The 125,682-nt window shown below is 43.0% G+C and overlaps 3 protein-coding genes and 1 non-coding gene across 10 annotated transcripts; 2 read left to right on the top strand and 2 right to left on the bottom strand.

The window, feature by feature from the left end:
• Positions 1-15,871: 15,871 nt before the first annotated feature.
• Positions 15,872-95,585, top strand: TASOR2 (transcription activation suppressor family member 2). 7 transcript variants are annotated; one of them, XM_053572942.1, is made up of 23 exons: positions 15,872-16,493; positions 43,819-43,964; positions 44,234-44,329; positions 46,783-46,855; positions 50,868-50,959; positions 53,610-53,747; positions 53,892-54,016; positions 54,101-54,120; positions 54,218-54,317; positions 57,546-57,646; positions 58,838-58,941; positions 60,238-60,310; positions 60,412-60,474; positions 63,754-64,470; positions 68,542-68,784; positions 72,272-73,142; positions 75,183-75,597; positions 81,963-85,748; positions 90,289-90,414; positions 91,776-91,929; positions 92,837-92,942; positions 93,724-93,905; positions 94,472-95,585. In XM_053572942.1, the coding sequence occupies exons 1-23, from the start codon at positions 16,436-16,438 to the stop codon at positions 94,588-94,590; spliced, it is 7,908 nt and encodes a 2,635-aa protein (XP_053428917.1). In that variant the 5' UTR covers positions 15,872-16,435; the 3' UTR covers positions 94,591-95,585. The 7 variants fall into 7 exon arrangements, with proteins under 7 accessions (XP_053428917.1, XP_053428918.1, XP_053428920.1 ...); XM_053572943.1 differs by lacking the exon at positions 53,610-53,747; XM_053572948.1 differs by lacking the exon at positions 81,963-85,748 and having other exon boundaries at positions 15,881-16,493.
• On the bottom strand, positions 19,415-19,897 carry LOC128572842 (40S ribosomal protein S15-like). Its single transcript, XM_053572951.1, has one exon. The coding sequence runs from the start codon at positions 19,880-19,882 to the stop codon at positions 19,445-19,447; it is 438 nt and encodes a 145-aa protein (XP_053428926.1). The 5' UTR covers positions 19,883-19,897; the 3' UTR covers positions 19,415-19,444.
• Positions 56,777-56,841, top strand: LOC128573205 (small nucleolar RNA SNORD29). Its single transcript, XR_008376364.1, has one exon. It is a non-coding gene; the product is annotated as a small nucleolar RNA SNORD29 (small nucleolar RNA).
• A 4,072-nt stretch (positions 95,586-99,657) lies between the features above and the next one.
• GDI2 (GDP dissociation inhibitor 2) lies at positions 99,658-123,942 on the bottom strand. The gene is made up of 11 exons (XM_053572949.1): positions 123,663-123,942; positions 115,986-116,093; positions 112,825-112,924; positions 111,143-111,277; positions 109,001-109,199; positions 108,297-108,428; positions 106,359-106,458; positions 103,753-103,924; positions 102,526-102,670; positions 102,267-102,321; positions 99,658-102,183 (listed from the first exon to the last, which is right to left on the bottom strand). The coding sequence occupies exons 1-11, from the start codon at positions 123,705-123,707 to the stop codon at positions 102,037-102,039; spliced, it is 1,338 nt and encodes a 445-aa protein (XP_053428924.1). The 5' UTR covers positions 123,708-123,942; the 3' UTR covers positions 99,658-102,036.
• Positions 123,943-125,682: the final 1,740 nt, after the last annotated feature.

The following is a 125,682-nucleotide window of genomic DNA, read 5'->3' as shown; positions in this document are numbered from 1 at the left end:
ACCATTCTATCTTCTTTCTCTGTGAATTGTTTGGTCATATTCTTTTGTTTGTTTGTTTGTTTTTTAGACAGTCTCACTCTGTTGCCCTGGGTAGAGTGCCATGGTATCATAACAACAACCTCAAACTGCTTCAGCCTCCCAAGTAGCTGGGACTACAGGCACCTTCCACAACTCAGCTAGTTTTTCTATTTTTAGAAGAGATGGGGGTCTCACTCTTTCTCAGGCTGGCCTGGAACTCTTGAGCTCAAGTGATCCTTGTGCCTCAGGTGTGAACCACCATGCCTGGCCACTTGTTCTTATTCTTTGCTCAATTTTTTTTTCTGTTGCTTTATCTCATTCTCGCTAATTTGTTGAACAACATTAGGTTATGCAGCAGAACTAATGCAATAAGAATCATCTGTCCTCAGAGATCTTTGGCATTAGTCAGTTGATGAGGCTCTAAAAACTGGGCAGCCTTACTAGATTTGTATAAGGAGAAAAGCTCTAGGTCTGTCTTTAATCACCACAATAGGAACTTTCAGCTTCCTGGCCAATTGCCAGATCGGAGCCAGTTCATAGACCCAGAGCTCCTTGAGGGACTGGGAGGCAAGGTCCACAAGAGGAAGGAAGGATTTTGATATACAGAACTTATACTGTAAATCTTCTCCCTAACTTTCCCAAAGAATCATATGGATATTTATTGGGTTGTACATCAATTGCATGATTCAAATATATATACATACTAGAAACTGGCAGAGCTTCTACACTGACTCCCTGAACCACAGAGTGAAGGCCAATTTGAAGACACTAAAACTACCTCTAGCTCAGTGATTCTCAACCTTCCTAATGCCACAGTTCCTGTCAGTCGAGACCCACAGGTTGAAAACTGCTGCTCTAGCTACTAAAACAGCAAAAAGAGGCTTGGCGTCTGTGGCTCAAGCGGCTAAGGTGCCAGCCACATACACCTGAGCTGACAGTTTCGAATCCAGCCCGGGCCCTCCAAACAATGACAGCCGCTACCAAAAAATCGCCGGACGTTGCAGCAGGTGCCTGTAGTCCCAGCTACTTGGGAGGCGGAGGCATCTCTTGCGCCCAGAAGTTGGAGGTTGCTGTGAGCTGTGATGCCATAGCACTCTACCCAGGGCGACAGTTTGAGGCTCTGTCTCAAAAAAAAAAAAAAAACACCAGAAAGAAAGCTCAGGTTGCCGGAGTGATTGCAGAGATTAGTACCACCATCAAGAACAGGAATGATGCACCTGTCCCCCTTCAGCTCACGTATTTAGCCTGTGCAGAAGACAGACGGATCTTGGGGAATGACAGTGGATCGTCACAAACCTGACCAGGCACAGCTCCAAGTGCCCTCGCTGTACACTTGATACAGAATATATACATAATATAAATTATTTCAATCCTTTTAAATGTATTAAGATCTGTCTTACTGAAATTCCCCTATACACATTAATAAAATGTGTATTTGGCAGTCATTAGGTGAAATTTCTATGAATTTTAGTTATGTGAAAATGTTTGACAGTGTTGCCCAAATCTTCAATAGTCTTCTAATTTTCTGTCTACTACTATCAATTCCTGAGAGACTAGGGTCAATTTCCAATCATGAATATGAGTTTTGGAACTTTTTCAGCTCTGTCAGATTTGTCCTGGTGTCTGTCGAAGCTCTCTTATTAAATGCATGCACAATTGAGGCTGTATCTTCTTTATTTTTTTGAGAGAGAGTCTCACTCTGTCACCCAGGCTAGAGTGCTGTGGTGTCATAGCTCACAGCAACCTCGAACTTCTGGGCTCAAGGGATCCTCTTGCCTCAGCCTCCTGAGAAGCTGGAACTATAGGCACAGGTGAACATGCCTAGTTTGCAATGTAATTTTTTTAAAAAACTGAGTCATTAACTGTAGACTTTTCCACATGCCAGATTTTTTTTTTTTTTTTTTTAGAGACAGAGTTTCACCTTGCTGTCCTTGATGGAGTGCGGTGGCATCACAGCTCACAGCAACCTCCAGCTCTTGGGCTTAAGTGATTCTCTTGCCTCAGCCTCCCAAGTAGCTGGGAAGACAGGCGCCCACCACAACGCCCAGCTATTTTTTGTTGCAGTTTGGCCCGGGCCGGGTTTGAACTCGCCACCCTCGGTATATGGGGCCAGCACCCTACTCACTGAGCCACAGGCGCTGCCCAACACATGCTAGGTTTTGTAGATTAGAACTCTGTGGAATCATGTAACATGTTCTTTGTTCCCCTTTTTTCCTGCGCATTGGAAGCTGGATCTATAGTCTAGAATCAATGATTTTCAGCCAGGGTGCTGGGGCACACTGGTGTGCTGTGAGAGGATCTTAGATGTGCTGTGAAAATTTTTAAAGGTCATTAACTAAATTATTTTTGAAAGAATCTCAAAGCACAGTAAGTATATTCATTTTTTTTTCCTCAGTGTAACTTAAGTGTGCTGTAGAAGTTCAGCTATAGGTTCAAGTATGCCTGAGATTTAAAAGGTTGAAAAAAACTGCTCTAGATGCTTAATTTGATTCAGGTTTTTTGGTTGAGAATATTTCATACGTTGTGAATTTCCTGTTACATTAAATCAGGAAGTTTAGGGTGTCTAGCTTTCCCTTTATTTGTGATAAAAGAAATTTGATCAGTCAGTCTAGGGGTTGCTAACCTGATCCATTCATTAAAATAACTTTTTGTTAACTCTCTACCACATGGCAGGCCGTGAACTGAGAAGTCACAGTATATACATAATCACATTTGATCACCATATTAATCCTATGAGGTAGGTCCTTTTACTATCACCATTTTACAAATAATACTTAAGTAGAGAGACTAAATTACCCACCCAAGGGCACGCATCGGTGAGTGGCAGAATCAGAATTTAAACCCAAAGGGTCTGGTTCCAGCCCAGCCTTGTGTTTACTGAGCCTTGTACAATAGATAAACAAATGGACATGGCTGAGTTCCACCTGTAAAAACAAGCAGTGAGTCTGATTTGGCCTGGGGACATCCCCGCTTTATGGCTTTAATTTGACTCTACACATTCCGTAGATGTCTTTGGTTCATCCTTAGCACTTAAAAGTTTTGCTCTTCCTTTTAATATTATAGCAGGCTGCCTTTTTAAGTTTTATTTTTAATTGACACAATCATTGCACGTATTTATAGAGTACAATCTGATGATTTGATACGTGAGTACAATTTGTAATAATCAAATTAAGGTAATTAGCATATCCATCACCTCAAACACTTATCTTTTTTTTGTTGACTACAGCCACCTGGCTGTGCAATGAAACACTAGAACTTATTCCTTCTACCTGAAACTTTATACCCATTGGCGAATCTCTCCCCATCGGCCCCTCCCCATTACCATTCCCAGGTCCTGGTAACCATTCAGTAGCCTACTCTCTAATTCTATAAGATCAACTTTGTAGATTCCACATATGGGTAAGATCATGTGGTATTTTTCTATTCCTGGCTTATTTCACTTAACCCTAGTATCCTCCAAGTTCATCCATGTTGCCCCAAATAATAGGATTTCATCCTCTACTGTACAAATATGGCATATTTGTTTATTCATTCATCTGTTGATGGACACTTACCTTGATGCCATATCTTGGCTGTTGTGAATAAGGCTGAACACTGTGAATAAACTTGGGAGTGCAAATATTTCCTCAACATACTGATTTCCTTTCCTTTGGATATAAACCCAGTGGTGGTATTGCTGGATCATATGCTGTTCTAACTGTAGTTTTTTGAGGAATCTCCATACCGTTTTTCATAATGGGTGTACTAATTTACATTCTCACCAACGGCATATAAGAGTTCCCCTTTCTCTTGGGCGGCGCCTGTGGCTCAGTGAGTAGGGCGCCGGCCCCATATGCCAAGGGTGGCGGGTTCAAACCCAGCCCTGGCCAAACTGCAACAACAACAACAAAAAAATAGCCGGGCGTTGTGGCGGGCGCCTGTAGTCCCAGCTACTCGGGAGGCTGAGGCAGGAGAATGGTCTAAGCCCAGGAGTTGGAGGTTGCTGTGAGTCGTGTGATGCCATGGCACTCTACTGAGGGCAATAAAGTGAAACTCTGTCTCTACAAAAAAAAAGAGTTTCCCTTTCTCCACATCCTCACCAGCACTTGTTATTTTTTGTCTTTTTGATAATAGCTATCCTAACTGGGTGAGATGCGATCTCATTGTGGTTTTTATTTGCATTTTCCTGATGATTAGTGATGTTGAACATTTTTTTCAGATATGTATTGGCCATTTGTATTTCTTTTGAGAGATATTTATTCAGATCTTTTGACTATTTTTAAATCAGATTTTTTTTGTTGTTGTTAATGAGTTGTTTGAGTTCTTTATATATTCTGGATATTAACACCTTGTCTTAGCCAGGCATTGCGGCAGGCACCTGTAGTCCCAGCTACTTGGGAGGCTAAAGCAAGAGAATCATTGAGCCCAAGAGTTTGAGCTGTGACACCACAGCACTCTACTGAGGGCAACATAGTAAGACTCTGTCTCAAAAAAAAAAAACCTTATCAGATGTATAGCTTGCAAAGACTTTCTCTCCTGAAAGTTGTCTGTTCATGCTGATGACTGTTTCCTTTATTATAGAGAAGCCTTTTAGCTTTATGTAATTTCATTTGTGTATTTTTGCTTTTGTTGCCTGAGGTCTTTTTAAAATTTATTTTCTTTTTAATTATTTTTTATTAAATCATAACTTGTGCATTTATGGGGTTCAGGGTACTGCTTTGATATACAATGTGAAATGCTTAGATTGAATTAAATAACACATCCATCACAATTATACTCATTTCTTAATAGTTTTGAAATGTACCATTGCATCATGCACATTAGGTGAGGTCCCCCCAAATACCCTCCCTCTGCCTATATCCCCCTTCCCCTCCCATCCTTCTCTTCTTCCCTTCTACTGTCTGGACTATAGTTATGTTTTGCCATTTGTATGAGTGTGTAGGTGATTATATATTTATTTCTTAGTAGTATTGAATACATTGGATACTTTTCATTCCATTCTTGAGATACTTTACTAAGAAGAATATGTTCCAGCTCCATCCAGGTAAACATAAAAAATGTGAAGTCTCCATCTTTTTTATGGCTGCATAGTATTCCATGGTGTACATATACCACAAGTTGTTAATCCATTCATGAGTCAATGGGCACTTGGGCTGTTTCCATGTCTTGGCTATTATGAATTGGGCTGCAATAAACATTCTGGTGCAAATGTCTTGGTTGTAAAATAATTTTTGATCATCTGGGTATATACCTAGTAGAGGAATTGCAGGATCGAACCGTAGGTCTACTTTTAGTTCCTTGAGTCTTCTCCAAACTTCTTTCCAAAAAGGTCATATTAGCTTGCCTTCCCACCAGCAGTACAGAGGCGTTCCGTTCTCTCCACATGCCTATTAAGGTCTTGTCTACAAAATTTTTGCCTAGCCTAATGTCATGAAGCATTTCCCCTATGTTTTCTTCCAGTAGTTTCATTGTTTTGGGTCTTACATTTAAGTCTTTAGTACATTGTGATTTGATTTTTGTGTCTGGTGAGAGATAGGGGGGCTAATTTCATTCTTCTGTATGTGGATATCCAGTTTTCCCAGCATCATTTATTAAAGAGACTCTTCTTCCCTTCAACATGTGGTCTTTTGTCAAAAATTAATGGGCTATAAATGTGTGGACTTACTTAGGAGTTCTCCACTCCATCCCACTGGTCTATTTCTCTTTTTGTGCCAGTACCATGCTATTTTGGTTACTATTTCTTTGTAGTATATTTTAAGATCAGATAATGTAATGCTCCAGTTTTGTTCTTTTTGCTCAAGATTGGGATTTCTTTTATGGTTTGGTGAGGTCCCCCCAAATATCCTCACTCCACCCATATCCCCCTTCCCCTCCCATCTCTCTCTTCTTCAAACTTAAAATTTTTTTTTTATATTCTGTGAAGAATGTCATCAGTATTTTAATGCAAATTGCATTGAATCTATACATCACTTTGGTTAAGCATGAGCCTTTTTAGCTAGAATTTCTTCTTTTTATGTAAAAATCGGTTTTAGTGCTCTTACATTGGTTTGGAAGTATTGGAGTTGTTAATATTAAAGATAAAATAGCATCTCTTATCTAATTTCAATTGCAAGAGAAGACACTAGTAAGAAAGTACCCTTAACTAATTAAAAAGAAACTCCAGGTGTGGGCCCAGCATTTGCATTTTTAATAAGCTCCATGGGAGTTCCAGTTGAGTTCATAGGGTTGGGAGTGCAAAAGGTTTATCAGAAAGCGTGTCGATTAGGGTTCTCCAAGAAGCAGACACCAAGATAGGATAAATGTACAATCAATTTATTAGTGAAAATTCTGTGGAGGCTAAATGGGGAGGCATGGGTAAGGAAGGAGAACTTGCAGATGGAGATAAAAGCCCAACACCTGTTAAGGCAGAGCAAGAAAGCAGCTTTGGTTAAAAGGAGACTGAGATCTCAGCTGCGGTCTGATCATAGCTTGCCCAGGCTGATGGATGGTCCCTGAGTAAAGGCTGTCTTTTGGAGCACTTGGGCAGGAATGACCAGCACTGGTGCCCCACTGCACTCTGCTACTGTCTGGGAGTGTCCTGAGTGCCAAGTGACTCCAGTGATGGGGCAGGTGAATCAAATCTGCTCACATAGGAGCTCCCCTCCCTTTGCTGCCACAGACCACTCCCTTGCTCTATGTTAAGTCCACTTCTCTGCACATATTTGGGGAGCATTTCCTCCATGGGCCTCTCAAGGGGGAACACAGAAATGAAGGTTGGTGGGGCAGACTGCAGGCTCTGTCCCTGCAGCTGGTCTCAGGGCCTCAGCCAGCATTCATCATCTTCCTCCTCTACCATTTTAAATTCCCTCAGGCTCAGCCATTGCCTCAGTGGGTCTTCAGGGCTTACCGGGTGATATGACTCAAAATGTTGGAGAGGTCTGGCCCCATAGTAGTCACATACATCTATGGATGGAAATGCTGCACATGTCTGTTCACAGTTACAATGGGGCAAGGTGTACCGAGAGGCACCCAGGTGTACTGTATTTACAGATGCTATAGAGACAGCTGCACCTTCTCCTACTGATCAGCAGTAATCACTGCTGTCAAGGTGACAATTCTTCCCACCTGCTGCTCCATGGACACAAGAGTCCAAAGTGTCCTGGCAGCAGCCTAGCAGGTGATTTAAGGGGCACATTCTGAGTCTTCTGACAAGAGGACATCTACTTTGGAGATAGCTCAGAATCTCCAGCCTGACACAGCCTAGATTTGTGGGAACAGATAGTACAAACCCTCCAGAGAGTTGCCAGGAGTGATAGGAAATGGGGCCATTTCTCTCCCACCACAACCCTCCATTTCCCTCTCCTCCACTCTGACCACCTGTTTGTGCATGGTACTCAGAACCCTACTAGCTGCCCATTTATTTCAACCTCAAGATGATTTATGTTTTATTTGCTGTCTCCACAATCCCATAAGGGCCAAGCCCCTTGGCTGCCTCTCCACCTTGGTAAGCATCAGAGTAATTGTGACCTCTGGCTTCTGTTGTCACCTGCCTTGTTACATCACAATCCATTACCCATGAGCCCAGCTGTGTGACAACCAGTCCTGCCGTCCACTCTGACCAGGAGAGTCATTACCTTCCTTAGGTTACCAGTGGGGAAATGGCCAAGAGCTGGGCCACCACTTTGGACTGAGGACTGCCCCACCAGTCACATTCCACCTGGAATGTGCTCCTGCTTGCTAGCTGCACAGTGAGTAAGCCAACCCTCAAACCCCACAGAACCTCACTTTTTCTTGTACCATTTGTAGTGTTTCAAGTTCTCTGAAAACCAAATGTATGAGGGATTTGGGGTGGGGGGGAAGCCTGTGAAGAACAAACAGGAAGGAGTAAGAGTGGGCAGGAGAGTCTTCAGAGTGAGGCAGAGGTGGGAGGTGGGAGAGACTTCAGAGTGTGAGGCGGGCGGGAGAGCCTAAAAAGTGAGGTGGAAGCAGGAGAGCCTTCAGAGTGAGGCAGGGGCGAGAGAGCCCTCAGAGTGAGGCGGAGGCGGGAGAGCCTTCAGGGTGAGGTGGAGGTGGGAGAGCCTTCAGAGTAAGGTGGAGGTGGGATAGCCTTCAGAGTGGGTGGAGACGAGAGAGCTCTCAGAATGAGGGGGAGATGGAAGAGCCTTCAGAGTGTCAGGCAAGTGGGAGAGCCTGAGGCAGAGGTGGGAGAACCTTCAGAGTGAGGTGGAGGCGGGAGAGCCTTCAGAGTGAGGTGGAGGCGGGAGAGCCTTCAGAGTGAGGTGGAGGCAGGAGAGCCTTCAGAGTGTGAGGCCAGTAGGAGAGCCTTCAGAGTGATGTGGAGGCGGGAGAACCTTCAGAGTGAGGTGGAGGCGGGAGAGCCTCCAGAGTGTGAGGCTGGTAGGAGAGCCTTCAGAGTGAGGTGGAGGCAGAGAGCCTTCAGAGTGTGAGGCAGGCGGCAGAGCCTTCAGAGTGAGGCGGAGGCGGGAGAGTCTTCAGAGTGAGGTGGAGGTGGGAAAGCCTTCAGAGTGTGAGGCATGTGGGTGAACCTTCAGAGTGAGGTGGAAGCGGGAGAGCCTTCAGAGTGAGGGAGATGGAAGAGCCTTCAGAGTGTCAGGCAGGTGGGACAGCCTACAAAGTGAGGCAGAGGCAGGAGAGTCTTCAGAGTGAGGTGGAGGCAGGAGAGCCTTCAGAGTGTGAGGCATGTGGGAGAACCTTCAGAGTGAGATGGAAGTGGGAGAGCCTTCAGAGTGAGGGAGATGGAAGAGCCTTCAGAGTGTCAGGCAGGTGGGAGAGCCTACAAAGTGAGGCAGAGGCGGGAGAGTCTTCAGAGTGAGGTGGAGGTAGGAGAGCCTTCAGAGTGTGAGGCAGGTGGGAGAGCCTTCAGAGTGAGGTGGAGGCAGGAGAGCCTTCAGAGCGAGGAGCAGGTGGGAGAGCCTTCAGAGTGTGAGGCAGGTGGGAGAGCCTTCAAAATGTGAGGCAGGTGGGAGAGCCTTCAGAGTGTGGTAGAGGTGGGAGAGCCTTCAGGCTGAGGTGGAGGTGGGAGAGACTTCAGAATGTGAGACAGACTGGAGAGTCTTCAGAGGGTGGTGTGGGGGGGAGAGTCTTCAGAGTATGGAGCAAGTTGGATGTCTGTGAACGGGGAAGGGAAAGGAAGAATTGGGTAGGAAGAGTCTCAGACCACCATGACATTCTCAGAAGGTCTTAGCTAGGTGACATAGAACCTCTGTTCAGAAGTTTTCCATGGGAGGAGTCCGGCTCTGGCCAACAATGACCCAACACTAGTTCCCTAGTCCCCTAACCTAGCTCTGTCACTGGCTTGGAACAGCCTGGGGCACCACAGGCTCAGCAGAAATGCTCTCGGGAAGACTCCGGACTTGGCAGCAGAAGTAAGGTTTGGACTGTCAGTCAGCAGTGTTCCCCACAGTGGGTTCTCCTGAAGGAGATCAGAGCAGGGCAGGTTCACGGCCACCACAGACAGTAATGCCTAGGAAAGGGATGAGGAAGAGGCAGAATTAAGCAGGAGGAGAGACCAGACTGCACAGCACACAGTGTATGCAATGCACACCTGACAGAGTCTGTCAGCACCACAGGGAGCTCTGCAGCAAATCAGATGAATTCCCCACATATCGCAAAATGGCCACTACTGCTGCCACTGCCTTGCTCAGTCATTGGTCAGGGGTTGCACCAAGACAATGACTTCAGCTTGAAAACCCAGACAGAGATGGAAGGTGCTAACAGCTGGGGACATCAGCTAGCCATGCTCCTTGCATCTGAACAGCAAGGTCTTTCTTTAAGGGAGATCTGAGCACCCATACTCAACATGGTCATACGAAGTTTTCACACTGGCTAAAGCTTAAGAACCACTGGGTTGAGGTACCTACCTATCCACTTGTTTGTCCCTATTCGTTTCCAATAAGTAGTCTGATCATAACCTGTTATTGAGGTAGTTTTATGGTTGTTAAAATTTGCTTATTTTCTATTGTGTATTTTGCTGCAGATATTTCTCTGGATTGGACTAGATGGTCTACCAGGAGGCTCTCTTAGCTAAGTCTAAGATTCCTATCATTGAAGTGAGGAAATAAAACTAGCAGCTAATTCAACAGGAGATTTAGAACAGGAAGCAATTGGGGGATTTCAAGGCAAAAATCCAAAAACCTTGTTTTAGCTATTTTTTTTTTTGGCAGTTTTTTTTTTTTGGTTGGGGCTGGGTTTGAACCTGCCACCTCCGGCATATGGGGCCAGCACCCTACTCCTTTGAGCCACAGGCACCGCCCTTGTTTTAGCTATTATCAGACTAGTCCTGTGGGGTTTCTTGCACAGAATACGTGACATGGGAGCTAGAAAGATTTGTCCAACTGACACCACAAAGTAGACCCCAAAACAGGGGTCCAGCCTGAAGGCCAAGAGGGTTCTTGGCCTCATGCAGCAAAGAATTCAAGTATGAACCCTAAATTGGAAACAAAAGCAAAATTTACTAAACAGGCCAGACGTGGTGGGTCAAGCCTGTGGTCCTAGCAGTTTGTGACACCAAGACTGGAGGATCACTTGAGTCCAGAAGTTCAATACCAGCCTGGGTAGTAAGACCTTGTCTCTACTAAAAATAGAAAAATTAGCTGGGCATGGTGGTACATGCGTATAGTCAGTACCAGCAACTCAGGACACTAAGGTAGGAGGATTGTTTGAGCCTAAAGCTGGATGGAGGCTGCAGTGAGCTATGATGGCACTGCTGCATTCTGGCCCAAGAGACAGAGCAAGGCCCTAACTCAAAAACAAAACAGCCAGCAGGCTACCCCCTAGAGTAGCAGCACCTGTCCATTGCTCGTGAACTCTATTGATGACTATCTCTTGATCATGGGCTAAATAAAGAGTGGGGTTTTGTGAGTTTCCTGGGCAAAGGGCAGAAATTTCCAAGAATCAGGGTTCCTTTTCTTTATTTGGTCACAATGTAAGGTAACCTCCAGGGGTTGTCGTGGTGACTGTACACTGTCATGGTGCTGGTAGGAGTTTCTTCCAGTAGGCTAATAATGCCTTGCAAGCAGAGTGTAATGAGCTACAGGAACCAGCGGAGGGCCTTCTTCCCATCTTGGCTTTTACTGGTTTTAAGCAGTTTCTTCACTGCATCCTGTTTTCCTGTTTTTGGTTTGGGTTTTGCAACTTTTTAACGAATCGGGCCTATAGGTTTCTTGTCTCACACCCTATTCTCTTCCCTTTGTCCTATTTCCTCAGAATGATCCACTTTCCCTGTCTCTCTCTCTCTTTTTTTTTTCCCACTCTATAGCCCTGGGTAGAGTGCTGTGGTATCATAGTTCACAGCAAACTCAAACTCTTGGGTTCAAGCGATCCTCTTGCCTCAGCCTCCCAAGTAGCTGGGACTACAAGCACGTGCCACAATGCGTGGCTAGTTTTTCTATTTTTAGTAGAGATGGGGGTCTCATTCTTGCACAGACTGGTCTTGAACACCTGAGCTGCCTGCCTCCGCCTCCCCAGAGTGCTGGGATTACAGGTGTGAGCCACCCCTTTCTTTGTTCACTTCCCCCCTCACTTAGTCTTTCCTCCTTCCACTTCAGAACAACGAAACACACCCTCTAGGTCAATGATGTTTATCAAGGGTTCACTTTGTGCAAAATGTTATGCTGGACACTCTGGGGGGTAGGGGTGGTAGGACAGAAATGGAAAATATGATCCCAAGAGTGAAGACATCCAGTGTCTGCCCCTGCCTTCTTCCCACATCCCCCAACCGGGTCCACCCTCCATGCAGCCATCAGTGAAAACACAGATCTGCTCAGAGCCCTTCGAAAGCCTGTCACAGGTGACAATCCAACCTCTACAACACTGAGCATAAATTCTACTCTGCTCTGAATTGGGCCAATCCCTTTGCCTTTCTTTCTTCCTCTGCCTGTTAAAACCCTGCTTAGGGAGCCAATGTACAGGTGCCTGTCCCACTCTGGCTCTCATAGTCAGATTTAATGTCACAACACTTATTTTTTGAAAAAGTTTCTGAACACAGCACTTTGTTTACACTTGTGGCCTTTTTCAGGAATAGTACTATAGTATTGTTAAGTTGTATAAATTGGGCAATGAAGTACTCTTAAAACAGAGATAGTCTTGATTTCTTACTTAAAAAAAAATTTAACCTCTTTTGCTGTACTCTCCCTCATTCTCCTAATATAACTGGATTTCTTTTGTTGGATAATGGGAGGTTTGATACAGAGAAAGTAGACAACTATTAACTCCAAGGAAAATAAAGTTGTACAAAAAATGTTTATGGCTTAGCTGTGAACACACATAATAAAAATTTATGATGTAACTGTACCCAGAGCATGGAAGAGAAAGGCAAATGTATATTTGCAGGATGTTGCTGATAAGACCTCAGTCCTCATCGGCCCTTTTAGGAAGATTTTATCTAGAGCTTAGAAATCCAGAGTGGCAGGAAAAACGTGTTTTTATAAATATGTGGGTAAACAGCAGAAGAAACAGTTAAAGGAGTTAAAGTTCTTGTCTCCAAGGAACAGAAATCGGAAAGGGGATGGGGCAGTGAACAGCTGCCTATTTGACTTCAAGCCTTGTCCTGCTCTTGAACTTTTATTTCCACGAATTAGTTATTAAAGATAAGTAAAACTGGGTGGCACCTGTGGCTCAAAGGAGTAGGGCACTGGCCCCATATATCGGAGGTGGCAGGTTCAAACACAGCCCTGGTCAAAACCTGCAAAAAAAAAAAAAAGTAAAATTGAAAAGAAGAGCAGGATTGTGAGGAATTAAAGTTTTCCACTCAAACCTCTTCATTTTGCAGACAGGGGAAACCCAGAAGGATGAAGTCATGTGTTTAGCATGTGGATTTCAGTTCTCTAAATGATGGGAATATAGTCACTAACCATCTCCTGTCCCTGGTATTATAGGCTGGTGGCAGGAGGCAGACAGCTAAGCTATTAGAGCGTAGTAAATGCTGATGGGGAAAGCACACATCACGTAGGAAGGTATCTCCAGCTCGATGCAGATCTAATCTAAAATTGATCTAAAATTGAAACTGACGAGAAGAGACTTCAGACAGGAAAGGAAAAACATACAGGGTTAGCCACATAAAAAGGAAATCAGTGTGGTTGGGGCCCAGAGTGCAAAGTAAGGGTGAGGTCGGGGCTAGGGTTGCATTCACAGACGAAATGATGATTCTAAAGATGGAAATGCCAAAGGGTGTGAGCTCTACTTAGGCTGATAGAACCATCAATGACATATATTTCCAAAAGAAGGTGACCAAAGAAAGAATAACCAGTACATATTCTTTCTGCAAGTAAAAGCTGATATTCACTGCTGTTGCCCTACTGTGATTATTTTTTGAGCACTTGCAATTTTTTAAAGGTCTTGGGCTACAAGTGATATGTCAGTCTGTACACATACACATATACTTGTGTGTCAGTGTATCTATTACTCATGCCACGATTATATTTACTGTCTATATATGTTTCCCTGTGTGTTTACATGTATATGTGTACAATTTTTTTATAGTGTTCTCAAGAGGAGAGATGATGGTAGCTAAGAATAGGGTGGTAGCCAGGGAGGTGGTAATAAACAGGGTCAGGATGGATATTCAAACAGAGCCCTATCATTTCATTATATGATTGTGTTGGGAAAGAAGGAAGGCATTTAGTGGGTGGCACCTGTGGCTCAGTGGGTAGGGCACTGGTGGCCCCACATACGGAAGTTGGCGGGTTCAAACCCAGCCCCAGCCAAACTGCAACAACAACAACAACAAAAATAGCCGGGCATTGTGGTGGATGTCTAGTCATAGCTACTTGGGAGGGTGAGGCAAGAGAATCGCCTAAGCCCAGGAGTTAGAGGTTGCTGTGAGCTATGTGACGCCAGGCACTCTACAGAGGGTGATAAAGTGAGACTCTGTCTCTACAAAAAAGAAAAAAAAAAAAAACAAAGAAGGAAGGAGTTTATGACTTAGGTGCCATATTGACCAGAAAACTCCTAATTAAAAGTATTAGTGGCCCAACAATTCTCCATATTGTTTTCCTCTAAAGAAACTCTGGTTCAAGAACACAATGGCCAACACAAGAAAGCTGAAAGAGTTCAGAGAATTTCACCCCAAAATATGATACCTTGGCATAAAGAATATTTTGAATTAAAGGCCCTTAGAGGTCAACAGGGTTTGGAAGGGGCTTTCCCTCTACCTCCATAAAAACCATACACCCTTCAAGAAGAATTGTCTTTCCATCCTCTCCCTGTCTTCTGTATGTTGCGAGAAAGAACAAGAATGTAACCAGGCCTGTCTCTCAGGTTACCTTAATCTCCAAAGAGCATCATCTACAAGTCAGTCTGTTTCTTCACCCTCATCCATTCATTCTCCAAAGTATCTACTCATCCTCTTTAGCAAGCCTTTCTTGCCCATCAATAGAATTACTTATATTCCTTATCTCCCTCCTCACTTCTAAAATAAGGTTATATTAACTTCTGGACCCCATTGGCATTTTGGGTAATCATTCTGTGATTCTCCCTATGGACATGGTAAATACATTTGCAATCTCTCTTATTAATCTGCCTTATTGTGAACTGATCTTTCAATGAATCTTCGGGGGGCAAAAAGGAAGTTTCCCCTTATCCTCCACAAAGTATCATCATGATGTTTATAATAGCATAGACAACCTACATGTCCATCAACAAAGACAAGCTTAAAAATCAGTAGTATAATATATAGTGTTATAGATATATATACTATATATCTGTATATAACATGTAAGAGTGTTACATATACCAAAAGGAATAGATCTCCAAGACATTATGGAATGAAAAATTCAAATTTGCATTCTGTTTCTGCAGTTTATTCACTATGCTAGGAAAATAACTTAACTTCTCTGTGCCTGTTTCCCCATCTGTAAATGAGAAATTAATAGAACATGTGGATTGTTTCTAATTGTGGGCTGTTCTGAATAGTGCCATTATAAACAGTTGTGTACAATTTTGGGGTGGACATATGGTTTCATTCCTTTTGAATACGTAACTAAAAGTGGGATTGCTGGTTCATATAGTAACTGTATTTAATCATTTGAGATACCATGAGACTATTTTCCAAACCCTTTTACATTTACACTGACAGTATATGAAGGTTTTAATTTTCTCACCTCCTCACTAACATGTTGTATTACCTGATCTTTTGATTCTAGTTGTCCTAGTGGGTGTACCCTGGTACCTCACCTTCATTTTGATTTCCATTCCCCTGATAACTGATATGGAGCATATTTTTCATGTGCTTGTTGACCATTTGCCTACCTTCCTTGAGGAAATGTCTATTCCGATCCCATTCCCATTTTTTAATGTTTGCCTTTTTATTATTGAGTTGGAAATGTTCTTTATACATTCTAGATATAAGTCCTTATCAGATATGATTTGCAAATGTTCTCCGAATCTTTGGGTTGTCTTGTTATTTTCTGGATGTCTTTTGGAGCACAAAAATTTTTAATTTAGATTAAGTCTAATTTATTCATTTTTCTTTTGTTGTTCATGCTTCCGGCATCAAATCTAAGAAAATTTTACCAAATCCAATGTGGGGGCTTTAAATAGACAACTTATAAAACATTTTCTTGCCCCTTTCCAGAACTTTACCTCCCTTACAGTCACGTCAGCGCTTTTGCAGATTATACATTTCTAGAGGGGTTTTCCTAGGATAGCACAGCGACACGTGGTGCAGGGATTTAACATTTAGTATTAAAACAAGGGCACGATTCCAGAAACGCTGTATTTGGGTCGCACAAAAACAAGCGCCCTGGTGACAGATGAAGGAAACGCAGCGAAAGACGTGGGCGCTCAGAGGCTCCTGTGGGTCTGCTTAGCTACCCGGCCCCACAGCCCGCGACGGTAGCCCCACCCGGCCCCTCCCCGCTCTGTCCGCGCGCGTCTTCCGCATTGCCCGGTACTACCGTCGCGAGACTCTACGCGCTCGCAGAGTTGGGGAGTCCAGTGGGGGAGCGAGCTTGGCGCCTGCGCAGAACGGAGAAAGCGAGCGCCGCGTGGACGTCGACGACGGCCGCGCCTGCGTCCTGGCTTCCCTCCGTGATTGGCTCCTGCCCTGGAGGGGGTCGCCAGGGTTCAGTTTTCACTTTCTCTCTGTCCTTTTTTTTTTTTTTTTTTGTCTTTTGGCGCCCATCCTCCCCCGCCCCTCGTAGCACTCTTTTCTTTTCCTTTCGCCGAGAGGTTTTACTTCCGGTTGCTAGCGATCGTCAGCAAGAAAGTCGACATGTTCCTTCCCGCGTCCGGGTGTCGCGGGGCTGGTTTTCGCTTGTGACCCTAACGGGAGACGGGGCGCGGATCCGAGGCCTGGAGCTCGGACGGCTCGGACAGCGCAGGGACCCCAGGGCCGCGCCCGCCGTCCCCTGAGGGCCGCCTGCGGGCGGGCGGAGCCGGCGCCCACGGCTGCACACGTGTACCGGGGGCGGCGGGGCCGGAGCGCGCCTCCGGGGCCAGCATGGAAAGGCTGAGCAGTGAGCGGAAGTCCTCAGGGGCGGCGGCCGCACCGGGGACAGGTAAGTCCCCCGCGCGTCGGCCTGTCCTGCCCGCCGACCTCCGCTGACACTCGCGAGGGCTGAGCTGGGGGGCCGGACGCTCGGGCCTGCGGGAGATGCAGGGGCTGCGGGGCCTCGGTCCCCGGCGCGCGTCCTGGAGCGGTGGGCGGCCCGCTCGCCTGTGCGCTCGGTTGCGGGGCGAGTGGGGTGAGAGGGTCGGCGTTGCCCAGAGTCCTTTCTGCTTGGCCGCTCTCCGGGCGGCTCGATCTGTGGCCAGTCTCGCCCACACCGGGATCTTAACTGCCTTACAAGTGGGCGTGGGGCTTCGAAATCTCTTGCCCCTTCTCTAGACAGAAGGTCTGGAACGGTTTAAGCATTTCGTTTACGTCGCCTGTCAGGGGACAGCATCATCCTTGGGGACGCGGTGATAAGTTCTGGGTCCGCGTTCCCCTCGCCGGGTCTACACTGGCTGGAAGTCGCCTCCCGAGGGTTCTTTCTGCCGAGAGCGCAGGGCCGTGCGTTGCGCAGAGTCCCTGAGCTGCGCCCGGGTGACCCACAGGGACGTTCTAGTAGGTCGGTCCGCGCAGGCCAGCGGCGTGTCTAAAAGCGACGCCGAGCGACATTTTGTGGAGGAATGTGGTTGATGAATCTCAAAATTTGGGGATTAGTTTGTAAAGTCTCAAAATCCTCTTAATCGCCTCTTGTCTGTTTGAAATTCCTAATTGTTAAAGACAGTCTCATTCTGTGGCGTCACAGCTCACAGCAACTTCAAACTCTTGGGCTCAAGCGATCTCCTGCCTTATCCTCTCGAGTAGCTGGGACTACAGGCGCAACCATGCTCAGCTAGTTTTTCTGTTTCTAGTAGAGTTAGCGTCTTGCGCTTGTTCAGTCTGGTCTGGAACTCCTGAGCTCGGTCAGCCTGTAGAGTGCTGGGGTTACAGGCGTGAGCCACCGCGCCCAGCCTGAAAATCATAAATTTAAGCAAACCATTTTTACCTTTCTTTATTCTCCCTTTAAGATAAAATTAGAATGGTAAGGTTTGTGAAGATGTATCCTAAATTTAAAACCATATTATACTGACGTTATCTGTGTTACCCTGAAAAAGCATTAAAAGGGATGAGTGCATAACACCCAGACCAGAAAAGTAGTAAAAGGTGATAGTGTACACAATTATTTTAGGAAAACTAGGTATTTATATTTTGTGTTTTGAGGTCGTTTACCCAAATGCAACTAGTTCTCTTTAAAGAGATGGTCATGAGCATCTGCTGTAGCCCAAACACAGTTGCTTACATGAGTTAAAATCTGCAAAGTGTCTTAAACCTTGCCTGAGATAAAAATGCTTAAGTGTAGTATAATATCTATTTAGTATAAATAATAGATGTGGGGTTTATCATTCCCTTTGAGTTATTCTACAACTAACAGTGCTACAATGATTATCTCTTTTGCAGTGGTCATGATAGTCTGTAGAATTGAGTCCATACGAGAATGCTGAATACGCTGCTAAATTGCTCTCAACTGATTGTACCCTTTATTTATTTATATTTTTTATGTTTTTGAGACAGAGTCTCCCTATATTGCCCTCAGTTGAGTTTGAGTGGTGTGACATCACAGCTCACAGCAACCTCAAACTCTTGGGCTGAAGTGATTCTCTTACCTTAGCCTCCCAAGTAGCTGGGACTACAGGCGCCCACCACAATGCTCAGGTATTTATAGATTAATTTGAGAAAATAGATTCTTCAGAGGTTTTTTTTTTTTTTTTTTAGAATTAAGTATGTCTTCCTGTTCTTTTTAAAATTTTTATTGTGAAATATGCCATTGTACCCAGCTCAATAGAACATCCTACTTAGGAACCTTTAGTGTATGTCTACACCAGAAACCTTTCTTACCTTAAGAATCTTTAGTTTGTGTCTACCCCAGAAGGAATGCATTCCTTGCCCCCATCACCATGGTCATTATTAATTGTGTATTAATTATTCCTTTGTCTGTCTTTCCAGTTTTATCACCCTGTGTCCTTAACCAAGGTATTATTTACTTTCACCTGTTTTTGAACTTTGTATTTAAATAGAATCATACTGTATATTCTGTGAATTAGTTTCGTTAAATATTGTGTTTCTGAGATTCATCCATTTTGAAGCAAGTGCCTATAGTTGAGCAATTTAGAAACTACAGTCTCAGGACTCCTTTATACATTTAAAAAATATTGAGACCCCCAAAGATCTTTTATTTATTATATTGTATCTATTGATAATTGCCATATTAGGTGTTAAAACTGACCTATTTAGACCTGGTGCCAGTAGCTCAGTGGCTAGGGGACTAGCCACATAACACTGGAGCTGGCAGGTTCAAATACAGCCCCAGCCTGCCAAAGCACAGTGACAACTACAACCAAAAAAAAAAAAATAGCTGGGCATTGTGGCGGGCGCCTGTAGTCCCAGCTATTTGAGAGGCTGAGGCAAGAGGATTGCTTGAACCCAAGAGTTTGAGGTTGCTGTGAGCTGTGATACTAGGGCATTCTACCGAGGGCAACATAGTGAGACTCAGTCTCAAAAAAATAAATAAATAAAACCTGACCTATTTATTTATTTTGAGGCACGTAATAAATTTATTTATTTATTTTTGAGACAGTCTCACTTTGTCACCCCCTGTAGAGTGCTATGGCGTCATAGCTCATGGCAACCTCTTGCCTCAGCCTCCCAAGTAGCTGGGATTACAGGTGCTCACTACAACACTCAGCTATTTTTATTTTATTTTATTTTTTTTTCAGAGCCAGGGTCTCCCACTGGCTCAGGCACTCAGCCCATTTCGACCTCCCAGAGTGCTACGATTACAGGCATGAGCCACCATACCCAGCCAAAACTGACCAATTTTAAATATACATATATTTATTGTTACTTTTAAAAATAACAAATCCATTATATCTTTTTTTTTTTTTTTTTTTTTAACTGGAGAAGTATCTTTATTGGCTGGGCAGCCTACTTGAGAGGGATGAAGCGGGAGGAGTGGGTGGCCCCAATGCCAGGACGGCCATGCTTCACAGGCTTGTAGGTGATGGAGAACTCCCCTAGGTAGTGACCGATCATCTCAGGCTTAATCTCCACCTGGTTGAAGGTCTTGCCATTGTAGACACCCACCATGCTGCCCACCATTTCAGGTAGGATGATCATGTCCCGCAGGTGTGTCTTCACCACCTCTGGCTTCTCCATGGGTGGTGCCTCCTTCTTGGCCTTACGCAAGCGCTTCAGCAGTGAGTGCTGCTTGCGGCGCAAGCCTCTGTTCAGCCGCCGCCACTGGCGGGCACTGTAAAGCTGCATCAGCTGCTCATAGGACATATCCAGCAACTGGTCGAGATCCACGCCACGGTAGGTGAACTTGCGGAAGGTCCGCTTCTTCTTTTGCTCCACTTCTGCCATCTTGTCGCTTTCCCGGAAAAGGAAATCCATTATATCTTAACAAAAATATTTTATAAAAAAAAATAGTGACAAGAATAGTGTTTTACCTTTTCACAAACACTGTTTCCTTTAATGACTACAGTCTCATTTCTCTTCTGCCTTCAGTCTGTTGCAATATTTTGTTATGGTTGAAGAAATTCTGGTCTCATTCAGCTGAGGAGTTGGAAAAGGAAGGAATATTTTAATAGTCTTTTCAGATAATTATGTTCTTTTATATTTATGAAAACCGTACTGTTTCTTAAAGGTTAGCTGCTGTGTAGAATTTGAAACCCTATCAATGAACTCCTCATACTCTCTGATGTTCCACTAATCTATTTTGCGCTTGGAAGAGCTCCTTCACCCACATGACATTATTATTATTGTTATTTGGAAAATATTGGTTCATGGAATTATACAGATCCTTCAAATGGTGATACATTTCATTATATAATATCAAAAAAATCACGTTATTAGCCTTATCACCGCTTTGGGAACCACTAGTACTCATTGCTTTTCTTTCAAATACTGTACACTGTAAAAATATATATGTGTATTTACATCCGTGTTACCTTTAGAAATGTATTGGTTATTTCCAACATTGGCCTATTAGTAATTAGTGCTGCCATAAATGTAGGTCTCCACGTGCACATACGTGATACTCGAGCGCACTGGTGGAATTGCTGTATCCACTGGGATGGTACGTGCATGTTCAACTTTATTGGATACGATTCAACTTTTCCAGAATGGTGTCTCTGATTCATCTTCCAGCAATAGTGAATGAAACCACTCTTTGCTTCCTGTTTTCTGCATAGGTATTTTCCACCTTTAAATTTTTTGCCAGTGTGGTGGAAATTAATTGGTATATATATATATTTTTTTTGTTTGTTTGGCTTTTGGCCGGGGCTAGGTTTGAACCCGCCACCTCCAGCATATGGGACCGGCGCCCTACTCCTTCAGCCACAGGTGCCGCCCATGAATTTTTTTTTTTTTTTTTTTTTTTTTTTTTTGAGGTAGAGTCTCAAGCTTGAGAGGGCCGCAGCATCATAGCTCACAACAAGCTCTAACTCAAGCTCAAGCGATCCTCTTGCCCAAGTTTTTTTCTATTTTTAGTGGAGACGGGAGGCTCGCTTTTGCTCAGGCTGGTCTCAAACTTCTGAGCTCAAGCAATCCACCTGCCTTGGCCTCCCAGACTGCTAGGATTATAGTCATGCCAAGCTCCCAAATGAATTTTTTTCCATGTTTAGTCACATTTTTTCCACCTTTTTCTTAAAGGTTTAATTTTATACTACATGCTCTACTTAAGTATGCAAGTATTTTCATAAAAAAATATATATATATATATAATTTTTTTTTTTTTTTTTTTTGCAGTTTTTGGCCAGGGCTAGGTTTGAACCCACCACCTCCGGCATATGGGGCCGGCACCCCACTCCTCTGAGCCACAGGTGCCGCCCCTGTTTTTTCCACTTTTTCTATTGAGTGCTTGTTTTCTCTTACTAGTTTTTAGGAGTTTTTAAAAAAATATAGTTTTATATATAAGCCGATGAACTTTTCATATTGTTAAAAAGTGATTACAATCACTTATGTAAACAATTAGGCATAATACTTTTCCAGAGATGTAAAAATGGGTCTCTATAGTGAGTGAGAAGAGAGCCAACCCAAAGGTAGTGTAAAGGTACAGATACTCTCTACACTTCCTTTGAAATTGTTTGCGAAACTTTTCATTGGTCTCTTTGTGTCTCCAGGCTCATTTGTCCTTTTCTGTTGGTCATTGATGAACTTGATTACTTCATACCCACATTCTTCCCTTTTTTTGGTGAAAATTGCTGAGTGGTAATCTGTTGATTTTATCAATACTTGGGGTATTTGTGGTGTACAATGTTCGCCCTGTGTCCAAATATGGAAAATGTATAGGCTATGCTTGGTTAATTGAGTCACAGTGTTCCCTAACGTTTCCTCCAGACTTCTTTTTTTTTTTTTTTTATTTTTTTATTTTTGACCGGGGCTGGGCTTGGACCCACCACCTCCGGCATATGGGACCGGTGCCCTACCCGTTGAGCCACAGGCACCACCCTCCTCCAGACTTTATTCAGCCGGCCAGGCTTGAGGTCCCTATTCAGTTATGTAAAGGCATACATTGAAAGAAAGCTCTTTCTTCCTTGTACCTATCCAATTCCCTCCCCAGCTCCCCAGCTTTTAGTATCCTATTCTTCCTTCAGTGCTTTTTGAGTATATATTTTTATATTCCTTCTTCTTACCCTAATTTTTGTTAACACTATTTTTTTTCACACACATACCAATTATGTCCTGGAACTCTTCACAAATCAGTGTATATGAAACTTTCTCCTTCAATAGTGTAAGAAGACATAGTTTTCATTGGTGCTTGGATTATTTGGTTGTTTCTAGTGAAACTTTCACTGTTAACAGTATATGGAAGAACTTTATCTAGTTGTCATTTTGTATGTAAGTGGATATTTCTGTATGATTAATTTCCAGAAAATAATAAACTATTTATCTTATAAAAGACAAATGCTTTTGAAATTTTGAAAAAATATTGCCAAACTGCCCTCTGTTAGGATTTTGCACTTACCTACAGTGTTCTGGGGTGATTGTTTTCCTCAAGGCTTCCCCAGCTGAAGTCCCCCCCTTACACATCTTCTTGATGACCAGAGGTCATAGAAGTCTTCTGTTGAATGAGAGAATAGAAGAAACTTATTTCCTCTCAAATGGCTTGTTGGACAGCAGGATGTCTTTACATACTCTGTATACTAATCTCAATGATTAATTGGATTGTAAATCCAATTAATTAACCTTTTCTCTGTGGTTTTTGATGAGCAGAAATTCCTTTTCTTTTCTTTTTTTTTTGAGACAGAGTCTCACGTTGTTGCCCTGAGTAGAGTGGCATAGCATTACAGCCCACAGCAACCTCAAACTCTTGGGCTCAAGCGATTCTCTTGCCTTAGTCTCCCGAGTAGCTAGGACTACACACATCCATCACAATGCTGGGCTATTTTCAGAGATGAGGTCTTGCTCTGGCTCAGGCTGGTCTCGAGAACTGGTGAACTCAGGCGATCCACACACGTTGGCCTCCCAGAGTGCTAGGATTGCAGGCATGAGCCACTACGCTCGCCTCAGAAACTTTTTTTTTTTTTAGACAGACCCTCAGCTGTCGCCCTTGGTAGAGTGCTGTGACATCACAGCTCACAGCAACCTCTAACTCCTGGGCTCAAGCGATTCTCTTGCCTCTGCCTCCCAAGTAGCTGGGACTACAGATGCCCACCACAACGCCCGGCTATTTTTTGGTTGCAGCTGTCAATTGTTTCGCAGACCTGGGCTGGATTCGAACCCGGCAGCTCAGGTGTATGTGGCTAGTGCCTTAGCTGCTTGAGCCACAGGCGCTGAGCCCGCCTCAGAAATTCTTAATAGTTGAATTTATCAATGTTTCTTGGTAAAGATATTCGTCTATATTTTCAGGATATTTGAGATTTTCATTTCATGCTTATGTACTTGGAATTGTTATTTGTGTACATTTTGAGGTATAGATATAACATAACTTTATTCTCATGTGGATAACCAACTATAGAATTTGCTCTTGAATTTACTTGGGCCTGAAGTTTTGTTAGTGGCAGATATTTGGCTAGTGATCTACTTTCTCTAGTGGTTACGGGATTAATCAGATTTTTAAAGAAAATTATGGCAGGTTTGAATTTAGACCGTCTAAATTTTAATATTTATTGGCAACATTTCCATAAGTCCCTTCTTACTGTCTTTATTGCATGATTTTCCTCTTTTTGTTTTTGATAATGACTATTTTGGTCCTGATAGTCTCCTAATTTCTTGATTATCTTGCCTGTAGTTTATCAGTTTATTAGTATACTTAATTTTTTTATTTTTCTTTCATTAAACTATTTTGAGATAACTGTAAATTTATGTTTTGGGTTTTTTTTTTAAGCACAGCTTAAAAAATTTTTGGTTTTTGGGTTTTTTTTTTTTGTGTGTGGTTTTTGGCCGGGGCTGGGTTTGAACCCGCCACCTCCAGCATATGGGACCGGTGCCCTACTCCTTGAGCCACAGGCGCCACCCTAACAGCTTAAAAATATTTTTAGGTAGGACATTTATTTAATGGAGTTTCTCTTAATTTTGTTTTCTGTTTTCCCGTCCTGTAGGTTTTTTTCTCCTTTTTTGTTACTTTTTTTTTTTTTTTTTTAGAGACAGAGTCTTATTTTATCGCCCTCAGTAGAGTGCTATGGCATCACACAGCTCACAGCAACCTCCAGCTTCTGGGCTTAGGCGACTCAGCCTCCCAAGTAGCTGGGACTACAGGCGCCCGCCACAAGGTCCAGCTATTTTATGTTGCAGTTTGGCCGGGTCTGGGTTTGAACCCACCACCCTTGGTATATAGGGCCAGAGCCCTACTCACTGAGCCACAGGTGCTGCCCCCTTTTTTGTTACTTTTGATTGAATATGTTACACCCAAGAATCGAATCCCCATGACCATACAAGAGAGCTTGTCGCCCACAGGGCTTTTATGCAGTGGTTATGGGGTGAGGGGTGTGGGAAACAAAGCGTGGCCTTTGGGTGGGTTATTTTTTTTGCTGACACTAGAATTTAAGGCTAATAGGGTCCCGCCAATCTGAACGGGGGTGGGGGGGGGGTTCTGACGCACTCCAGGAGATAGGGCGTATCCTGAGAGATAGGGAGGGGTGTGGTTTACTAAGAAACAAAACAAAGGATTTTCAGGTTGCTTTTAAAATGGAGGACAAAAGCCTGAAATGATGAAAACCCTAAAGTGGCATCACTGGGTCCTTCATTCCCCCCTTCTCATTGTAACTAGGAGGACCCAATCATGGGACCTCCATGATGAGTCTGATATGTTCAGCTGGGGGCTCAAGGGCTGATACTGGGCCCTGAGAACCATCAGTTACACCGTCCCAATTCGTTCTTTTATAAACTCTTTAAGTTTGTTAACTGTACATGGTCCTATTGTTAAGGCTAATAAGAGCAGAATTAAGGGTCCAGCTATGGCAGAAATAAGGGTGGTGAGCCACGGGGACCAATTAAACATAGCCTCATACCAACTCTGAGCTTGCTCTCTTTCGTGTCTGCGTTTCTGTAGTCCTTCTTGTTCTAGGGTCATGGATTTTTCTATTCTTTCAATATCTAGATTGATGGCTGCTCTTAGTGCCCCATAGTTTTTATCTTGGAGGACTAGAGCTGGGATCCCAGTGCCCATCCCTGCTAACCCCAGTCCTGACAGGGCGGAGATGGTGAGTGCCGTCACTGGTTCCCTTTTGAAACGGAGGCCTATGCTTTCAAATCTCTGAAAAACAGTTTCTTGCTCATGGTAATCTTCCTTGATGGCAAACGGGTCTGCCAACCTGACGTGGGTGTGATGGACCCACAGGGCGATGCCATCGACCTTGAGTGCGGTGGGGCTGGTCAGAATCACAGTGTAAGGCCCTTTCCACCAGGGTTCTAGAGTTTCCTGTCGGTGTCTCTTGACATAGACCCAGTCCCCTGGCCAGAACTTGTGAGGCTCTGGGATCGGGCCCGCTGTGTAGGTGGCACTCAGGAGGTTCCGATTCTCTTTCTGAACCTGCTAGTAACAGCGGAGGGAAAGGAGAAAATCTTCATCATTTGCCTCCGTTAAAAGATCTATGCAGTTATTTGGAATAATAGGAGGTGGTCTCCCATAGAGAATTTCATAGGGAGAGAGACTTAGGGTATAGGGGGAATTTCTGACCCTGTATAAGGCAAAGGGAAGGAGAGTCACTCAGTCCCCACCAGACTCCAGGGTTAATTTGGTTAAGGCCTCTTTTAAGGTTCTATTCATTTTTTCTACTTGTCCTGAGCTCTGAGGCCTATACACACAAGGTAATTTCCAGGTTGTCCCCAGTGTAGTGGCTACCCCCTGAGTTATCTGAGAAATAAAGGCTGGCCCATTGTCTAAGCTGATTAAAGCTGGCAGTCCATACCTGGGAAGAATGTCTTCAAGCAGCTTTTTCACCACAATTTGCGCGGTTTTCTTTTTGGTGGGGAAGGCCTCTACCCACCCTGAAAAGGTATCTACAAAGACTTAAGAGATATTTGTACCCATACTGACCAGGCTTAATGTCTGTGAAGTCCCAATACGCACTTCCAATATGCACCAGGCTTGGTCCCTCTCATACGGGTGCCTTAGTGAGCTGGCAAGCTTTGCAAGCATTTACTATCTGGTCCACTTTTGTATCCATTTGCTCGATCTCTGTGCATGTCCAGATTAGATCACTTAACTTCCTGCTGCCCATATGGGTTGTCTGGTGCATGCACTGTGAGATGTCTAGTCCCAGCTGCGCAGGGAAGATAGTTTTACCATCGGCTATGTGCCACCAGCCGTTATACTGGGAGGGGTTATGTACCGGAGGGATGGAGCGGATCCACACTAAGTCCTCAGGGATGTATTCAGGCTCTTCTGGCAGGACGGTAGGCCCAGTATCAGGTAAGTTAACCATCAAGGCCTGTGTGGCTGTGAGGGCTGCACTTCTGGTGGCTTTGTCTGCCTGATAATTGGCCTTTGCCACAGAGTGGTAGGTTTTTGATGTCCTGGACAATGGATGATGGCTAAGTTTTTTGGCAGCCAAATGGCAGCTAATTAAGTCTAATATTTCTTCTTTGTTTTTAACGGTCCTCCCTTCTGCCGTCAACCCCCTCTCCTGGTAGATGGCCCTGTGTACTTGAGCAGTGGCACACGTGTACCCACCGTCAGTATAGATATTAAGTTTTTTTCCTTGGCCTAGAACTAAAGCCTTGGTGAGGGCAATTAATTCGGCCCGTTGGGCGGAGTTTCCATCTGGAAGAGGCTCAGCCCAAAATGTACCTGCCTCTGAGACCACTGCTGCCCCTGAGTACTGTTGACCATCTTTAATGAAGTTGCTTCTGTCTCTGAACCAGGTTTCCTCTGTCCGCAGCAGTTGGTCAGTCAGGTCTTGGTGTGTGCTGTGGACTTGGGCTAGGATATCCTGGCAATTGTGGAGTGGCGTCTTCACATCTGGGTTGGGCAGAAGAGTGGCATGATTTAAGGCAGTGCTGGGTAAGAACCAGATTCATGGTGGGTTTAGCAACAAGCTCTGATAGTGTGTTAGACGCGCATTGCTCACCACCGGTCCTGGGGCTGTTTCAAGACCCCCTTGATGGCATGGGGCATGGTCAGCAACAGTTCCTGCCCCAGGGTGAGCGTCTGCATCTTTTACCAGGAGGGCGGTGGCCGCTATGATACATAAGCAAGGGTCCTCCCTCCCCCCGATGTTACCAGGTCCAGCCTTTTAGACAGGTAGGCTACTGGACAGGTCCAGGGTCCTGGAGTCTGAGTCAACACTCCTTTGGCCACCCCTTTATGTTCATTCACATAGAGATGAAATGGTTTTGTAATATCAGGGAGGCCCAACGCGGGGGAAGAAAGCAGAGCAGTTTTAAATCTCTGAAAGGCTAATTCTCTTTTCTGGGTGAGTTGAAGGGATGCCCCTCCCTCGTGGCTTCATAGAGGGGTTTTGCAATTTCAGCAGGGCCTGGTACCCAATGTCGACAGAACTCTGCAGACCCCAAAAACTCTTGCACTTGCCTGGGATTTGTTGGGGTCGGGATCTTAAGTATAGTCTGCTTCCTGGCCTCAGTGAGCCACCTTTGACCATCTTTAAGGGTGTATCCCAGGTAACTTACAGTTTGCTCACAGATCTGGGCTTTCTTTGCCAATACCCGATACCTCTGGTCCCCCAATGTGACAAGCCAGTCTGTTCGTTGGTGGCCACCACTAGGATGTCATCTATGTACATCTACGTCAGCCCAGGCTGACGGGTAGGAGTTCAGCCACTCAGAGACATCCGCTTGGCTTGATGGTTGAGGCTGTTGATGGGAGTTGAGATTCATCTTCCAAGCGCAGAGTGAGACCATGGATGGGATGTCGCTGTCCGTCTGTAACCTGTGGCGTTCCTTGTTTGAAAGAAATTTGTGCTCTGATTTTACTGAGGAGGTCTCTACCAAGTAAGGGGTAAGGGCAGTCTGGGATAACTATGAAGCGTGTGACACTAGGCCTGCCCCCATGTCCACTGTTTTTAGACTTCTTTCTTTTTTTTTTTTTGTAGAGACAGAGTCTCACTTTATGGCCCTCGGTAGAGTGCCGTGGCCTCACACAGCTCACAGCAACCTCCAACTCCTGGGCTTAAGCAATTCTTTTGCCTCAGCCTCCGGAGTAGCTGGGACTACAGGCGCCGGCCACAACGCCCGGCTATTTTTTGGTTGCAGTTTGGCCGGGGCCGGGTTTGAACCCGCTACCCTCGGTATATGGGGCCGGTGCCTTACTGACTGAGCCACAGGCACCGCCTTTAGACTTCTTTCAAAAATAATTTAATTAATAATCTTAAAAAATTTGGGAGACACACCTAAGATCTTCTAAGATCTTAGCACACCATTTGCAAATCACTGCCCTACAACCATAATTCTTCTCTATCAAGTAGTTTCAGGCTATACATACACATATGCAATATATTGGGGAAACACAAAGAATGATTTTTAGCTATGCTGAAGACTTCATTTTATCATTTTCCTGCAATTAAAATTCATTAAACAGTATCAAAGAAAACATGAAACAGGAAGAAGTAGGCAAACTTATGCCTGCACTCAACTAGCTTTTGGCATGAGCAGTTTATTAAGTTAAAGACTGTGGTCTCTGAATTCACATCAGATGCTAGTGGCCAATCTCCATCCAGGCACTCGTGTGTCCTCCAATCTGTCCTTGAAAAGGGCGTTTTTATGAAGGCAGATATATACTAATGTTACTTATTTCCATTATCCACTATGCTTCCCCACTAGGACGCATTTTCCTGTTTTTTTTTTTTTTTTTGGACATTCTCTGGCCCAGCGGCCAGTCTCCCTGCAGTATGCACACTGATCTCTCAGTAGCCGAGGTCGATCACCCCAGGGTGACTCCCTACCTCCTCCGGCAGCCAGTTTCCGCAGCCTCTGCTCCTTCTCTTTGGAGCCGCTTACTGGAGACCCCCCATTAGAGTCTGGCGGTAAACCTGGAGTCTCTCCTTACCTTCTGCCCTATTGAAATTCCAATCTGGCTGGGTCAGTGGGAACGCAGCTTCAATTAGTGCTGGATTTGTGGTAGGCTGCCTAGGACGGACTTCTGTGCCTCTGCCAAGATTCGGTCCTCTCCTGGGTAGTGAAGAGGACCTGTAGCAGTTGCTGGCAGTCATCCCAAGTGGGCTGAGTGAAAAGGACAGAATCTAGTAAGTCAGTAAGGGCAGTGGGTTTTTCTGAGAACTTAGGGTTCTGCATTTTTCCAGTTGTATAGGTCACTCGTGGCGAAGGGCCAATAGTGTAAAGTTCCCTCCTCAGGAGGGCCCACCGCCTGGAGCCGTAAGGCCGTAGAGTCCGGCTACAGCCCACCCAGGCTGCCCATAAGGCCCTCCTACGGGTATGCGGTGGACTGCTGGCAGGTGGCGCTTCACCCTCTCCTGCGACCTGCTGAGCGTTGTGGCGCGCCTGAATTAAAGGGAGGTAAGGCAGAGAAAAAGTTCTTCTGGGCTTACCTCCTTCCTCAACACAGGATACAGGGGTGCGGAGGCAGGGGGTCTAGTCTCTTTGGGTTTAGGCTTTTCCCTCAGGGCAAACACTGTGCTAGCCTCGGTTTTCTCCAACGAGGCGGAAGGATACTTTTCAGCCAGGGAGGGGGGTTCTCAATCAGGTCCTGCCTCTGGCGCGCCACCAGTGGGGGCCTGAGAGGGTGGGGGTGGGGGCGCAGGCTCAGCTGCCTCCATCACCGCCTGCGCCCAGGTCCAGGTAGAGAACAGGGGCGGGGGAGGGTTGGGTGCCTGCTGCCATACCCGGCTCCCCTAGAGCGCACGGGCAGCGGGGCAGCCACCAGCGCCCTCCAGGCTCCCAGGGGGCGGTCGCGACGATGGCCGCAGCCAGGGCGATCCACGGGAAGGGCCCAGCTCATGTCCAGAGTCACTGCGCAGCCCACCGCAGCACCCTGGTTGCTCCCCGCAGGTCCCTGCACCGGCCGCTCAGCTTTACGCAGAGAACACTCCTGCAAAAGGTCTCGAGTTTATTTTTCTTTACCACTAGACCCCAAGTTCTGGAAGTGGTCAAGGACAAGTGAAAGGGGGGGTTGTCTGAGTCCCTCCATGGTCAGAGTCGCCCAGTCAACGCGCAACACAATACAAAAGGCAGACCCGGCAGCAGCAGCAGCAGCGACTGAAGTGAAGCAAAACTGAAAGTGAATGGACGGCCTGGCGCTCCTCCATGAGCATAGCCCACCCCTACTCAAAAGCCCTAAGGGGATGGATTCCACGTGATCCCTGTAGGAGGCTGGGGGCTCCACATCCCAGATCCTACTCATAAGCCCTAAGGGGATCTATTCCATGTGATCCCTGTAGGAGGCTGGGGGTTCCACATCCCACCCTTCCCCCAAGGAAGTGGGAACTCTTCCCTGCCTCAGGTAGGTGGCCCTCCAGTGCGTCCACCTAGGCCGTCTTCCAACCACAACCCAAAACCTGCACAGTACAGAAAGAATTCACAGAGTCAAAGACACGTACACTTACCTGCCCTCTGGGTGGAGTCTCTCGGGGTCTTGGGGATTCCCAGCCAATGCACCAAATGTTACACCCCAGAATCAGAATCCCCAGTGACCATACTAGAGAGCCAGACACCAATGCAAATCACACGAAGGCGTTTATTCAGGCTCTAGCCAGGGCTGCTGGTGTTCCCAGACACAAATGGGGCCAAGAGCGCTGTGCTCGTCACTGGTGGGGTTTTTATGCAGTGGTTATGGGGTGAGGGGCATGGGAAACAAAGCGTGGCCTTTGGGTCGGTTATCTCTTATGCTGACACTAGAATTTAAGGCTGATAGGGTCCCGCCAATCTGGGGGGGGGGGAGGTTCTGACGCATCCCGGGAGATAGGGAGGGGTGTGGTTTACTAAGAAACAAAACAGGATTTTCAGGTAGCTTTTAAAAATGGAGGATAAAAGCCTGAAATGATGAAAAGCCCAAAATGGCATCACTGGGTCCTTCAAATATTGTTTATAATTTTTCCCATTTAGTAGTTTAGGAGTCATATACTTTTCATTTTATAATTTTCCTAGAAATACGCCTCCTTGATTTTTCAAAATCTGAAATATAAACCTTCCTTATGCTTGAAGATAAAAGAACCTTAGAACTTTAACTTAACGATTTCTGTGTTATTGTTAACATCTCTGGATGTTTTAATTCCTGCCAGATAGAAGGAAGCTTGTTGTTTAGAAGTATTGTTGTGTTTTACAGTCAGTACTTGTTTATATTAAATATTTCCCACATTTTTACTGCTTTCACCATTATTTGTTACCATTATCTTTTATCCTTCTGGGACTGTATTGATCATCCTCCACTTGTAGTACCTCCTTTGAAATGGCTTTTATGTGAAGGTTTGTTGATAATGACTGCTCAGTTTTTGTTCACCTGGAAACATCCTTATTTCATTGCTATTCTTGAAAGATGATTTGCTGAATATGGAAGCATAGGCTGGCAGTTGTTTGTGTGCAGCGTGCTGAACAGCTTACTCCTCTGTCACTTGGCCTGAGTTCCTGTTATTGAGAAGTCATCTGTCAGTCTGCCAAATTCTGTTTTCCCTGACTGCTTCTGATTTTATTATTTGTTGTTAGCTTTTTTGCTGTTTTACTTTTATATTTATCTTTTTTTTTGTTTTGTTTGTAGAGACACAGTCTCAACTTTATAGCCCTCGGTAGAGTGCCGTGGCCTCACACAGCTCACAGCAACCTCCAACTCCTGGGCTTCAGCGATTCTCTTGCCTCAGCCTCCCGAGTAGCTGGGATTACAGGCGCCCGCCACAACGCCCGGCTATTTTTTGGTTGCAGTTTGGCCGGGGCCGGGTTTGAACCTGCCACCCTCGGTATATGGGGCTGGCGCCTTACCGACTGAGCCACAGGCGCTGCCACTTTTATATTTATCTTGCTTGGGATTATTCGGCTTCTTAAATCTGTAAATTTGGGGTATTTTTAAATGTTTATTGGCTATTCATAATTTCTGAAAGGTGAATTTTTGTTTTTCTATAAATATATGAATATTTTATTACCTACTTAGTAAGTGTGTCTATACTGATCCTTAGCCTTTTTTCATGTTGTTTCCTATAGCTTCTCTAGCAGAATACATTACCAAACTTGTGGATTTTTGATAATTTGCTAAGTTAAAAGTGAGATGGTAAATCTCTGAAATTAGTCTTTTGGAAGAGGGGGTAGAGTTATGATTAATTTTAGGTTTTTTAAATTGGTTTATTTAAATGATTCGTCTATTTAGACTAGTATTGGTCAATTGTATTTTTATAGCTTTCAGATTTATTTATATAAATTGCATATGGTCATTAATACTTTTAGAAGTATTTCTTCTGTATTTGTGATTATATTCTCTTTGTTCCAAATATTTGATGTTTTACTTTTTTCTTGTTTGTATTTGGCTAAAAGATTACCTATTTTGTTACTAGTCTTTTCAAAGGACTTTTATTTTTATTCATTAACTCAGTTGGCTTTATAAATTGATTTTTTTTTTAAACTGCTGCTTTCATGGTAAGAAATGTGTCTAGGGTATATTTTCTGTTTTCCCCTAGTAAAATTTTAATAACATTTAATTGGAGAACTAAATCCCTAGCTAATGTTTTGTATAAAGATTTGCTTCCCTCCTTGGGATGATGAAATAGACCCTATTTAGAACCTTTGCTGTACACCTGCTCCCTCATTAGAAGGAATGGATGTTCAAGACCCCAACTCCTGAGGCTCCTTTGTCCAGTTGAGGCATCTACTATACCCCTGCGAATATCCCCTACTTGTGCCCAGGGTGTTTTGGGGTGGGATATATCTAGAGGTAGAGGCAATAAAATACTGTTTTTGTCCTGGCATGGATCAGCTGTCATTTTCTCTTTTGTCATATGTAATAATTAAAATAATTAAAAGGTGGATATTAATATTGTTCCTGAGGAAATTTATTGTCAAGATTTTCTTGTAAGAAGGACAAAATTAATTAATACCCTCGTAATATAGTAATGTGTTTGATGCATCCATTTTATCATAGGCTGATAGTTTAATGCTAAAGCTTGGCTTTACTAAAGGGAGTTAGTTTGATAAGGAGCCAGAGCAACGGTCATTGATAGCTGTCTTTAAAAAGTCACCATAAATAGGTGAGGTGCAGTGGCTTGCAACTGTAATCCTAACACTTTGAGAGGCTAAGGCAGGGTTGCTTGACACCAGGAGTTCAAGACCAGCTTGGGCAACATGGCAAGACCCTGTCTCTACAAAAAATTTTAAATATCAGATGAGCATGGTGTTGTGTACTTATAGTCCCAGCTACTTAGGAGGCTGAAGCAGGAGGATCACTTGAGCCTAGGAGTTTGAGGCTGCAGTGAGCTATGACTGTGCCACTGCACTCCAGCCTAGACAGAGTGAGATGTTTTTTCTAAAACAAACATCCTTTGAAATGATTTCTTTTTTTTTTTTTTTTTATTTGGGGGCAGGGACAGTGTTTCACTCTGTTGCCTTGGCTACAGAGGCTGTGGTGTCAACCTAGCTTACAGCCACCTCAGACTCCTGGGTTCAAGCAGTCCTGCCCCAGCTTCTCAAGTAGCTGGGACTACAGGTGCCTGCCACAAAGTAGACAGAGACAAGCTGGTCTCAGACTCCTGAGCACAAGGAATCTTCTGCCTTGGCCTCCCAGAAGGCTAGGATTACAGGCATGTGGCCAGAAAAAAAAACATTTTCATAGGGGTTAGATTATAAGCATCAGTTTGATAATCAAAAATACTGTTTTTACAGTAGATTGGATTTTGAGAATGTTAAAATAGTCTTCAAAAGTAGAATATTAAATCTAAAAGTAAGCAAGCTGTAGTTAAGCAAAAAGTCTCAGTACATAGATATAATTCATATTAATCAAATAGGTATAATCTACAAAGTGTTTTTTAAAAACGCTGTTTCTTTCTCTCTGGAGATATTAAATACCCAAAGTGAATTTTCTATTTTAAATAGCACGTAGTTAATCTAATGGATTTAAGTAATTTTCTTTCTTTTTTTTTTTTTTCTTTTGGCCGGGGCTGGGTTTGAACCTGCCACCTCCAGCATATGGGACCGGCGCCCTACTCCTTGAGCCACAGGCGCCGCCGGATTTAAATAATTTTCAATAAAACCCATGACACTGTAGCCAGCAAGCCTGCATTGTGGGACAGTGAGCTGTGGTAACTGGGAGTCACTGTAGTCAGGAACAGGGACATCAGATCAGACGTCATTTCCCGTCATTACTGGGTACCTGGAGACTGGAGCTCAGAGAGATCCTTGAAAAACAACGCTAAAACCCTCTTCCTAGAGGGGCGGCGACCTCCGAGAAACTGAAAACCAGGGGCTCTGTGCTCGCTGTCCTGCCCTCCCTTCTGACGACTGGCTCCACCTGGGCCCGCCGGTGCTGGCCTTACCCGCGCGGGTGGGTCTGCAGAATGTGTGGCCGGTCCTGCTTGCCTTGCAGAGTCCCTGGCCTTACTAGCTGCCCTGGATCTGTGGGAGGAGGCGCCCGACCCGGCTGGCTGTGCGGTTAGTGGGCACTGAAGCCGAGGCGAGCCGACCCCCCACGCAGCTCGCGGAGTCACCGCACCCTTGTTAACTTTCAAAAGGTGCTGCGGGCCCCGTGCCCTGCACCGAGTCCCCAAGCCCACCCGCCCCTGGCACACTGGCCTCCAAAGGTGGGAGGGGGCCAGAGGGGCTGCTGGCCTGGTAGAGGCACAGCCCCCTCCCCCACATACCATGAGGTGAGGAGGGACGGGCCACGTCCTCCCTGCTCTTGGGGGAAGCCCCAGGACCCCTATGCCTGGGGCGGACTCGCCTCCGACTGCGCTGGGGGCTAAGGGGACCGCAGAGTGCACAGGTTCTGGGAAGCTTCGGCGGGGCCGAGGCAGGGTTGGGGTTGGAAGGACGTGGACGTGCTGGTGTGGCTCTAGAAGGTTTCCCTCACTCTATTCCTCATGGGATCTTGAGTTTGGTGGCTGGGGTGCCTTTGCAGGACCGCTGGCCAGTGGTGTCAGTCTTCAGCGTCTGCGCCCCATGTAGACCTCCGGTGGTTACGGGCATCCTACACTTCAAGTCCATTCCAAATGGACTTTGTGCTTAAGAAGTAAAAGCAAAGGGTATCTTCATTTTTGTTCCTTTTGTGCATGATTGTCTTTAACTTTGGAAAATATTTAAACTTTTGTATTTAATTTTTAAATTTCTGTGAAAATCATTTATTTCTCCATCTGGAATGTTTTGTGTTTTTTTTAATAGGCTCCCTTTATCTGTCCGTTGTTACTTTGACTTATGGGATATGCTATATGTAATTTTAGTACTTTTTCTCCATTAAAATAACTATATCTTGTTGCTACTTAGGGCTGTGGGAGGTTTATTTTTTTCCAAAAATGAAAGTAGCTTTATTTTTCCCCAGAGTTTATGCTTAAAGTTTCAAGTAATATATTAAGCTATAAAAAATAAAGCACAAATTACCTGTATCTGGCCCATCCAAAGATAACTTCGTAGAGTATTTTATTATCTGCTGTGGTGCTGAGAGCTCTGCTAACTGGAGAACTTCGGTGAACAAGACAAACAAACAAATAGAAATAGTATAACTCGAGGAGGAGACAGCCAGATAACATAAAATGTAAAATGGGACTTAGCAGGACAGAAAAGAAATAGGGGGAAAAAATTAAACCATCCCAGAAACAGAGTAAATTGTAGATTTACTAGGGGAACTAGGCATCATGGCAAAGTTTATGAGGATAAAATGAAATTTCATAGTATGGACAAGTGTTTTCCCACGATTAATAATGCAAAGAAACAAAAGATATGAAAAAAGTGAATAAAACAAATATCTTTGTTAAGGATAGATAATAGACACCCCAAAGAGACCCAAAATAGAGACTGGACAATTAAGTTTGCAAACTCATCTTAGAAAAAAGTGCTATATACCTCATTGCTGAATATCATTATGGTCACCAGATGGCCAAAGGGAGTACTTGGAAGGTGACCGTAGTGATACTCAGCAGTGAGGTAGGTAGCACTTTGTCTAGAATGAGTTTGAAAACTTAATTGTCCTACCTTGTACGCAAAACTGGAACCCCAAAGAAGAAAATGAAAACAGTACACTAGAACAAATATCTTTTTTTTTTTTTTTTTTGTAGAGACAGAGTCTCACCTTACTGCCCTCGGTAGAGTGCTGTGACGTCACACAGCTCACAGCAACCTCCAGCTCTTGGGCTTATGTGATTCTCTTGCCTCAGCCTCCCGAGCAGCTGGGACTACAGGCGCCCGCCACAACGCCCGGCTATTTTTTTTTTGTTGTTGTTGTTGTTGCAGTTTGGCCCGGGCTGGGTTTGAACCCACCACCCTCGGCATATGGGGCCGGCGCCCTACTCACTGAGCCACAGGCGCCGCCCTAGAACAAATATCTTAAAGTATAATTTAAGGTGGTTCTTTTTCCTTAAATAAAAAATGGTTTAAATCTGTTAAAAAGATGAATATTCCAGGGAAAGCTGGCCTGACCTTGAGACATATCCTGGTAAAAATTTTGAACTGGCAAAAATCATACCAAGAAGGGAAAGGAAATCTGGTTGGTGCAGAAAGAGGACCTTCAATAATGCCAGAGGGTAGTAGAGGAATGACGTGCCAGCTAGTGAAGGAAAGAAAGCATGAAGCAAGGACTTTTTTCTCCTGCCAAGCTGTCTTTCAGATACAAAGACCACTCTGGAATTTTGAACATTGCAATGTTTCGAATCTTTTACTCGAGCCTTCGTAGAGGAGATAAGATGATGACATATGATAGGTAATGAGTAAAGGAGAAGGGAAACTTCGGCAAAGGAAATTACCACCGAAAACTCAAGAATTAGCTATTTAATAGAAGGTATAATGGTATCATTGTCTTCCTCATTTTAAAGGGAGTACTTTAATGTCCCACTGTTAAGTATGTAGGCTGTTTTCTAGATACCTGTTTATCAGGTAATCTGTTTACTATGAATTTTCTTCTCAGTCACAGGGGTCTGTTGAATTTGATGAAATACTTTTTCTATATCTATATATGCTAGGTCATAGGTCTTTCTTTTCTTTTTTTTTTTTTTTTTTGGAGGCAGAGTCTCACTATGTTTTTTTTTTCTTTTCTTTTTTGTAGAGACAGAGCCTCACTTTATGGCCCTCGGTAGAGTGCCGTGGCCTCACACAGCTCACAGCAACCTCCAACTCTTGGGCTTAAGCGATTCTCTTGCCTCAGCCTCCCAAGCAGCTGGGACTACAGGCGCCCGCCACAATGCCCGGCTATTTTTTGGTTGCAGTTTGGCCGGGGCCGGGTTTGAACCCGCCACCCTTGGTACATGGGGCTGGCACCTTACCGACAGCCACAGGCGCCACCCGAGTCTCACTATGTTTATGTTGCCCTCGGTGGAGTGCTGTGGCGTCACAGCTAATAGCAACCTCAAACTCTTAGGTTTAGGGGATTCTCTTGCCTCAGCCTCCCAAGTAGCTGGGAGTATAGGCATCTGCCACAACACCCACTATTTTTCTTTTTTTTTTTTTTGGCTGGGGCCGGGCTTGAACCCCCCTGTATATGGGGCTGGCGCCCTACTCCTTGAGCCACAGGCGCTGCCCAGTTATTTAAGTCTTTTGTACATAGATCATAAATACATTTATGCCCACTATTTTTGTTGTTGTTGTTGTCTTTGTTGCTTAGTAGGCCCCAGCTGGGTTTGAACCCACCAGCCTCAGTGCACATGGCCAGCGCCCTAACCACTGAACTGCGGCACCGATCCCATAGGTTTTTCTTTCGTCTCTTACTGTGGTGAATTTCATGAATAAATTGTGTTAAGGCTTGAATTCCTGTTATAAACTTAATCAGGTTGTTTTGTATTTTATATAGATATGCTAGCTTATGTTTTTATTTAGGATTTTTGCATGTATTTTCTTCTTTTATTTATTTTGAGACCGAGTCTCACTTTGTTGCCCTGGGTAGAGTGCTGTGATGTCATAGCTCACAACAACCTCAAATTCTTGGGTTCAAGAGATCCTCTTGAACTCTTGCCACAGCCTCTCAAGTAGCTGGGACCACAAGCACCCACCACAACACCCTGCTAGTTTTTCTATTTTTCATAAAGATGGGTCTCGCTCTTGCTCAGGCTGGTCTTGAACTCCTGAGCTTGAGCAGTGCACCTGCCTCATCTTCCCAGAGTTCTGGGATTATAGGCATGAGCCACTATTTCTTTTTCTTTTTCTTTTTTTGAAAGACTTAAAGAGAGGAGAGGTAGCTCTTTGTAGTCCCTGCTGGAGTGTAGTGGTGTGATCATAGCTCAAGGTAATGTTAACACCTGGGCTCAAATAGGCCTCCTGCTTCAGTCTCCCAGGTAGCTGGGACTACAGATGGGTGCTACCACACCTGGCTCTTTTTTTTTTTTTGAGATAGTCTTACTATGTTGCCCTCAGTAGAGTGCTGTGACATCACAGCTCTCAGCCACTTCAAATTCTTGGGCTTATTAAGCAATTCTTTTGCCTCAGCCTTCCAAGTAGCTGGGATTACAGGCACTTGCCACAACGCCTGGCTATTTTTTGTTGCGGTTGTCATTGTTATCTAGGTAGCCTGGGCTGGGTTTGAACCCACCAGCTTCAGTGTATATGGCTGGCACCATAACCACTGTGCTATGGGCATCAAGCCTTATTTTTGTTTTTGTAGAGAAAAGTTTTTTCTTTTTTTGAGACAGAGCCTCAAGCTGTCACCCTAGGTAGAGTGCTGTGACATCACAGCTCACAGCAACCTCCAACTCCTAGGCTCAAGCGAGTCTCCTGCCTCTGCCTCCCAAGTAGCTGGGACTACAGGTGCCTGCCACAATGCCCGGCTATTTTTTGGTTACAGCCATCGTTGTTTGGTGGGCCGGGGCTGGATTCAAACCCACCAGCTCAGGTGTATGTGGCTGGTGCCTTAGCCACTTGAGCCACAGGTGCTGAGCCAGAGAAAAATTTTCACTATGCGGTCCAGGCTGGTCTTAAATTCCTGGGATTATAGGTGTGCATCACTGCCCTAGCCCCAACTTTTCTTTAGAAGTTAAAGACTTAGAGGAACAGCATTTTGGACTGTGTTAGTCCTTATAGACCAAATTTAGTCTTCAGCTGTGGAGACTTGTCAAAGGGGGTGAACATTACAGAATTATTCCTAATGCAAATTAGATACTCAGTAAACATTTGTTTATATAGTAGATAATGCTATAAATAGAATTATTCACTTGATGATTTTTTCTTTTTTCATTTTAGCATTTATGACATTAACAAAGAACAGGACTGTGTCAAGAACTCTGTGGGTATACTTGGTGAGAATGAATTAAGACCCTCCCAGCTACATTCTTTCTTAGAGAAGATCAAGACAGGGTTCATATCAGAGAAGATAGGGTATTGAACTAAGTGCTATTAAGTTATAGCTAATGAATCCAAAGTAGAATGATTTAAAAAGTTCAGTTTTAGGGCGGTGCCTGTGGCTCAAGGAGTAGGGCGCCGGTCCCATATGCCGGAGGTGGCGGGTTCAAACCCAGCCCCGGCCAAAAACCACAAAAAAAAAAAAAAAAAAGTTCAGTTTTAATTTAGATCGTGTAAAATAAAAGGAATTTTTACATTTCCAGTAGCCATAATTTTAAAAAAATCATTAGTCTAAAATTAATTAAATCATAAAAAGATTTCTTTGAAATTGATTTTTTTTTTGTTTGTGAACTGAAATACTTTAAATAATAGATGAATACATGCCTATGTAAGAAAAATCTAAATTGGAATAATAATGTATAAGGTAATGCGTTAAGTTTCCCTTTTATCCACCTCCCAATCTCAGTAACTATTGGCTTGGCTTTTTTTTGAGACAGAGCCTCAAGCTGTCTCCCTGGGTAGAGTGCTTTGACATCACAGCTCACAGCAACCTCCAACTCCTGGGCCCAAGCAGTTCTCCTGCCTCCACCTCCCAAGGAGCTGGGACTACAGGCGCCCGCCACAGAGACAGGGTCTCTTCCTCAGAGTGGTCTCAAACTCTTGAGCTCAAGCAGTCCACCCAGCTCAGCCTCCTAAAGTGCTAGGATTACAGGCATGAGCCACCACACCCTGCCTGATTTAGCTATTAACAGTTCAGTTTACCATTCTTCTAAATCTTCTGTATGCTTTCAAATAATCTTATTTATGTGTTTTTTATCAAATGACATTATATATGTTCTCAGTAGTATGTATATAAGTCAGCATATACAGAGTTACCTTGTTTGTCCTAGATGGGAGTTGTTCCCTGTTGATGGCAATTTAGGGTATTGCCAGTGTTTTCACTATTACAGATGCTGATATGCTGAATACCCTTATGTGTATGTGTGCACCTTGTGTACTTATCCTACTGTTTCTCAGGAATAGATTCCTAGAAATGGGATGGTCATTGGATATGGTAAGAGTTTTTTTTAGGTCCTGCCACATTGTGCTCTAAGAAGTAGTTATCCTAAACTAGCTATTCTTTAATATCTTAAAGATAATACATTTAGAATTAAGTAATGTACTGTTCCTTCAAACATCTATCAAAAGTCTTACTTAAACTAAATAAAATACGTGGGTATCTAGTACTGACAGATGGAGGTTGCCATCCTCTAGGCCCTAAAGTTTAGAGAGATACGGTTGTATACAGGTGGCTAGTTTTTGTTAGAATTATTGTTAGACTTAAGACGTTGACATTAGTTTATCTCATCATCTTCTTTTTTGTGTGTGTGATTTTTGGCGGGGGTGGGTTTGAACCCACCACCTTCGGCATATAGGACCAGCGCCCTATTCTTTGAGCCACAGGCGCCGCCCCTCATCATCATCTTTTCGGACTAGATGTTTATAGAACAGAGAACAGGTACCTGTGACCTATCAGAAGTTGGTTTATAATTTTTTCATCCCTATTACTAGAAGTTAAAAAGAGAAAGGAGTGTTTAAAACCAGTCTCACTTAGTATCTTTGTGATGGATTTGGAGAAAGAGGACGTAATCACAGGCATTTTGACCACAATTCCAACCTGTATGAAGCTTGACTTAACATTTAAGGCTGCACACACAAATAGAAATGCTGTAAAAGCCAGAGGCTACAGGAAAATTCAGGTTTCTAGAGCCATTGTGATTCAACTGAACCTTTTTCCATAAGCTCTTTAGATTGCTCACTTACACCCTAACGAGGACTCATAATACTTTATGGCTAAGGGATTTTCAAAGTTAACCTTCTTATACGCTGCTTTGGGTTTCTTTGTGGAATCACTTCTTCTTCCTTTTTGTAAAATACTCTGATAACTTTGAATGTTTAAAAGCGTGAGCTTTGCTCAGCAAAAATGAGGCCATTCCTTCACCAAGTATTCGTATTGTTTGGTATGCTAACTAGACTCTTAAATGAAAGTATCATGTAAAGAAGAGAGAGTGTCAAATAATTTTCTAGATAAAATTCTCATCCATCTCCTTTGCAGAGCAGAAAACTAATGCTTTCTTGAAAGTGTAATTGAAGTCACTATTGTGAAGCTATGAACGATTCCAGATAAGCTATAGTTTTCCAACAACTTTGCTTTTGACATACTTTTCCTTCTGCTAACCATCAGTTATTACTTTTATAAATATACCATTATTTGGGAACAGTATTCCCCATGCTGGTGTTAATAAAATATTTTCTGACCACATGTATTTAGGAAATACTGTGTTAAATCGTGTTTTCAATTGCACCATTTCTCTCAGTTTCAGAGTTTTCAGTTCATTATCATGCATTGTGACGCTCAAAAGTGGAAGTGTATGAGCTTAAATCTGTTTGCCTATTAATGTCTTGTAGAATTTAGAGAGGCTGATAATCAGTTATTTCCAGAGTTCCTTTTTTTTTTTTTTTTTTGAGAGACAGAATCTCACCTTGTTGCCCTGGGTAGAGTGTCGTCGTGTCGTAGCTCATAGCAACCTCAAACTCTTGGGCTCAAGCGATCCTCTTTTCTCAGCCTCATGAGTAGCTGAGACTACAGGCGCCTGCACATTACCCAGTTATTTTTTAGAGATGAGGTCTCACTGTTGCTCAGGCTGGTCTTGAACTCTTGAGCTCAAGCAATCCACTGGCCTTGCGCTCCTAGAAGGCTGGAATTCCAGCCATGAGCCACCACACCCAGCCCAGAGTTACTTTTTTTAAAACTTACATTTTTTTCACTATAAACAATGTTTCTCAAAAATTGAGCCTCAGAGTATATAGAATTAGATTTTTGAAAATTATCTTGCTTTTTAAAAAAACTATTAAATACGAAGTCTTCAAAATTATACTTTCTGAAGGATTCTAGTTTTGTGTTTGGGCCTGTAAGGATGAATTTGTGATACGAATTTAAAGATGCACAGGCTTCCCAGTTTGTTGGGAATAATGCAGCTAATAAAGCTACAGTTTTACTATTATCACTGAGGTTTTGCTGTTTGACCCTATTCAGATATCTGTGCTTTTTACAGCTCTGGTACACTGAATAGGGAAAGAGAAAGTGAAACTGAGCAAAAGTCAAAGTAAAACTTACCAGCATGTAGACCAGCTGCACCAGCTTCAGAATAGGCTTCAATACTTTGTCCTTTTTTTCTTTCCTATTTTAATTACAATATTTAACTTCAATACTAGGATGTTTACTGAAGGATTTTTATAATACCTTGATAATTGAAGTATTAGGACAGTTTAATCCAAATTAAATTTATTGAAATGTTTCTTTTCATTCCTGTGATAGTCTACTTTCTGTATATCTATTATGAATAAATTAATTTTTTAAAATACTTTTTGCCCTTTAACTTTTGAGCTTTAATGCATTTGCCATTAAGTTTGGTAAAAGTGGCAAGCCATGTGAATGTACTTATTTTATGCTATGTGACCAAAACTTCCAGTGCTTATATAAATTATTCCATTCTTACTATTTAAAAACAATAGGTTTATAAACTTCCCACCTTGATAAATAGAATAGAAAGAATGCAAAGGAAAGGAGTAAACAGTTCAAATGGTTAAATGTTAGGAGCAGTTGTTAGGCTTGGTTCTTGATGATGTAAAGACTTATTACCCCCTCAGTACTTTTCAGTTAGGAAGCCAGCCTCTCATGTTGGGTGCATCAGTGTCCGGGGTAGTACATGAGTATCATTGGCAAAATGCACTTTCCAAAAAATATGGTTTTATTTTGTAAAATGAAAAAAAAATTTTATAATACAACCCACAGGAAGTAAAACTCAATAGACTACTCCTTGGCTGGTCAGGGGACAGTAGTAAGCCCAAAGGAACCTAACAAGCTGACTTGGGGATTTGATGAGAAGATGGTGAGGGTAAGTTGACCAGAAAGGGCCATAGGTTGGGGAAAAACTCAGGGGAGAAACACTGTAAATAAATGAAACTAAAGGCCATTTACCAATGAGAAATTGTAAAAGGTCTAAGCAGTTGTTGACTGTCACCTTGACACTACAGTTGGCTCTGCTTTTGATCAGCTGCACTTGGGATGCACAGCTTTCAACCAAAGGCATGAGGGGCCTGGCAGGACATCTTTAAGCTTCTGTATTAAAAGTAATCCACCCTTATTTGTAATTTATTTTTCTTCATCTGGCAGGTCTTTCAAATTTAAAACAGTACAGATAGGGCGGTGCCTGTGGCTCAAAGGAGTAGGGCACCAGCCCCATATACAGGAGGTGGCGGGTTCAAACCCAGCCCCAGCCAAAAACTGCAAAAAAAAAAAAAAAAACAGTACAGATATGGTGGCCACAGCACATGAGAATTTCTCAGTTATACGGGAAGGAAATAGGTGATGTTCTGAGTGATAATATTCAGGATGTCCCCGTGTCCCATCCTTTGGTATCTTAAACAGCTGCATTATCTTCGTTTGTGTCTTCCAGTTTTTGAGACAGTGCCCTTGAGTTCAGACTCTGTCTTCCAGAGGGCAGTCTCGCTCCTCCACTCTTCTTACTTGGACTCTGCATCTGAGCATGGTTTTCAGTACAGTCAAGTGACTTTGGTGAAAAATGACATTTTCTTAAATGAGGTGAGGTATTTGGTACATACTGTGACAGTTTTATTTTAGTTTTAACACAAATAGACCCCTCATCTTTGGTATATAAGTGTAGCTCTTTCTAGGTATCAGTTTTCAGATAAGATGAAAGATCCTTGGAAATAGTCACTTAGAAGGTAATACAGTCTAGGGAATACAAAAATAATGCCTTTGAGTAGTTTCATAACAGGAAGAATTTTAAAAATAAATATAAGGCTAAATAGCATGTTTTTACAGCATTTGGTTTTTCTTTCTTTATACAGTACAAAACTTTTTACCAACAAAAAAAAGCAAGTAACTATACTCAGGAAGAACTTCAAGAAACTCACGGGTTTCTTCTTTTTGAAACTGAAAGTCAGGTAAGGGAATTAGGTGTAGAAAATTAATTTTGTGTTAATGGTATCATTAGTCTTAAATATTGGTGCTTCAGTTCTATAAAATGTTTCTGATTACCAGTTCCTCAGTGTTTTTGTTAGTTTGGTAGCAGTATAAACGACAATGGCAAAAACCAGACATGAAAGAGATTTGGTATCTAGAACTGTATTTTGTTAATGAAGATTCAAAGTAACCTTGGATATGGACTCTAATGTCTACAACTTTTCATGATTTCTCTTTAGTTTTTTGTTTTGTTTTGTTTGAGACAGAATCTTGAGCTGTTTCCCTGGGTAGAGTGCTGTGATGTCATAGCTCACAGCTGCCTCCAACTCTTGGGCTCATGTGATCCTCTTGTCTCAGTTTTTCTATTTTTGGTAGAGATGGGGTCTTGCTTTTTACTCAGGCTGGTCTTGAACTCCTGAGTTTAAGCAGTCCAGCTGCCTCGGCCTGCCAGAGTGCGAGGATTACAGGCGTGAGCCACCATGCCCGGCCTTGTTTTGTTTTGCTTTATTGAGATAGAGTCTCACTCTGTCACCCTGGGTAGAGTGCCATGGCAATTATCATAGCCTACAGCAACCTCAAACTATAGGGCTTAAGGGATTCTCTTGCCTCAGCCTTCTGAGTAGCTGGGACTACAGGTACCAGCCACAACGCCTGGCTGTTTTTAGAGATGGAGTCTCATTCTTGCTCAGGCTGGTCTAGAACTCATAAGCTTAGATAATCCACCCAGTTTGAGCTCCCAGAGTGCTAGGATTACAGGCTTGAGCCACTGTGCCCTGGCCATCTTTGTTTGTAAGTGGATGAGATTTGGATTAATACAGGTTTTTTAAGTGTCAGTAATGCCCTTTAATGGAATGAATATCCAGATATTCCTCCATTTTTGATCGTTTACATAGATGTATTTTGTTTCCTGTTGAGGCCTTTCAAGTTTAAATTACATGATTTCAGACGGGTGCAGTGGTTCACACCTGTAATCCTAACACTCTGGGAGGCCAAGTTCAATACCAGCCTGAGCAGGCACAAGACCCCGTCTCTACTAAAAATGAAAAACTGAGGCAAGAAGATCGCTTGAGCCCGAGAGTTTGAGATTGCTGCAAGCTATGATGCCACAGAACTCTACCAAGGGCAACAAAGTGAGACTGTGTCTCAAAACTAACTAAATAAATAATAAATTACATGATTTCGGGGATAAGATGGATGCTTTCAGCATTCTAGTTAGTTGGAATTATTTCATTCAATCGGAATTATTTCATTCAATCATCCCTGTTGTTGCCTGTATCTAAAATATGGGGGAAGAGAACTGTGTACAGAGTACATCTCCTAAAGTATGTATGGCTTCCTAGATATAATTTAAACAGTATTAAATATCTCTCATCACAATGTAAAATAATTTGGCCGGCACAGTGGCTCATGTTTATAACCTTAGCACTTTGGGAGGGTGAGGCAGGAGGATCGCCATGAGACCAGGAGTTTCAGTTTGCAGTAAGATATGATGACATCACTATGTTCCAGCCAGGGCCAAGAAAAAAAAAACTGCCTTAAACTAATTCAGATGTAATTGTTTGTTTGTTTGGTTGTTGTTGTTGTTGTTGTTGTTGTTGTTTTTTTGTAGAGACAGGGTCTCACTTTATGGCCCTCAGTAGAGTGCCGTGGCCTCACACAGCTCACAGCAACCTCCAACTCCTGGGCTTGATTCTCTTGCCTCAGCCTCCCGAGTAGCTGGGACTACAGGCGCCCACCACAACACCCGGCTATTTTTTGGTTGCAGTTAGGCCGGGGCCGGGTTTGAACCCGCCACCCTCGGTATATGGGGCCAGTGCCCTACCAACTGAGCCATAGGCGCCGCCCCTGTTGTTGTTGTTTTTTGCAGTTTTTGGTCAGGGCTGGGTTTGAACCGCCACCTCCAGCATATGGGGCTGGTGCCCTACTCCTTTGAGCCACAGGCGCTGCCAAGATGTAATAGTTTGGTTTGGTTAATGGTTTAGAAAGAATAAAGAAAGAATAAGGGCAGATTTGCTTAAGAATAATTAACACTAATATATAAGAATTATATAGTAATACTAGAAAGCTTATCCCTGTTTTAACTCTATCATCTAAATCCAAATAAGGTATGCTATGAATTCACACTAAAAATGACATTTGAAGATAAGACATTTTCAAATTTAGTGGTTTTAAGTTTATAATCAGAAAAGAAATAATCACAAGAGGCTTTATCTGTGACCATTTAATTTAGTTTTGCTGGTGACATTTTTGTTAGTAGAAATGGTAAAATTTTATGAACATTTTGCACCGTTAATCACAACACAAGCTTGCTTTGTACCATGAATGCATACAGTGAACAGATTGATTTTATTTTAAAGTTTGTCAATTATAGCCTTACTTCATTGCCTCTTTAAAGACTGATAATGATAAGCAAAGTAACATGTCTTGTTTAAAGGCAAAATTAGCTTGTCAGCGTGGACTCCGTGTTGGCACGAGCACTGTCACTACTCTTGGTGATCCAGCCAAAGGTAAGTCTGCAAAGGAAAAAGACTTCTCTTTCACTAAGTGGGGTTTAGTTAATTTCATTAGTAAAAACTTTGCAACTATGGAGTGTGGAGGGTGGGAGAGGACATAATCAAAAATAAGGTTTTAAACTTTAATTACAGTGATAACAAAAAGAAAAAAAGAGAAACAGAACGGTAGGAAAGCTTATGAGTTAATAGAAAAGTAATCTAATGGTTAAGAACATGAATTAGCACTAAACTTTTTAAAACTTCAGTTCCTCATTTGTACAATAGATTAAATTACCTTACAGAATTGTGAAGAATAAATGAGGCTATGTAAAGTGCTTATTCCAGGAGCTGGCATGTCCTCAGTGAGTGGACAGCACTACTTTTGTGAATTGTATTCGAGAAATAATGAAAATAGTTGCTGGCTGCCATGGCCTATGCCTGTAGTCTCAGCTTCTCTGGAGACTGAGGCAGGAGGATCACTTGAGCCCAGGAGTTCAAGTCTAGTCTGAGCAAAATAGATTCTGTCTCTAAAAATGAATTGAAATAAAATAAAAATAGCTGGAAAAGGAATCAGAACTGAGTTTGAAGCTGGGTTGGTAGGAGTGGGTGTGTGTTGAAGCCCAGACGTTGTTAGTGGAATGGTAGAGAAGAAGATAGTGAGGAACAGAACTTCTGGATCATTTATGGTGTGGGGAGGTGCAGGGAGCATAGCACAAAGCAGGAGAAGGTGTCAGGAGCAGTTCTTTGAATGAAGAATCAGAAAATAGTGTCAAAAAGCAGAAGATCTCAGGAAGAGGAGGCATGTTTAACAGTGCCAGGTGCTGTAGAATGTGGAGGTCAGGACCGAGAAAGACAATGGGGCTTCATGGCTACATTCCTGCTGACCTTTTTTTTAGAAAACAACACTGCTTTATTGAGATACACGACATCAGACAAGTTGGTGAACTCATCCTGGAAAGTGCTGCACACCTCGTTGCTGAGTATCACTATGGTCACCTTTGAAGTACTACCCTTGGCCATCTGTGACCCTAGTGATTTTCAGCAATGAGGTGTATAGCACCTTTTCCAGGATGAGTTTGCAAACTTGATTGTCCAACCTCATAATTCACACACCACTGAATCCATCATTTAAAATGTACAGCTCAATGTTGTAGCATGTATCAGTAATACTTCGTTCCTTTTATGGGTGAATAATACAGTCATACACTGCTAAATGACAGGAATACATTCTGAAAAGTGGGTTGTAGGCAATTCTGTAATTGAGTGAACATCATAAAGTGGGTTTGCTCAAACTCAGATGGCATGGTCCTCTGTACACCGAGGCGCAGACCGTTCTCCTAGGAACCTGCACAGCGTGTTACTATGTGGAATACTATACTGTTGTAACACAGTGGTAAATATTTGTGTATCTCAACATAGACAAGATACAGTTAAAATATGGCATTAATAATCTTATGGGACCACCATTATCATATGCCTGGTCCATCATTGACTGTAATGTCTCTGATGTGTGACCGTATTTCATGTTATGGTTATAGCACATTTTTAAAAGTCTGTTCATCAATTCTTGGACATTTGAGTTGTTCTGACCTTTGGCTGTTGTGCATAATGCTACTATGAACATACATGTACAAGTTTTTGTGTGGACTTCCCACGTCCACACAAAAACTTGATTTCATTTCTCTTGATTACATAACTAGTAGTGGAGTCACTGGGGCGTATGGGAAGTGTGTATAGAACAAAAAGTTTTCAAACTTCCTTCAGTTCACCTTCTAAATGTTAAAGGTTATAAATTCATAACCCCAGCAACGATGCATAAAACCTTTTTTCTTCTTCTTTATTTTTTCACCCTCTTTTCATTATGAAAAATTCAAACATGTAGAAACAGTGGAGAGCACAATATAACACAGCCATCACCAGAGTTTAACAGGTGCTGTTTTGTGTTTGTTTGTTTGTTTTAGAGACAGAGTCTCACTTTGTCGCCCTCAGTAGAGTGCTGTGGCGTCACATAGCTCACAGCAACCTCAAACTCCTGGGCTTAGGCGATTCTCTTGCCTCAGCCTCCCAAGTAGCTGGGACTACTGGCTATTTTTTGTTGTTGTTGCAGTTTGGCCGGGGCGGTTTGAATCTGCTGGTGCCCTACCCGCTTAGCCACAGGCACCGCCCCAATCCCATGATTTTATTGCTGATGTCTGAGAGGCTGGCTTCAGTAGAGTTGTGGGTTGTTACTGACAAATACATATTCTTCAAACACTTATCATATAATAGTAATAGTAATAGTTTCTATCATTATGATGTTTCATGGTTTTAAAAGTTTAATGATGTTTTTAAATGTTCATGAGAACCTTGAGGTTCCTAACTGGAACCCAGGCTTCTGACCACAGATTTATCTCTCTTTTCCACTACATCACGCTTTTCTTACTTTGCCCTTTATGTTTCAAAAGAGATGCCTCTGAGGAAGAGCTCTCATGTCTGTCCTTCCCTCCTCATTTTCACTGCTCCTTATTGAAATCCTCTTCGCCTGGCTCAGCTTCTATGGGTGCTTCCTAACTGTTCCTCTCGTCTTTCCTCTCCAAGGGGCAGTGTGCTGTTTAAAACCTTAAATGGTTCTCTGCTGCCTGCATAATAAAGGCTAAGTCGAGGATTGTAGGAAGATCTTTGCTGTCCAGCTCCAGGCTTCCCCTTCAGCCCAGTCTCCCCTGCTTTCTCTGCTTCTTACCCTGTGGCCTGTGCCCTAAACACTCGATGATCTTTTATGCTTTTACAAGGTCTGATAATTAAGTTCACAAACTCATCCTAGAAAAAGTGCTACACATCTCATTGCTGAATATCACTATGGTCTCCTTCGAAATACTCCCCTTGGGAATCTATGTGCTGATGCCAGTGTGTAGGCCACCCTTCAGAGCAGTGTTGGGAGTTCTGTTTCTAGCATGACCATCAGAGCTGTCTTCATACAGCACACAAAACCAAGTAACAATAATGAACACAACTCAGCAAGACACCGCCACACGTCAACCTGAACACAGCTGTGAGACACTGATATACCAAGGTGATGAGCCCTTACCAGGGTGTACAGTGCTGCCAACGTAAGCACATGTCGGTAAGCTCGAGAACTTAATTGTCAGACTTTGTAGGACAACAGCTCTGAAGGTCATTCCAGAAAAAAAGAGTTCCAAAATTTCTTTGAAGTTTGAGCTAGGCACTGGCATCAGTGTGCAGCTTCCATAGTGATATTCAGCAATGAGGGAGTACTTTTTCTAGGATGAGTTTGCAAACTTCGTTGTTAGACTTCAAATGCTTTCATTCATATTCTTCTCTACTTAGGATTTCATTGCTCTCGCTAAAGAACTTGTTCTTGCCCAGACAGATAGAATTATATTATTTCTGTTCTCAATTTTTTTTTTTACATACCACTTTGCAGCATTTAATGATACTTATTTCCATTTCTTTGTGCCCTCACATTTCACAAATATTTAAGTGCCTGCGATATATGTTGGGCTGTGGTGTAGCTACAATGGCAATTAGAACAAATATAACCTTGCTGTAATAGGATTCATAATGAGAATAAGCATTTTTGAAGCAGGAACTTTATGTCACTGCTATCTATCATAAAACTGTTGTGTAGTACACATGATTAAGAAAGCTTACTGATATTTTTTATAAAGAATAACTTGAGAATCAGATTGTCATAGACTTTTTGGTTGAATGATTGTGTGGCGGGGAAAAAACACAAATATACAATTTTCTAGAATTTTAGGATTTGTGTTTTTTTAATCCTTTTTAGTTGTTGTACCCAACTAGAAAGTTGGTTTTCAAGTGTATATTTTAAACTATAATGTTTCTATACCTTTAGAATATTACCCATAGTCTTTAAAAGATAAGCAATATTGAAACATGTTTAAAATGGACATTTATTTGTCCTTTGTGTAGTCTTGTTCATTAAAGGTGGTAGCCTTACATGTGAATTGTGTCAGTGTAAGTAATATTTTTAAAAATGTAAATTAACCTATATTTTATACTTTTGTAGGTGTATACATTTCCAAATACTCAGACTATCTTCATCCAAGGCCATGGTATCATGGGAAATCTGGTTATGTTGTAATTTTTAATCTAATTAAGGTAAAGCCAAGATGTACTTTTATGTAACTTTCTTTTAAAGACTGGAGGTTACCTGCCTGTGATATTCTTTGTAGACTATAAGCTGAACATAGCCCTTGCTAAAGAAATCTATTCAAATTCAGAGAAAACAAAACTATTTTTTCTTTTCATTAAAAACAACGTTTTTATTCATTTACTAGCTTGTCTATGAGCATTTTTAATTAAAAACTTCGAAATAGGGCGGCGCCTGTGGCTCAGTGAGTAGGGTGCCAGCCCCATATGCCGAGGGTGGCGGGTTCAAAGCCAGCCCCGGCCAAACTGCAACCAAAAAAATAGCCAGGCATTGTGGTGGGTGCCTGCGGTCCCAGCTGCTCGGGAGGCTGAGGCAAAAGAATCGCATAAGCCCAAGAGTTAGAGGTTGCTGTGAGCCGTGTGACATCATGTCACTCTACCCGAGGGCGGTACGGTGAGACTCTGTCTCTACCAAAAAAAAAAAAAAAAAAACTTCAAAATAATAAAAGCGTGCACTGAAAAGTCTTCCTCACCCGTCAGCTGCTTTAGAAACGTGAAATAATGGATAACAAGTAGCTTACCTGTTGATATGATTACCCTTATAAACCATAGATTTGGAAGACATTTTTGGTTTGGTTTAAATTGCTAGTATAAGAAGTCTTTGTTTTCTTTTTCCATAAAACATCAGACCTTTTTCATAGCTTCACATGGCACCTAGAACTGATGAGCTCACAGATTTCTTAATGTCTTAAATAGTACGGTTAGTGAACAGTGCAATGTGAATTTTTACACTAATAGTAGGGAAACTGATTTTAGATGTTTGTGGGCTTTGGGGGGACATTTCTTTTTTTTTTTTTTTTTTGTAGAGACAGAGTCTCGCTTTACGGCCCTCGGCAGAGTGCCGTGGCCTCACACAGCTCACAGCAACCTCCAACTCCTGGGCTTAAGCGATTCTCTTGCCTCAGCCTCCCGAGTAGCTGGGACTACAGGCGCCCGCCACAACACCCAGCTATTTTTTGGTTGCAGTTTGGCCGGGGCCGGTTTGAACCCGCCACCCTCAGCATATGGGGCTGGCGCCTTACCAACTGAGCCACAGGCGCCGCTCTGGGGGACATTTCTGTGGTCTGGTTTTGTTTTATTGTTTCTGTTTATAGCTTTCTTACTTTCTTAAATTCTCTGGTTACAAACCCAACACTACTGATCCTTTTTTTTTTTTTTTTTTTTTTTTTTTGAGTGTGAACTCTTCTTATTCCAAAGTTTGATCCCCCAAAAGTAGAGGGAAACTAACATTGCTCTGAAGAGCAATTACTGCTTTCCCCCCCCTTTCCTCTTTTCTTCTGCCCTGTGGTTAAGTGCTGCTGCAGAAAGTAGGCTTGTCTGTGCATAATAATAGGCATTTGGGATTTATTTATATTAGATTGTACCTCAGCCTTGGTCTCTTGCCACTGAATCCCACCCTTTCTGGCTGGGGATTGCTGTTTTCGCCTTTATCTCTTAATCCTTTTTACCCTGTTTCACAAAATTGAGCCACAGTCAGTGCCATAAGATGTTTGATAAGGACAAGGTAGCGGCTGTGATTGTGACATAGAAGTCCTAGGTATGTGCTTTGTGTTGCCTGTGGTGGTCCTGTAAACGAAGAGGCAGGATTTAACAACAGAAGATCCTTTTAAAAAGTAATTGCATTCTTCCTAAAAATTACTTACAGTCCCAAATCCTACTTTCATATATTGTTATTATATACATTTTTCCATATATACTGGATTCATAAGAAGTTTATACTATGTATCTTTATATGCTAATTCTTTTTTAACTTTTTATTGTGAACATTTTCTTATGTCATTTGAAATAACTTTTTGAATCGTATAATATTTTATACGGTTGGCTCTTCAACCCCCGCCCCCCATTTTTGAGAGTCATGCAACCCTTGACGAAGAGCAATCTGTGAGGGAAATACTGTGGACTGTGCAGTGATCAGGGCTGGCCACCTGCTGAGTGCTTGGTTCCTTGTTTCTGCTCCTTACTGACTTACTAAGCCCTAGCATAACAGAAGTATCTTAGTCTATAATTTACAATTGATAATTCAGTTTGGAGACTCATCTTTTGAAATTTTAGAGTTTATTTGTCATTTATTATGTTTCAGTCATTTAATAACCAGTCAGTGACTACTATAACATAAAATATGGTGGGGTAGGCTGAGTGCACCTGTAATCTGAGCATTTTGGGAGGTCAAGGTTAGGAGATTGGCTTGGGCCCAAGAGTTTGAGACCACCCTGGGCAACGAAGCAAGAGGGTTGCTTAAGCCCAGGAGTTGCTGTGATCACACAACTGAACTCCAGCCGGGTGACAGAGCTATATAGTTTTCTTTAAAGAAACAGCTCTTTTAAATTTGGGGCAACTCCTTTATTCCCTTCGATAAGGTGATTTAAAGCTATGGATATTTGCCTTAGATAACTCAAACACATTTTATTTGTAAATAAAATTTTAAGTCTTTTCAGGTGATTATGACTGTTGCCTTAAGATGACTTTTTAAGAAGCATAGTTATTAATACACTTTCCATTAGTTGAAATACCTCTTTGTTAGGCTACTTCTACATGAATCCTAGAGCAAAGGTTATTGCTATTTGAAGACATCTGATTAGCTTTAATATTTTTATTCTAGGGAAAAGTCAAGTTTGTGTCTGAAAATTTTACAACTAACTACACTAGGCCGTCTTCTGGCTATGATTGCCACATTGCTGCAAACACTAACAAGGTTTCTCACAAGACAAGTCATTTTCGTGCCTTTGAACTAAGTCAGGTACAGTCATCTGTGAATAAAAAATAGCCAAGGTATATTTCTGAATGGAATGTGTTAAATTTAAGGGTTATGGGGGTTGAGATAAACTAGGTAATACGCAGTTCTGTGGTGCTACCCTAATAATACTTATTTTTCTTCTTTCAGTATTACCTTTATGAACTCTTGGGCAACACTGTTACTGAGCGGCCTAGGCAGATCTGTCCTTATGTAATTGTAGCTTTTCAATACAGGGAACCTAAAAAGATGGCAGCACCAGCTTATAAAAGCATGTAAGTAATTATGTGTATGCTTTGTTTTACTGGATTTGTTGTTAATGCTCTTATAAAAGTGCCTTTCTGTCTTTTGTTTTCTAGGCTTGAACTTGGTGAAAATGGTAAGGAATCTTCCATTGATTCTTACAGTTTCTTTTTTTTTTTTTAAGTAAATGTTTCATTTATAAATAATCTTAATCTCTCTTTCATTTCCTAAAGTTCTCAGCTCTCCATGGAAAGGGAAATTAATTATTCAAGGCCATATACTTTGTGATATTACTCTTTGGTCGACTTATGGTACAGTGCTTCCAATACAGCTGTAAGTATTAAATTTTGTGTGCCTTACTAATACTTGTATTAAAAGATTTTTTGTTTATTCTAAAATTCTCATTCTGGTGTCTCGATGGTTGGCATTGTTATGAAATACAGAAATTGTGCTTGGTTTTAGATTTAAGTGCATTTGGGTAGATGTTTTTAGCACAGAGCCATGACACAGGAGACCTAAAGTCTAATCCATTAATGGAAAAATGATCTCTTAGGGATAAATTAAAGTATTTTAATCTATAAGTTTGACTTTTCACAAAAAGCAAGTCATTTGCCTAGATAGTAGCAGATTATAGCCACTTGATCCTATTGTTGAGTTTTTACTAAAGTTTGCAGTATCTGATTTTATAATTTCACGTGATTCTTTTAGAAAATATTGACCATTAAACGAGGCAGGGCATTATAGCCTGTAAGAAAAAATAAAAGTTCTGTGAATAAATAAGTGGCAGAGAAGGGAAAGTTCTCCCTCACTGCAGAGTGCACCTAATAAATGGAAAGTGCTCAGTTAGAAAACCACTGTTTTGCAATATAATAATACCAAATAGCAGATGCTAAAAATAGTAGGTGGAAGTTTGATAATATTTACATGTCTCACAACATTTCCCCACAATTTGCTCATTAATCACAAAGGAGAAAAATACAGACTTTCAAGGAGAGAAAACTGGCGGATACCATCTTAACTAAGTGGTTAAATTAATGTCACCATTAATGAAATGGGTGTCATGTGCTTTCTCATAAATGTATGATGTACAGGAGATGACATAGTATCACCTCTGTCTGGGATACCTGCTAGTCTAACCAGGAAGAAACATTAGACCTACCCAGATTAAGGAGGATTCTGCAAAATGGTCTATATCCTTCAAAATGATAAGCTCATTATAGGTAAAGAAAGACTAAAATACTTTCTAGAGGAAAGGAGACTCAAGGAACATGGTAACTAAGTACAGTGTAGCATCCTGCATTGGAAATTTTCTCTTGCTTAGAAGAACCCTAGTGAGGCAGTTGGAACAATTTGAATAAGACCTGGGTTAAGTCACAGTGCTGTATCGTTGTGAATTTGTTAATTTTGCTAATTGCTTTGTGGTAGTATAAGAAAATTTCCTTTTGGATGGCACCTGTGGCTCAGTGAGTAGGGCACCGGCCCCGTATACCGAGGGTGGCGGGTTCAAACCCAGCCCCGGCCAAACTGCAACAAAAAAAATATCCAGGCGTTGTGGCGGGCGCCTGTAGTCCCAGCTGCTCGGGAGGCTGAGGCAAGAGAATCACGTAAGCCCAAGAGCTGGAGGTTGCTGTGAGCCGTGTGACGCCACGGCACTCTACCGAGGGCGGTAAAGTAAGACTCTGTCTCTACAAAAAAATAAAAAAGAAAGTATGCCAAAGTATTTCCGATAAAAGGGCAGCGTCATTTTATATTTTACTCTCAGAAGATTCACAGCTTGACCAACATAAAGAAACCCCCATCTCTACAAAAAAAATAGAAAAACTAGGTGGGTGTGGCAGGCTTCTGTTGTCCCAGTACTCAGGAGGCTAAGGCAAGAGGATCGCTTGAGCCCACGAGTTTCAGGTTGCTGCTGTGATGATGCCATTGTACTCCATCTAGGCAACAGAGTGAGACCCTGTCTAAAAAAGAACAAAACAACAAAGAAGGTTAAAAAAATAATGTGTGGGCCGGGCGTGGTGGCTCACGCCTGTAGTCCCACCACTGTGGGAGGACAAGGCGGGTGGATTGATACCCGCCAGCAGTCAGCCAGAGTAAGACCCCGTCTCTACTAACAATATCAAAAACAGCCAGCACCGCAGGAGAAAGAAGAAAATCAACAAAAAAGGAGTACTTCAAACAAAGAAGAATGAACAAGCACACTGAAATTAAAAATAAAAAAAAAATTGTTTTTTAAATAATAATAATAATAATGTGTGGGTATAGAGAGAGAATGACAAGGCAAGCATAGTGTACTGTTGACATTTGGAGATTCTGGGTAAAGAGCATAAAGCTTTGTACTTTCTTTACACTTTTCTGTAAGTCTAGAACTATTTCAAAATAAGTTTTCAAAAAGAAAAAAGGAGTTGGGAAATAATACAGAGATCTGTATGTGGTTCATTCTGTGACATTGCCTGGTAAGAAACCCAGCATTACTGAGAGTTTTCAACTCTTCCATAGCATAACATTTTAAAATTCTCAGTTCTGGCTTGGTGCCTACACAACAGCTAGGGCACCAGCCGCATACACCAGAGCTGGCAGGTCTGAACCCAGCCCAGGCCTGCCAAACAACAATGACAACTGCACCAAAAAAAAAAAAAAAAGCCAGACGTGGCGGGCGCCTGTAGCGCCAGCTACTTGAGGGGCTGAGGCAAAAGAATGGCTTAAGTCCAAGAATTTGAGGTTGCTGTGAGCTGTGACACCATGGCAATCTACTAAGGGCAACATAGTGAGAGTCTGTCTCAAAAAAATAAAATATTTTGTAATGAATCAAACTAGCTCACTATGACTGACAATGAAAATACACTAACACCTGAGAAACTGGAACGGGAGTGAGGGGAGATAGCACTTTAAGGAACCTTTTGCCAACAGCTTTGCTTTTCCCCAGGTACTGTTAGCAGAAACCTGCTTGTTGGCACAAAGGTCTAGCATCTTGTCTGGAGCCCAAGAATAGATCTGAGAGGGAAGCTTAGCCCTCTTCAACCCTACTCTGGAATTAGAGGTCTGAGGAAAGAACAAGGTGCATATAAATGCTAAACAAGCTCTGGCTTTTGACAAGAGCAACAATAAGACAATTGCACATCATCAACACCAGACTCCCTTGCTACAGCTTTAACTGGGCAACAGACTGATCTAGCAATATTCCTCCTGATTTACCTTCTGGGACCTAGTTGTAATACATTTCAACATTCATTTGCACCGCTAGGTATGGATTATATGTGATATGCAAGAATAAAGTTCTCCATTTCTACAAAAAAATAAATAAAATAAAATTCTCAGTTCCTATATACCTAATTTTTTTGCGTGTATAGATGTTTTGTTTATACCAAAAATGTGAACATCTTTGCAGGCCATGGTCTGTGGGTCATATCTATAAGCATGCATGCTGTTTACCCCGGAGGATATCAATTTAAGGGCTTTTTTGTGGTTATGATATTTCATTTGCACTTATATTAGAAAACCAAAAGTTATGGGCCTATAGTTACAGTATTTATTACACTGTTTGATATTGTTTTGTTTTTTTAGACCACAGGAACTAGATTTTAAGTATGTAATAAAAGTGTCTTCCTTGAAAAAAAGACTACCAGAAGCTGCCTTCAAAAAACAGAATTACTTGGAGCAAAAAGGTCTGTTGAAGTGTAATGACACACAGCCTTGTTCACTTATTTTCCACCTTGTCTTCCAAACGCACGCTTGCTTGCTGTCTCTTCTGTCTCCCCATCTTAAGTGATTCTTAAAAGGGTGTTTTGTGGAAAAGTTGTAGAGTTACTATTAATATGTTCTTTAGTTCCTTAGAGACCAATTAAAAACTGCGAAAGATTATGTCATCCAAGATGACAAAGACTACTTTTAACATAGAACACTAAGGGAATTAAGCAAACAAAAACTAAAAATAGTTGGAAACTTGTAAGCATTCCTCTTCAGGAGAACATAATATTTATTTATTTATTTTTTGAGACAGAGCTTCAAGCTGTCGCCCTGGGTAGAATGCTGTGGCATCACAGCTCACAGCAACCTCCAACTCCTGGGCTCAAGCGAGTCTCCTGCTTCTACCTCCCAAGTAGCTGGGACTACAGGCACCGCCACAATGTCCGGCTATTTTTTTGGTTACAGCTGTCATTGTTGTTCCGCGGGCCCAGGCTAGATTCAGACCTGCCAGCTCAGGTGTATGTGGTTGGTGCCTTAGCTGCTTGAGCCACAGGTGCCAAGCCTTATTTATTATTTTAATCTCAAATGAAAGAAAAACAAAATGTGAGAAGGGAATTTTCTGGTTGTTTAGGTTAGTTCTAGGAACATTATTTTATAGTATTTCTTCATCTTGTTAGTCCTATAGTGATGCCAGTAAGGGAGCATTGTTTTAAAATAATTATTTCAATAGCTTTTTATTAAGGAGTTTTATAATCAAGAACATTAAATAATAAAAGTATTTTTTGAGTAGAATTTCTTTTATTTTAGTAATACAAAAATGAGTAAGTTGGCTCTGCACGCATAGCTCAGTGGTTAGGGTGCTGGCCACATGTACCAGGACTGGTGGGTTTGACCTCGGCCCTGGCCTGCTAAATAAACAAACAAAAATATAGCTGGGTGTTGTAGCGGGTGCCTGTTGTCCCAGCTACTTGGGAAGCTGAGGCAAGAGAATCACTTGAGCCCGAGAGTTTGAGATTGCTGTGAGCTGTGATTCCATGGCATTCTGCCGAGGGTGACATAGTGAGACTCTGTCTTAAAAAAAAGAAAATAAGTAAGTTGATTATAAAAAATATTAAAAATAAATGTCTTTTCTCAGGGAAAAAAAATTTTTTTCTCATTTTCCTCTACAGTGTGTTGCCAAGATCTGTGCTCCAGTTTGTATGATGTGGAACTATCAAACAGACAAGGGGAGAACATAGATAAACTAACAGAATACATTAAAAAGAACCAGTTGGTAAGAGTCATTAATTTAAAGTATTTTTCCCAAATTCAGACATTGCTGTCTAAATATTAGTTGGTTGTGCCTAGATTAAGTTATTTTAGCTTGCTAAAATTGTTTTCGCTGTTCAATACTGGGGGTGCCAACAAAAGTATATACATTTTAAGAGATATTATCTATGTCGCCCTGGATACAGTGCCCTGGTGTCATAGCTCACAGCAGCTTCTAACTCTTGGGCCCGAGCGATCCTTTTGCCTGAGCCTCCTGAGTAGCTGGGGACTATAGGTGCTTGCCAGCTAGTTTTTCTGTTTTTGTAGAGATGGGGAATTACTCTTGCTCAGGCTGGTTTCTGAACTCTTGAGCTCAAGCAGTCCTCTCTTGGCCTCCCAGAGTGCTAGAATTATAGGTATGAGCCACTGTGCCCCACCACAAACACGAAAATTTCAAGACTCTCTTTTTCTTAAGCTCAAGATTTCACTGAGGACTCTGGAACAGGGAAAAAAGATGAAGAATTTATTTTGCCAGCATTTCTTTTTGCCTTAGGACCTGATTATATTTTATTACTTTTCATTTCTTAGGATGCTATAGAAAGGATTAGTTTATTAGATATTATCTTTAGTTTTTCTAATTCAGGATATTGTGTTTCACATGAGCTTCGGGCGCTACTAATGCATCTGATTAATCTCTGATTTGAAGTGGTAACGTGACTATTGAGGCAGTAGCTTGAAATGTCAGCTGTCTCCATAAAAACAAGGCTTTTTAATTAATTATTATTATTTTTTTTTTTTTTTGGAGATAATCTCATTTTGTCGCCCTCAGAAGAGTTTCGTGGCATTATAGCTCACAGCAACCTCAAATTCCTGGGCTGAAGCAACCCTCTTGCCTCAGTTTCTCTATTTATTTTTAGTAGAGACAGGGTCTTACTCTTGCTTAGGCTGGTCTCGAACTCCTGAGCTCAAGCAGTCCACCCACTTCTGCCCCACAGAGTGCTAGGATTACAGGCATGAGCCACCATGCCCTGCCTAAAATAAGGCTTTTCTGATTGATCTGTTGTATATGTAGTTGAACAGACACTATTCTGAAATTAACCCTTGACATTCTAGTTATATGGAGCTCAAATGAGGCCAAAATTATTTGAGCTAAGGAAGTTTGTTTCTGAATTTGGGGACAGAATACCTTTTTTCTCATAAACATTAACATTTCTGGAATTTTTTCTTTTGTTGACGTCAACAGTTTACTAGTGAGTGTGGTGGTAAAGGGAGAAGGAAAGAGATGGAAGAATCTTCTTTCATGTATTTTTTTATATTTAAGGCAATCATCAAATGCTTAGAAGATCGGGGGGTTTTCATTTTGCTTACATCATCAGCCTTAACATCAGAATCAGGTATGGACAATTTATTTTGAAAAGAGTATTTTTTTAAGGATTTACTTTTTGTTTTATAAGATCAGTAAACTAACTTTTCTTCTGATTCTTAATCTGTGTAGATTTTGAAGCTGAGCAGATGGGCCTGCACGGGTTACATTTGTTCCATTTTCCCCTGACAGCAGGTAAGGACACAGTAATTCCTGGGTCCCTCTGTCTGGCAGATGTATTTCTTCTCCTTTTTTTGAGACAGAGCCCCAAGCTGTAGTCCTGAGTATCGTGCTATGGCATCACAGCTCACAGCAACCTCCAACTCCTGGGCTTAAGCAATTCTCTTGCCTCAGGCTCCCAAGTAGCTGGGACTACAGGCGCCTGGCCACAACACCCAGCTATTTTTCGGTTGCAGTTGTCATCATTGTTTGGCAGGCCTGGGATGGATTTGAACCTGCCAGCACTGGTGTATGTGGCTGGTGCCGAGCCTGGCAGATGTATTTCAACCCTCCTCTGACTTGACTTCTCAGTAGCACATGGTGCCGAGAACTGGTTTTTCCTCTTAAATAACTCTCCCCTTAACCTCTATCGTTGGCCTTTTAACCTCCTTTGCAGGTTTGTCCTTTCCTCTGAGCTTCAGAACTTTATTTCTAGGTATCTGCTGACATTTCCACTGACATATCTCAAAGTGGCCTCAAATTCATTGTGTCTAGAACTGAATTCATTTGTTTAAATTAAGCTCAAAGACACTGTCCCTCTAACCTGAACTATTGGTCTTTTTCTTATCCAGCCAACATGCTGTGGGGAGATGTTGTCCTCCCTACACCCAGAAGGACCAAAACTTGGCTCTTGGGGGCAAAAAGAAAAATATATCACCCATACAGTACATAAACATATATGCAGCAGTTTATCTGTAGTATCAAAATTTCAGAGGACAGTGGGGAAAAAAGTGAGTCTGAAAGGGCTAGGGACAGGTAATGCTTAAAAAAGGTTGTTGAGAAAAACACTTATCTAGTAGCTTATTCCTATTTACGTCTGTCAAGCTTGGGTTTTCCTGATTCCACCACCACTCTCCATCCACTAGGACCCCTAAGCCTGTCAGTATAACTTAAACTCTCACTTGTGTGGTTACTTAATGCCTGCCTTTGTGTTCTTCTTATCCCTAATGCCTAGCAAAGCCAAGCACTTAAAAATGATATTTGCTGTATAAATAAATGCAAGTATTTTTTTTTTGATGCATGAGGAAACTCTTACTGTTTTATAATCACACTGTGTTTAAACATAAAATTGTATATGATATTTGTAAAGCTACAACTAATGCAAACATGTTGCAAAGTTGTTTTTTTTTTTAAATTGTATTCTGTTACTTAAAAGCAGAGAACTGCTTTCTTAGGCATCACTTCTTTGGAACAGGTAAAATATTACCAATTATAAGCACACAGTAGCAATGGCGGTTTGCATTTTTAAGCATTCATTGTGTCAGGTATGGTGGTAGGTATAACTAATTTAGAATCCTTAAAATCCTTACTGTCACCTCTGTAAGGATGAGGAAACTGGCCAACTCAAAAGAGGATATTTTATGATTTTATTATAGTTTAATACATATCATACTGGGTTCTGCCTTACCAGGTTCCTTCTTGAAATCATGACTTTGCCTAGGAAACACTTTATCATGAACTTAGTACCATCCAAGGACATTTTCATAACTTTCTTTCCTTTTTTATTTTTCTCTTTTTTTGAGGCAGAGTCTCACTTTGTTGCCCTTGGTAGATTGCTCACAGCAATCTCAGACTCTTGGACTCAAGCGATCCTCTTGCCAGTTTTTCATTTTTAGTAGAGATGGGGGCTCACTCTTGCTCAGGCTGGTCTTGATTGAACTCGTGAGCTCAAGCAATCCACCCATCTCTGCCTCCCAGAGTGCAAGGTGGCGTGAGCCACTGAGCTCCGCCAGCTTTTTCATATTTCATTTTTCCTTCAACTGTTACTCTAAAACCAGTGGTTCTCAACCTTCCTAATTGCCGCATTGTTCCAAATGGAACAAAGGGGTTGTGACCCACAGGTTAAGAACCGCTGCTCTAAACAATGAACTCCCAAGAAAAGAATTTGTATTTTAATATAGAGCCACACTTTCCTTTCTATTCTTTGTACTTCTTTTCCTAATCTCTGCTGTAATGCTAATTTAATTAGGACTCACTTGGTGTTTCTTTCTTTCTTTCTTTCTTTTTTTTTTTGTAGTTTTTGGCCAGGGTTTGAACCCACCACCTCTGTTATATGGGGCCGGCGCCCTACTCCTTTGAGCCACAGGTGCAGCCCCTCACTTGGTGTTTCTTAACCCTATAGTTACTTTTTCTTTAACAATAATATAATTTCTGGCAGTGCCCGTAGCTTAGTGGGTAGGGCGCTGGCCACATACACTGAGGCTGGCAGGTTCAAACCCAGCCTTGGCCAACTAAAAAACAATGACAACTGCAACAACAACATAAATAGCCAAGCATTGTGGGTGCCTGTAGTCCCAGCTACTGAGGCTGAGGCAAGAGAATTGATTAAGCCCAAGAGTTGGAGGTTGCTGTGAGCTGTGATGTTACAGCACTCTACCTGGGGCGACAGCTTGAGACTCTGTCTCAAAAAAAAAAAAAGAAAAGAAAAGAAAAGAAAACCAATAATACAATTTCTATTTCTATTTACGAGGCAGTAGAAGCCTTTGTTATTTGTGGGTTTATGTTACTGATAACTCTGAAATTTTCTAGGATTTTATTACCCAGTTCACAGGGATCTTTTTTTAAATTCCCTTTCACTCTTTTCCTTTAGGTTATTGATTTGCTAAAAAATTATACCCCTTTAGGGAAAGGGTGAGTTAAAAGGGAACGTGGAGCACAGACTAGTTATTCAGTTAAGTTTTTTAATTTATTATTTCATTTGACAGACAGGGTGATGAAATTAGGAACAATTATTCCAGTACAATTTTGGTGTTATTTAGGGCTATTTTTTCAGTTCAGTTGATTTGCTTTGTAATATCTAAAAAGAATTTGAAGTGAGTTATATAAGGTACAGATAAAAATGAGAGTGTTTTTAAAAGCAATAACTTAAAATTTAAAAGTAGGAAAGTAAATCTCCCACTATTGTAAACAGCAATAAAAGCCCCTGCTGCTGCTCTGGTGGACCACGGAGCCTCTAGGTCAGGTGAGGGAGGGCTGGAGGCGGGGTGATCTTACTCCTTGTGACTTAGCAGTTACTTGTCAAGTGGTTCTTTTTCACTTCGGGGGTGTGTGTGTGTGTGTGTGTGTGACTTTAAATATGGAGATACACTCATTAAATGTATCTGTAAGTCCTCTTAGTAATCTGTTAATTGACATTTAGGTTATTTGAAGCATGTTTAATCATCACATACCTTTGAAATGTGAAGCATTTTTTTCTGTGTGTTCTGTTACAAAACAAAACTTCTAGTGTTTAATACATGTGTTTATGTATTTTAGGGGTGAAAGATGTTAAAGCTGAAGATGACATCTCCATGAAGGTGATACCTGTTTTACACACCCTTAATTATGCCCTGCTAGAAGCAAAGAAATCACTTCCTAAAGAAGGAGCCCATCCAAACACATTAGTAAAGAGTCATTTCCAAGAACAGAGCAAGGTGGACAAAAGACCCTCGTTGACTGCTGCTCCTCAGGGTGCCATTAAAGAGATGGCATTCTCTGGGACACTGTCCAGTGACTTTGACTGGGTTTCTCCAGCTGAAAAGTGCCCTTCAGAGTCTTTAACTCAGCTGAAGTCTTATTTTTCAGATCCGAGCAGTTACATTTTGGAAGTGTCTACTGCCTTGGATTTGTTAGCAGAGCCTCCTCAGTCTCCTTGTGTTTCCGATGGAATTTGTGATGCTGGATTTTCTTTAGTTATGACTCCAGATCCTGAATTTCTTGACTCAGAGGCAGAAGTAAGAAAAGAAACTGAAACAAAAAAGAAATCTGAAGTTTTGAAAGCAAAGAAGGGAGTTGTGATTCCACCAAGTCCAGCGCGAAGTCTGAGAGTACAGCCTAAGAGGAAGGCCAGCTCACCCCCGAGGGGACCCCGCCGAAAGGTGAACCTGTGCCGCCCCTTTCCCAAAAGGGCTGCTCCCGCAGCAGACAGTGGCCTGGACTGTCCAACAACTCTTAAGTTAGTTAAAGGACATTTTCCTCAGAAAAGAAAAAGAGGTAAGTGTGTGGATTATTACAGTAACAACTGTTGTGTTCAGACCTTGTTCTGCCTGGTGCATGGGGACTCAGCTGAGCAGCATCATTTAGAAGACGAGGTGATTTGTGTGTAGCTAACACCCAAGAGGTGTTGCTCAGATTAGGCATCCTCAAACTGTGGCCCGTGGGCCACATGAAACGGTGTGAATTGTATTTGTTCCCTTTTTTTTTTTTTTTACTTCAAAATAAGATATGTGCAGTGTGCATAGGAATTTGTTGACAGTTTTTTTTTTTTTAAACTATAGTCCGGCCCTCCCAACAGTCTGAGGGACAGTGAATTGGCCCCCTGTTTAAAAAGTTTGAGGATGCCTGGTCTAGATAAAGCTGGAAACCAAGAAATAGGAGACTAAGATACTCAAACACCTGCCCACCAAAAGTGCATGTTCCACTTGTAAAACCTTGACTCAGAGGCAGAAGTAAGAGATCACAAAGAGCCAGAAACCATACTTGTTAAGCCACAGGGTAAAACTCATGTGTTCACATTCCATTGTAAGAAAAATGGATGTCTAGTTTCTGTGCTGTCCTCTGACAAATGGAGGTGGGAGAAGACAACTTACTAAAATCAGAGCCAGGTGCGGTGGCTCACACCTATAATCCTAGCACTCTAGGAGGCTGAGGCAGGTGGATTGCTTGAGCTCACAAGTTCAAGACCAGCCTGAGCAAAAGTGAGACCCCCATCTCTACTAAAAATAGAAAAACTGAGGCAAGAGACTTGCTTGAGCCTGAGTTGGAGGTTGCTGTGAGCTATGACACCACAGCACTCTACCCAGGGTGACAGCTTGAGACCTCTTGGGGGTGGAGGGGAAGACTTAGTAAAATCAGGCACACCAATAGTAAAAGGTGAACACTTACAGAAGGGGAGGAAATGCCTGGGCCTTTAAATCTAAAGCAGTCTAGGGCAGAGTTTCTAGTACTGTATGTGTGTCAGAGTTTTTTAAATGATCACCTGGGTCCTCTGACAGACTGAAGCGGAATATGCAGTGGTATGGGAAACCTGGAAAGTCCCACTCACAGGCTGGTGCAGTGGCTTATACTGGTAATCCCAGCACTCTGGGAGGCTGAAGCCAGAGGATCACTTGAGCTCAGGAGTTCAAGACCAGCCTGAGTGAGAACTAGACCCCATCTCTACTAAAAGTAGAAATACTAGCCGGGCATTGTGGTCAGCACACCATGGCTGAGGGGGCCACTCAGTCGTTACCATGTCATCTCTGGCTGCTGTGCATTGGCAGAGCTGAGCAGCAGGGGGAGAGAATGTGGCCTTCAAACCTCAAAGTATGTACTCTCTGGCCCTTCACAGAACAAGTTTGCCGACCATGTCTGTAATGTTTTAAATTTGAAAATGTTGATGTCTAAAGAAGAAACACCTAGGATATGGTGATCCTCAGCATTCAAACAATTAAGGTTTTACCCTGTGGCTTAACAAGTATGGTTTCTGGCTCTTCGTGATCTCAGAACTGGTGTGTGGGGTGGGAGTATTAGGAGGATAGTGGGAAGTGTGGCAGTGTGAAGCCCTGAATCTGACTTACAGTCGCCTCTTTGTAAATATGCTCCAGGCTAGCCGCACTGAGTTCCTTCCTGTTTTGTGTGAACCAAAAGAATCTGTGATTCAGCACATGGTGTCATGTTTTCTCTGATGTTTCTTATTATATCTACTGTAAGATATGTTTGATATTATAGTCCAGTACCCAAAAATTCATACATGACTGACATTTAAAATTTTTTTTAAATTGTTTATGTGTAATACAATCTCATCATTTTAATTCTTTTCTGCTGAATTTAAGAAAGAATTCTGGCTGTATGACATGCTGAACTTATTTTGCATCCTAATAGTAGATTATTACACAACAGTTTAGGAAACAGGCCTTTTTTCTTTTCTTTCTTTCTTTTTTTTTTAGACAGAGTCTCACTATGTTGCCCTCGGTAGAGTGCTGTGTGTCACAGGTCACAGCAACCTCAAACTCCTGGACTTAAGTGATTCTCTTGCCTCAGCCTCCCAAGTAGCTGGGACCACAGGCGCCCACAACAACACCTGGCTATTTTTGTTGTTGTTGTTATAGTTGTCATTGTGGTTTAGCTGCCCCCGCCGGATTTGAACCCACCACCCTTAGTGTATGTGGCTGGCGCCAGTAACTGGTGTGCTAGGGGTGGGCGCCAAGCCAGGAAACATGCTTTTGAGTGTTACATATAAACAGAACAACCCCCACTGGGCCACCTTGTTTAATTGCTCTTCTTTTCCTTTTCTCCCAGGACCTAGGTTTTGAGAGATCTTCCTCTCCTGTTTATGTAAAAAATGTTAGAAAATTCACTACTGCCCCAATTTTAATTGTCTAATCTTTTTTCTTTTTCATTCAGTTCTTGCTTGATTTGCGTTTTTCTTTTTCTTTTTTTTTTTTTTTTTTTGCTTTAGAGACAGAGTCTCACTTTGTGGCCCTAAGTAGAGTGCCGTGGCCTCACAGCTCACAGCAACCTCCAGCTCTTGCCCCGGCAATTCTCTTGCCTCAGCCTCCTGAGTAGCTGGGACCACAGGTGCCCGCCACAATGCCCGGCTATTTTTTCTGTTAAAGTTTGGCCGGGGCTGGCCTCAAACCCACCACCTTTGGTACGTGGGGCTGGCGCCCTACCACTGAGCCACAGCACTACCCAACTCGCATTTGCCATCCTGCCAGTTTCTTAAACTGTTCATTTTTCTTTCCTTATGCTGAAGAGTTTGGAATGTATAACTGGAGTGGAATGAAAAGTCTTATCTTTTACAGATTATGCTGCTTTAGTGCTTGTAAATTTAGTGGAGAGGGAAATAATTAGACCCAGAGGAATGAGTAACATTAAGAGTTTCTCAAAACCTTTTAAAAAACCGCTCCTTTCTCTAACCCTCTCCCCCAAAATGAAATGAAATGGCTCTCTTTCTTTCCCTCTACATTTCACTAACACCAGTTTCTTAAACTGTCCAATATCATGTATAGGGTCCTCAATGAGAAATAATGTTCTCTATATAATTTTAAAATATTTGTCAACCATCTGTATGTGTGATTATATTTGGGGGGCTAAATTTTTTGGTGGGAACTGAAATTATGAAAAACAGTGAGATTAAAGTTTTCAAGTGGGCATTTATTAATTTTTTTTTAACTTCTAAGATGGAAACGCAGGCAGTGTGTTCGCCCTGCAGCTGTTGGGGGACTCCATGTGAGAGTGCAGCCGAGAGCTCTGTGAGAGGGACAGTTTTGTGTAAGATAGCATTTTGTTAGAAATAGAACCAGGTGCAGACTTCATTGCCTTTTAAAAGATTGTTCTTCAGATGGTGTTTACGAGTAGCAGAATAACGCTGTGACGTGCCTTTGTCGCAGTGAAGACAGGTTTTACCTGTATAAAATTCTTTCTCCACTGGGCCTGTGAACTCGCATATGCCGTCCTGCCAGCCACATCAGTCAGGAAAGGTTATGACGTTTTTGTTTTTTTTTTTAATTAAGGTGTGCCTTTTTATAAAGTTATTACCTGGCTTACCACCACCACCCCCAAAACCGAGTCTCAGTACATTGCTCTTAGTAGAGTGCCATGGCATCACAGTGCCCAGCAACCTCAAACTCTGGGGCTTAAAGGATTCTCTTGCCTCAGCCTAGTAGCTGTGACTATAGGCGCCCATCACAACGCTCGGCTTTTTGTTGTTGTTGTTGTCCCTGCTGTTAAGCAGGCCTGGGCCGGGTTTGAACCCACCAGTCCCGATGCATATGGCTGGCACCCACCGAGCTCTGGGTGCGGAGCCCCATCTGTTTTCTTCTTCACCTGCTGGGGATATAGACAGACATTTAGCAAGTTAACATTGTATTTATGTGAGAACTTTTAAGACTTGGATTGATAAAATCTGTTAATGAAATTCCTTGAAACTTTATTCCCCGTTACTAAACTTACCCTCTTTACCCCTTAAACTGTTCAAACTCTTAAACTGTTCTTGTTCTTTTAAAACGAAAGAAAGGGGAAGGCTTTGCTGCTAGGTGTCTGGGCCTCTACCCCTAAAAAATGGTGTGTTTTCTATATAAGGTGCGGAAGTGCTGAGTGCACAGTTTGTACAGAAAACCAAATTGGATAGGAAAAACCAAGATGCTCCTATTTCTGAAGATGTTCCTGTGGCAACGAATACTAAAAGGGCAAAGAAACGAGAGAAATCTCCAGTCCAAACTATTCCAAGGGCTAAGCCACCTGTGAAGAAATCTCCACAAAAACAGAGGGTAAATACAGTGAAAGGCAGTCAGAATCTCAAAATCAGAAAGCAGCCACAGCCTGGTAAGAACCATTCTTCCTATAAACTTAAACACCACAGGACAGATCCAATAAAGTATGCAAGATAGTGTATTGAAGTAATATACAAGCAGTTGAAATCTACCAGTAGTTTTTTCTGTATTCTTTAGTTCAGTTAGTTCAAGTACTAACAAGGATAAGTAACTCAATTTCCTATCGTGAATAAATCAGCATGGTGCAAAGTTGAGCCTACTTTTTATTTATTTATTTTTTTTTGTAGAGACAGAGTCTCACTGTACCACCCTCGGTAGAGTAACGTGGCGTCACACGGCTCACAGCAACCTCTAACTCTTTGGCTTACGCGATTCTCTTGCCTCAGCCTCCCGCGCAGCTGGGTCTACAGGCGCCCGCCACAAGGCCCGGCTATTTTTTTGTTGCAGTTTGGCCGGGGCTGGGTTTGAACCCACCACCCTCGGCATATGGGGCCAGCGCCCTACTCACTGAGCCACAGGCGCCGCCCGAGCCTACTTTTTAATTTGCATAAAGCCTGAGAAGGAATTGGATTATTTCTAAGAGCTAAAATATAAATGACTATTTATGACTAGGAGCACAAGCAAGTAGTATCTGGCAGTATCTTTCTGGGTCATAATCAGTTATAGAAAGTGGAAAGTTATGAGCTTATCTAAGGAAAATTACAAATAGATTGTTCTTAATTGTCAATAATCCTGAATTTGGTTTGAAATGGCATTCAATTTTTAAAGTAGTTTCACTTTTCTAACTTATGTGAATAATAAAAACTCTAGTTGCAGAGCACACAGCTGAGTGTTCAGTCTGTATTTTCAATTGCTAGCCATAACCTCTTTTAGAAGTGTGGTATCACCTCAGATTTCACCTCTGTGCGTCTGAGCATGCACCAGCTCCCCTCTGGATCTGTTTTCCTTCTTATCTTTACTGTGCGTGGTGTAATTCTTATTCCAAACCGTGAAGTCTGTGACACTTGGTCTTTGGTGTTGAGTCCTGTTACAGTGTGCTTGTTACCTTGTTTGGCAGAGACACTGCCTTCATATTGCCGTCAGTATTCTCTCTGATTTCCCTGATGCTATTTTCTCCCTAATCTGTTATTACTAGACTTTTAATGTCTCAGATAGTGAGAATTCAGAGAAACTATTGTTTTTGTTGGGATGGTGGAATTATAGATGAGCTTGGATTTTTTTTAAGCTTCTTTAATATTTTTTTATGACTGAAGATCTTTTTACAGCTCATCATGTCAGTCAAACACTTGTAGTGCTACACTTCTGGCTTCCGTACCCAATTTAACTCTTTCACTTATCTCTCAAGGGACTTCACTGTGTGGACTTAGCCCACTCCCGTCAGACTGGGCTACCCATGTGCACCCTCGTGGCCGGCCAGGTTCTAGTAACTAACTGTCTTACTGTCTGACCCTCACCAGTCTCTCTCTTTTGGGTTTGAGAATGTTACAGAATTAAATTTGTACTGTTTTTTTTTTTTTGCAGTTTTGGCAGGGCTTGAACCTGCCACCCCCGCTATATGGGGCCGGCACCCTACTCCTTGAGCCACAGGAGCCGCCCTAAATTTCTGCTGTTTTCTAATCACTTGATATGTCCTGGTTCTGTCTTTCTAATTCGTTTGTAAACATTATCAGAACAGGCACATAATGTCATGTTCTCAACACTGTCACTTGAATTCTTTGTATGGAATTGGCTCTCAAAAACTCACTGACAAATCAACTAGTGGGAGGAAGTTTGCACTTAGGGAAAGAAAAGTGATTCTTCCAGATTAAATGTTTTCAAAGTATGTGTTCAAAAATAGGCTACTACATGTTGTGCAACTACGTTCCAAGTTAAAATTTTAAGATTACTGCATTTAGACAGTCTTTTTTCTAACCTGTTTTGTTTTTATCCTTCAAATATCAGAATTTAAGAAGGCAGGTGGAACATAGCCACGTTGGCCTCAGTATGAAATCACTTATTTTGAGTTTTGATTGTCAGAATCAAATAATTTTAAAGTCAAACAATCATTTGGTTTCTGAACCTAATGATTTTCTGTCCTTTTTAAAGTTTTGATATAGTTTTTGATAGTTTTTTTGTTCACTGAACTTTTTATATTTTTAATACAATTCCTTTGGCGTTGTCTTTTCTTCTTTATATGTCTTAAGCAGATTTATGGTTGGATTCATATTTTTGATTGAGAGCTTGTAACAAGTCAGTAAGTGATTTACATGAGGGCATACATATCTGTTAAACTGTGCCATTTTTCTGGACTTCAATACAATATTCTTTATATTAGGTTTTACTTGTGATATTCTGTATAAGACATAGGTTAAGTATATAGAGGCCATAATATTAATGCAGGAAGGAGGAAACCAGAGTCAAACATACCAGGTCATAAAATAAATTTCGCATTTCCAATAAACCTTTGGGGCTAACCAGACAGTTCTCTACTTTGAGTTCCTGTCTTCCACCTAGCCTGCTTGGTTTTTACTATTTTATTATTTTTTTCCCCAAATATTATGAGGGTATACACATTTGGATTACATGGTTTGCTTTTGAATATTTGAAGTCAAAGTTATCAGTATGCCTAAATGAAGGTGGGCGTACCTTCATTGCCTTCTCATTTTAATTGTCGACATCACAGAGCAGCATTTTCTTCTCTTTAAATGTATTAGTCATTGGCCTTTGCTAGCAGGTGGTTAATTCATCTCAAACCTCTGCTATGGATTATAGATTATAAAGAGGAACACAGCTGGCTTTTCTGTTCGTCCACCTAGCTGCAACAGGGAATCACTGCCTGAGTATAGTTGTTTATTTTATCCTTCAAAAGGATAGCATTTAGGAAGGATTAATGAATGTCCTGAAAAGCCCTAAGCAAAGCACTAGAGAATGTAAACTTGCTGATGAAGGAAAAGTGGAGAAGTTTGATTATTGAATGAAAGGAAAATTATTAGTAGTTTTGCTGTTTTGGAAAAAGGTGATGAAATTGATGATTCTGAATTTTACGACTTTTCTAATTTTTTATTCATGTTACATCTAATAAAGATAAATATAGTTAAAATCGTTTCAACTTAAGTGGTTCCTTTAAACACTTGTTAAGGGAAATGGTTTCTGAGAAAGTATGTTAGCAGACTCTAATACATGCTGGAAGCTTCTACATTCCCCAGATTGTAAGCCCCCCAAGGGCAAGACTCTCATTTTTTCTTATTCTTTCTACCTGTATGTTTCTTGAGCTGAGTGTACATCTTATGTTGAGTTCAGTGTGTACATTTTTACAGGGTGATTTCTTATATGTCTATGTCTTTACACCTGCCCCTCCTCCAGTCAGTCATAATAGATCTGAGGTTGGGAAAGACGTTAGTCTGATAGTAAAGCTTTAGTAATCTTTGTAACATAAATTTTTCTTGAATATGTTGATTTTATCATTAATTTTCACTGAGGCATAGTAGTATGGTAGAGACTGAATCCTTTGAAAAACAAACATTATATATATCTTTTTTCTTTCTTCTTTTATACTAAAGCCAAAGGAGAAACTGCTTTACAGCCTCAGTCAGAAATGTCACCAGCTTGTCAAGAAGATGGTATTAGCATAAACACAGTTCAGCCACAGAGTTCCACAGTGGCCCACAGAGATCTCCCTGAAAACTCCATCGTCAACTATGCCTCCCAGGCCCTAAATATGTTAGCCGACCTGGCATTAAGCTCTGCTACCTCTTCTACACCAGCATCTGAACCTAGAAACCTCTGCTCCTCTGAATTGCCACAAAATGACGTTTTGCTCGTTAAAGAAAATTCTCCACAAGGTACATCTGACCATGAATATCATAAAGAAGTTCAAAATCCACAAGGTGGAGTATCACCTAAACAATCCCCTGATAATAATTCTGGGCCAGACTTCACTATTAGCCAGGGTGAAGAGAACTTAGGTCCTTGTGGTCAGGCCCTTACCGAGGCACAGTCAGCACTCACTGAGGGAACACTAGAGCCTTCATATGCAAGCCAGAGCTTTTTCATCTGTGTGGAGCACTCATATGCTCTGTTTCTTGCACATCATTCAAGGAAACATCGATACCAGAGAGCAGTCGCAGGCATTGCCTTTACCAGGAGTGGGAGAAAAGGTCCTGAAGCCAGAACCCCGGTGGGAAAAGTCTTGCCCTTCCGGCACCAGCAGACCACCTCCCCGCTGCAGAAGCTTCCTGTAGACATCCTGGTGCACCACAGGAGCCACCTGCTGTCCTCCAGCCTGAAAGGCTTTCTTTGCTCTCACACTGTGTTTAGCTGTGATGGATCCTACAAGATCACTTTCAAATGTGAAACAGAATATGCATTCAGTTTAGATAGTAAATACACCAACAACCCCCTAGAAAAAACTGTACTAAGAGCATTACATGGGTAAGTATGACTGACACTTGTTGAAATGGATGGAGGAACTCCTCCCCACTCCCCCATAGAGATGGAGTTTCACCTTATGGCCCTCAGTAGAGTGGTAGAGTGCCGTGGCCTCACACAGCTCACAGCAACCTCCAACTCCTGGGCTTAGGCGATTCCCTTGCCTCAGCCTCCTGAGTAGCTGGGACTCAGGCGCCCGCCACACCGCCCGGCTATTTTTTTGTTGCAGTTTGGCCAGGGCCAGGTTTGAACCCACCATCCTCAGTATATGGGGCCAGTGCCCTGGCCACTGAGCCATAGGCACCGCCCCAGATGGAGGAACTTTTGAGATCGACGTAGTGAGATGGGGAAACTTGCGTCTGTGTCAATCTCAGGGAAGGAAAAGGAAGTGTGTTTAAAACCTATAGTTGGGTAATAATATCAAGCAAACATGTTTACTGATGATTAAGAGTGACAAGCTGGTTTTGCCACTGTGTGATTACATAGAAAACTTTTTAAAGATAACTTTAGCCTTAGCTGGGCGTTGTGGCGGGTGCCTGTAGTCCCAGCTACTTAGGAGGCTGAGGCAAGAGAATCACTTGCGCCCAAGAGTTTGAGGTTGCTGTGAGCTATGACAACACAGCGCTCTACCGAGGGCGACAAAATGAAACTCAATCTCAAAAAAGGGGGTGGGGGGGCTTTCCGTTTTGTAATGCTTCATAAGCCCTTGTGGCCTTTTAATTAAAATTTTTAGGTGAGGAGGCTGAGGCAAGAGAATCGCTTAAGCCCAGGAGTTGGAGGTTGCTGTGAGCTGTGTGAGGCCACGGCACTCTACCGAGGGCCATAAAGTGAGACTCTGTCTCTACCAAAAAAAAAAAAAATTTTTTAGGTGAGATCTAGATAAAGTAAAATAGTGTGCGATTTATTTAGAAATAGTACTAAGACTGAACTGTAGAAGAACCATTTTAAAAATTACTTATAGTTTGGTGAATTGGTCAGATGATAGGAGTGAGCAGCTGCTTGTTCTATGAATCTTCCTTCAGAAGTGACCGAGGTAATAACAGCAGTTGGTGGTGTAGGCTCTGATTCTAGGAAGCCATTTTATTCCCTCTGGTGAGCTAGGGCAAGTTACACCCTTCCAGACAGTTCATCTCAATCTACAGCGTATGTACGGCTCATCTGGGATCTCACTGAACCTCAGAATCTGATGCAGGTTGTTTGGGGTGAAATTCTTCACAAATTTCCGGGTGATGTCAAGGGAGGATAACAGTCTATGGCCAGTGTCTGAAGGTGGGGGTTTAGTAATAGCTCCCTCCTGAGGTGGTTAGGTGTATTGGGGTCTTGAATGGTTATGAATGGGTAATAAATGGTACCTGTCACTGTTAGTAGTGGTGCAAGTTTACACACTCTGATTCCATGTGCTCAGAGGGCCATCTCATTAACATGAATACTGTTTAACTGTCACCTAGCTCTGTGGCCTCCCAGTTTAGCCCATTCCATCTGTCTACTATGTATTTGCCTGTCAAATGGTCAAACATTTTTTATCTCCCCTACAGTTGCAGGATATTTTCTAGAACTTTAATCTGAAAATAGTATGGTTCTGTTGAGTTGCCCAGAGAGATGTTTTAATCTTCAGATTTTCTCAGCTATTGGAAAAGATACACAAAAATGGAAAAGAAATGAATGAGTCCAACTTAGCAAAACGAGGAAATGAAGATTTGGTAGTTGCTTAAAGCGTTGTTCATTTATTATGCTTTGTCCAGGGAGAGTTTGTGTGGTAAAAAACAGGAGAGGTCATGGTTCTACCATATAGGTTTTGTGATTTTAAAGAGTCACTTAAGTGTTCTGATTCTCGTTCCTTCCTGTGAAATGAGTAGGTTAGACTTACCGTTATGTATTAGATCAACTTTGTATTAACACACATTCACTGTTTAAGATCTGTGATTTTTTTTTTTTTTAATACAAATGAATACAAAACCTAACGTTAGTAATGGAGGCACTTGCTTGTGGTAGATAAATAACCATTTTCAATGATTTTTGTGTGTTCTTTCGGCAAAATCTCAGTCCCTGGAACACCAGTTTGCCTGACAGTGTGGAAGAAGTGAAGCTTTTACTTCATATGTGGGTAGCTCTGTTCTACAGCGATCAGAACAAAATCATACGGTCATCCCGGAAGGTGGTGGAGCACAGCAACCCTGCAAAGTATGTGTCTATAAATAGCATGTTAGAATCTGGTGAGCTCAGTGAAGTGGAGGATGTCCCCAACATGGAAAGAGGTTCTGCAGACCCTCTGTCGGATACTAACGAAGCCTCCCAGGGTCCTGCTCCCGAAGTGTCCTTCCCTGACCCTCGCTGCTTGCTTCCTCTTATTAAACCAACCTCTCCCAGGGGCTTGGAATTCTCCATGCATAATCAACAGGAAGAGTATCATCCAGATACCCCAGAAGGCCAAAGTTTCCTCTGTTCTTACAGTAATGAGGTAAGTAAGGCTGAGTACTATGAATGTTGGCATTATTTTAGAAGAAATTTTCATCTTTATATGTATTATAAATCATTCACTGGTATATGCCACACCTTTTGGGGGCAAGACACCATTGTAAGAGGGTCTTTACCTAACAAATGCAATCAGTATAACCTGGTTTCTTGTATCCTCAATGAATCCCCAACAATAAATTAAAAAAAAAAAATCATTCAAAACAAGGCATTGTTTTATTCTAGGAAAGTGGATTCTCCAAATATGTAAAGGATTATAATGCCAAAAATGTAGTTTTCATAAAGAGTCCTCAAGTTGTCAGCAGCTAGAGTCAATCTGCTGTCCTGATTAGAAAAGTGGGAGTAGAAGGACATCACAGGACCTGGGTGATCTCAGAGCCTTGAGAATTATATATCACTTATTTAATAATTTGGGGCAAATTACTTGTTCTCTCTGAGCTTATTTTCTTAACTTTTTTAAAGATGTGACTAATAACACATTATGCCTACTTAGAATATTATTTAAGGATTAAATATGGTCACAATAAATATTAGACATGCTTTCATAAACCTTAAAGTAAACTGGAAATTGTGTTTGAAGACAAATCTTGGAACAGTAAGATGCTAGACCTGAGAGAACAGCCAGTGCAGATAACAGACAACTATTCGTAAATAAGGACAATTAACTTTGTTTTGTTCCATTGTTCATAGCTGATATTCAGCAAGGTCAGATCATTCAAATCCCCCCACCCCTCCTTTATTTGGGATACAGGATCTCTTGGCAGATCTAGAGAGCAGTGGGGTGATCGCAGCTCACAACAACCTCAAGCTCCTGGGTTAAAGTGATCCTTCTGCTTCAGCCTCCAGAGTAGCTGAACTACAGGCACCTGCTACCACACCCAGCTAGTCATTTTATTTTGTGTGGAGACTGGGTCTCCCTGCGTTTATTGCCCATGCTGGTCTTGGACTCTTGGCCTCAACTATTGTCACATATTAGCCTCCCAAGTGCTAGGATTATAGACATGAGCCACTGTACACAGCTACAGATTTTAACTAGAGCAAATCAGTTATAACAAAATTCTTAGTGAAAGGAAGTGATAAAATAACTGCCTTTTTAACCTTTCAGCCTAGATTTATTCTAAAATAATTTTGCATGTGTTTGAGCAGGACCTGTGATGTTTTACTTCTGAGTAAACAGTGTCTGCACCTAGGATCACTGAGGACTGGGAGGTCCATGGATGGGCCTCATAGGATCCTTGAATATCTTCAGTTGATCATTGTCATCAAAGTTAGCTAGACACTGTATGCCAGATGATGGGTACACGAGGCCTTTCACTCACATTAACTCAGGCAGTTCTCACACCTATAATCCCAGCACCCTGGGAGGCCAAGGCAGGTTGATTGCCTGAGCTCACAGGTTCGAGACTAGCCTGAGCAAGAGCAAGACCATTGCCTCTAAAAATACCTGAGTGTTCTGGCGGGCACCTATGGTCCCAGCTACTCAAGAGGCTAAGGCAAGAGAATCACTTGAGCCCAAGAGTTTGAGGTTGCTGTGAGTTGTGATGGTACGGCACTCTGCCAAGACTCTTATCTCAAAAAAAAAAAAGGACTCAGGCAATTCTCGGGAAAAATCAGGTAGATTTTGATTACTACTTAGTTTCTTTTGAAGTATTTTTGCTGTGGAAATAATGTAATTAACTATCATTGGTACTTATTTCAAAATGACCTTTGACAAAGGAAATAGAATATAAATAAGTACAAAGTAGAATATTAAAATTAATGATTTCTAACAGTCTCTACTAATGTGTACCTGTAGTTTTCCATCATCTTGGACTCTGCCCTTCTCCACAAGTGGGGGTCACAATAAATATTAGACATGGGGGTCTTCCACAGGACCCCAGCATGACAGGCTCTAGAAACAAATGTGAGTGTGTTCTTGTAGCCATGTGCTTAACCAAGCCATCACTTTAAAACAATTAGACTGTATTTTATTTTTTATTTTTATTTTTTTGTTGCCCTCAGTGGAGTGCCTTGGTGTCACTGCTCACAGCAACCTCCGACTCTTAGGCTTAAGCAATTCTCTTGCCTTAGCTTCCCAAGTAGTTAGGACTACAGGTGCCCAAGAGTTTGAGGTTGCTGTGAGCTGTGATGGCATGGCACTCTACCAAGACTCTTATCTCAAAAAAAAAAAAAAAAAAAGGAGTCAGGCAATTATCAGGAAAAACCAGGCAGATTTCAGTTACTACTTAGTTTCTTTTGAAGTATTTTTGCTGTGGAAATATGTAACCATATTGTTGTTGTAGTTGTCATTGTTGCCTGGCAGGCCTGGGCTGGATTCGAATCCGCCAGCTCCGTTGTATGTGGCTGGCACCCTAGCCACTGAGCTACAGGCACCGTGACTAGGTCATATTTTAGAAACATTATACTTTGCCTAGAGTAGAAAATATTTCTAGGCCAGGGGAAGTGGCTCATGCCTGTAACTCAGAAAGCTGACATTGAAGGAAAATGTTGATCTTCTACATTTTCTGGAAAGCTGCAGCCAAATAAAGATGGCAGAAAATTTTGATGTTAGCAAGACCACAGTTAGCAACATCCAAAAATGTAAAGGTGAGTACTTGGAGAGAAACGGGGAGGAAAGCAGAGACTACAGAGGAAAAGGAGGAAAATTTCCCTCAGTGATGTCAGTGAAGCCACATTAAGCTGGTTCAAACAAATGAGGGCAGTTAATGTCTGGATCTCCAGGCTGATGATACAAAAAGTTGCCCGGGGTGGCTCCCTTAGCTCAGTGGGTAAGACGCTAGCCACATACACTGAGGCCAGCAGGTTTGAACCCAACCCCGGCCAGCTAAAACAACAGTGACAACTGCAACCAAAAAAAAAAAAAATAGCTGGGTGTTGTGGCAGGCACCTGTAGTCCCAGCTACTTGGGAGGCTGAGGCAAAAAAAATCACTTAAGCCCAAGAGTTTGAGATTGCCATGAGCTGTGACATCACAGCACTCTACTGAGGGTGACATAGTGAGACTCTGTCTCAAAAAAAAATTGCCCAGAAATGCGCACAGGAATTTGGGGTGGCAGATTTCTAAGCATCAAGTGGTTGACTTCAGTAATTTACACTGCAACACAAAATCTCTCAGAAAATCCTGTCTGGTGAATCAGTGCAGTTCTAGGAGTCCTTGTGGAGAGTTCATCACTAAGTTCCCAGACTCCACCAGAGGCTTCAAAGATGACATCTGTATTGCTGATCGGGGTGGACTCTTTTTCCAGGTAATGCCTGACAGGAACCTCGTCATGAAGGGTAACAAATATAAGAGGAGAAGACTTTGCAAAGAACATTTCACAGTTCAGCTTTGTGCTCGCTCAACTGGAGAAAAACCAAAGCCTTTGTTGATTAGTGGATTGGCAAAGCCAGGACCATTCAAGAACCTGAGCCCCCAAACCTCCCCATCACTTCAGAGATCAAACAAGTGCACACAGGTGATGGGTACTCTATCTGAGGAGTGGGGAGTGGTATCAACCAAGAAATGAAGAACAAATGGTCTACTGCCAGTAGGCAACTGTCCTGGCCAGCCACAAGTGAATCATCTCACAAATGGAACACTGAAATTTCTGCCTCCAGATACCACCTCAAAAACCCAACCTCTTGACTTAAGGCAACGTCAAATCATTTAAAATGTACTACTGGCCGGGTGCAGTGACTCATGCTTATAATCTTAACACTCTGGGAGACTGAGACAGGTGGATTACCTGAGCTCAGGAGTTCAAGACCAGCCTGAGCAGGAGTGAGACCTCATCTTTACTAAAAATAGAAAAACTAGTCAGGCATCGTGGCAGCACCTATAGTCCCAACTACTTGGGAGGCTGGGGCAAGAGGATCACTTTAACCCAGAAGTTTGAGGTTGCTGTGAGCTGTGATACCATGGCACTCCACCCAAGGCAACAGAGTGAAACTCTCTCTAAATAAAGTAAAATGCATTACCAAGCTCAGCTCCTGCAGTGAGTCATACATTGCTAAAACACGAACCTGTGGTCCACCTGTGGAAGCAACATCATCCACTGTATCACTTAACACTCTGGGTGCCGTTCCCTGGATCAGTTCTGCTTTTGGAGTAAAGTTTAGCCAAAAAGGATAGAAGTGTTTCAAGAAAGTTGAATTTGTCACAACTCAAGAGCACTATATTGTAGGCCTATCAGACAGTCCATCTGCATGGCAACATTCAAGGAATGGAGTTTGAAGGTTTTGTTGCAATGGATGAGGAGGAGGTGACCTGTAATGAACCTGACCCAGAGCAGTTTTCCAGTTAATACTGACCTAAGTACAAACCAGTGCAAAAGTGCAGGAAGCAGCTAATGCAGATGCAAGTGGGGATAACACAGAAATTATAGAGATTCCAAAAGAGGGATCTTTCGGATCTGCTAATGTAGTTGAAGTCATTGGCTGTGGACAAATGCCCGGCTGTGCTGAGTGGTGTAGCCAGTGTTGAGAATGCTTTCTCCACTTAACACTTACAGTAAGAATAAGGAACAGACCGAGATTGGCTCTTTTTTTGAGAATGAATGATTAAACCATGAAAAAATAGTAAATATTGGTTTTGTATAATACTGTCTGTATACTTTACTGTGTGTTGATCACGTGTGATTTCGTATGATACCCTATAATAAAAGCTGTACAAGACAGTAAAGTGTGTATTTATTAGTACAGTAGGTCTGCTTCCTTATGGTGACCACCTCCATATGCTGACCAGTTGTTACAGCCCTTTGGGCGGTCATCCTATATCAATATTGTCACAAATTGGCTCATACACCTGAGCTGGCAGGTTCAGATCCAGCCCTAGCCCACCAAACAACAATGATGGCTGCAATCAAAAAATAGCCAGGTTTTGTGGCAGGCACCTGTAGTCCCAGCTACTTGGGAGGTGGAGGCAGGAGAATCGTTTAAGCCTAGGAGTTGGAGGTTGCTGTGAGCTGTGATGCTATGGCACTCTACCCACGGTGATGGCTTGAGGCTCCGTCTCAAAAAAAAAAAGTGTCACAAATTGCATTTCACCAAGACTCCATATTACCTGCCATGGCCTGTTTGGGATGACCTCAGGAACATTCTCAGGACTCATCAGGCCAGGCCAGGTGGCTCACACCTATAATCCTAGCACTCTAGGAGGCCAAGGTAGGTGGATTGCTTGAGCTCACAGGTTCCAGACCAGGTTGAGCCAGAGTGAGACCTCATCTCTAAAAATAGCTGGGTGGTGTGGGAGGCGCCTATAGTCCCAGCTACTCAGGAGGCTGAAGCAAGAGAATCGCTTGAGCCCAAGAGTTGGAGGTTGCTTTGACCTAGGACACCATGACATTCTACCAACGGCAACTAAGTGAGGTTCTCTCTCAAAAAAAAAAAAATTCATCAGTGAAACTAAAATGCTTTGTTCTCTTAACATTCTGACATCTTAGCCTTCTCCTGCTGCTCCAGTTAGCGTTGTCCTACAGAAATGTTTCTATGCAGAGATATGAAACACAGGTCCTAACTTCCAGCCTGTGTGCTTCATAACATGGCAGGCAGTCTGTGAGCACATTCCCATCCTTGAAGAGGTGTGGTCAGTTACATAACTAGTCTATTTTACAACATTTTGGACTAGACCGTGCTTGAGGCTTTAAAACAAAACAACTTGTTTATGAGGTTACCAGAATTGTTATGAGGTAGTTCTAATATTTAACCTAAATCCTACAGCTACTATTTAAATCAGTCCCATTAGTGTATAAATGCAAACCACATTGATAAGTTTTCAGTTGCTCTGTAGGCAGTATTAAAATGAAGAAGACATCTCCAGTTCTCAGTGAAGAAGATAGCTAAGGATTGAGGGGCCTTTATCTACCAGAATGAGTGTATTTTTTTCTCTAGTATTGCATTCTGAGTTAAATGATGCTATTTAATAAATAGGTTGCCTTTCAGAATTACCAGTATTCTAGCCACTTTTTGTCCAAAAGGGTATTAAAAAAACAGGCTGTATAATTAAGAAAGTTTTATAATTCTTCATCTGTCTATATATTTAAAGGAAGCAGGCCAGGCACTGTGGCTCATACCTATAATGCTAGCACTTTCGGAGGCCAAGACTGGAGGATCACTTGAGCCCAGGAAGTTGAGGTTGCATTGAGCTATGATGATGCCACTGCTCTCTATCCCAGGCAGCAGCAGAAGACACTGTCTCAAAGTAAAGAAAAAATACAAATCACATTGGGAGTTGTTTTAAGCCTATCTTAAAAAGAGATTTTTTTGACACATGAAAATTTTTTGTCTTATTTGTTCACATGTATAATTGTTTTTTTAAAAATCAAAATCTGGAAAAAAAATCAAAATCTGATTTTTAAAATTTCTGTCATTTTAGGTAATTGGGAGAAAAGCTAAACAGGAATCATCAGATAAACTAGAGACTTCCAATCTTATGCTTTCTGGTATTAGAAATACCAAAACTAATGGATCTTCTATTATTCCTAGTGAAGATGGAACCCTTCAGCCACTGGATAGCATAAGAGTGGCTTCTTACAATGGAACTGTCTCTCAAACCACATTCACCACAACCTACAGTGGGATCATTAGTCAGCCGGCAATGCCTCATTACACCACCCTTGAAAACAGAGTTGATATTTTTCATACAACAACACCAACAAAATCAGGTGCTTTACAGGACCTTATCCAGCATAGCAGCCCCAGCGGCATACATGAGTGCCAGCCTTCCTTGAAAGGGAAGGATGATAGAGGGTATATAATGATCAATGTGGAGCCTGTTACTTTCGCTGTTGACAAAAATGCCTACGCACCAGTACAGACAGAAGTTATAAATAGAGCTGATCAACCTACAGCCTTTACTAAGGAATTGGTTCACCTACCATCTGCTACAAGTCTTAGACATCCCATGTCCACCTTGGGAACGGCACAGACACAGAGTCTCGAGGATGTTTCATCTCTTGCTGTATCAGGACAGACGGACACTAAGTACCTGTGTGTCTCCTCACAGAGGAGAGAGACTCTTGATAAAGAAGTGTGCTCATTACAGAAAGAAATGCCTTTTCCAGGCTTATCACTGTCACATAGTGCAGTGGCAGTGCAGGCACCATCTTCAGTTAAAGGATCCAGTTATCTGTCACCCAATGAAGAAATGAAGCACTCCCAAGATTTCTTTCTGCAGACTCAGAATCTCTGTGGAGTATCGTCAGAGGGGATTGTAGAGCCGAGCCAAGTTGAAGTAGACTTATCATCAGCCTCTCCCACCTTGGAAGAGCAGTATTCACTGAACTGCATTGCCCCAAGCAGCAGCGCATCAGATGGCCCTTTAGAACTGAGGAAGAATGCGAGGAGTGATCCCAACACTGAAAATCAGGATTCTGAATTGTTTAACTCGGTGTTTATCAAACACTCCACCTTGTCTGAGAACAGAGAGGCGGTCAGGCTAGAGTTATCAGAGGAAGATTCTGACATTGACTTAACTCTAACAATATCACCACCTACAAGTCCCAGAGAAGAAACACCAGCTAGGGAGACGGAGCAGCCTCAGGAGTCCCTGTCATCAAATTTAGCACTTCAAGATACGGCTGAAGGAACAGTCAAGCCAGAGGAGCTGGTGCTCCCAGAGAACAGAGACATGAGTTCTGGTTATGTGTCTGTATATCCCACAGCATCAGAAGAACCAGTAGAAAATAAGGAGAGAGAGGGCGATCGATTACAACCAGTTACTGTAATCCTTTCTAAGGAAAATTGCACGCTTGAGATTGCAGAGGAAATTAATGTGACCTCTGACTTTCCCTTTGATTCTCTAATTGAGGAAGTGTCACCAGCTTCTAGTCCTGATGCCCTAGTACCACTTGAAGAAACGAGACCATACCAGGCAGTGTCTCTGTGTGGTTTAAAACATCATGGGACACAGAGTGCAAAGAGTCACGGATTCTCTCAGTTTGAGTCAAGAGATTTAGGCGTAACAGAAAAAGAAAATTCTTTTGTTGGTCCTACCCATCCAGTAGGACAAAATGACTTTACTCAGGTCCAACACGTGCAGTCGTTTGCTGAGGTGCCCCTGATGATGACTGATTACCCAGAGACAAAGGGCGGACTTGCCCTTCCCGGTAAAGTAACCCAGGAGGTGGGCCAGGGGAAGTGTGATGAGAGTCTGTCTGTCTCGGAAATGGTGCACAGCTGTGGTGCAGAGTTAACCCAGCCTGCCTTAGTTGCTGAGTACAGAGGGGACCTCAAGCTCCCTCTACAAAAACTGGTGAAATCAGGAAATCTCTTTCAGCCAGTTAGTATAGAGAACAGAAATTTGGAATTAAAACGTCTTGTCTTGGAGTCCAATGAACTTCCATTTAGTCCCAGAAAGGTTATGGAAAATAAGTCTTTGGCTAACACATTGGTTTTCTCGACTGCTCCAGGTGGTATGTTGGATGCGTCATCAAAGCAACAGACCAGCCCTCCCAGCATCAGGAAGACTCTCCTGAGCAGTGGTGTGCCAACAGGTCTTGCTGCAGTTGCTGGCGCTCAGGCTGCACAGGCACACGCACTCCCAGAGGTCCCGGCACAGGGTTCCTCTGCAGAGTGTACTGTGGTGACCCATTGTATGTGTCCAGTGACTGTAGACCCAGGGTTTCAAACACAGGAATTATCAGTAGTCAAAATGGCCTGTTTGCTTAAGAACAGTGAAACTGAGGTGGCATTACATGAGGAAACCATAGATCTAGGCACAGTTGGCCCGCCACCCAACACTACAGCTCTAGAAAGCAAACAGAAAACAATCCACCTTTTGCAAGATACATCACAGTGTGTGACAGAGGAGCTATTGCCCAGCAGGGTTTTCCCCATGTATGTTGGCACTTGTGGAAACACAGCAAATGTGAGTGAGAGCTCCAACAGAGAGCCTTCTGCTTCCTGTGTCCCAGAGCCCTTCAACCCTCCTGCCTGTGGAATCTCTGAAGAGCATGCAGACTGTGAAAGGGCTGGTCAAGGGCACAGGCTTGGGGCTGGGCTTGGGGCTGTGCACTGTGAACCACTTTCTGTGGACTCTGGTCTAGCCCCTCTCGGTGGCTGTGGAAACCCCAAATTAGACATGGAGGACTCTTGCACTTTGAGAGGTAGTCACACCGGGAGAAGAGAGGATGCTGCCACAGATAGTTACGGCTCTTCGGTGAACTTAGACAGCAGTGAACACACAAACTGGAGCTGCTCAGGCTGGGTTCCAGGCAAGGAGACAAACTTTCCTCCCAGGCCCTGGGCCAGTACATTAAAGAAAGAAGATAAGCGTATGCCATGTTACATCCAAATCCGGGATTACCGCGGAATCCCCAGAACTTACGCCAACTTTACTATAACAAAAGAGTTCAAAGATACCACAAAAACTTTACACAGCCTGAGCAGGCACCTGAATTTCACTGCAGACTGCAGCCTGCTCAGCTCCTGGACAAGCACTTGGCAGGTGACCAACGACCTCACCCAGAACACTTTAGACTTGGAGTACCTGCGATTTGCACATAAGATAAAACAGACAGTAAAGAAGGGGGGTGCACAGCACCCTGCCACCTCCTCCGGTGTCTTTCTCAAGGACTCACCTCTTCAGGCTGCCGTCAGCACTTTCCCGTTGACAAAAACATGTGAGGCCCCAGTTGAGCATCCTGCGTCCAGGAGCAGAAGCCCCCTCCTGGTGACAGTTGTGCACTCAGACTCTAGGCAGGGTCAGCACAGGGGAGGGCCCCTGCCCCGTCGTCTGCACAGGTTGCCCTCCTTTTGGAAGAAGAGGTGTGATCACAGTAGCAATCTCATAAATTCTCAAAGAAATCCGACTGTTTCATTCCACCTCAACAAACTGAAATATAACAGTACTTTGAAAGACTCTCGAAATGATATTTCACTTATTCTCAATGAATATGCTGAGTTCAATAAGGTGATGAAGAATAGCAGCCAAGTAGTTTCCCGGGGTCGAGGATTAAACGTCAAGTCTGGAGAAGCTGCCAGGTCTCCAGAAATGTATCTGTCTTGCTCAAGGCAGTCGGCCTCCTATGAAGATGTGATCACAGACTTGTGTACCAGTCTCCACATCAAATTAAAAAGTGTCATGAAAGAGGCTTGTAACAGCACCTTTCTGTTCCACCTTATTGAAACAGAAGACAAATCATTCTTTGTAAGAACAAAGGTAAGGTGCTAGGTTTTGCTTATACTTTGTTAATTACTTTCTAATTTTAGTTGATTTGGGAATAACACATTTCGCATTCTTGGCTTTAGAAAGAATTCGTGATAGTAAATGGCATTTAGGTTTTATAGCTCAGTGTTGATCTGCGTACTGAATGTTTCCTATAAGAAGCTCCTATTTATAGGCGGTGCCTGTGGCTCAAGGAGTAGGGTGCCGGTCCCATATGCCGGAGGTGGCGGGTTCAAACCCAGCCCCGGCCAAAAATCACAAAAAAAAAAAAAAAAAGAATCTCCTATTTATGTTATATTTGAAGATTTGTATGATGTTCTGAAATTAGGCACTGACTAAATTTTTATTAAAAATTGCCAGTGTTGGGCAGTGACTGTGGCTCAGTGAGTAGGGCGTCGGCCCCATATGACAAGGGTGGCAGGTTTGAATCCACCCCTAGCCAAACTGCAACAAAAAAAATAGCTGGGCATTGTGGTGGGTGCCTGTAGTCCCAGCTACTCAGGAGGCTGAGGCAAGAGAATCACCTAAGCCCAAGAGCTGGAGGTTGCTGTGAGCTGTGATGCCACAGCACTCTTACTGAGGGTGCCAAATGAGAGTCTGTCTGTTAAAAAAAAAATTGCCAGTGTTGGCTTGGCGCCTGTGGCTCAAGCGGCTAAGGCGCCAGCCACATACACCTGAGCTGGCGGGTTTGAATCCATCCCGGGCCTGCCAAACAACTATGACGACTGTAACCAAAAAATAGCCGGATATTGTGGCGGGCATCTATAGTACCAGCTACTTGGGAGGCAGAGGCAGGAGAATCTCTTGAGCCCAGGAGTTGGAGGTTGCTGTGAGCTGTGATGCCACAGCGCTCTACCCAGGGTGACAGCTTGAGGCTCTGTCTCAAAAAAAAAAAAAAAAAAATTGCCAGTGTTAGCTCCACACCCATAACACAGAGGTTATGGCACCAGCCACATGCACCGAGGCTGGCGGGTTCGAACCAGGCCCAGGCCAGCTAAACAACAACAACTGCAACAAAAAAACAGCTGGGCGGTGTGGTAGGCACCTGTAGTCCCAGCTACTTGGGAGGCTGGGGCAAGAGAATCGCTTGAGTCCAAGAGTTTGAGGTTGCTGTGGAGTCGTGATGCCACAGCACTCTACTGAGGGTGACATAGTGGGACTCTGTCTCAAAAGCATAAACAAATAAATAAAATAAAATAAAAGTTGCCAGTGTTGGCTCGGTGCCTGTAGCACAGTGGTTACGGCACCAGCCACATACAGCAAGGGTGGCAGGTTCGAACCCAGCCAGGCCAACTAAACAGCTAAAACACTGCAACCAAAAAATAGCCAGGCATTGTGGCCGACGCCTGTAGTCCCAACTACTTAGGAGGCTGAGGCAAGAGAATCACTTAAGCCCAAGAGTTTAAGGTCACTGTGAGCTATGATGCCACAGCACTCTACTGAGGGTGAGATAGTGAGACTCTCCAAAAAAAATAAAATTTACTACCTATGTTCCTCCATTAGTGGGGATAATTGAGAGGGACCTCTTGGGGCCGGGCATGGCAGCTCATGCTTGTAATCCCAGCACTCTGGGAGGCTGAGACAGGTAGATCGCCTGAGCTTAGGAGTTCAAGACCAGCCTAAACAAGAGCAAGACCCACATTATCATCGTTTTTTTTTTTAGAGACAGAGTCTCAGTTTGTCGTTCTTGGTAGAGTGCTATGACGTCACAGCTCACAGCAACCTCCAGCTCTTGGGCTTAAGCGATTCTCTTGCCTCGGCCTCTCAAGTAGCTAGGGCTACAGGCTACCACCACAACGCCTGGCTGTTTTTTGTTGCAGTTTGGCCAGGACTGGGTTTGAACCTGCCACCCTTGGTATATGGGGCCGGGCGCCCTACTCACTGAGCCATTAGGTGCCACCTGAGACCCCATTCTTAAAAAATAGCTTGGTAGTGGGACAGACGCCTGTAGTCCCAGCTATGTGGGAGGCTGAGGCAAGAGGATCACTTGAGCCCAAGAGTTTGAGGTTCCTGTGAGCTGTGATGCCACGGCACTCTACCCAGGGTGACAAAGTGAAACTTGGTTTCAAAAAAAAAAAAAAATAGAGGGACCTCTTGGTTTGGGATGTGTTTTTAAAAATTTGAGTATGGCCAGCTGTGGTGGCCTGTGCCTGTAATCTAAACACTCTGGGAAGCCAAGATGGGAGGATTGCTTGACCTCAGAAGGTCGAGACCAGCCTGAGCAAGAGCAAGATCCTGTCTCTACTAAACATAAAATGTTAGTTAGAAAATGTTAGTTAGAAATGATGACAGCTGCCTGTAGTCTCAGCTCCTTGGGAAGCTGAGACAAGGGGTTCGCTTGAGCCCAGGAGGTTGAGCTTGCTGTGAGGTACGATGACATTACTGCTCTCTAGCCTGGGCAACAGAGTGGAGACTCTGTCTCATAAATACATAATTGGTATTAGGAGAGACTGATGGTCTCTGGTGAGTACATGATGTAACCATGGTGAAGTCTGGCTTGAGGGGAGCCAGCATCTGCTGTGATTCACCATTAGCTTCCTTAGTATCCTCTCATAATTTGTTTTTCTTCTACTTGAGGTATAGACAGCGTTAAAAAAATATTTTTAGTAATTTCAAAATTACATAAAGGTTACAGAGATAGTACCCTTCATCCAGATAGCCCAATATTAACATTTCTGAAACATTTGCAAGTATGTTGTATACACCCCGTCCCATTACCCCTGGATCCTAAAATGTCTGTTACCTGAGTACAAGAACACTCTTACAAATAATCAGAGCACGGTCCTAAAAATCAGGACGTTCACATTAACCCAGTATGACCATCTGTTCTACCAGTTGTCATAGTTTAGGATCACAGGAGTGTGCTTGTCGGGTCTTTAGTCTGGAACAGCTCTTCTGTCATCCCATATCTTTTATGATCTTGACAGTTTTGAGAACTGTAGGCCAGTTGTTCACTAGTTGGCTTCAGTTTCTGTTGACATGTTCTCCCAAGCTATGTGGTCTCAGCGAGAACGCTCAGATGATGGTCTGCTCTTCTCAGCACGTTGTGTTGGAGGCACCTCAGGCTGACTTGTCCCTTACTGGTTTATTTTATTGAGTTCGAGACCAGCCTGAGCAAAAGCAAGACCCCCATCTCTAAAAATAGCCAGGCATTGTGGCAGGTGCCTGTAGTCCCAGCTACTCGGGAGGCTAAGGCAAGAGAATCGCTTGAGCCCAATATGTTGCTGTGAGCTATGATGCCACAGCACTCTCCCGAGGACAACAAAGTGAGACTGTCTAAAAAAACAAGTGTACTTAATCTGGGATATACTATACTGTAGCCTGGATGACAGAGTGAGACCCTGTCTCAAAAAATAAAGTACAAAGTTGTACTTTATTTGTACCTATTTCAGTAGTCTCTTTGTTAAATTTTGTAAGAATTTGTCTGAAAATCATGCCGTACCTTTTTTTTTTCTTTGAGACAGTCTTGTTCTGTTGCCCAGGTTAGAGTGCAGTGGCATCATCATAGCTCACTATAATGTCAAATCCAGGGCTCAAGTGATCCTCTAGCCCAGGGGCCCTCAAACTGCGGCCCGCGGGCCACAGGAAGTGGTGTGATTGTATTTGTTCCCGTTCTATTTTTTTACTTCAAAATAAGATACGTGCAGCGTGCATGGAATCTGGTTACAGTTTTGTTTTTTTTTTTTAAACTATAGTCCAGCCCTCCAACCGTCTGAGGGACAGTGAATTGGTCCCCTATTTAAAAAGTTTGAGGACGCCTGCTCTAGCCTCTGCCTCCAACTAGCTGGAAATGCAGGCATATACCACTATACGAGGCTAGTTTTTCTAATTTTTTGTGGATAGGGGGGTCTCACTCGTGGCCAGGCTGGTCTAGAACTCCTGGCCTCAAGCAATCTTGTCTCAACCTCCCAAAGTGCTAAATGTATGGTTGGCATGAGCCCAACCATACATTTGAATGATGAATTTCGAGTAGTTAAAATTTGAGTTTTTTCAAGATACAGAGGAAACAGACCAAAGTAACACTACTTTTATAACGGAATAAATTATGCTTGTCATTTTTCATTTAACAGTAAACTAACATCTGGGTGTGAGTTAGAAACCCAGTATACTTCAGACAAACATAAAATCAAAATATTAGAGAAGGTGGGGTGTGAAGGATGTCATGTAAATATTTAAGTTCTAAAAGTGTTTTGACTAGAGGTGGCATTTTTCAAATATTCATTGTCTGAAAGGTAGCTCACCTGTTAGGAGAAGCAAACTTGACGGACATTAAAGATTTGTCATGAACCTCATTGCTTTTGAAAGAAACAACTACATGCAGTTGGTGATCCCCAACAGCCCTTTGTTTATCTAGACAGTCTACATAAAAGGTGTTTGTTTAGTGAGAAGACAAATTGCCACTTAAGGCTGCCTCGTGAGGGTATAATTTCATTAAATGAGATATGCTTTTTTGATTGTTTTTAATAAATTAAAAGTGGTTCTGTGCAGGCCTCCTTTTTGTTTTTTTTAGTAATGGCTGTTTGTAATCTTCCAGAACCTTCTGAGGAAAGGAGGCCATACAGAAATCGAACCTCAGCATTTTTGTCAAGCTTCCCATGGTGAGGATGACACACTGATAGTCATCATCAGAAATGAAGATATATCATCACATTTACATCAGGTAGGTTGGGAAATTATCTGTATTACAAAGAAATGTATTCCAGGAACTGAAGTTCTGTAACGATCAGACTCTCCACTGTTGGCGCATTTCTTACATGGGGAAGAAGTTAACACAGGCACATTACCATGGGGCCTTTAAGTGGGAAGAAAACAGGATCAAGATGGTGCACTTGATGTTATCAAGGCATTTGTAGGGCAGCGTGGGTTTCTATGTTGTTGGTTTTTTCTTTCTTCTTTTTTTTTTTTTTTTTGAGACAGTCTCAAACTGTTGCTGTGGGTAGATTGCTGTGGCATCACAGCTCACAGCAACCTCAAACTCTTGGGCTCAAGTGACTCTCCTGCCTTAGCCTCCCAAGTAGCTGGGACTACAGGCACCTGCCACAACACCTGGCTATTTTTTGGTTGTAGTTGCAGTTTGGCAGGCCCGGGCCGGATTAGCACCTGCTGGCTCAGGTGTATGCGGCTGGTGCCCTAGCCACTGAGCTACAGGCGCCGAGCCATAGGGCAGCGTGTTAGAGAGCTAAGAAAATATCTCTTAACTAAAGGCAAACTATAAAAAGAGGTGAGAGACTGCTTAATCTTCTCATCTGAGAAATGAATCTGCATCATTTGATGTCTAAATTTTGCATTAAAAGGACTTGTGAAGGGGCGGCGCCTGTGGCTCAGTCTGTAGGGCACCGGCCCCATATACCGAGGGTGGCAGGTTCAAACCCGGCCCCGGCCAAACTGCAACCAAAAAATAGCTGGGCGTTGTGGCAGGCGCCTGTAGTCCCAGCTACTCGGGAGGCTGAGGCAAGAGAATCGCTTAAGCCCAGGAGTTGGAGGTTGCTGTGAGCTGTGTGAGGCCACGGCACTCTACCGAGGGCCATAAAGTGAGACTCTGTCTCTACAAAAAAAAAAAAAAAAAAAGGACTTGTGAAAAGTGTAACTCCTTATTATCTTTACCTACTGATTGCTTGTCCCAAGACCCAACTCATGGACATAGGCCAGATGCATAATACCGTCACCAGTAGAGAGTGACAGTGCTGGCACCCACCTGAGCTGGAGACAGGAATGCAGTGAGATTAGGTGGCCTGGCTAGTGACTTTCTGGGGTCCCTAAAACCTCAGTTGTGCTCTTCCCTCATTAATTATTTCTAACCTGTGGGAGTTTTAGCAGCTTCTTTTTAATCAATTTTGGCTGGAAAGCCACTGGTGAGTTATTTTTCTTTATGTGGGACAGATCACTCATCCATAACCCAAGGTTAAAAGTATTGTCAGTTGCTCCTGAACCTTGAAACCCTTGGATAGGAAAGTGAGAGAAGTTTTTAAGAAAACATGCTCAGTGAACTTGTCTGTATGGGGGTCTTTCTGTGTTGAGCAGATTCCTTCTCTGCTGAAGTTGAAGCATTTACCCGGCGTCATCTTTGCTGGAATCGACAGCCCTGGAGATGTTCTTAATCACACTTACCAAGAGCTGTTCCAGGCGGGAGGCTTTGTGGTGTCGGATGACAAGATATTAGAGGCCTTAACATTAGGTTGGTCTTGGACTTTCCTTTCTTGTTTCTTTCTTTAAAGTCTATTCAGAACACTTTCTCCTCTCTGGGTAGTGCAAATAATAGTTCATTATTTTAAAAAAGGTCTTAGTTGCTATGTGCCGAGGGCTTGATTTCTGCCGTCCGCTGTGCTCAGTGCTCTCAGGGAGCGAGGGTCTGCTGGCAGACCTTCTAAGTGCCCCCTTCTCAGTCGTGCAGCTAACCCCTTGCTGATACAGGTTGGAAGTTTTTGTTATATTTAACGCCTTCATTTTAAGTCAGCTACATATTAAATCTTTTCCTTAGGATCAGCCTTCTCCATTTCTGATGGCATCACCCCTGCCATCTTGTTGATACCATGAAAATTTTGAAAATGGCTGCTAAGAGTCATCTTGTTTAATTATCTATTTGAAAACAGATAGAATTGACTTTTCTTAGGGCAGACACTTTTCTGTATAATCCAGACTTGCCCTGGCTCTGATTACATTTAAAGTAGACACCACATCTGTATCAGAGGAAGCATTTACCTTACCAGTGTGAACTTTCTGTGGAAACTGGGATTGAAAATACTAGTCGGTTCCATTATTTAGAAACTTCTACCTCCCCTTTCTCTGCCACAACTGGGCCTCCTGCCCGTCTCTTATCACACATCTTGTGTGCAGTCGGGGCTTTAGTTGCTGGTGATTACGTGCTCCTGTGCACGTAATTTTGTCCCACGCCTTTAGCAAGTGGGACCGAGCGGAGGGGGCCGTAAGTTCATGCCTCATAAGGGTAGTGGCCACACACACAGCAGTGATAGTGCACACTCAGCCATGGGCTTTGTTTTGTTTTCTGTTTTTACAAATAATAATTATTGAACTTTGCATGAACCTTAAAAACTCTGTCTTCTCTTACCAAACCTATTCTGTAGTTCAACTGAAAGAAATTATGAAAATTCTGGAAAAATTAAATCGAAATGGAAGATGGAAGTGGTTGCTTCACTACAGAGAAAATAAAAAACTGAAAGAAGATGTGAGGTAAGGACTCGGTGCAGGAGGTGGGGACTGGCTAATGCTCCTGTGCTGTAGACAGGGCTGCCACAGCTGCTGCTTCCCCTTCCCCATACACAGCAGGGGGCATCTGTTGCCATGGATTGGGTTTGTGATGAGGGAAGCTGTGTGTTACAACCTAAACTGTGAGAAAGGTATTGAAGCTATGTTTTAGGTCCTTATTCATATAAGAAGTTACCATTGGGCTCGGTGCCTGTGGCTCAAGCTGCTAAGGCGCCAGCCATATACACCTGAGCTGGCAGGTTTGAATCCAGCCCAGGCCCACCAAACAATGATGGCTGCAATCAAAAAATAGCTGGGCATTGAAGCGAGCGCCTGTAGTCCCAGCTACTTGGGAGGCAGAGGCAGGAGAATCTCTTGAGCCCAGGAGTTGGAGGTTGCTGTGAGCTGTGATGCTACGGCACTCTACCCAGGGGGATAGCTTGAAGCTTTGTCTTTCTTAAGAGACTCACTGCTGTACAGATACACAAAGCAGTAAGGTCCAGTGGAAAGTAATGAAAGGTTTGCCACACCAACACGGTTTGGTCGTAAATGTGTGCCTTCCCTTTTTCTTTTAATGAGGCTCCTATTGTAAATGCATGTCTATAAAAGGAATAGTACTGTTGTACTGTTTTGAGGCAACCTATCAGCAGTACAGAGTTAGATCCAGAAGGCCAAGGGACATGAAAAAAAAACTGAAAATCAAGATTAAAAAATAAACTGTCAAAAATAACTAAATTTGGTTAATATTCTTATATGTTTCCCGCAGAGTGGATTCAGTTGCACATAAAAAGAGTGTAATACTGAAATCTTATCAAAGTGCAAATGTCATTGAATTGCTTCATTATCACCAATGTGACTCCCAGTCATCAACAAAAGCAGATGTTTTAGAATGTTTGATAAACCTGCAGATTCAGCAGACCGATGCCAGGTTTGCTATCTTCTTAACAGGTAACTCACAGCCGCGTCCCATTCTCACTGCTCAGTAAATCCCACCATAGCTCAGTTCTAGGGATGTCCATCCGAGTAGGTATCTGATCCATGCAGTCACCCGTCAGATGCCGGCTCTGCCCAGTCCCTCGTGCGGAGTGTCTGTACACAGCCTAAGCACATTCTCCTGCCCACAGGACCCTCTAGCTCACTTACAGTACCTAGTACAGTGCTCACAATTTTTACAGTTAGGAGTGGGGATGGGAAGAGCCAATTGTCCCTGCCTGGGACTGACACATAGAGCATAGCCGCGTGGTCTGATGAATCCTCCCCTAGTTTTTCTGTGGTCTCATCAGTTCCTATAGGTCCTTGTGTAATTTCTAATGAAAGATCGCAGTTGTCACATGTTTTTTCAGTGCCCCTCCCACCAGCCCCATAGAGGCAGCTGTTCCCAGAGGTTCAGATCTTTTCTTACCTTGAACCAGATTCTTCCCCACATTACTAGGGAATTCCATGTAGATTTCTACTTAATAGAGTTTCTGATACTTCAAAGTAATGTACATTAAAACTTTTTTTCTTTTTTATAGAAAAACCTACTATCTCCAGAGAAGTCTTTGAAAATAGTGGAATCCTTGTTACAGATGTAAATAACTTTATAGAAAACATACTAAAAGTAGCAGCTCCTTTTAGGAGTAGCTATTGGTAAGAACACTTTATTGTAACTCCCACACAGGCTAGAGCTGCTAAGATAAAACTGTTCTTCATGATACAGATCATGCTGTAGATTTGTCATTTATTTTGGAGCGGAATTACATAGTTCGGTATAAATGGGAATTCTTAAAGTATCACTAATGAAATAATAATCCTACTTCAAATTACTGTATATGGCATTAAGATACTTGGTAGAAAAAAACTTTCACGTTAAAATGATGCATAAAGAGTTTCCCCATGGTACGTAAGATGGAATTACCACTTTGGTTTCTCTAGGTGATTTACCTCCAACTTGGCTAGATTGGAAGACTCCAACAGCAAATTAGCGGCTTCCCTTTTCTTTGGAAAACTTTGATACACATGGGAAGTCTTCTTGTATTTGAAAATCGATGTCTACAATTCAAAAGTTGTTTTTCATTATATTTTGCTAACATGTGTGACTTCAAAGCAGTCCATTGGCTTTGGGTTGCAGTGTCAAATTTTAAGTTACGTTCATTTTAAACAGATGCCTTTAAAGCTATTGAACTTAATATTAAAAATAAGAATTTTACAACATAATTTACTAGTTGGTGCAAAAATAAGTCTATTTCACAAATAGCTTTGTTTTTGCATGTTAATGTCAGAGAGACATGTGTAATGCACATCATGGTTGGTTTTAAAGGTCTTACCACCATTGTAAAACTATCCTTTCAAATGGTTTTATTTGCCGTTAGTCAAGCAACAACACTACATAAAGTTAAGGCATTTTTCCTAAAAGGTACACGTTTATAAATGGTCATTTCTCACTTAGTTTTTGTAAATACTAAACTACAAAAATCAACTTTCTGAAGAAGAAATAATCATTTATTTATGATATTTGAAATAATTTTTACTGTAATCTTTAAAATTCAAAACCAAGCAAAAAACATTTGTAAGATACATAGTATCTATTTGGAGCAAAGGATTTTGTAACTAATTTGTTTCACTTTTTTAATAAAGACAACTAAAAATCATTTACCTTTTCTGCAATGATTTTGTAGGGAAAACTTTGCAGAATATTTTAGGATTTTTTAGGCCATTTAAAAATAGGAATCCAGGATGATGCCTGTGGCTCAGTGGGTAGGGCGCCGGCCCATGTACTGAGGGTGGCGGGTTCAAATCCAACCCCGGCCAAACTGCAACAAAAAACAGCCCAGCATTGTGGTGGGCACCTAACGTCCCAGCTACGTGGGGGGTTGAGGCAAGAGAATCGCCTAAGCCCAAAAGCTGGAGGTTGCTGTGAGCTTTGATGCTACAGCACTCTACAGAGGGCAAAAAAGTGAGATTCTCTCTCTAAAATAATAGGGCAGCGCCTGTGGCTCAGTGAGTAGGGCGCCGGCCCCATATCCCAAGGGTGATGGGTTCAAACCCAGCCCGGGCCAAACTGCAACCAAAAAATAGCCAGGCGTTGTAGTCCCAGCTGCTCAGGAGGCTTAGGCAAGAGAATCGCGTACGCCCAAGAGCTGGAGGTTGCTGAGTCCTGTGACGTCATGGCACTCTACAGAGGGCGGTAAAGTGAGACTGTCGCTACCAAAAAAAATAATAATAATAAAATAAAAGTAGGAATCCAAATTCTACCTCTTAGATCCTGTTGGTCTAGTTTGTAGAAATCTGTCCAGTGCTTCTGGTATTATTTCCTTCTCAAAGTCAAGTACTCTGAGCAGCAAATTACAGAAAGGAAATTTCGCATGACCTTTATATAGAAACTCCTTTCAGAAGTCATTCAGCTGCTTTGTGTCATTCCTACTCTAAAAAGATCTGATTTATTGTCTCAAGAGGGCTCAGTATTTTAATCATTGACACTAATTTTCACTTAGAAACCTGATAACTTTATTTTTCCTCCAAAGACAATCTAGTAAGGGGACCATAACTGTATTTGGTACAGTGAATTACTTCCAGATTACTAGGGACAAAGTAACTTTTTTGGAGCACCTGCCTACAACCTGCCCACCACTGTCTGACACTCTGCTCACACTGCAGCTCATGAATGTTCACTTCCCCTTCAGGGAACACCCATGACCCACGAAGCCACCTTACTTAACTTCTGTGCTGCCTTTTCTGTGACTGTCTCAATACTCAATCAAAACACAGGCCATCTGTGGCCCATTGGCCTTCCACGTCAGGTGTTGAATGACTCTGCAGAATGAAGGACATGAACGCTTTTTTTTTTTTTTTTTGCAGTTTTTGGCCAGGGCCGGGTTTGAACCCACCACCTCCGGTATATGGGGCTGGCACCCTACTCCTTGAGCCACAGCTGCCACCCGTGAATTTGTAAATTTTTTTCACTTAAACTAAACCAGCTTGTGCTGCTTTTGCCAGCATCAGACTTCAAAATTTTTATGGAAAAGGTAGAGAAAGGCTTGCTGGAATTTTAGATAATTTTATATAGAAAAGGCAGTGGCTCTTGGCCAGGTGTGGTAGCTCATACTTGGAATCCTAGCACTCTGGGAGGCCAAGGCTGGAGGATCACTTAAGCTCAGGAATTTGAGACCAGCCTGAGCAAGAGCGAATGTCTCCTAAAAGAGGACCCTGTGTCTCCTAAAAGTAGAAAATTAGCTGGGACTTGTGGCATTTGCCTTGTAGTCGCAGCTACTTGAGAAGCTGAAGCAAGAGGATCACATCTGTGATAAACAATAGGAAAAGGCCTTAACCTATAAAAAGTATTGCTAAATATGATGTCGATTATGTGGAAACAAAGCCTGCACCAAAAAGAACAAATTTGTATCATTTTATCTGACTTCAAATTATACTGCAAGGCTACAATGACCAAAACAGCACAGTGCTGGTATAAAAGTAAGAGATATAGACAAATGGAACAGAACAGAGAACCCAAATAAAAACTGCCTACAGCCAGCTGATCAGCAAAGCAGACAACAGCACACTGGGGAAGGGAAATGTAGGAAAACTTTCTAGACATCAGCCTAGGCAAAGAACTTATGACCAAGACCCCGAAAGCAATTATAACAACAAAAATAAACAAATGATTAAAAATATGCACAGCAAAGGAAATAAGAGTAGACAACTACACAATATGAGAAAATATTCACAAACTACATCTAATGAAGGGTTAAGGAAATCAAGAAAAAATAACTTCATTAAAAAGCAGGCAAAATGGTGGCACCTGTAGCTCAAGCAGCTAGGGCACCAGCCACATACACCACAGCTGGCGGTTTCAAATACAGCCCTGGCCTGCCGAACAATGACAACAACAACAAAGCCAGGCGTTGTGGCGGGTGCCTATAGTCCTAGATACTTGGGAGGCTGAGGCAAGGGAATCCCTTAAGCCCAGGAGTTTTAGGTTAGGTTGCTGTGAGCTGTGACGCCATGGCACTGTAACCAGGGCAATAGCTTGAGGCTCTGTCTCAAAAAAAAAAAAAAAAAAAAGCAGGCAAGAGACACAAATAGGTTTTTCTTTTCTTTTTTTTAGAGGCAGAGTCTCACTTTATCGCCCTCAGTAAAGTGCTATGGCATCACAGCTCACAGCAACCTCCAACTCCTGGGCATAGGCGATTCTCTTGCCTCAGCCTCCGGTGTAGCTGGGACTACTGGTGCCCGCCACAACAGCCAGCACTATTTTTTTGTTGTTGCAGTTTGGCTAGGGCCAGGTTCGAACCCACTACCCTCAGTATATGGGGCCAGCACCATACTCACTGAGCCACAGGTGCCTCCCAAAATAGAGGTTTTTCAAAAGAGGGTAAAACAGGCTGGGCCCAGTGGCTCAAGCCTGTAATCCCACAATTCTGGGAGGCCGACGCAGGTGGTGTTTAAAACTCGGGACTTTAAGACGTACCTGTCTCAGCTATTAGGGAAGCTGAGGCAAGAGGATCACTTGAACCCAAGAGTTTGAGGCACCCATAGCTGTGAGCTATGTCACAGCACTCTATGGAGGACGATAAAAAGTGAGACTCTTTGTCTCAAAAAAAAGCAAAAGCTTAAGACAAATGGGCAAGCAAACATGAATGCTGATCATCCTAATCAGAGAAATAATAATCACATTACCCTCATCTTCAAAAATTAAACAGTAGTAAATGTTGGCATGGACATAAAAAGGAATGCTTATACACTGTTGGTGGGACTGCAAATTAGCACCACCTCCATGGAAACCAGTACTGAGATTCCACAAATAAATAAATAAATGCAGACTTCCCATTTGGCCCAGGAACCCCACTATGAGGTGGTATCTACCCAAAGGAAAACAAGTTATTTTATCAAAGACATCCGTACCCAAATTATAGTAGCACAATTCATAATCGTAAAGATGTGAAATCAATCTTAAGTGCCCATCAATTCATGAGTGAATTAATAAAATGCAGTATATGTGTACATGGAGTACTATTCAGCTATAAAATGGAATGAAATAATTTGCAACACCTTGGACAGAACTGGAGACCAGTATCCTAAGTGAAATATCTCAGGGATGGAAAAACACACACGTTCTATTAAGTGGGAGCTAAATGATGGGAACAAGTGGTACAGAGCCATCAGAAATCAGAGCAGAACCACCTATCAGGTACAATACTCAAGTGATGGGCACACTAACAGCCCTGACCTAAGCATTAGGAATGCTATGCTTACAAGAAAAACATCTGGGGCGGCACCTATGGCTCAGTGAGTAGGGCACCGGCCCCATATACAGAGGGTGGCAGCTTCAAACCCAGCCCCAGCCAAACTGCAACCAAAAAATAGCCAGGCGTTGTGGCAGGCACCTATAGCCCCAGCTACTCAGGAGGCTGAGGCAAAAGAATTGCCTAAGCCCAAGAGCTAGAAGTTGCTATGAGTCCTATGAGGTCATGGCACTCAACCGAGGGCCAGGAGCCTGTGTAACCCTTGCACTGTGGGGGGCCAAGGCAGGAGGATCATTTGAGCCCAAGAATTGGAGGTTGCTGTGAGCTAGACTAACATTTGGGAAACAGAGTGAGACTATCTCAAAAAAAAAAAATTACAAGGGCACTATTAAGTCAGTCTACCTTTTGGTATTTATGTACTCTTAATTGCTGCTACAACTAAAAATTTTTTTTTAGAGTTTCACTTTGTCGCCCTCAGTAGAGTGCTATTATGTCATAGCTCACAGCAAGCTCAAACTCTTGGGCTCAAGTGATCCTCTTGTTTTAGCATCCTGAATAGCTGGGACTACAAGCACTCACCACAACACCTAGCTACTATTTTTAGAGGCGGGGGGGGGGTCTCACTGACTCAGGCTGGTCTCGAACCTGTGAACTCAGGCAATTCACCCACTCAGGCAATTCACCCACCTCAGCCTCCCAGAGTACTACAATTATAGCCAGCCTTATAAGCAAAATTATTAAAGGCAGTAACTATTTGTGTAGTAAACATTTGTTCTAAGGCAGTACTGAGATTATCAAAGAGACGAGTAGTTACATTGTGTCAAGAAATCTGACATCGGGAGGCGCCTGTGGCTCAGTCGGTAAGGCGCAGGCCCCATATACCGAGGGTGGCAGGTTCAAACCCGGCCCCGGCCAAACTGCAACCAAAAAATAGCCGGGCGCTGTGGCGGGCGCCTGTAGTCCCAGCTGCTCGGGAGGCCAAGGCAAGAGAATCGCTTAAGCCCAGGAGTTGGAGGTTGCTGTGAGCTGTGTGAGACCACAGCACTCTACAGAGGGCCATAAAGTGAGACTCTGTCTCTACCAAAAAAAAAAAAAAATCTAACATCTGGGCTTGGCGCCTGTGGCTCAAGCGGCTAAGGCGCCAGCCACATACACCTGAGCTGGTGGGTTCGAATCCAGCCCGGGCTTGCCAAACAATGATGGCTGCACCCAAAAAAAAAAAAAAAAATAGCCGAGCGTTGTGGCGGACCCCTGTAGTCCCAGCTACTTGGGAGGTGGAGCATTAGAATCACTTGAGCCGGGCGGCACCTGTGGCTCAGTCGGTAAGGCGCCGGCCCCGGCCCCATATGCCGAGGGTGGCGGGTTCAAACCCAGCCCTGGCCAAACTGCAACAAAAAAAAGCTGGGCATTGTGGCGGGCGCCTGTAGTCCCAGCTGCTCGGGAGGCTGAGGCAAGAGAATCGCCCAAGGGTTAGAGGTTGCTGTGAGCCGTGTGACGCCACGGCACTCTACCCGAGGGCGGTACAGTGAAACTCTTATCTCTACAAAAAAAAAAAAAAAAAATCACTTGAGCCTAGGAGTTGGAGGTTGCTGTGAGGCTGTCTCAAAAAAAAATTGACATCTACCCACAAGGAAGCCAGACAGCAGGGACTCTGCCCTGGAGCTGTGCCTGAACACATTTTTTTTTTTTTTGAGACAGTCTCAACTTTGCCACCCTTGGTAGAGTGCTATGATGTCACAGCTCACAGCAACCTCCAGCTCTGGGGCTAGGGCAATTCTTTTGCCTCAGCCTCCCGAATTGCTGGGAGTACAGGCGCCCGCCACAACGCCTGGCTTTTTGTTGCTGTTGCCACTGCTGTTTTAGCTGGCGGGGCCAGGTTCGAACCCGTCACCCTCTGTGTGTGGGGCTGGCGCCCTCCCACTGAGCCACAGGCGCTGCCCTGTGAGCACTCCTTCTGACCAGTACCCCACACCTGGCACTGCTTTCCGCTCTGCTTTGAGTTAAACACATGGCAGCATGGCCATTATAGTCAGGAAACTACAGACCGCAGAGAGCACTGGTTCCCAGCATCTGGCTTTATTTCGAAGCACAGAAATCATTCGGGGTCACTGAGACAGGAGCAGGGGGCTCTGTTCAAGTCAGCACTGCATTGCAGCTTGGTCCTCTGCAAAAGCCACGCCTGGCACACAGAAGACGCATGCGGATTTTACCTGCTTTATGATGGGCTCCTCACCCTCCTCTCATCAATTTTATTAGGTTAAAACATCACCTACTGGCTTCCTCCAAATGACCCCCTAAGTCTGGAGTTTGGTTAAGATCTTATGCCCATACAAACCAAACTGGCTACGCTATCTGGGCCCTGACATAATACTTGACATAACACAGTATATAAACTTAAAGGGAAAACTTACGGATGCCACCCCAAACCATGGAATATTCAATTTAGAGTCTCCTTGATGTCAAGAGGACAGATGGCACACAAATTATATGGAGCCAGCTCCTGAGAGCAGAGGCACATAATTGCAAAGACTACACTGATTAAAAAGACAAAAATACTGTCTCAAATTCTCTGTATCAGTATTGCAACATTTGTTTAAAACTGATCCTTCACTAGAAAAAAAAGCCAGTTTGGTTAAATTGAACAGAATGTGGTAACCTGCCAATTCTGAATAGCCACTCCATGAAAACAAGTTAATACATGATATTAGAAAGACGGAGGGGAGGGATAGTCACTGGCACAGAGGTCTTCAATCTCTCCATTGTGATTACAAAAGCAGGCCTTACAAGACTGATTTAATATAACGCGTTATTTGCCAAATTTTAAATCTGTCCGAAAGAGATCACAGCATACACTGCTGTTAGTCCTCCCCGTAGATGTCATTTTTCTTGCGCTTCATTTCCTCAAAGTCAAACTCTGATCCTGTCATCCTCTTATAGATGTCTTTAATGTCATCACAGGTTGTCTCAAAGTGAGTTGTAGCATCATATGTGCGGGAAATAAAGATCTGGAAATGAAAATCACAAAAGACTTAAAACTATTTAAAGGTGTCTCCCCTGGCCATACCCTCTCCCACAGTTGTACACCCACCTGACTTTCTGTTCCCAAGTCTTTCGGTACAAGGAGGTCACTGATGCTGACAAATCTGGAGAGGAAGAGAAGTCAGTCAATAGGTGAAGATGGCCCACACCCAACCACTGCTGGACCAAAGGACGAGACCAGAGGAGATGAGACGGTGAGGTGCTCACCACAACAGACACCTGCCACCTTCTCACACTCACCCCACCAGGAGCCACTATCAAAGCCCTCAGCTTGGGTTTTAGTTTTTCTAAATCAACACAACACTCACTTCTGTTCAATTGGTTCTAAGAGCTCCAAAGCTGGTTTGATTTCCTTCTCAGGCTCCTTGGTCTCCACGGTTGTGCTGACTATGGCGATGTACTTCCCTTGTGCCGCCACATTGTGTGCAGAGGAAATCATGCAGACATAGATGTCTAGGAACAAGCATCAGGTCACTGCCCAGCACTGCTCAGCCAGGGGCACCAGTAACAGAGATTTCTTTTAATCTATTAGAGACTAAGGATTTAGGTAGCACCAACCTGAATTCTGGCAAGAGATCTCTTCCCTCCAGTCCCAGCTAACTAGAAACCTGACAGACCACAGTAACTACTCTGGGTTTTCCTCTACCAGTCCATTTCCATTTGGAAAAGTTCTGAATAGCTAAGAAATTATTCAGTGATGATTTCCTCCTTTATTAAAAGTAAATCCACATAAATGATTTGGAGTTAGCATAATAAACCGAGGTAAGACTGGGCTGTGCACCACTCTTCCGAGAGGCTATGTAACTTCCAGGGTGGAAAGCTGGCATGGACTCCCTTCTCTCTTCTGGGACTTCCACAGACCCAGGACCAGCTCAGTATCCCTTGAAAGATTAAGTCCAAGTCCCCCTTTGTTATAGTGACACTCCTTTGTGATTTGATTTCTTTTGTGGAAAAAATCAATAACAGTAGCTCCTACCTGTCCCATTAAAACCTGATGACCCCTTTTAAGTTGAATTTTAGATAAGTAGATTTAAGGCTTCTAGTTGAAAGGAAGAAATAAATAACTAGTGGTTGAAAAGAACTTGTTAAAAGCAAATTAAGAATTGCAATTTTAGAACCACAGAAATGAAAGCTGTTTTCTACCACAATGCAGGAATCAAATATAAGTATTAAGTTTACAAACAATGACAGAAGCAGCTGTGTCACCAGCTCAAAAGTATAGTGCAGTCTAGCTGTTAACCTTAAACTTCCACAGGCAGTGAAGTGAGTTCGCGCTGGAAGACTCCATCTATCCCACTGAGATGAGGAAACTCACTCAGATAATAGATCCGAGTTCAGGGCAGGCCTCCCCTCACCTGTCCATCCCAGCACAGTGCTGCAGAGGCAGAAGGCGCTAACGGGACCACATTTGTTTCCCATATGTAAACTAAAGTCTCCTTGCTATATTATAACACATAAAATTCAGAATTTGGAATAAAACACAAAGCAAATCATATCTTAGAAAAGTTCACATCATCTGCTCTTCAAAAACTCACCTGACTTTCGATTGACCTGGTTCTGTGGAATAATGATCTGGCAGGAGTTGGCATCATTGGTGTTCTTGATAGGGTGGCTGAGGATGCAAATAACTCTGATCACCTGGCCCACCTTTTCTACCCTATCTTTTACGTAGCTGGGGTCACAGATGAGCTGCTTACAGTGAGCAATCTAGAATGAAACATTTAGAAAGACTTATAAGGCTAAGTTTAACAAATGGAAATACATCCAACTCCATGGATTTGAGGAGTTAATATTGTTAAGATGTCAAAAACCCATCCTAAAATTCACATTGGATGTCAGTAGATTAAATTCAGGAACAGCCAGAACACTCTCAAGAAAAGAACAGCAAAGATGGAGAACTCACTTCAAATCTACAATAATAAAAACAGTGTGGAACTGGCACGAAGACAGAGAATATTGGAACAGAAAAGAAGAAATAAACCCTTGCACCCAAAGTGAACTTTTTTTTTTTTTTTTTTGAGACAGTCTCAAGTTGTCATCCTGGGTAGAGTGCACAGCTCGCAGCAACCTCAAACTCTTGGGCTCAAGCTATTCTCCTGCCGTAACCCCCCAAGTAGCTGAGACTACAGGCACCGGCCACAATGCCCGGCTATATTTTTGGTTGTAGTTGTCATTGTTTGGCTGGCCTGGGCTGGATTTGAACCTGCCAGCTCCAGCGTATGTGGCTGGCGCCCTAGCCACTTGAGCTACAGGCGCCAAGCCAAAGTGAAATGATTTTTGACATGAGTGCCAAGAACATTTGATGGAGAAAGAACACTTTTCAAGAACTGGTCCTGGGAAAACCGTATCCACATGCAAAAGAATGATGCTGGACATTAACACCATACACAAACATTAGCTCAAAATGGATCAAAGACCTAAGTGTAATATTTAAGACTGTAAAACTCTTAAAGAAAAACATGGCGGGCCAGGCAAGGTGGCTCACACCTGTTATCCTAGCACTCTGGGAGGCCAAGGTGGGCAGATCACCTCAGCTCAAGAGTTCGAGACCAGAATGAGCTAGTGCACGACCCCCGTCTCTAAAAATAGCCAGTAGCCAGGAGTTGTGGTGGGCACCTTTAGTCCCAGCTACTGGGGGGGCTCAAGCAAGAGAATCATTTGAGTCCAAGAGTTTGAGGTTGCTGTGAGCTGTGATGTCACTGTACTCTGGGCAACAAAGACAGACTGTCTCAAAAGAAAAAGAAGAAACAGGGGGAAAGCTTCCTGACATTGGATTTGGTATTAATTCCTTAGGCAAAATACCAGAGACAGTCAACAAAAGAAAAAAATAGAGCAATTGGACTTTGTAAAAAAAAAATTTTTTTTTCCCCCAGTTTTTGGTCAGGGCTGGACTTGAACCTGCCACCTCCAGCATATGGGGCCAGCGCCCCACTCCTTTGAGCTACAGGCGCTGCCCTGTATATTTTTTTAAGACAGTCTCTCACTTTGTCAGCTGGTAAGACTGCCATGGCATCATAGCTCTCAGCAACCTCAGACTCTTGGGCTCAGGGATTCTCTTGCCTCAGCCTCCTGAGTAGTACAGGCACCTGCCTCAATGCCTGGCTATTTTTCTAAACAAGGTCTCACTCTGGCTCAGGCTGGTCTCGAACCTGTAAGCTGAGGCAATTCTCCCACCTTGGCCTCCCACATGCTGGGAATATAGGTGTGAGCCACCATGCCCAGCAGCTTTTCTGTTTTTAGTAGGGACATGGTCTCGTTCTGTCAGGTTGGTCTCAAACTCGTGAACTCAAGCAGTCCCCCCGCCCCCAGCCTCCCAGAGTGCTAGATTATAGGCGTGAGCCATAGTGGCCAGCCTCAGCTATTTTTTTTTAGAAACACAGTCTCACTCTTGTTCAGGCTAGTATGGAACTCCTGAGCTCAAGCAATCCACCCACCTCAGCCTCCCAGAGGGCTGGGATTACACCCTGCCCAGGCAGGACTTCATGAAAATATACCCTCTCCAGGAGGTTTCTACACTCCCACACACTTGAATGTAAAAAGGACAAAGCTCGGGGCTTTAGAATGTCAGGGCTGGACACTAAGGCGGCGTTCTGGAGTGCATCCTTCACTGCAGTACTGGTGAGGGGAGCGACCAAGCCAGACGGCAGGATGAAGCAGTACAGTAGAAAGAGAAAGACCGGCAACATCAGCGCTGCCGGAGAGCTTTCTAGAATGCGCAGAGGCTCCGCAGATCTACCAACTCAGAATGCGCACCATGAACTAATGGCGACTTTTATATAATTTAAGTTTGAGAAACACGGCTCAAAACTCTATGCATGCGAATGGTCAGCAAATAAAACTAAACTTAAATGAAAATCTGGGAGACAGAGACTATCCCAATATAAATAGAGAATACTTACCTATTAGAGTTCATCTATGATGCATATTTTAGTCTTAAAAGCAACAGTTAACAGAATCTAGAAAGTATTGAGACCTGTTTTTTTTTTAAATAAAGCACAGCAACTGTAACTAGCCTTCAGCCATGATAAATACCAACTTACCATAAAGAAATACAAGTATAATCAATTCCACATCAAAATAAGTACTTACATAATTTTCTTGACAAGGACACATTATTTTTCAAATTTTAAAAATGACTTACCTCTCCTTCAGACTTTACACCAACCACTTTTCCATCCTGTACAATGATTTCTTCAATTGGCTTATTCAGCATATAGGTACCTCCATAAATAGCACTTAACCTAGAAAATTTTTAAATCTCAATAATGTGCAATTGTTTTGACTATTAAAGTCTCTTTCCTTAGATCTTAATGAATGATAGGCAATGTTAGCTCAATTTCCTTCTAGAAAATATTACCTTAACAGTCATTAAAGCATTAATTATATGAAAGAGTTAAAAACCATAAATTAATGTTTCAGTCATAGCTATAATAATGACTCAAATTAAAGCACTGACCAGTAATGGGGGGGGCGGGCGCTGGACTATCTAATCCTCTTGCATGTAAATAAAACTACAGATTTAAACCCAAAAAAATACTACCAGAAAACATTGGAGAAAGCCTAAAAGGCAGGCAGAAACTAAAGAGACTCTTGAAAGGAACCAACTGGGTGAAATCTTTATGTAGGAACAGAGTAAAAAAAGTAATCTAGGATGATAAAAGTCACATATCACAGATCTAGTTGCTGGGGATGATATTATTTATGGGATAATACAAGAGAACTTTCTGGGATAAAGAAAATGTTCTATATCTTTTTTTTATTAAATCACAGCTGTGTATATTAATGCAATCATGGGGTACAATGTGCTGGTTTTATATACAATTTGAAATATTTTCATCCAACTGGTTAACATAGCCTTCACAGCATTTTCTTAGTTATTGTGCTAAGACATTTACATTCTACATTTAGTAAATTCCACATATATGTTCTGTATTTTAATTGAGAGTTTTAGTCACACAAATCTATACCTTTTTTTTCCCACAGGGGCCAAGTTTGAACCCACCACCCCCGGCATATGGGGTTGGTGCCCTACTCCTTGAGCCACAGGCACTGCCCTATACTTTTTTTTTTTTTTGAGACAGAGTCTCACTATGTTGCCCTTAGTAACGTGCCATGGCGTCACAGCTCACAGCAACCTCAAACTGTTACACTCAAAGCGATTCTCTTGCCTTAGCCTCCCACGTAGCTAGGACTATATGCACCCACCCGGATATTTTTTTGTTTGTAATTGTAATTGTTGTTTAGCAGGCCCAGGCCAACTTCGACCCTGCCAGCCCTGGTGTATTTGGCTGGCACCCTAATCAATGGGGTGCTGAGATTTTTTTTTTTTTTTTTTTGAAACAGAATCTTACTTAGTCACCCTCAGTAGAATGCTGTGGCATCATAGCTCACAGCAACCTCAAACTCTTGGGCTCAAGTGATTCGCTTGCCTCAAGCCTCCCAAGTAGCTGGGACTACAGTACAGTAGCCTGCAATAACACCCGGCTACTTTTAGAGATGGGGTCTTGCTCTGGCTCAGGCTGGTCTCAAACCTATGAGCTGCTCAGGCAATCCACCTGCCTTGCCCTCTCAGAGTGCTAGGATTACAGGCATGAGCCACCACACCAGGCCACAAAATCTATACTTTTTTTTTTTTTTTAAGAGAGACAGGTCTCACTTTATCACTCTTGGTAGAGTGCTGTGGTGTCACAGCTCATAGCAACCTCCAGCTCTTGGACCTTACGATTCTCTTGCCTCAGCCTCCTGAGTAGCTGGGACTACAGGCGCCCACCACAACGCCTGGCTATTTTTTGGTTGCAGTTTGGCCGGGGCCGGGTTCAAACCCTCCACCCTCAGTACATGGGGGCCGGCACCCTACTCACTGAGCCACAGGCACTGCCCACAAATCTATAAATTTATCACACAGAATTTTTTTTTTTTTTAACTGAAGATGTGAGCATTTTCATTGTACCTGCTTTCAATAAAAACAAAAAGCATCTCATTCCTCTAGCTATATCTCAATATTCAAAGTACTTATATATCTTATATATATGTCTAGAATCAGGGAGGTCCTAACTAATAGGCTACCAGAGGCTCTTACCTTGCAAACCCCTGTGGCAGTTCTCCAAGGCCATACAATGGGTAAAGGTAAGGGCTTTTGCCATATCTTGCCAAAGACTCGCTGTAAAGTTTAATCCTATTAATAGTTTCACAACACGGTTGATCTAAGTAGCTGTAGAAAAGGAAATGAATATTAGAAAAGAGCTGTAGTTTCTATCCTTGGTATTCAATTTAAAGTTACTTTTTGTTTTTGTTTTTAATTTTTTTTTGAGACAGAGTCTCACTTTGTTGCCCTTGGTAGAGTGCCGTGGTATCATAGCTCACAGTAACCTCAAACTCGCTTGGTCAAGCAATTCTCTTGCCTCAGCCTCCCAAGTAGCTGGGATTACAAGTGCCCACCACAATACCCAGCTATTTTTATAGACAAGGTCTCAGTCTGGCTTAGGCTGGTCTCGAACCTGTGAACTCAGGCAATCCACCCAGCTCAGCTTCCCAGATTGCTGGGATTACAGCCCCCTCACATGGCCCCCGGTATCAATTTAAAATTGTTTACTGGAGTGATTTCAATCCACTACCTTCATTACTTCACTGAAAAGGTTCCAACACTGATTGGCAACTAGAACCTCTTCTTGTACAGTATGACGTAGCCATGTTATTTGTTTTGTTAGAATTTCCACTTGGGAGAATTGGGAAATCCAGTGATTATTCCAAGAAAAATACAAATCCAAAAACCAAAATACTTACTCATCAGTTCTGTAAAGTGCAAGAGCATGACCAGTGAAGTCTATAACATCTTGGCCCAAGTCAAATTTCTTATACACATCTCGCATTGTAGTCTTGTTTGGATCAACACCCTCAAAGGTTCTGGTATCTTTTTCATCGAAGTTGGCAACGTACACTAGGAATTTCCTGAAGCGGCGTTTTTCAAACAGTCCCATTAAGCCTAAAAAACAATTTTTCAAAAAGTACACATTGACAGTAGGACAAGGAAGAAAAAGTGTGAGAGGAAAGTATGAACAGGCCAGGTCTTCAACTGAGGAACCCAACGTGCAATTTAAGACCCGGAGGTTTGCACTCCATGGCGTTCAGTGTCACAACACTAAAACAGGTCAGTTATAAAGTCTTCAATTTTAGCATACAAGGAATTATAACCAGTATGTAAATGAAATGCAAGTTAAATTATTTTTTTTTACTAGGTAAGAGAAATGACTCTCTAAACAGGACTCTGAGAAACACCATCAAGCCGAGCATCTGATGCTGCTCCTTTACTGACTCTGATGCACACTCAGCCAACTGCCTAACATGCTCGACACTCTTCCTCTTCCACCTCTGCACACTAGGATACACTCTGGCATTTAATGAAAAGAAGCCTCACAGACCAAGAACAAGTTCCTCTCAACACAATTTAGATGTTGATGCTGCCACTGGCCACTTCCTTGAAGGAAGCCCTAGATAACCCACTCCCTGCTTTTCCACTATCGAACAAATGAAAGGAGTCTTGGCTCTTCCCACTAGCCTGTATTTCTACTGGTAGAAACAGCTGATACAAAGACAAACAGCCAGTGAAAGAGAAAGTTTCTGGCTTTTTCTCTCCTCTCTCCCTTTCCTCAATCAAACTGTATCGCTATTTTTAAAAACTTCAGTTTTAATAAACTCTTAAATGTTTCATTGGTAGCTTAATGTTTGGATAGATTCAGTATTTCCGAGACTATTTTATAGTTGAAACAAACAAAACTGAAACCATGAGCCTACTAATAGGCTACTGACCTTTTCTTTTTGTTTGTTTGTTTAGCAGTCCCAGGCTAGGTTCCAACCCACCACCCCCCCGTGCATGGGGCTGGCTTCTAACCCCGGGGCTACGGGCACCCACTGAAATGTTTTTAAAATAAGATTTACAAGCCAGCTTAATAAATGGACAGAATGCACACACAGTAAAGCCATAAGAGAAATATTCTGACACCACACCAGCCCACACGAAGACACAAGATTAATAATTAGAACCAGGAATAACACAGAGGGAAATGTGAGTCACTACATCAATGCACTAAAACTCACACCATACTCTGTCAAAAACTAAAGCTACTATCAAAGGTTTACTGTGAAGTAGCTCCCAAATTTTTTCTTTAATCGGAATAAAAATCTGCCATGTCTTCTTAAACTCCCCTCCCTTCTCTGTTCATCTTCCTCCTTTAACCCATGCTTAACCCAAAGGAACCGAAGCCAGTCCCACTGCAGAACCCCATCCTGCAACCTCGGTAAGTGCTTAGCTGCTTCTCCACCCTCCTAAGTTGCTATGCCCAGCTCCAAGGAGTGGTCTCAATCACTAGGTGAGGTGGACAAGAACCAGAGGCCAGATACAAACATTTTAGAGACCTAGCACTCATTCTGGAGATTCCTAAAATCAGAGATGCTGGGAGACAGCAACAGTACCTACTAGAAGGTAAGCTTCAGCAGAAGGGGGCACTTCTGTTTTGTCAGCTTAGTAACTCAATTAAACACATATGACTTTAGGGCTGGGTTTCCTCACCCATAAACAGAAACCTTACCTCATGGAGTGTTGCAAAAGTCAAATAGGAAAATGATATGAAGTATTTAGTACAGAGCCTAAAGACATAGGAAAACACTCAAAAAAAGCACAGCCAGTACGAGTTACTATGAAAGGGGCTCTGATGCCCCAGCAACAAGCTACATGTCTACGGATTCATTTTAACTCCCTCTAAGGTTCAAAGGGTAGAGGTTTTCAAACATTTTCTTCACTGATGTATTTGCAACTGTCTAGAACAGTGTCTGGCACATAAATATCTGTGCACTGGGTGGACAAGATCCCTAAGATTCTTTTCCCTAGAAAATCTCATAATCCTGAGAAAATGAAATGAAATTACTTACTAGATGCCAAAGCTTCTGCTTCAGTGGAAGGAACCTTGTAGATTTTTCCACCCTTATAGACAAAGCTCCCTTCAGTCACTTTAAAATCCAGATAGCGGGTGACCTCGGTATAAAGCAGCATCTTAACCAGCTGACCTAGAAAAGTCACATAATTCCGACTATAACTCAAGTTTTAAGTTAACCACTAAGTTACCAGATATAAAAGTACATCCAGGGCGGTGCCTGTGGCTCAAAGGGTAGGACACCAGTCCCATATGCTGGAGGTGGTGGGTTCAAACCCAGCCCCGGCCAAAATGAAAAAAAAAAAAAAAAAAAAAAAGACATCCAATAATACTGAAGGCTTCCCAAATTTTTCTTAACAATGTCCAATAACTGACAAAAAAAATCTCCAAAGCTGCATTTGAAATAAGACAACCAGAATGCACTCATTGTGATGCATATTTAGGAGGGATTTTCATGTTCCAACTTCAAGGTTAATAATTCTATCAATAAGCTTTTGCTCAAGCGGCTAAGGCGCCAGCCACATACACCTGAGCTGATGGATTCGAATCCAGCCCGGGGCCTGCCAAACAACAATGATGGCTGCAACCAAAAAATAGCCGGGCGTTGCGGCAGGCACCTGTAGTCCCAGCTACTTGGGAGGCTGAGGCAAGAGAATCGCTTAAGCCCAGGAGTTGCAGGCTGCTGTGAGCTATGATGCCATAGCACTCTACGCAGGGTGACAGCTTGAGGCTCTGTCTCAAAAAAAAAAAAAAAAAAAAAAGGCTCAGTGCCTGTGACTCAAGCAGCTAAGGCGCCAGCCACATACACCTGAGCTGGCGGGTTCGAATCCAGCCCGGGCCCGCCAAACAACAGTGACAGCTGCAACCAAAATATAGCCGGACATTGTGGCGGGCACCTGTAGTCCCAGCTTCTTGGGAGGCAGAGGCAGGAGACTCACTTGGGCCCAGGAGTTGGAGGTTGCTGTGAGCTGTGATGCCACAGCACTCTACCCAGGGGGACAGCTTGAGGCTCTGTCTCAAAAAAAAAAAACAAGCTTTTGCAAAAGCTATAAAAACTTTATCAGAGACTGAGGTTTGGGATTACACCACTATTGTAGACAAGTCTGCATTGCTTCAGAGTTTCTACTACATTTTAAAGACAGGCAATTCCCAAAATTTTCCAGGAATTTGTGCCCTTCAATTTTCGAGTCAATTTATATTTATTAAAGTGAACATTAACTTCTGATAAAGAAAAGCCCAAGATTACAATTAGAAATACCATCTGCCTATAAACCAAAAACTTTTGGTCTATCAAAAATAAAAGAAATCTTACCTCTCATACAATACTACTCTTTATCAAAAAGTTAGGTTTGGCTCAGTGCCCATGGCACAGTGGTTACAGTGCCAGCCACATACACCAAAGTTGGCAGGTTCGAACCTGGCCTGGACCAACTGACCAACAATGACAACTGCACCAAAAAAAAGCCAGGTGTTGTGGTGGGGACCTATAGTCTCAGCTACTTGGGAGGCTCAGGCAAGAGTTAGAGCCCAAGAGTTTGAGGTTGCTACGAACTCTAATGCCACGGCACTCTACCGAGGGTGACATAGTGAGACTCTGTCTCAAAAAAAAAAAAAAAAGTTAGGTTTGACTTTCAAACCAGACTCAAAGGCACCATCACAAATTTAAGTTATAATTCTTACCATTGGCCATAAGGAACTTGGGAATCAAGTCAACATTCCAGTCTCTTCCCCTTCCCATTGATGCTGGTGGTGATCCTGGTATTTTAAATCTTTTGTATAACTAAAAGCAAAATAAAAATATCCATAATGTTGCAAAATTTAATTTTTAATATTCATTGTAACATGCAACTACTTCAAGTAGGTTTAGCATAACAAAACACACCAGCCTAGACAATACAGCCAAGACCCCATCTCTACAAAAAATAAGAAAAATTAGCCTGTAGTCCCAGCTATTTGGGAGGCTGAGACAAGAGGATCTCTTGAACCCAAAACTTTCAGGCTGCACTGAGCCATAATGGTAGCAATGCACTCCAGCCTAGGTTACAGAGCAAGACCCTGTCTCTTAAAAAAGAAAACCAAGGGCAGCACCTGTGGCTCAGTGAGTAGGGTGCCAGCCCCATATACCAAGGGTGGTGGGTTCAAACCCAGCCCCACCCAAATTGCAACAAAAAAACAGTTGGGCATTGTAGCAGGCACCTGTAGTCCCAGCTACTCAGGGACTACTGAGGCAAAAGAATCGCCTAAACCCTGGAGTTGGGGGGTTGCTGTGAGCTGTGATGTCACAGTACTCTACTGAGGGCAATAAAGTGAGACTGTCTCTTAAAAAAAAGAAGGGCGGCGCCTGTGGCTCAAGGAGTAGGGCGCCAGTCCCATATGCCGGAGGTGGCGAGTTCAAACCCAGCCCCGGCCAAAAAAAAAGAAGAAGAAGAAAAAAAGAAAGAAAACCAAACAGGCTCAGCACCTATAGCTCAGCAGCTAGGGCACTGACCACATACCCCAGGGTTGGAGGGTTCAAACCCAACCCGGGCCTGTCAAACAACAATGACAACTACAACAAAAAAATAACCAGGCATAGTGGTGGGCGCCTACAGTCCCAGCTACTTGGGAGGCTGAAGCCCAGGAGTTTGAGGTTGCTGTGTGCTGTGACGTCACAGCACTTATCAAGGTCAACACAGTGAGACTGTCTCAAAAAAAAAAAAAAAAAAACTAAACACAATTACATGAGCAAAGGATGAAAAGTATGAGGGTATTTCATTTTACAAAATCATTAAAATTTTCAGCAAAATTCCAGTATATATTTAAATTAAGTATATTACTAAACTCATGAATGCTAAAATTGACAAATATTATGAGATTTTGATTTTTACTAGCAGAAAATACAAAACAAATTTGCCACTGACACACTAACTCCGCAGAAACATCTCTTATTATCTGGAGAAATCATTTAAACTTGTTCTCTCCTGAGTAAATTGCTTCTATACTTACATAAGGAGTTAAAAATAAATTTTAGATTCTTCAAATCAGAAAAGACAATTAAAATGAGTTCCAGTTCTTTATTGAGCTGTAACTGATATAGAAAAACTGCACATTTCCCACATATTTTGATGAGCTTAGACATATACACCCACCCATGATGATATCACCACAAATTACTAATCACATCCATCATCTCCAGAAATGTCCTTGTGTTGTTTTGTGGTAAGGACATTCAATTTATAACTAACATGAGTTGAAAAGAAGCTGAGATAAAAGAAAATTTGTAGTTTAAAGAATATTTACTCTTATCTCATGGATCCCATTGCTAAAGTAGAACAGACTATGCAAAGTTGGCAGCTATTTAGCTAATAAAAATTCATTCACCAAAAAAGAAAAAGGAAGAAAGAAACTTCCTTATCTTACTGAGGATCAGCTACTGGACGTCTGATGCATGGGAGGCAGGGTGCGTCACCCCGCAGCTCAGGGACAGTGCAGAGAACTTAGCGTCATGAATGGTGGATGACCTGATACCACATGACTCCTAAATGTGATGCAATATAAAGTATTCACAATAGTGCCTAATAAAGTAGCCTGGACTTCTGAGCAGGGAAAAAAGGAAAAAGAAAAGAAAAGATCAGATGTTTATAGATTAAGAGAATAAAGAGGAAACCACACCAAAGACAATGCTTGAACCTTCAGTTAACTTTGGTTTAAAAAACAAAAGACTCCCATCCAGTCACATCAGATGTTCTTAGGACCACTGGGAAATCTGAATACGGTCTGGATATTGTTAACTTTCTTAAATATGAAAATGGCATTATCATAATGTCAGAGAATGTTATTCTTCGCAGACGAATGCTGAACTATTTAGGTCAGGTACCATGATGTCTGTATTACTTTGGTTCAAAACCAGAATAAACAAAAGAAGGCAGACATGAAGCCAACATAGCCAAACATTAACGGCTGCACTCAGACAGGGCTTTGATGCAACGGTTGCATTCTTCAACTTTTCTGTATTCCTGAATATAGGAAAAAACCTCTTTGATATAAGTATTAAGTGTAAGTTACTGATTATGTAAGAGTCACTGATGATACCTATCTTGCGCAAAACATGGTAAAGCTTATATCCACACGTGGTTCTTCAATAAATAAATAAATTTACTAAAATAAATAAATTTTCCATGTCAGCAATGCTACATGTGCCCATGTTTTCAAAAAGTAGAAAAGAAGGCCAGGCACAGTGACTCATGCCTATAATCCCAGCGCTTTGGGAGGGCGAGGCAGAAGGATCACTTGGAACTAGGAGTTCAAGTCCAGCCTAAGCAAGACTGAGACCTCATCTCCACAATAAATAAAGCAGCCAGGCACGGTGGTGGTGCTGTGCGCCTGTAGTCCCAGCTACTGGAGGGGCTGAGGCAGGAGGATCACTCCAGCCTAGGAACTGGAGGGTGCAGTGACCTATGACGATGCCACTGCACTCTAGCTCAGGTGACAGAGGAAAAGAGGACATTACAGCAAAAGAAATAACCTGGGTTCACAACCCAGCTCTGCAATTTTAATCCCACAGAGCCTATTTTGTAATCTGAAAAATGTCTTTGGGTAACTAAGAGAATAAATAAGACCATATTCGCAGTCCTGGACCCAGCCTCTCTGGTCTATACTAGCTAACTGATAAGTGCTCCGGGCAGCAACAAAGGTCATAATTTAAATTTCTACAAGCCCCAAAACAGAAGTTCCTGAAAAGTGGTGGTGTTCTCCAGATACTCTATAATATAGCAAGATGAAAATCATCTCTGAAGAGTGAGGTGCAGATTCACAAGTAAAACAGAAGCATGAAAGGCATATTAGATTTCGCTGGTACTCACATCTTCCAGCGGTGTTAGAGATGCACTTTCTCCTCCATAATATGGGTTCTGATCCATGTGAAGAACCTTCTTGCCATTCACTGACATTATACCTGACAGGATGCATTCCTAGAAGCAAAGCAGAAAAGGCTGTTACAGCATGTTTAAAACCTTCTTTTTTTGCATTTTTTTTGCCGGGGCTGGGTTAGAACCCACCACCTGTGGTATATGGGGCCGGTGCCCTACTCCTTGAGCCACAGTTGCTGCCCTTAAAGCCTTTTTATTAAAGCCCACCGTTACACATTCTCCCAGTGATGAACACGTAACATTCCTGCAACCTATGACATAATTTGTGGAGAATGCCCTATAGAAACTAGGCTTCAAATGTATTCTGTGATGTAAGTCACCTTTTTTAACGTGCTGCCATTTGCCCTAATGACACAAAGTCAATGGTAAATAAAATATTAAGACAGGGCTCTATACTAGCAGCCATATTCTTTATCACCAGGCACACACTAGTTCTTAATAAAACATTAAAAATTAACTTTAAGATGGGCTCTTGTCTGAATCTAGCACTGTGGGAGACCAAAGTGGGAGGATCCCTTAGGATCAGGAGTTTGAGGCCAGCATAAGCAACACAGCAAAGACAGTCTCTACAAAGAAATACAAAAATTAGCTGGGTATGGTGGTATACACTTGTAGTCCCAGCTACTAGGGAAGCTGAGGCAGGAGGATCACTTGAGACCAGGAATTTGAGGTTGCTGTGAGCTGTGACACCACAGCACTCTAGTGTGGGCAACAAAGAAAGACCATGTCTCAAAAAATAAATAATTTCCTAAACATTAGCTTTTTTCAGGATACTATTTAGGATCACTGGCCATGGAAACACTAAGGATACATTACAATTCATACATAGAAACTCCACTAGGGCCTCTCTAGCAGACAGGAGCAGCTCTGCCTGGTGTGTTTGGGACTGAGGTAGCCACTCTGCACTTGGTGTGGCAACTCTCCTATGATATGTAGGGTGCTAAAGGAAGTTAAGTCAGTCCCCCATTCCCACATCCACATATCTAAGTACATTAGAACTTTGGTGTTCATTTTCCACAGAGTGTTTCTTTCTTTAAATGATTCTGCCCTGTAATGCATTTCATTAAAAGCTGTTGACACCCTTAGCACAGTGGTAACAGCACCAGCCACATACACTGAGGTGACGGGTTCAAACCCAGCCCAGGCCTGCCAAACAACAATGAGAACTACAAACAAAAAATAGCCGGGCGTCATAGCAGGCACCTGTAAGTCCCAGCTACTTGGGAGGCTGAGGCAAGAGAATCGCTTAAGCCCAAGAGTTGAAGATTGCTGTGAGCTGTGGCCCTGCAGCACTCTACCAAGGGCGACACTGTGAGACTCTGTTTCAAAAAAAAAAGCTGTTGAAAAAATTTTTCTTGAAATCAATCTCATTATATCACTCTCCTGCTTAAAATCCTCTGCGCAGAAAACAACATTCAAAGCTCTTAACCTGGGCGGCGCCTATGGCTCAGGGAGTAGGGCGCCGGCCCCATATACCGGGAGGTGCCAGGTTCAAGCCTGGCCTGGGCCAAAAACTGCAAAAAAAAAAAAAAATCTCGTAGCCTAGAATATTCCATTCTCGTTACATGCCCTCCAACTCTATGCCTCTTCAAACCTGTTTCAAGCTAAATAAACTATTGCCCATTCCTTAAACACCCCCCATCTTAACGCAGATTTACCTGCTCTGGCTAGAAAACATTCTCTTCCTCATGGCCACAGCTTACCAGTTATCTCTGAAAGCCAGCTAACTAGCTCTTTCTTCACAAAGGTGTTCCTGACTCCCTGCCTACAGTGCTGAGAGGTTTCTCACATCAAGTCTCCTACAGTTCCTCCCCTCCATGAGAACAAGCTACTTACAGGCAGGTTCTCTGCTTACCTTTTTACTCCCCATAACTGATCACAGTAGTCACAGGAGTTTAAGTTAACTACAATTAGGAACCATGAGAGGAAAAACAGCTAACCAGCGTGTCATGCCTGTCAGCCAAATACACATCACACACTATTATAACCTCTATGTGCCAAAGCATGTCTCGTTTTACTTGTATTTTCTATTAACCAGCATGATTAAGGCTGGTCTAAAATAGGAATTGCTCACGATATATTTATACTTCCCAAGAGTAATAATAAGCATTTGTTATCATCACTAGTGCAGTGAACAGAATGGCCTTTCTTAGTCTATAGAATGGGAACATAGCTATAGGAAGAATTTTCAAAGAGTGAACCTGGGACGGCACCCATAGCTCAGTAAGTAGGGCCCCGGCCACATACACCAATGCTGGTGGGTTTGAGCCCAGCCCAGGCTGCTAAAACAATGACAACTGCAACCAAAAAAAAAAAATAATAATAATAATAGCCAGGCATTGTGGCAGGTGCCTGTAGTCCCAGCTACTTGGGAAACTAAGGCAAGAGAATCGCTTCGGCCCAAGAGTCTGAGGTTGCTGTGAGCTGTGACACCACAGCACTCTACCCAGGGCAATAAAGTGTGACTCTGTCTCTTAAAAAAAAAAAAAACGATTGAGCAAACCTAAGAGGCTATCTTACAGTTCAGGATTTTTATTTTATTTTTTTATTTTTTTTTTTTTTGTAGAGACCGAGTCTCACTTTATGGCCCTCCGTAGGGTGCCATGGCCTCACCCAGCTCACAGCAACCTCCAACTCCTGGGCCCAAGTGATTCTCTTGCCTCAGCCTCCCAAGTAGCTGGGACTACAGGTGCCCGCCACAACGCCCAGCTATTTTTTGGTTGCAGTTTGGCCGGGGCTGGGTTTGAACCCGCCACCTTTGGTATATGGGGCCGGCACCCTACCGACTGAGCCACAGGCGCCGCCCAGAGTTCAGGATTTTTAAATCAAGTACAAAAACTCTGAACGCACAAAATTTTAAAAAAGAGAAATGGGGGAAAGCATTATATAGTGTTAAACATATAATCCTGAGAATAATCTGATTGGGTATCACTAAAGTATCTGTTTCTATTCATAATTCCTTACTGTGTAGAACAAAACACAGAAAAATAACCTCTGGGAAGCACAAACAGCTGTGGAGCTAATTACTTTTATTTTTTTAATCTATTGTTTATACCAAGATGGATGAATTTATTTCCAAACCCATAGTGAATTATGTGCAAAACAAGTGGTAAGAGGCTGCCTACACATGCTGAAAACAGAAAGTTGAAGTCACCACCCTAACACCAAAGTTCAGAGAAGGAAAGAAAAAAAGCCAGAAGGGAAAGTGAAGAACTCAAAAAGCAGAGCAGTCCAGCATAGTACAGGGAAGACAAAGCTCACCAGGTCTTGGGCTTCATTATGTTCTAACACAGCGGTTCTCAACCTGTGGGTCGAGACCCACAGGAACTGTATTAAAGGGTTGCGGCATTAGGAAGGTTGAGAACCACTGTTCTAACATAACACACATACTTAATCTCCTGATGTGCAATCTTAGTTATCAAGGAAATTCATTATGTTCCTCAGTTTGTTAAAGAAGTTGTAACATCACTTAGAAAGTCTTTATCCAAAAGCTATGGTCCTTTAAAGGGAAAACACTCAATTCCTTAGAAAATTCAATTATATGAAACACTCCATTTCTCCTAAACAGAGAATGAAGATTTTACTCCAGTTTATATCAAATCATTTTACGTCTTCTTTATTAGCATTATCAATATTTATACATTTATATGAGCACATTTTTATTTATTTTTTTTTTGTAGAGACAGAGTCTCACTGTACCACCCTCGGGTAGAGTGCCGTGGCCTCACACGGCTCACAGCAAACTCTAACTCTTGGGCTTAAGCGATTCTCTTGCCTCAGCCTCCCGAGCAGCTGGGACTACAGGCGCCCGCCACAACACCTGGCTATTTTTTTGTTGCAGTTTGGCCAGGGCTGGGTTTGAACCCGCCACCCTTGGCATATGGGGCCGGCACCCTACTCACTGAGCCACAGGCGCCGCCATGAGCACATTTTTAAACTGATAACATAAGCAATATAGAAAACTCCAACACTTCTTTTTTTTTTTTTTTTTTTTGTAGAGACAGAGTTTCACTTTATGGCCCTTGGTAGAGTGCCATGGCATCACACAGCTCACAGCAACCTCCAACTCCTGGGCTTAAGCGATTCTCTTGCCTCAGCCTCCCGAGTAGCTGGGAAAAACTCCAACACTTCTTTACTTTTTTTTTTTGAGATAAGAGTCTCACTACGTTCCCCTTGGTAGAGGGTAGAGTGCTGTAACGTCACAGCTCACAGCAACCTCAAACTCTTGGGCTTAAGCGATTCTCTTGCCTCAGCCTCCTGAGTAGCTGGGACTACGGGTGCCCACCACCACGCCTGGCTATTTTTTTGTTTGTTTAGCAGGCCCAGGCTGAGTTGGAGCCCACTAGCCCGGGAACATGTGGCCCTAACCACTGAGCTACGGGAGCCCAGCCCTATTTGCCTTTGCCTTTTTTTTTTAAGTTCTTAACTCTCAGGCACTAAATATTTATAAACTAAAAATTAGGAAAATTAACTCCAGGCACTTAAAGTTAATTCCAATTTGGGGGCTAACTTTGGTTTTCCCTTTAACTTTCAGTCATCTAAGTCCTGGTATCACTAAAAATGAGATGTAAGATTTCTCACTATCAAATTCACCTGTCATCACTAGTCTTCTCCATGACAGTAACAATGTGATTGTCCTGAATTGACAGAATTCTTAAAGAACATCACAAAACAATCTTAGGAAGGCTCATAAGGATTAAAGTTTTCACAGCTATATCGTGAGAGAAGAAATTGACCTGATTTCCAATTAAGTGCGTATCTACCATTCATCAAAAAGTTCACAGTCCAAATGAAAATCTACCATTCATCAAACAGTTCACAATCCAAATGAAAATTTAAACAACATGCATTATCTCAACTGTTACACAGTAAGACTGTGCCATCTTAGACACAAAGTGATGCTTCTGACTTGGGCATGTGCAAACCTGCAGGATGATGGATTTGCACTCACTTGTCCATGCCCCATTGACCTTAACCATGAGCAAATGTGGAAGACCGTAGGAAAGCAGTGGAACTAACGGGCTTTTACAACATGCTGGCAGCAACAGTGCCCATGCCAATGGGCAAAATCCACCACAAACTAAGCTCAGCTTGGAATCCCAATTGGGCACTTAAAGAAAAATTGCAGTGGGTAGGGCCTAGTCACTTAGGCATCCAACAGTCTTCTAAGTTACCACTAAAAAAGAAATTCAACTCGCGCGGCACCTGTGGCTCAAAGGAGTAGGGCACTGGCCCCATATGCTGGAGGTGGTTGGTTCAAGACCAGCCCCAGCCAAAAACTGCAAAAAAAAAAAAAAAAAGAAAGAAAGAAATTCAACCAAATGCCTCACATTTGAAATGATTATATGGCTTTCTGTATGAGTCACATCTATTTGGTACTATTTCCTAGACAATCACATGTCTATTTATGGACTGGTCAAAGCTAATGAAGTATTCAGAAATGAGTATAGATCATTATAAAGAGAAAAATGACAGGCCAGGAAAAGTCACCAGTCTAATTTTTAACTTTTCTTTAAAAACTAGCATAATGGGCAGCGCCTGTGGCTCAAGGAGTAGGGCACAGGTCCCATATGCGGGAGGTGGCGGGTTCAAACCCAGCCCCCGCCAAACACCACAAAAAAAAAAATAAAAATAAAAAAATAAAAACTAGCATAATTTAGCTGGGTGTCCGTATCTCAGTGGTTAGGGCGCTGGCCACATACACCAGGGCTGTGGGTTTAAGCCAGGCCAGGGCCTGCTAAACAACAATCACAACTACAATAAAAAAATAGCCAGGCATTGTGGCAGGGGCCTGTAGTCCCAACTACTTGGGAGGCCAAGGCAAGAGAATCACTTAAGCCCAAGAGTTTGAGGTTGCTGTGAGCTGTGATGCCAGAGCACTCTACCAAGGACAAGTGAGTCTCCAAAAAAAGAAAAAAAGAACTAGCTTAACTTGAAAAAAATTTTAAAAACACCCCAATGAGGGGGCCGGGTGAGGGGACTCCAGCCTGTAATCCCAGCACTTGGGAGGCTGAGGCGGGTAGACTGCCTGAGCTCACAGGTTAGAGACTAGCCTCAGCCAGAGTGAGACCCCATCTCTAAAAATAGGTGGGAGTTATGGGGGCTCCTGTAGTCCCAGCTACTTGGGAGGCTGAGGCAAGAGAATTTCTTAAGCTCAGGAGTTGGAGGTTGCTGTGAACTAGGACGCCACAGCACTCTACCAAAGGTGACAAAGTGAGACTCTCTTAATAAACAAACAGGGCGGCACCTGAGGCTCAAAGGAGTAAGGTGCTGGCCCCATATACCAGAGGTGGTAGGTTCAAACCCCACCCACTCCCACCCACTCATGCCAAAAAAAAAGACTGCAAAAAAAAATTTAGGAAGTATTAATTTGACCTGAGAGTATAATAAATTTAAACAAACTTGAAGTGGTGGTTTACATTAACTGACTCAGGAATTCGAGGTCAGAATATATGGGATACATAAAATATACATCACGTTCATTTTATTATGAAGTAGCCCCTAAAGTAAGAATTTCAAATTTCCCCCAAAATTGATAGTTATGGGGCGGCGCCTGTGGCTCAAGGATTAGGGTGCTGGGGCCCCATATACCAGAGGTGGTGGTTTCAAACCCGGTCCCAGACAAAAAAAAATTGATACTTAAAACAGTACTCTCTCCGAATTGAATTATTTTGCAACATCAATGTCTTCATTGTCTTAAAAAAAAAAAGGGGGGGGGAGTACAAACAAAAAATCCTGCCAGCATTATTTGCAGGATATTATCTAAAGGTCTCTAAGCAGAGAGGTACCCAGGAAAATAAATACACCGTGGCAGTAGGAACTCCCTGCACTCATATATTACAACATCCTTCCTGTTATTATCCTCTAACTCCCTTAAGAGTGCTTCGAAGTGCAGAGACCTTGGCCTGTAGCAATCCATCACCAACCCATTTCTTAGGGGAAAGCACCAGAAGAGACAATGGAGGCAGGGATCAACCAAACAAAAGAAGACTGCAAGGGTCAGGTGCGAAAGCATTTGATGGACAAGTTTTAAGAAAACGCATTTCTAATTCCACAGATGCTCTGTAAGTAGGAAAGACTCGTGGCTTAAAAGAATACTTACTTGGAAAAGGAAGGAGGGTTTAAAAAAAAAAAAAGTCCTCATTTTCTCCCCCAAATTTAAGTGAATCTAATTCTGGCAGTCACAATGCAGGGATTATCATTTGAATTGTCAGGAAACCTTGCGCCCGGCTTTGGCCGCCGAGAGCCGCCCGGGAGCGGCGGCTGGGGCTGGGCAGGAAATGCAGCTGCGGCGGCCTCCGCCCTCCCTCCAGTCCCGAGGTCACCGGCCCGGGAGGGAGGGGGCCTCCGCGCCGGGCTTCCCCTCCTCCGCACTGCTGCGGAGGGCCGCGCTCTCCTTCCCAGTTGATCCCGGCCGACGACCCCACCCTCCAGCCGGGCCCGCGCGCACGTCCCCGCACTGGGAAGGTGGCCTGCTCCGCGCTGGGCGCCTCGGACCCGTCCACCGCTCCGTCACGACGCCGGCCCCTAAAGCCAAGGCCCACGACGCAGGAGGCTGGCCCGGGACGCGAGCCCGCGTGCGGAGTGCGGGGTGCGCCGCCCGCCACTCACCGTCAGGCCGGTGCCCAGCACGATCACGTCGTATTCCTCATTCATGGCGGGGCAGGGCGAGGACCGAGGGCCCGAGGAAGGCGAAGGCGCAGCGGCTCTGCGGCCACCCTAAGGAGGCGGGGAGGCGCTCAGGCCGCTCTCGGGCCCGAGAGGTCAGGAAAGCGAGGAGGCCACGCAAAATGGAGCGGGCGAGGAGGCGAGGCCGGCAGCCACCTCAAACGGGAAGAGAAGAGCTGGGCGAAGCTGGGAAGGCGGGCGGGGAGGGGCGCGCGGCGGGCGGCAACCAAGCCTCCGCAGCCGGGGCGGGGCGTGTGGGTGGCTGGGGGCCGTCAATCACGAGTTCCCGGCCCTCTCATTAGCTACGTCTGTGTCTCTCGCCCCACCTTTTTTCCTTTCCCTCCTCTCGCGAGACGAGGGCGGAGCGTTTCCCTGGTGGCTTCCGGTTCCCCGCCTGTCCTCTGCCACCGTGGTCCGGGCATCGGCGCGCGAGCTGGGACTGGGGTGCGCGAGGGCGTGGGGCTGAGGCTGCCGTGCGGCAGTCTAGCTGCTGACTGGCGCCCCTGGGCCACAAGTTCGCGTGGCCCAAGTTCCCTGAACCCGCCCGCCCGCCGTCCTTGGACTTTGAGCGGAGTGTGCGGCGGCCACGTGGGCAAGGGGCGCGGACCTGAGCCAGCTCCGAGTCGCCCGTGTCTCATCGGTTTCCCGCCCTGGGTCATCCCTGCCTCTCGCTTTGTCGCCCCGTGGCGCTTTAGGAAATTCGGGGAGAGAAAAATCCAGGCTCTTATTTTTTTTTTAAAGTTAGTTTATTTATTTTTGTATTTTTTTGTTGTTGCTGTTTGGCCAGGGCTGGGTTTGAACTCGCCACCCTCGGTATATGGGGCCGGCACCCTACTCTCTGAGCCACAGGCACCACCCCAGGTTCTTTTTTTAAAAAGTAACGTGTAACATTTATGAAAAAGTTGAGACCCTGAGCATAGTTGTGAAACTATTCCCTGCTTGCCTTCTGGCCCTCGCCCCCTCCCACACACACCTTTTTCTAGGGTTCCCTTTGGGATGTCCAGCTTTGGTGAGGACACGGTGTAAACTTGCCTCAACCCAAGGAGGCAAACCCTGTGGCCCTCTTCTAGACCAGTGACTTTCCTAAAGGCGTTGGCAGTTGGAAAACCGGTGTTTTCGGCGAGTGACAGTTAATGTGTACTCAGGCAGATAATATTTAGTTCTTCCTTCAAGATTTACTCTCAAGGGCAGCGCCCGTAGCTCAGTCAAGAGCGCGGGCTACATACACCTAGGGTGGCGGGTTCAAACCCAGCCCGGGCTGCTAAGCAACAATGACAATTGCAAAAAATAGCCGGGCGTTGTGGCAGGCACCTGTAGTCGCAGCTGCTTGGGAGGCTGAGGCAAGAGAATCACTGGAGCCCAGGAGTTGGAGGTTGCTGTGAGCTGTGATGCCACAGCACTACCCAGGGCGACAGCTTGAGACTCTGTCTCAAAAAAAAAAAAAAAGATTTACTCCCAAAATGGATAAAAGCTGCTCAGAACTTATTTCAGTTGACGGAATTTCTTCCACTTTAAAGTGATTTAAATAAACCATTCTTAGGAAAGAAAGAATGTAACAATTTTTTTACAATGTATCTTCACCCCATAAACTAAGAGTTTAAGAAAGTATATTACAGCGTACAGTGGACGAGGTTGAGAGTCAAGAGAAGAAAGTTTAAATTTATGTATAACCTTAATAGCCTTAATTAGATTTATACTCGTTCGTTACCAAATGAATTAGTGCAGAGCTTTCCATACTACTGATCTGATTAGACAGCAGTGGCTGTAACAGACTTTTCTGCTGATGCCTTGAGATCTTGCTGTTACTGTCTTCAAGCAATCAGAAGTCATGTTACCTAGTCTTTTGAACCATCATAGAATAATGACTTCTTTTTTAAACCAGCAGTAACGATAAAGAGCCTTTCTTGCATACTGCATCAGCCTCTGAACGTTGAAGAGGCTTTTAAGCATATCCTCTGAATTA

Source organism: Nycticebus coucang, chromosome 20 (assembly GCF_027406575.1).
Source record: "Nycticebus coucang isolate mNycCou1 chromosome 20, mNycCou1.pri, whole genome shotgun sequence".
NCBI lineage: Eukaryota > Metazoa > Chordata > Mammalia > Primates > Lorisidae > Nycticebus > Nycticebus coucang.
Note: the sequence above shows the minus strand (reverse complement) of the source record. Positions and strands in the feature narration are given on the sequence as shown.

Excerpts from the sequence above, each read along its gene's own strand:
- TASOR2 (XM_053572942.1), top strand. The coding sequence starts at position 16,436 with ATGGAAAGGCTGAGCAGTGAGCGGAAGTCCTCAGGGGCGGCGGCCGCA. Across the intron at positions 46,856-50,867 it reads TCTTGGTGATCCAGCCAAAG|GTGTATACATTTCCAAATAC; the intron begins GTAAGTCTGCAA and ends ATACTTTTGTAG. Across the intron at positions 68,785-72,271 it reads CAGAAAGCAGCCACAGCCTG|CCAAAGGAGAAACTGCTTTA; the intron begins GTAAGAACCATT and ends TTTATACTAAAG.
- GDI2 (XM_053572949.1), bottom strand. The coding sequence starts at position 123,707 with ATGAATGAGGAATACGACGTGATCGTGCTGGGCACCGGCCTGACG. Across the intron at positions 111,278-112,824 it reads CAAGTTCCTTATGGCCAATG|GTCAGCTGGTTAAGATGCTG; the intron begins GTAAGAATTATA and ends TGACTTTTCTAG. Across the intron at positions 106,459-108,296 it reads CTGCCACAGGGGTTTGCAAG|GTTAAGTGCTATTTATGGAG; the intron begins GTAAGAGCCTCT and ends AAAATTTTCTAG.
- LOC128572842 (XM_053572951.1), bottom strand. The coding sequence starts at position 19,882 with ATGGCAGAAGTGGAGCAAAAGAAGAAGCGGACCTTCCGCAAGTTCACC.